A 144,179-nucleotide genomic window follows, 5' to 3' on the forward strand; every position below is an offset into this window, starting at 1 on the left:
AATGAGTTTAGGCCATTTAGATTCAGGGTTAATATGTATGGGTGGTAATTTGGTCCTGTCATTTTAGCAATGGGTTGTTCATTGATTTACTCCTGAACAATACACTAGTAAAAGGATATATTTTCTGCTCTGATTTATATCTTAATTTTTTTGAGACTCATTTTATTTTTATTTGAAAGTCATATTTCAGGGAGAGAAGAAGAGACAGAGATCCTTCCATCTGCTGGTTCACTCCCCAAATGGCCACAATGGCCAGAGTTGAGCTGATCTAAAGCCAGGAGCTTCTTTCTGAGTCTCCTGCATGAGTACAGGGATCCAAAGACTTGGGTCATCCTCCACTACTTTCCCAGGTCATAAGCAGAGAGCTGGATTGGAAGTGCAGTAGTTAGAACTTGAACCAGTGCCCATATGAGACGCTGGCACCACAGGTGGAAAATTAGCCTTTTATGCCACACCATGGACCCCAATTTCTTAATTTTTTTAAATTAACAAAACACATGATGACACTTTATCTCTCTCCTAGATATCAATTTTCTTCCTCAGTTTTACCCATCTGAAAATACTAGTGACTAAGGCATATATGCACCAGTTAGAAAACAAATCCAAATTCCACAGTGAAAATTCTCATCCTTTGTGACTGATGACAAGAAATGTAAACAAAAAGGGTTTTTATTTTGTTTTATTTTTATAAAAAATAGCACATAAGAAAAACAAAAACAAATACTGGCTTACACCATCGCCAAAGAAGAAACGAGGCCAGCCTTCAGACACAGCAGGTAAAGCCACTGCTTTGCAATACCAGCATCCTAGGACCAGATGCTGGTTCAAGTCCCTGCTGCTCCCCTTCTAATCCAGCTCCCTGCTACTGCACCTGAGAAAGCAGCTAACCCAAGTACCTGAGTCTCTACCACCCCTGTAGGAGTCTGGGTGTAGATCCAGGTTCTTGGTTTCAGCCTGGCCCAGATCTGGTCTTTGTGAGCATCGGGCAAGTAAAATATCCAACAGAAAAATCAATCAATCAATCAATCAATCTCTCTCTTTCTCTCTTTCTCTCTCTCTCTCTCTCTCTCTCTCTCACCACCTCCTGTTGCCCTCCCTTTCAAATAAATAAATCTGGAAAGGGGAAAAAAAGGCACAAAGAGAAAAATGGATGAAATTACAGCTACACCAATACAGGACTAAATTTCACATCACAAGAAAGATGGATGGGATAATAAATCGGCTATGGTAGTAAATTCAGTTCCTCAATCATTCCCTATGAACTAGCAGCAGGTGCAATTGATGAAGGAGGTTTGACAGGGAGCAAGACTAGAAGAGGCCAAGAGACTTTAGCGTCCACAAGAAACAATAACGTGAAGGGGCTTGCAGAACATGAGCTATGAGATCCGGTGTCCAGGGTGTGACAGGTGGGGAGGCAGGGAGGGTCCTGCTCTAGTTTAAATGGATCTGAATGCTACGTGGACTACTGCACGTCATTCCAAGTGCCATAGCCTGAGACAGTCACAGGTGTCCTAGCTACTGCCACAACACTGAAGATCGGATGCCATGACACAGTTAGGACTGCTGAAGGACACCCTTCCTGCCTTTATGACAGAAGTTCTAATTAATTAATAATACAGGAATTTCTCTTGATACTTAAGCTACCCAATCCCATGTAGAAGTGCCTGAATTCAATTTCTGTCTCCAACCCAGATTCTAGTTTCCTACTAATAAACACCCTGGGAGCCAACAGGTGAGAAGTCCAAGTATCTGAGTCACCCAGCCACCCTGTCACCGTCACCCAGTCAGCCTCACTGTCACTCACTCTGTCACCCTGTCACCATATGGGAGGCTGGGGTGAAGTCCTGGCTCCTAACCCAACCTTAGGTTTTATAGGTATTTGGGGAGTGAGCTAGTAAGTGGGTGCTATTTTCTCTCTCTCTCTCTCTCTCTCTCTCTCTCTCTCTCTCTCTCTCTCTCACACACACACACACACACACACACACACACACACACTTTCTCTCCCTCAAAAATGAATTTTTTAAGTTTTTTTAATTGCAAAGTCAGACTATATAGAGAGTATGAGAGACAGAAAGATCTTCCATCTATTAATTCACTCCCCAAGTGACCGGAATGACCAGAGCTGAGCCAATCCAAAGCCAGGAGCCAGGAGCTCTTCCAGGTCTCCCACACAGGAACATTTTTATCTCTGATCAGTTCACCTCTGGCGGAGAAGCCTGCAGGCCGAACCCTCCTACTGCAGCACACCCTCCCCTGCTTCACCGTCAGGCCTGCTGAGGTTCCAGTGAACTGCAACTGGTCCTTGGGCAGCAGCCTGTTGAGGTTCCCCCAGAAACCTGTGGGGCCCAAGCACCTGTGGACGCCTACCCACTGTCAGCCAGCACAGCACGGAGGGAAAGAGAAGGAAAAAACCCAGAAGAAGCGCCTTCCTTCCTGCCTGCATCCCAGCACGCTCTAACAGCCATGTCTAACATTGCGCTAGATGGCTGAAGACAAACAATAACCCACTCGAGCTCCAACAGCAAAACAAAGCAGAAAAGAAACGGGGCATTAGAGCTGAGAGGCAGTATGCCACTGTCACAGAGACTCACTTTGCAGAGACCCCAGTTCCCTGGCTCGACACCATCCCGAGGCCTCTTGACCTCCTTTAACCGAGCTGTCAGCTCCCCTGGGGTTCCAGGAGCCAGCCAGCAGCCTGCCAAGGCTGCAGCCTCCTCCAGCGCCTGCCTGCTGCTGAATCGGGATGCACAGAATGCATTCACATTAACATGCTTTCACCTTCTCTCGGCCCACCCTCCCAGCCCACCACTCTCAAGCTCCATCCTTGTATTCACCACTTCCTGGTGTCTGACCCAAATCCTTAGTCTGGCATTTAGGAAGAGGGCTGAGTTAGGAAGAGCACAGTGTGTACAGAGAGAGGATAATTCAGTCCACTTCACGGCCCCAGGGGACTCAGGTGACCTGGGAACTCCATGCTCTCTAGGCTACCCAACTGCCCCCATCTACAGGCGCAGGGTACCCCATCCTCTCCCATCAGATTCTGAGTCTCAAGCATGCTCCGCTTTGGCAGCGGCAGCGGAGGCCCTCGGGCTTTCACAGTGCGCCCTCTGGTGGAGGCAGCAGAGGCCTTCAGACTTTCACAGTGCGCCCTCTGGTGGGGGCAGCGGAGGCCTTCAGGCTTTCACAGTGTGCTTCATTTTGCTAACCAGCTGCTGCTTCTCCCTCTTCAGTACCTCACCAAGCCCTTAAAACCAACCCACTCATCCCACCCTTCTTTTAGCTGCCAGTTCCCTCGAATTTCTTAACTACTACAGAGAACACAAGAAGTAGAAATCCCCCTTCCCCTGTCTCTCTAAAGCAATTTGTGACAAATGAAAGTCACAGTACTTGGAAGGCTGTAATAAACTGGTCTCAATCCACTAACTGCGGTAACGGTCCTGTTGCCATCTGGCGAGTGAGTCACCCATCCTTACTCTGTCTCAGGAACACCTGCCTTAGCGAAGGTTCACGTGTAAGATTTATTAAGCAAGGAGCCCCCTACCCATCCAGAAAAACTATTATAAGCATAGGATAGCAAGACAGGTCACAGGACTGGCTTAGGTAACAACTTGGCCCTCACATTTGACATTCAACAATAATACACACTCATTATCTTGCAATTTCTTTTTTTACGATTTTTTTAAAGATTTATTTGTATTAGAAAGGCGGGTATACAGAGAAGAGGAGAGACAGAGAGGAAGATCTTCCATCTGATGGTTCACTCCCCAAGTGAGTGCAACAGCTGGAGCTGAGCCAATCTGAAGCCAGGAGCCAGGAGCTCTTCCGGGTCTCCCACATGGCTTCTGGGTCCCAAGGCTTTGGGCCATCCTTGACTGGTTTTCCAGGCCACAAGCAGGGAGCTGGATGGGAAATGGGGCTGCCAGGATTAGAAGAGGCACCCATATGGGATCCTGGCGCATTCATGGTGAGGACCTTAACCACTATGCTATTGCGTCAGGCCCCTTCAGATTTATTTTTATTGGAAAGGCCAATTCGCAAAGAGAAAGACAGATCTTCCATCCACTGGTTCACTCCCCAAGTGGCTAGAGCAGCCAGAGCTGAGCCAATCCAAAGCCAGGAGCCAGGAACTTCTTCCAGGTCTCCCACATGGGTGCAGGGTCCCAAAGTTTTGGCCCATCCTTGACTGCTTTCCCTGGCCACAAGCAGGGAGCTGGATGGGCAGTGAGCAGCTAGGACTTAAACCAGCACCTATATAGGACATTGGCACTTGGAGGATTAGCTGGTTGAGCCAAAGTGCCATCCCAGATCTTGCAATTTCTGTGGCTCAGGAATCCAGGTACTGCTTGTCGATTTCATGATCTGTCACAAGGCCACACTCTGGGTGTTGGTGCGAGGACTCAAGTGTCAGCTGAGAACACCCCCTGGGAAGCACAGCATCCAGACTCACTGAATGGCTCTTTGCAGCCTGTAGCTCCTCCGTGTTTAGACTGAGAGCCTCTGTCACTTGCTGACTGTCTCAATTTCCAGGGCCGGCAGCTGCCCCAGCAAAATGTACAAGCTGAGAGAGGGACAATCACTCACAACACCTTATCATCTTTGTCACCTTCTGCCGTCCAACGCAAGCTGCTGTGCCTCTCCCACATTCAAGCAGAGGGGATCCTACGAGGTTGTGAACAACATGGGGCAGGTGTCACCGGGGCCATGGCAGAAGCCACCAATGGCAAGGTCAGCATCAAGCAATGTCCCTCAGAGACAGCAGCTTCAGCAAGACCCCACAGGGCAACTCTGTACAGTGAGACCTCAGAGTTGCTCCAAGCCTGGAGAACAGGGCTGGGGTTCGATGCTCCCACAGCAACGTGAACATATAAGGTGGGTTCCAGCCAGCAGATGATGACCTCCAACTAAGCTGACTGCAGGTGCCCGCTGTTGGACACGGAAGCAGAGCCTCAGGCTCTTGGCATTGCAAGAGTCCCTGGACCAAGCATCTGCCCTCCTACAGCCAGTGAGACAACGACAAGGGATGTGTCCGCATGTGTGTCACAGCACATCATGACAACACCCTTTACTTTGTCGGTTGCTCGAGTCACACATCTTTGGTTCTATGTTCCGGGAGTCACCTCCCTGGCCCAAGAGGCCAGGCCTGCGACAGGAGCAGCCCAGGAAGCCCGGAGAGCTGCTCCTGCTGTCTCTGTAGCTCTTGGGCCAGGAGTCTTTCACTTCTTTTTCTTTCCAGGTTCCTGCTCGGCTCCACTCTCCTGTCTGAGAACAGCCTTTTGTTACCCCCGGATCCGCGTGCACCTGAGTTATTTCTGCGCTTGAATTCACCTGGTAGCCCCTCACTCACTGAGTTGGCTGAGTTTCTCTGAATGTCCATAACCACATAGAAAGAAGCAATTCAAAACATTAACCATAGCTGCCTGTAAGTGGGAGAAGTGTAAAGATTGTTTTTTATGCCACTGTTTTTCTCAAACTTTTTTTTTAGTTCTAAATCTTCTACAATAAGCATGAATCACATTTATAGTCAGCACAGGAAATAACCTGCTGAAATGAATTTTCTCCACCTTATCCCAATTGTCCATCGCTAACATCTTCCTTATCTCTTCATCTCTCACCTTCCTAGCAAGGTCTTTGGCAAGTTGTATGTTGTTTCCATCCTGCAGCCAACTTCAGCCATGAGCGGCTGTCACTCCAAGCCATGGAATGTTTTGTGGCCACAGGTTGTTGGCTCCGAGGAAAAAAGACTTTGAAAAGTCGTGTTCCAGGATGAAGCTAGACAGGACACAGATCCAAAGCCGACTTTGGGATAAATTGTGTTTGGCGCCCTCGTGTGGACTTTGTGTGTAACCAGGACTGTGGAATAGTCTTTGCTTACCTGCCACGTCCAGCACGTTACAGATATAAACAGGAGGCACAAACAGAATCAAGTCACTATCTGGGAGACTTATGGGACGCCAAACATGACAGGCCCAAAAAAAAATAAGTAATTGTCAGCGAAGATGCCTAAGGCCATCTTCGCCTACGGTCATTTTCCTCCTTCGAGTTTGGCCCTTGGATACATGTCAAGAAATCAAGGGGAAAAAAATGCTAGTGATTCCTTTATGTCTGTAATATCATGAAAAATTACCCCATAGGGGCATTTTGAAAACACTCCCAATCTGGTCGTCACATCCAGTCCTGCCAGAGATGTAAGCAGAGAAACGTTTCTGTTTTCCAGTAGGATGGCAAGCAATTCCGCCAGGACATGTTGAGAACTTACCTAATCTGTCTTTAATATGAATAGAAACTTGATGGTTTCCTTCACTACAGTACCTGCGCGTGATTCCAGCAATTCTGTCTTGTAACTAACTTCTGTGTCTCCGGTCCATCTCTTCTTGCATTATTCCTTTATGTAGCAGCAGAGAGGAACCTCCGCTTATCATCATTTGCACAGTTAGAGCACTCCGAGACAGTGTCTGCCCATTCTTTCATTTTTATTCTATTAGTTTTTAAAGACTTATTTGAAAGGCAGAGTTATGGAGAGACATGAAGAGACAGAGAAATCTTCCATCCACTGGTTCACTCCTTCCATTGGCTGCAATGGCCAGGCCCAGAGCCGGGAGCTGCTTCCTGGTATTTGATCCGGGAGCAGGAGCCCTAAATACGTAGGTCACCTGCTGCTGCTTCCCGAGGCCATTCACAGGCAACTGAATCTGAAAGCAGCAGCTAGGATACGAACTGCCGTCACAGGCAGAAGCTTTCTAGACTATGCCACGACACCAGCTCCCCACCCCCTTTTACTATGTGAGACACAGACAAGAGAGAGCACCAGGTTTTGGTCCACTTTCCCCAAAGCCCAGGAGCCAAGAATGCAGTCTAAGTTTCCCACACGGTCAGACGGCAGGGACCGAACCACTCAAGCCATTCACCTGCTCTGTCTCCAGGTCTGCATCCACAGGAAGCTGGGAATACAGGGTAGCGATATCCCAAAAGAATTAAAACTGCTGGTCCCGGCGCGATAGCATAGTGGTTAAAGTCCTCGCCTTGCACACGCCGGGATCCCATATGGGCGCCGGTTCTAATCCTGGCAGCTCTGCTTCCCATCCAGCTCCCTGCTTGTGCCCTGGAAAACCAGTCAAGGATGGCCCAAAGCCTTGGCACCCTGCACCCATGTGGGAGACCTGGAAGAGCTCCTGGCTCCTGGCTTCGGATTGGCTCAGCTCCAGCTGTTGCACTCACTTGGGGAGTGAACCATCAGGTGGAAGATCTTCCTCTCTGTCTCTCCTCTCTGTATATCCGCCTTTCCAATAAAAATAAATAAATCTTTTTTTAAAAAAAAGAATCAAAACTGTTGCATTAATGTCCAACCCATCCAGTCTTCAAATTTTAATCTACTCCCTGTTGCTCTTTCCCTCGGCCCCGACACTAAGCTAAATTTGTGAACTTCTGGTTGATTTATGAGAGGCACAGTGTCCCTATTTTAAATAAAAGAAACACAAAAATGTAAAGGTGTTTACACAAAGGTGTTACACATAGGGCTATGCTGACACCCGTGATATTTTAAGCGCAGGACCAAGGCTTCAGCAATGAATCACTTATACTTAATAAAATGGCGCCATCTAGTGCTCTAGATGAATAACAACAGCTGCAAGAGAAACCCCTAAATCAGTAACAAGAGCAAAGTGACAAGTCCAGGGCCTGAGCAATAACAATAGCAATAGATGGGCTGACTGGGGAGATTATTACTCTTCGGCTCTCAGCCGGACCAGAGGGCGAACTTAACAAATAGTAAAACCTTTCTTCCAGCAAGAAACTGGCGCTGTTTTGAGAGCCCGAGTCCCTGCAGAAGGTTTGGGAGGATGAGAGGACAAGCAAAGCGAGCACCGGCTTCAGGCCAGGCCCCGCCCCCAAGCACTTTGCACACCTGTTTTCACTTTCCCATCACATCTAAGAGTTAGGAAGGGTCTCCATTTTACAGACGAAAAACTAAAACCCAGAGAGACTAAAATCTTCCCCTTAGATGATGCAGCACAGCCAACTGTGGCTCTAAAATTCACATTTTTACCCTTACACAGCCCCTAGACTTGGAGCTGTGCTGCCGGCTCTGCTGGAGACCCCAAAAGGGAAACAGGCAAGTCCTGGAAAACGGGGAGATGGGGTAGTAAGAGACATTCCTGTGTTGCAGTGTGAACAATTATTTTTTTTTGTCTTCGCATTTTTATGTTCCCAGATAAAGTGCCTAGATACAAGGCACTCTGATCTGTCACAGCAGAGCTAAATAAATATCATCCAATTGATCAAATCAAAAACACGAGGCAAGTTTCAGGTGCACACCTGTCACCCCTTTGCCGGGACAAAGCTCCCCGCCAATAACCCAGACAAATCCAAGGAGGGAAGCTGCAGGGAGGACCCAGGAGCTCAATTTAAGGAACAAGGAAAAGCTGCCAGGGAAATTTCCAGTCACATTCAGACTCACTCCTGCCTCCTGGCTAAGGGGGATGGCTCCCCGGTTAATAAGCCACAGGTGTCTTCAGAGAGGCAGCGAACTCAGAGGAGGAGTACACAGCAGCTACTCCTCTCAAAATAAGCAGAACTTTGGCTACTAGGTCCTGGTAGCCACCTTGTAGGAAGTAGAGGATTTGTAAGACATAACATTTCTATTTCTGCAATTATTCTTAATTCAGCCCTTAGTCTATTGAATAAATGAATACATGAACCCAAAAATAACAATGATATTATTATAAAACAGAGTCGTGACAAACTCCTACATAAAAAGTATAGAAAGATATGAAAAATGAAATTTCTAAGAATGGAAAAGCAGACAGTTTGGGTACATCCGACAGATAATTTGCTTAAAGGAACCATCTCTTGAAGTATGATTCTATCTGGGGAAAGTGTGTGAGGATTTTATTCTGATTGAGAGAAACTAGCTCCCCCCAAAAAAGACACGAAAGAAAAGTTTATATTTTTTCTAACACACACAATATCCCCCCCCTCGACTTTAATGATTTGTGGACAGCTATAAGACACGTTACAGATTCCGGTTTCAGTTTAAAAAGCAACTAGTGTTCTTGAAGGGAGTTAGCTAAATGGAGTCTCAGGAGGCTTCCCAAGGTGACAATAACAGCCTGATTACATCTTCAAGGAGAATGCAAGTCACCTAGCTCCGGGGGCGCCCCTGGAATCGTTCCAGCCAGAACTCATTAGAACCCCGTGGGCGCCGGGCTCCGGGTTGCACTGGGTGTGCGGGATGGGCAGACTCTAGAATCTGGGGTCATGCCTTTCAAAAGCGAAGGTGAGTTCAGTGGCTCCCATCTGTATACCAGGTCTGAGAGCTACCAGAGGGGGCTCCCCATGTGTGCTTGCCCTTTCCGTGTCTGTCCAGGGGTCTACATAGAAATCAGGAACCCACACAACTCCTGCCTGGGCTGAGGGGTACACTCGGCCCTGGGCCACAGCTCTGCTAAGCAGTCGAAAGCACACGGGCCACACACACCTAACGCTGTTAGTTCAAGCTTTAACGTGTCTACTAGCCTCCAGCCAGCAAACTGTAAGGCCTATTCAATAAGAGAACCTATGAATGTCTCAGGCAGCTTTTGACTACTGTGCTGGGAGTGAAAAAACAGAACAGTAGTGGGGTACTCACCACTTAAGATACCCCAGGGTATTTTTGGAGACTTGGCGGACTCGAACTCCCAACACGCAGTATTTAAAACGTGCTGGCTACACAGTACACACACCGCAGATGGGCAGTGGCGTCCCCTCGTGAGCCCAGGCCACCAGGCCACACTGCATAGCACTCGTGCCTCGGGGGAAAAACGGAATTCAAAATTCAAAACACAGTTACCTTAGAATGTGCGCCAGGTTCAGACACCAAGTTGCCACGTAGTCGGGATCTCTGCGAGTCAGGAGCTGTTTGCGCACCACGTCTGGTCTTGTTTTCATCGCAAAGTCGCTAGCCCTTCACTTTCCCCCGCTTCCCTTCCACAGCCAGAGAGCCCACGACGGGGCGAGAACGCCGCTCCAGCCAGGTAAACGTAGCCGCCCTGCTCGCTCGCTGTTGTGAACCTGGTGTGGGAACCCCCAGAAGCGGCTTCTCCTGAATGCGGCCTCACCTTAACAACTGCCAGTACCGGCCGGCGCTTGCACAGCTCCCCAGGTGATTCCCATTCACACTAAGGTCTAGGAAGGGTGTAGGGCAGCTGGGCTGCAAGGAACGTGGCTGCTGAGCCACATACCAGCTCAGATTTCAGTAAAGGAGAGTTAGGCTTTCCGAGCTTGTTTAAGTTGCCTTTTTTGTTTTTTCGTTTGTTTGTTTGTTTGTTTTTTAAAGATTTGTTTGTTTGTTTCTTTGAAAGAATTACAGAAGGAGCACCCGGCGGCGTGGCCTAGCGGCTAAAAGTCCTCGCCTTCAACGCCCTGGGATCCCATATGGGCGCCAGTTCTAATCCCGGCAGCTCCACTTCCCATCCAGCTCCCTGCTTGTGGCCTGGGAAAGCAGTCGAGGACGGCCCAAAGCTTTGGGACCCTGCACCAGCGTGGGAGACCCGGAAGAGGTTCCAGGTTCCCGGCTTCGGATCGGCGCAGCACCGGCCGTTGCGGCTCACTTGGGGAGTGAATCATTGGACGTTCCTCTCTGTCTCTCCTCCTCTGTGTATATCCGGCTTTCCAATAATAATAAAATCTTTAAAAAAAAAAAAAAAAGAATTACAGAAGGAGAGAGAAGAGGGAGAAAGGGAAGGAAAAAGAGAGAGGCGCAAGTAAGAGAGAGAAAGAGAGAGAGCTATCTTCCATCCAAATGGACACAACAGCAAAGGCTATGCCACGTGTAAGCAGGAAACTGGGAGCCTGGAACTCCATCCCGGTCTCCCACCTGGGTTAAGGGTCCCAAACACTCATGCCATCATCCTCTGCTTTCCCTATCACATTTTACAGGAAGCAAGATCAGAAACCGAGCAGCCAGACTCAACTAGTGCCCATATGGGAGATACTGACATTAAACACCAGGGCTTAACCCATTGCTCTGCCATGCCAGCCCCAAGTCGCCTTTAATGGTTTGCCTCTGTCTGATCCAATATGCTAGCTATAATTAACACGGGTAAAACAACACAGGGTATCAATCCTCCTCCTTGCAGCTTTTTCTTTCACTAGGATGTGGTCGTGGCCCTAGGCTTTATCCAGTATCCCACCACTAGGAGATCACACATACCAAGTGGTCTTATTAAGGAGTTACACTGACTATGTGCTGGCCCACACCATAAAATTAAAACATGCATGGATGAAGTTACAATCATAAAACTTCTGCCATATTAACTCCTGACATTAACATAGTGAAAACTGCAGATAAAATTGGTTTGGGGGAAACCCAAGTGTACAAGAAATATTCATATTTTATTGTTCGAAAAATCAGACCAGGGTACAAAGTTTATTTATGTTTTTGTCGTTTGCCGTGGTGGGTGAAGTGTTCACACACACTGGAAACACAGCAGGCTTTGCTCCCAGGCAGGACACCTGCGCTATGCCAAGAGCACCCGCACTGCAGCCCCTGCACTATGGGATCTCAGGGGATTTCTTCTCCCTGCCATGACCTCACTATGACCCCACTGGCTGGAGGCTGTATCTGCCGTTTCCCAGACAATGTCACCCCACTTGGCCTATGATGATGAACACTGCAGTCAGCACTCTAGAGGACTGGGTGACCACTCCAGACAACTCCATGGATGAATTGGGAGGCTCAGGACACAGTGAAGCGGCTCACACTGCTCAGGTTACGTGCTAGATGGCATGCTGAGTGCTCTGCCTAGGTCATCTCCCTTCGTCACAAGGTAAGGCGGGCATTGCCCTCCTTCTCGGGTGAGAAGGCTTGAGGTCAGGCAGCACTGGCTCCAAGTCCATTCTTACCCAGAACATCATGCCTCTTCTCAGAAAAAGTGAGCACAAGGCCCCGCTTGAGACAAGCCATGCCTAGTGGTATTACCTCTCTAAATGGGACATCCAAACCATCACATCTGACAAACAGGAAAAACCTGATTTCAGCCAGAGATTGATATGACTTTCTCATCATTATCATCATCTTCATTAGTATTATCATTATTATCATTATCGTTATTATTATTATGGAGAATGTCTGCTTTGAGACCCTCCGAGATCTTGAAGCAAGGCCACCAGGTCAGGAACAAACGCATATGGGGATGCTATCACGAGTGGAAAGCAGACGAAGAGGCTACACTGTGTGGATGTTTCCATAGCACCTCCACGAATCATTGTGTTTTCCTCCATATGTGAATCTAACCACTGAGAGTCTCCAGACCCCAGGTGATGCTGCTCCCAAGTAGCAGTCTTGTCCTGTGTGTTAGGTGGTCCTAAGCAACAATGTGAGAATTTTTTTCCCAGGGGGCAGCAGAGAGCAGCAGAACATTCCAGACTTCAAAGCTGTTACCTGGAACCAGCTCAGCCCTTAGTGTTCAAAAGTGCCCTAGCCTGGGCTCAGCGTCTCAGAGCACAGAGTTCCTACGCTGCCCCTTCTCAACCTCACTTGCCCCAGCTGACACCACAGCTACAAAGCATACTTCCCAGGCACAAGGCACGAGGAACAGGAAGCAGAGACGGGAAATTTCACACACACCCTCTCTGGGGAGGGGGGGCGGGACTCACCTGTTTTTATACAACTTGTTTTTCCAATTTGGAGAAGCCGCATCATTTGCAGCTTTGCCTCATGTCAGTGACCAAATGGTAATGGAATTAAAAAAAAAAAAAAAAAAAAAGAAACTACCATGGGAGTGCTGAGTTAAAGCAGCAAGAGACCCCTGGCCTGGAGCTGCCAAGGCACTTCAAGTTCCCGGGCGATGAAATGCAACCTCACTTAGTAATAAATCAGCTAAACATGGAACTCAGGAATGTAAGAAGTAGCCATCCACAAGCAGCCAAAATCAGTCAGGACCAGGCTGCCACCAGCCCGGAGCGTGTCCACTCAGAGCAAACGCTGAGCTGTCAGCGGAGAGCCTACGCTAGTGTTTGGGCTCCAGTCTCTGTCCACGAGAGCTCACTGCCCGCTTGGGGCCGGAGAACTGTTTGAACCTTTACTGAGTGTTGCCTGACTCATGAATAGTTCCTTGCTCAGATAAACTCTGCTTAATTTAAAATGTCTAGGGGTCGAGCCCGGCAGTGTGGCCTAGTGGCTAAAGTCTTCACCTTGAACTCACCAGGATCCCATATGGGTGCTGGTTCTAATCCCGGCAGCTCCATTTCCCATCCAGCTCCCTGCTTGTGGCCTGGGAAAGCAGCCGAGGACGGCCCAAAGCCTTGGGACCCTGCACCTGTGTGGGAGACCTGGAAGAAGTTCCTGGCTCCTGGCTTTGGATCAGCATAGCATCGGCCATTGTGCTCACTTGGGGAGTGAATCATCAGATGGAAGATCTTTCTCACTGTCTCTCCTCCTCTCTGTATATCTGACTTTGTAATAAAAATAAATCTTTTTAAAAAATGTCTAGGGGTCAGCACCATGGTGAATCAAGCTAAGCCTCTGCCTACAGCACTGGCATCTTGTGTGGGTGTTGGTTTGTGTGTTAGCTGCTCCATTTCTAATCCAACTCTGCTTATGGCCTCATAAAGTACTGGAGCGTGGCCTGAGTCCTTGCAACTCTACACCCACGTGGGGGCACATCAATATAATTTTATCTTTTAATTCCATTTTTCTCTCTTTTTTTTTTCAGTGAAAGGCAGAGTCATAGAGAAAGAGGGAGAGACAGAGAGATTTTCCATCTGCTAGTTCACTCCCCAAGTAGCCACAACCGCAATGGCTGAGCCAAGGTGAAACCAAGAGCTTCATCCTGGTTTACCATGTGGTTAGCAGGGCCCAAGTGTTTGGCCCATCCTCTGCTGCTTTCACAGGTGCACTGACAGGGAGCTGGATTGGAGCTGAAGCAGCCAGGACTGAAACCAGCACGCATACAGTATGTCGGCACTGTAGGCAATAATTTAGCATACTGTGCTACAATGCCATCCCCTCTGCACACCCCCCAAAATTATGTAAGGACCCTTATGTAACTCTCACTTCAAGGGCTCTGACTTTTTGGGAGCACAGATTTGAATTAATAAATGACCTCATTTTTGCAAGAAAACATCCTACGATCAAGGAATAATAAGGTATCCCTTCAGACCCTACCATGAAGGTCAGACATGAGTTTCCTGAGACCACAGTTTGACCTCGGAAACAACTCACCTTACTGGTTCTGGAGTTCGAACACAGCTGGGAGACACTTTAATGCAACTTTCAACTTACCTCTTTTGTGTAAACAGCAAATAATTCCTCTCCCTTGGGTGCTTATGCGCATGACTCCAGAGGACCCTGGCAGAAATCTAAGTAAAAGTTCTTCTCACGGAATACACAATCACTCCTCCAACAGCCCCAGCCCATACAGACCCCTCCAGCCAAAAGGCAGTCCCCTAGAGAAAGCTGGTGGCACCTGCTACTGCCTCTGGCAGTTCAAAGGTTTTAGTAACAAAAATTAACTTTCCCAAGAGCAATGAACCTAGTTCAGGAGACCCACAGGATTTGGCCGTGTTAATTTATCTGGGATAACTCAGTCCCTGTGTAGAAAAAGAAAACTTCATGAACCAAAATTCATAATCTCCAACGATCTCATTTTCTGATATTAATTTTAGATCTTCCATCAACCCAAATTCTACTAAAGACAAAAAATAAGTAGAAAGGCCAAACTCAGAAACTTTCTGCTTTAAACTATCTGATTTCATTTTGGACAGTGGTGCAGAAATTCTTGGGGTTTTTCCAGTTCCATTTCCTGGAGAAGATGAGCTTTTAGGAAGCTGTCCAGGGTGCAGAAGTGTTCTTCCAACAGTTTCTGCAAGCAACCTGCCCTCATGGCAAACACTGAGGAGATGTTGGTCTAGCTTACTCTAAACCAGGTGTGTAAAACCATGGCAGCCATCATCCTCTGGGCTCCCAACAGCCATGAACGCCTGAAGGCCTCCAGGACTTCACAAGCCCTGGACACATGACCCCTCCCAGATCTCAACTCCACAAGGCACATCTGGAAATCGCTTATGGTCAATCTCTAACGACTTCTCTAGGCACCATCTGGGTTTCTGTGTAGGATTGAGATTCTTGTGAAGTTCATCAAGTTCCTCTCTGAGACTCTTCCTAGCTTTGCTGGGCCATATTCCAATCCTTCAGGGAGAATCCTAGGTGCAAGTTTCCAGAAAGAGGCACCTAAAAGATGGAAATCAGCCTTGGCATCCCTGATGGAATATTCCCTCACCTTCTTCACATGGCCTAGCACAATAAGCCCATAAATCGTTCCTGATAACAATCTAATTCACTGTACTTCATCTCTGCTCACATTAATTAGGTCTAATTGATACTATTAATAAATCTGAACAGATAAAATCACAAAATATTTTTAGTCCCAAAACAATTTGGTTGCATGTTCTCCAGACCTTGGGAGTATTCAATAATCTCCAGCCCATGCTGTAGAAATTCTGGAATGTGGCAGAATGAGGAAGGAAATGTTGCCTGAATGTCAGACCAGGCTCCCATGTCACCTATTGACTGCAAATCCAGCTTTTAGGAAAATAATTTCTCCAAGTCCAAGGCCTTTTCCTTATCTGGCAAAGTGATTATGATCAAGAACATATGTTATGTCATGGTGCCAATCATACAACAAAAGTGGAATCGATCCCAACCTACTTTCAGGTATGTTATTCATTCATTCAACAACAAATATTCATGTGTCAGGCTTTATTCCGGGTTCTGAAGAGACCAGGATGGCAAGAGACCCATGGCTTCAACTTCAGATCTAGTGGAGGAACAGGCAGATAAATGGGCAAAATAAATAGCAAGAAGGTCTCCTTTCTCAGGAGGTCTAGAAATCCTATAGATCCCTTATCAGGCAAGTCACATGCCCAGAGGGAGAAGGATGAGGAAGACTTTAGTGAGGAAAGAAACCTCCCAGAGAAAGGAGCTTGCTTGGTTCCATGAGGGGCCAGGAGCTAGAAGAAACACTGCATGAAAGACCAAAGAAATCTAAAGATCAGACTGTGTTGCAACAAGGGGATAGCACCTGCTGTTAAAGGCAACTGCCTGTTAAAGGGCTTTAACACATGCTCGGGACAGGCATTTCGTCTAGCACTTAAAACACCCTTTGGGACATCCATGTCCCATTTCAGAGTGCCTGGGTTCAAGTCTCAATTCCACTGCCAACTCTAACTTCCCACTAACAGCAGGTGCTGGCTCACATACATGGATCCCTGTCGCACATGTGGAAAATAGAGATTAAGTTCCCAGATCCTTGATCAATCTTGTCCTGTCCCAGCATTTCTGGGCATTTTGCAAGTGACCCAGCCAACAGCACAATCAAAAAGGCAAAGAGAATTGGATGCGAGGGTGAACGACTGACATAGGATATTCACACCATCCCTAGGATCTCTGCTTTACACACCTGGCCACAGTGTGAAAAAGCAGCTGGCACAAAACCAGTTATGATTTTGTTACTTAATTCAGAGAAAAAATTCTAGATTCTAAGAATCATGTCCTGATGTGTCATTTCTCCACGTGTATGCAGCATGAACACCAGTAGGAAAAACAGGATCCTGACTCACTCTTCATCAAAATCTACCCCTCTTTAATGGCAGCATTTCTGGAAAGTGTACTGTGAGTGGATGTCATGTACATCTTCACCAAAAGGGCTGGTGTTTTGGGAGGAGAGCTGCTATCCATTATTCAAACATCAACGTTGCTGATATACATCATTTAAATGGATATTTGGGGCTGAATTGAGAATGATCTTCTATCTCTTAAGTGATATTTGTAAGCCTGACAGTAAACTTAGGGTTTAATAAAGATCTCTCCCCTATAAGAAATCTCCTGAGAATTAATAGAATCCCAGTGTCTTTTCTGCAAAATTACTCTGCTTAGCTACCCATCAACACATCAGAGAGACAGTGAGCTAGCACTGACTTCTCTACATTCAGGTCATCTCCCATTGATGACCGTCTTGCTTCCTGCTTTGTTTGATGACCGCTGCCAAGAAAAAGAAACTCCGGGAAATTGGTGAGTCCATAGTCACAGGAGGGAACAATTTTAAGCCTTCTTGTCACTGATGGTCTCCAAGATTTGAGAGCAATTAAAATTGTTTCTCTGGTTGACAGCGAGGAAGACCAAAGTGGCACAATTGTTTTCAGCACACGTGCCAGCTCTGATGGTTGCCTGAGGCATGTTGACGGTTTAATGAGAGTGCTATGGCACTGTGGCAATGACACTGTGAACACGGTGGGTATGCTGCTGGCTGGCACAGAAACCCTCTGTGAATGAACCCAACTTTCAGTCTGCTGTGAGGCAGTATACCAAGGGAATTCATCAGAGTTCTTTAGTAAGGCTGGTCCACCAAGAGTCAAGGCTCAGCAGGAGTGATTCTGGGGGCAAGGAATCTTGGACAGGGTTGCCGGATCCCAGCTAAAGAGAATCCTGTTGAAATTTCATCTACATGAAAATATCTTGCAGAGATTATAATTCAATGGCTCAATGCTTTGTGCTTTAAATTTGCACCTTGTTTGAATATTCCCAGGGTCTGGGGGGGCGGGGAATGCAACAAATTTCTTTTGTAACGGAAGTTGTCTATGATTCTACAATTTCTGATTTACTAAGAGCATGGCAAGTGATGCTCACAGTTATCCTACCTCACAATATGATTACTTCTCAATCTCCAATGTTTTCCCTAGTACCAGGTACATACTAGCACCCAATGAATAGTACTTGGATAAACAAATAAATGCTCTACATGAAATTCTTTTGATGATGAAAATAACCAGTACGTGAATTTTCCCCCAGATCTAGATAATATGAGAACACAGACAGGAGTAGCCACATTTGAGAAACAATACCTTGCCCAAAGCCACCTATACCACACCTTGGACAGGTTTGCTTATGTTTGCCTGCTAACATCTATCTCTCCAACTTTGGAAACAGTTCCCTGACTTTCCTCCCAGGAATCACTCACCGTCAGTTGGTGGGCTGCCCTGTGGAGCTAGCTCTATCCCCAGCTCCTTGCTGAGTGTAGGCCCCACCTCTGCAGCGGTTCCAGAATGGCCTCTTAAACAAAACGATTATCTTGGTGGAGGAGAAGTTTGTGAGGCTCGTGGGAAACAGGAGCTCTCCCTCAGCCTGCAGAAGACTGTATAAGAGGCCGAAAGTTCAAGATCAGGCAGCCTTACCTGTTCAGCTTTAGATGAAGACCTTCTTGACTGGGTCACAACATGGTAGACAAGCAGAGGACAGGACCATGCGCAGGAGAGATCACATGACAAGACAGGAAATCAGGACAATTCAGGGATCAGGAGCCCCTCTTTATTTTATTTTATTTTAAGGATTTTTTGTTTTGTTTTGTTTTTATTTTACTGGCAGAGTTACAGAGAGAAGGAGAGATCTTCCATCCACCGGTTCATTCCCCAAATGGCTGTAATGGCCCAAGCTGAGCTTAACTGAAACCAGGAGCCAGGAGCTTCCTCCAGGTCCCACACATGAATGCAGAGGCCCAAGGACTTGAACTCCACTGCTTTCCCAGGCTATAAGCAGGGAGCTGGATGGGAGGTGGAGCAGGAGGGGCATGAACCAGAGTCCATATGGGATGCCAGCTGGAGCTACAAGCAGAAGATTAGCCTATTATGGCCATGGCACCAGTCCCAAGAATACTCTTTTTATAATAATCCATTTTCTCAAGAACTAAGACCCAAGAGATGCCTATCGAAACCTTCCATGGGCAGTGCCCACTAAGATCTACCTGCCTTCCTTGAGGACCTAGCTCTTAAAGGATCTGCCACTTCTCATTGCCATCACACTTGGAGCCAAGTTCCAAAACATACCCAAACCATAGCAGAGGCCAACACAGAAGTGCAGCCCTCTAACCTTGCTTGAGCTCACCATTTTAGATCTTGAAATTCCAAGATTAGATGGTCCTGTCTGTCCAGGCTTTGGAGAAGAACCTGTTGCTGGCTCACAACATAGATCGTCTCGCCTGAAACTGACTCCATTTTTTTTCCACCTTAGGATAGTTTTGAGTTTTTCACCACTCAAAATCACAACAAAAAAGAGCTTTAATTATTGTATCTACCACCAAACAAATGTGAATGAGAAAACAATCTGACTTCTACATTTTCAATAATATATTGATGGCTGCAAAATCCCTTGCAAAGCTTCCACGTGGGCATTATCTAAAGGTTCCCCTGGCATCGGCTATGTGAAGAGCAGCAATTGTCAATAGTCCATCTGAAGTGCAGCTCACACTTCATACAAATGTCACACACCCTGAGTGAACAAGGCTACAAATCACGAATCTAAAAGACATATTAATGATGCCTCTCCAGGTTCTCCTGAATTTATTTCAACATTTAATCAGACCATAAGGAAGCAATGAAGATGACCCAAATTATTCCTGCTCCAGAAAGAATTTGCTTTATTATGTACCCTGATTTGATCCTTTAAGATCTCATGCAATGGACTTGAGTTTTGTAGGGGAAAGAGGAAAAGGAGGATTTACAAAGGAAATTGCTAGTGACAGGTAAAAAATGATCCAACAGAATAGAGAAAATTATCCTAAATGGCAAGGGATTGGACAGGGAAGCTAGGTTCAAGGTATGCAAATACAAGGATTCAGATGCCACCATACATACATTATGGACCATAACAAAAGGGAAGCTGGAGCTAGTGTGTGGCATGGCAAGTTAATCCTTCACTTTCAGTGCCAACATCCCATTTGGGCATCACTTCTCCTGGTTTCTCCACTTTCAGTCCAACTCCCTGCTAATGTGCCTAGGAAACTAGTTGAAAATGGTCTATGTGCTTGAGGTCCTGCCACCCATATGAGAGACCCAGATGAAATTCTGGGCTTCTGGTTTCAACCTGGCCCAGCTCTGGCCATTGCAAACATCTGGGAAGTGAACCAGAAGATACAAGATCTCTCTACCTACCTCTCCTTCTCTGTCTTTGTAACTACCTTTCAAATAGATTTTTTTTTAATCTTTAAAAAAAAGAAAGGAAAACTAAAATAAGATATTAACAGTGCTTCAGGATCAGCATCATTTTTAGTGTCCTTGCTTGCATTCAGCTGGGGAAAGGAAGATCAGTCGTACAGAATCGAAGGTGATAGACCTTCAGTTCTCTTACTTCACCTACCAGGTCATAACCAACTGTCATAACATCAACTGTTCTAAGCAAGAACCAATCACACAATGTGCCTGTTCACTCCAAGGCCTTTCCAGCCTGGGCTTTGACTATTTGGTCAGGCGATTCTTCCATCTCACACAGACAGGAAGCACCAATGAAAGACAAAAGGCCTGTGTGTTTTGGGGGCAGGACTGGCTACAAGAAGAGACCAAGCAAGACAGGAAAAGTCAATACAAGTAGAGGAACTTGAGACTCTCAAGGGGAAAGTATAAAGGGAAAGGCCATTGGCGAAATTATAAATGTTGCTTCTCATATTGTTTCTGTTTTTAAAATTTTTATTTAATCACTTTTATCTGAAAGAGAGACAAACACAGAAATCTTCCATCCTCTGGTTCATTCATTCCCCATTCCCGCAAAAATATCCAAACTAAAGCCAGGAGACCAGAATTCAATTCTGGGCTCCCAACAGGATGGCAAGAACCCAATAGAGTAGCCTCACCTGCTACCTCCCAGGTGTGCATTAGCAAGAAACTGGAATGGAGAACAGAGCCAGGGTTTGAACCAAGGCACTCAACATGGGATGCAAGAACCCCAACTGCATCTAAACCACTGTACCACACACCCTTTATTGCTTCTCTTGACTAAAGTAAACAATTAAAAAGACAATAAATAGTGAAAATCACTCCCCATGTTTCACAACCCTAAATGAATAAGGAGAGCTCATGTACAATTGTTGTTCCATTTTCTAACTTCTATTTGGGTAAAAGCACTTCAAATCTTTACTTCTCCCAAATTTGAACAAGATGAAACTCCCAGATCTGAAAACATGGCAACTAAAACACTTGAAATATTTTATAAAACATAAGAAAATTTAAAAGTGGGTTTTTTTTTAGATACTGAGCTCACAAGAACAGAAATGTGAGTAGTACCTTTATGTGACTTGGAAGGGTGGGATGGAAAGAAAAATCAGGAGCAGGACTAAGCCTCAGACTAGGAGAATCTTGGGCCCATATTATGGGGAAACTGAAGCTACTCCATATGCAAATTAAAATCTAAGCATTCAAATGGTCATACACATGAATATGTAATCACACAAGCCAAGAAATAAGCATTAATAATGCTCTAAAACTTGTGACTCCCTCAAAGAACCTAAAAATAAACACAAAACCACCTTTAACAAAATCTCTCTCAATCAAGTCTGCTGAGAATTCACAACCACAGACAGTCCTCACTTATAATGAATTCATAATAAATATTAATAATACTAACATACAGAGAGCTAATTCACTATGAGACAACAGAAATAGAATCTGAAACATTATAAGCATATTCTAAATATTTTAAATATATTTCTTAAAAATATATTTAACTGACAGAATTATATGTATGTACAATTTCTTATTGTATGTACGTTATGTACATGATACATGCATTATGTACATGCTGCTTTGAAATATGCATACACTGTAGAATGGCAAAATGGGTGAAATAACAAATGCATTTTCCCATTTAGTTATACTGGGGGGCAAAAACACTTAAAATTTACTTTCAGCCATTTTCAGTACAAATACTTTTGTTAAGTATAGTCACCATGTTGTAAACATATCATGTACATTCTTAAATATTAAAGAACTGAAAGAATAAAACTAAGGGGAGGGCCTGGCAGCGTGGCCTAGCAGCTAAAGTCCTCACCTTGAACACCCCGGGATCCCATATGGGCACCAGTTCTAGTCCCAGCAGCTCCACTTCCCATCCAGCTTCCTGCTTGTGGCCTGGGAAAGCAGTCGAGGACGGCCCAAGGCCTTGGGATCCTGCACCCGCGTGGGAGACCTGGAGGAGGTTCCTGGTTCCCTGCTTCAGATCGACATGGCACCGGCCATTGCGGCTCACTTGGGGAGTGAATCATCAGACGGAAGATCTTCCTCTCTGTCTCTCCTCCTCTCTGTATATCTGGCTTTGTAATAAAAATAAATAAATCTTTAAAAAAACTAAGGGGAAAAGTCTAGAAAATAGTCAAGTAGAATGACAGGAATGACAAAAATAATACTTAATAGAGCTCAAAACTGTCACATGATGTAACATGGATAAATGTTGGTACTATGCTGAGTATAATAAGCCCGTCACATGAAGAAAAATGCTATATATATATAATTTCACTTATAAGAGCAAACTAGAGTCAAATTCATAAAGAAATGGAGTGGGGGATATCAGGGAGTATGGAGATTAAGGCATAGGGATTTGTTCAGTGGGTGCAGAGTTGTAGTTTAGAAAGATGAGAAGAGCTGGATACCAACCATGTAAATGTATTTGGCACTAATGAACTATATGCTTCTAAAATTAAGATGGTAGTTTTGATGTTAGATGTGTTTTACCACAATTTAGCCCACTGAATCCAGAAGTGAAGTGCTTCAGATCTTCACCAGCCATGTGGCCCTTGTGTGACTTTAGTCACTTCAACTCACAACTTCCGGGTGTATGAGAAGAGGCCAGCAGCAGCACACTGCACCCAGAATAATGAGACGATAAGCAGAAGCAACAGGTGCCCGGCTTGTGATGTTCAGTTGCCAATCATGAATACGGTCTACTCTACCAAATGCCTTACCTCCCTATCCTGTTCCCTCATCTCACTCTGTCTGGCTTTTCCCAACAGGAAGAATTTACATTCATACCACAGAAACAAAGTTCTGGGAGGAAAATATACAAAGAACTAAATGTATATATACTGGGAACTTTTCTAAGAGGAACATATTAGGGTATAGTAATTTGCCAGAAAAAGTAGACATTATTCCTAAACATTATTGTCTGTCTTTGGGTGAAAATACTTTTTTCTGCATATTAGCAGTAAGATTTGGGGCAAGAAGAGGAACTTTAATACCATAAATAATATACATAAGAGTATGTACTGTAGTTCTGAGAGATTATGTAACTTTATTTAATCTTCTCTATGATATATCTAACAGGTTATAAGTTAGGCTATTTTATTGCTGGTGTGTCACAATTTACTTTAAGATTTTTCAGTGGACAGGGCCCGGCAGCGTGGCCTAGCGGCTAAAGTCCTCGCCTTGAACGCCCCAGGATCGCATATGGGCGCCGGTTCTAATCCCGGCAGCTCCACTTCCCATCCAGCTCCCTGCTTGTGGCCTGGGAAAGCAGTCGAGGACGGCCCAAAGCTTTGGAACCCTGCACCCGCGTGGGAGACCTGGAAGAGGTTCCAGGTTCCCAGCTTCGGATCGGCGCAGCACCGGCCGGTTGCGGCTCACTTGGGGAGTGAATGATTGGATGGAAGATCTTCCTCTCTGTCTCTCCTCCTCTCTTATATCCGGCTTTCCAATAAAAATGAATAAATCTTTTAAAAAAAAGATTTTTCAGTGGACATAAAATAATATTCTTCTCATACACACAACCAATGTGAATGAGAAGACTGCTGTTCAGCCATAAAATAAAATTCTGATCTTTGCAGCAAAACAGATGACTAGGGGTCATGATGTTACATAAAATAAGCCAAATACAAATACCCTGCTGTCATATGTGGGAGTTTGGGAAGAAAAAATTCATGTTAACTTAGAATGGTGATTGCTAGAGGCCGGGCAGAGAGTAGGGTGGGAGATCCAGAGCAGTTGGAAAATGGTTGCAAAAACACAGGGAGTTAGAGGTTGTAGGCTGCTAAAGCACACTGCAGAGACTACAGTTCAGAGCAATGTGTTGAAGAGAGGAGTGAGTACGCTCCTAACAGAAAAAGATAAGAAAATGGAAATACTAATTACCTGATTTGATCCAGTTATGCTGAATACATATGTTGAAATGTTGCACTGCATTCCTTAAAAATGTATAAGAACTACATGTTCAGCAAACTTGTGTGTGTTATAATTAATGACTTTTTTTCAGTTTGTTGAAAAAGGATTATCTTACAAACCAAAGGACTGTTCTACCATCAGCTGGGACTGTTGTGATACAAGGAAAGAGGGTAAACAGGAAAGCAGGTGCCTTCATTCCCGTAAGGGCTCCCACAAAACCAACTCTGAGTTGGCCACATTAGTGTTCTGTGAAAAACGTTCTATAGATGTGACAGGTGTTCTAACATCCAGAAGCAGGGTGAATGCTCAGCTGACAGGTGCTGGAACAGATGACAGTTTTTTCTAACTCAAACCTGTTTAGATATCAGAGCTCATGCCACACCAGTTCTTCCTATTTGTAACATTGTGACATTTGTAACAAGTTGTCTAAACACTGTTGAGAAGGCAAAGAGGTCAAGAAATCATTAGTATCCAGTCTGCCTGAACACAAATGGTTTCAATGAGATGATACCTGACCTCACTGGATATTAATGTTAATATTGGAATGTTCATGTTTACATCATGCCACACATTTGAGAGTGACAAGGAGGCATCTTCCAGAAATGTGGAAATCCTCTGTCTCCTGAGAATTAAAAGGGTAATCAACATTGAATGCATTCACCAGAACAAAGAATGCAGTTCAGACCCTAACACAAGACTGTAACCTGCTTGGGTGTTAACCTGCATGAAGAAAGAACAGATTACAAACAACAGACAATCAGGGTTGAAGTTGGCAGTGCTCACCCTACGAGAGGCCTAGGGCAAAAATATCATGGCCCAATTTCCAGACCTGTCTGAGCAAGTGGCAGTTTTGTCATTAGGGAGAAGATGAATACATCTTCACCTAATGTCATTAAACATTGAACCTGTGTAACCAGCTCCTCTTGTTCTAGCCTTTTTCTCCATACAACCTCTTGATTGTAATTTGTCTTTGCATATGGCATACTTACAGGGAAGGAAGGTGCTGGCTGGAGAATCCAAGTATCCAATCCCTTTGGCATTTAGTTCTTGTTTCCTCATAAGAGATCATCAGAGTGGCTGCCTTGTTTCCTGGGAGAGGACTTTAAAACGTTCATGGCAAGGGGAATTTTAAAATAAGCTTATTTTGGTACAAAAAAATTTTTTGAAATCCATGCATGTGCAGAGTCTTCCAAATGTTCATGGGAAATGAATATAATAAAAAAAGGCACACATTTTCAAAAATGTTTGCATCATTGAAAACTTATCTCTTCATTCCATTGTCTGTGAACTTTTTGAAGTGCCCCTATACATCACTGCCATGGCCCTGGACGATATGACATCAGCACAACCACCATCACCAGCTGTTAGAGACAGAGCCAAGCCCCGGTGGGAGGTGATGGCATCAAACTCATCCCGGACTTCAGAGAAGCCGTGAAGCATGGCTCCATGTATGGTTGAGGCGGCATAGTAAAAGCCTCTCTCTGATGGAAAAGCAAGTTCTCAGCCCTGCAGGAACTCACCACCCAGTGTTTGGGATAGAGGCATCCCTGCCAGCAGCAACTGAGCCCATGAATGCATAGCTGCAAATGCCTGCAGGATTCAGCCTCTTGCTTCAGCCCAGGAGGAAAATCCGTTACAGGATTTCCAGTGCCACACCTCTCCTCCTGGCCTCCTGGTTCCTAGCTTACCCATGTGGTGTTGCTCCCTCTCCTCTAGCTGAACCACTTTTCTCAACTTTTCTATCAGATTGAGGGTGATAGCAGCCAGCCACCCCAATTTTCCTAACATCATGAGTTGGGAGAAAGGGAGAGTTCCTGTCTTCTTGTCATAGTCATGGAACATTTCTCTGCCCTACAAAGTCTCCATTTTTTGCACTTCTCAGACAAACCCTGAGTTTTTTTTTCTTGGTGATGCTCTGAGACTCTCATTATCTCTTTGATTCATGAACCCTCATTTCCTCACCATCCAGCCCTATTCTCACTTCCTCGTTCTGTAATACCTTATCTAACCAATCATTGTGATTACCACACCTTTATTGCTGCCACCTAATAACATGAACCACCTCATTCCATTAATTCTGTAAGGACAAAATTAGATGCAATTACACGGTTTTCTCTCTGGCATGGCCTCCACAGTACGACTGCTTTACTGGGCTTGTGACAGTGAAGATGAAAAGAGTTACATGTGGGCTGGGGCATTTGACGCAGCCATTGAGATGCCTGCATCCCATATCACAGTGCCCGAGTTCAAGTCTGGGCCCGGGTCCCCATTCCAACTTCCTTTTAACACAGACTCTGGCGGGTAGCAGGTGATGGCTCAAGTAGTTAGGTCCCTGCCACCCATGGAGGATATCTAAATGGAGTTCCCAGCTCCTAGATTCAGCCTGGCCCCATCCCAGGCATTTGGGGAGATTTATAGACATACATACATATATACATAGAGAGAGAGAGATAAATTATATTTATACATATTTATTTTTATATGTATGTATTATGCATATATTATAAATAATATTATATACGGAAAGAGACATTTATTTGAATAACTAAAAAGTAAAAAAAATTATACACTCTAACAAGGGCCCCACCCTAAATAAGCTCATTTAGTTTATCTGATTTTGTTTTGAATGTGTAATGGTCTGAGATGCAGCATGGGGATTTTCCAAGTGGTTCTCCTGTGCAGCCAGGGTTGAGAACCACCGCTCTGATGCCAACACAGAGAAGCAGGCAGAGAATGCAGCACAACCACTGGAAACCACTTAGTGGTGCGTGTTATCTCATTTGACCCTCAAGAGCATCTGTGAGCTGCAGAGATTATGAAGTCCATTTTTATAGATGAAGAAATTCAGGCCCAGAGAAATTACGTCACTGATCCCAATTCTGTACAGAGATCAAGTGCACAGCCACAGTTTGGAACCTGACCTTCTTCAACTTCATGAATAGATATCATGCTCCTTCTTTATAGGCCACTCAGCCAAACCCAATTTCAACTTCCTGAAGGACTGCAGTAGTTTTCCTCTGGACTGCTGATCGGTGTCATTCTTGGACATGCCTGTAGGAGGGCATGTGGGTTCAGCCAATTACTGAAGGGACTCCAACTAATCGATGTTTACAGCCAAGCGTGGTGTCTAGAGGATGATGCAACCTTTTCCATCCAGTCACCTGAGTACCTGGGGTCTCCCTCCCTCTCTTATCTTTCTCTTCTCCATTTTCCTCCTGGACTTTTCCTGCTCCTCTGTTCATGTCCCAAAGACCTAACTGGTAGGGCAGTGGCAAAACGCTACTGGAAATTATGAAAGGACATTTTTAATCCCAGGATTAACTGTCTTTGGAAATCAATTGTTGTGTTACTTATACTGACTTCTCACAGGATAGATTCATCACGTTATTAGAATCGAGAGGGCCTGGTGCAATAGCACAGCAATTAAATTCCTCGTCTTGAATATGCCAGGATACCATATGAGCACTGGTTCTATCCCGGCAGCCCCACTTCCATTCCAGTTCCCTGATAGTAGCCTGGAAAAGCAGTCAAGGATGGCCCAAAGCCTTGGGACCCTGCACCAATGTGGGAGACCTGGAAGAAGCTCCTGGCTCCTAGCTTCGGATCGGCTCAGCTGCAGCCATTGCGGCCGCTTGGGGAGTGAACCATCAGACAGAAGATCTTTCTCTCTGTCTCTTCTCCTCTCTGTATATCTGCCTTTCCAATAAAAATAAAATAGCTCTTTCTAAAAATATCATCAGTGTTCTGTCTTTCCCTCTACTCTGCCAAAGCCTTCTCCTGGGAAAGAGTAGGCAAAAGAGGGATGAAGAGAAAAGTGGAGGTTATCCTGTTATCTCTTACAACAAGCTGCTTGACTTCCACTCATTAAGCAATAAAAACAGTTTGCTCTGGTCTGCCTACTCCCAATGCTGAAGGGGCACCTTCCCAAACACAAGCCATGCCAGGCGCAGGTGCACAACCCACCCACCTAAGAGCCACTGGCAGCAGCCATAAGTGACAGGCCCCAGGGGCACGTGAGAGTCTCCGGGAGCCTTTTCTTCTCCTCAAAGCAGAGCACATCAGGCCACTCCCGGTCCAAATTTTGTTCCAGATCAAACAAGGGTCACACCTGCCATGTGCTGGTAACCATATTAGCCAAGTTCTAAGTGGAAAGACAAGTTCTTGCACATCATTTCCTATACCCACTCCCTCGGCAGGTTCCTTTCTCATCTCGTTCTGCTCCTCTCCCCGCTGAATGATTGCAATATGCTGCTCCTCCTGATGCCACTGCTGGCCACACAGCAGATTCCCAACCACCTGGCCTGAGTAGGAGATAACCCAAGCATTAGTCAAGTTTCCTCATAGATATAGAACCAATGGGCATGTGTATGTGGACACAGGAAGATAAAGAGAGATTTGTGTATTTTAAGGAATCGACTAACATAATCAAATAGGATTGTTGGGTCCAAAAGCTGGCATGCAGACTGGCAAATCCAGCAATAAACTTGTGTTTTCAGTCCGTAAGGAACATCAATCTTTCAAGTCTTTCAACTAACTCAGTAATGGAGGGTAATCTTTGCCCGGAGTCTATTAATTTAAATGTTAATCATAAGTTTTAACACAAATGATTACACAGGCACATCTAGATTGATCTTTGACCGAACCACAAAGTAAAAGAGCCTATTCAGGTTCACACTTAACATTAACCAGGGAGGGCCCAGCGTAGTAGTCTAGCAGTTAAAGTCCTCGCCTCGCACCCACTGGGACCCCGTATGGGCACTAGTTCTCTTCCCAGTGGCCCCGTGTCCCATCCAGTTCCCTGCTTGTGGCCTGCTAAAGCAATCGAGGACAGTCCAAAGCCTTGGGATCCCACACCCACATGAGAGACCTGGAAGAGGCTCTGGGCTCCTGGCTTTAGATTGGTGCAGCTCCAGTCATTGCAGCCACTTGGTGAGTGAATCAACAGATGGAAGATCTTCCTCTCTGTTTCCCCTCCTCTTTCTATATCTGACTTTCCAACAAAAATAAATAAGTCTTTCATTAAAAAAAAAAAAAAGATTAACCGAGGAAACAGGAAGATGTGGATTGTAGAACCTCAAGCTCCAGCTGTGTATCCCTTCTCAATGGACAGCCTAAAAACCCTCAAAGAGAAAACAAAAAGGGATAAACTGTGGAAGCTTATGTTGGCAAATATCTGGAAGGCATCATCCCTAAAGACTGTATTCTGAGAGCCAACATTGTGACACAGTGGGTTAATCCTCCACATGTGATGCCAGCACCCCATATGAGCACTGATTGAAGGCTCTGCTCCTCCATCTGAGAAGGCAACAGAGCCTGGCCGGCAGAAGGTGCCTGGGCCCATGCCACCCAAAAGTGTTCCATCCATGTCTCTGTAACTCTGCCTTCTAAATAAATAATCTGGAGAGAGGGACCGGGGGAGGGAGAAAGAGAGAGACAGACAGACTAACCAGGGATAACATTGGAGAACAGCAGGTAAAGCCACCACCTGAGATGGCAGCATCCCATACAGGCGCCAGTTCAAGTCCTGGCTGCTCCATTTCCAATCCAGCTCCCTACTGACTGACTTAGAAAAGCTACAGAAGATATTCCAAATATCCACTGCCACCCTTGTGGGAGACCTGGAAGAATCCCCTGGCTTTATCTGACCCAGCCCCATTCATTGCAGCCATTTGATGAGTGGATCAGCAGTTAGAAAACCTGTGTGTGTGTGTGTGTGTGTGTGTGTGTGTGTGTGTGTGTGTGTCTCCCTACATATATATAACTCTAGTATTCAAATAAACAAGTAAGTGTTCTTAAAAGCCTATATTCTGAAGATAACATTCTCCTTCCTGAACCACCAGGAAATTCTTGCTTACTTGTAAGGTATTCAACCAACTTAATACCCAAGTTGTTCAGGAGGGACAAAAAGAATTGCAAAGAAATCTGAACATTCTATAATACTATTTACAGTATTCTATGTTCTCCTGCAGAAAACACAGAAGATGAGCCAAGGACATCTTTCACCATAAAGTAAAAAAAAAAAAAAAAAAAAAAAAAAAAGTCCATAATGACAGTGGAGCCATAGCAAAAGAAAACAGGAGGAAAACTGTCAGAATCGTAGTCACATCCTCCGGACAAGCAATTCTGCTCCCCAGCATACACATGCTCACCTCCAAAAGAAAAACATCTTCATCTAAGGACAAGTGCCAGACAGTTTAAAGTAGCACCTAATAGTCAAGACCAGGAATCGTCCTGAATGTCACCTACACTGAATGGTAAGGAGCAGGAGTGTCGAAAAAACCCCTACAGCTTGGGATGAGTCTCATGAATATAAGGACGAACAAAGAGGTGAGGCTGACAGGAAGACATGCTGTGAGATTCCTTTCCCAGCAAGTTCTGAAACAGGCACACTCATCAACAGCATGAGAAGACAGGCTGGTGGTTCCTTGCATTGGGGGCAGAAGCAATAGGAAGAAGGTATCCTCAGGGCTCTTTGGCTCCTGGCCAGGTTCTGTTTCTTGATCTGAGAATTGCCTCTACAACCATTTGTTTTGTGTACAACTATTTGAACTACAGATTTGATTTTTGTGAACATGTACGTATACATTACATTTCATTGTAAAACTTTCCCTTTTAAAAAACCCTTTTAAAAATTTGGACAGTGAGTTTAAAAAAAACCCTCTGTCCAAATTTTATAAAATTTGTATTTCAGAAAGATAACTGGTAAAAGTTGAAACGCACAATTTTATAGCCTCAGTATCATAATCTACTCATCTGACAATTATCAGCAGAAGCCAAAATCATCATGAGAACTTGTGAACATTCAAGGATACCTGTAGACTGCCAAAGCACCATCCTAGACACCACTTTTACCCTGAAGAGCCACTGTATCTTTACAATCTAGTGATTGCATTTAGCACCACAAATACTAGAACAATGTGGCATTCCATGGCTACTCATGTGGTACAAGTTAAAGAAACAATATGTGGACTGGCATTGTGTCACAGCAGGTTAAGCTACCACTTCAGGACACTTACATCCTCCATTTGTGATCATTAGTTCAAGTCCTGGCTACTCAGCTTCTGATCCAGCTTCCTGCTAATGCATACTGGGAGATAGCAAATCATGGCTCAAGTGTTTAGTTCCTTGGCATCTCCCCACATGGGAGATTCAGATGGAGTCCTGCACTCCTCACTCTAATCAAGGCCGGTTACATATGCAGTGAGCACTGGGGAGTAATCCAGTGAATGAAATCTCTCAGTCTCTCTTTCCCTCTCTCCATCACTATATCTCTCTTTCCCTCTCCCTCCCTAGCTCGCTCTCTCTCTCTCTCTCTCTCTCTCAGAGCTTGTGTGTGTGTCTTACTCTGCCTTTGAAGTAGATGAAAACAATTTTTTTTTTTTTTTACAAATAAACACTATGACCGAAGGCCTTCAGTATTCTGGTCCACATGAGGATCACCAGAGGAGATTTTCAGATTCCCAAGGCCAACAATACTAGTCCTTCCTTATTTGCAGTTTTACTTGCCAAGGTTTCACTATCAACCATTGTCTAAAAATTATTAAGTGGATATAGCCTGTAATAAACAACTCATAAGTTTTAAGTGACACACCATCTGCTTACCCTGATGAAATTTCATCCCATCCTATACTACCCCACCCAGCCCATGAATCATTTCTGTTCAGCATGTCCACACTGTGCTCATACAAGCTATACGCCCGTTAGTCACTTGAGTAGCTGTCTTGGCTATCACATCAACTGTCGAGATATTGCAGGGCTTGTGTACTAGGAGCCCTTACCTCATTTCATAACTGCTCCAAAGTTCAAGAACAATGATGTTGGCAATTTGGATATGCCAAAGAAACTATAAACTTCTTTCTTATAGTAAAAAATGTGAACATTCTTTACCTAAAAAGATTAAGCAGTTGAATGTTGAGATTTCTAAGATCAATATGAGAATGAATCTTCTATCCATGAAATGATGAAGAAGGAAAAGGAAATATCATACCTCAAAAATGCAAAAGCTGTGATCCCAGTGCATGGTAAGTGCTCACTTAGGATAAAAGGGCATTAAGTTTGTGGGTGAAGACTTCAGCAGAAACATTTCTGATTAATGTCAACATACTGCATCAGCAAGCATTGTGAGGTTGGCACCATCTGTGGTTTCAGGCACTCACCAGGGGTGGATCATACTCCTTGAGGAGGAGATAGGAGTGTTTTAGAATCCATGGGGAATTTAAGCAGAAGGAACTTTTTTTCAAGCTTGCTAGGTGACTGTACAGTACTGTTAAATATATTCCAGAGTTTAAAAAATCTATACCTAAAGCTAACTTTCAACCAAAAGTGTATACAGAGGACAGAGTAGTGCTTTTTAACTTCAACTTTATATGAAAGCTCCTTGGAGAATTTTGGAACTAGGACTGCCAGACCCTCACCCCCAATTGAATTAGAGTAGAACTCTACTATTTGTATTTTCTTTACTGAGTGTTAAGATGTGTTTAAATAACCTCCAGCAGAACAGAGTAAGCCAATTACTACATATGCCTTATCAGGCCTGTAATGGGTTCTATTTAGAGAGCTACTTTTCTGTGTAACTTAGATACACTGTTTTATGTCTCTATGGAAAGCTTTCTTCAAGCACATTGAAGATGCCTGTTTCCTGAGTGAGTTCTTGACAAGCCCACTCCCTCTAGGATAGCACCATGCTTCCTGTAGACAGGGTGTGTGCACTAATCCCCAACCAGAGAGAAGAAAAGAACTAAGGACTTCTAAAATGCCTCATGCTAGGGGGCTCCCTTCCAACTCGAACCCCTAAAACACAGTAATTTACTTTTGCTCAATGTTAGCTTTAACCCTCATCTAAAGCTTTTGTCTTGCTGCACACAAAACAGGACTTCCAGAAAATGCAGACCCATCTTAACTCTGCTGGCAGAGACCTGCACTTCATGTGTGGCTCAAGGAATCTAACAAGAGGTAAGTGTGGAATCAGAACCTACATTATCAACAGACAAGCTTTGACTAAGCCAAATCACCTAGCCATGTAGCACTTCTCACCTGCAAAGACAGCATATACAGGATTCAACCTAATTTCAAACACATTTGGTCCCTATAACCTATCCTTCGAACATCTAAAGATGGCTTAAGCTTTACTAAACACATTAGAAAATCCTGATGATTCCCCATCTGCTCCCCTGCCTGCAAAACACAAAAGCACTATGGATAAGTGTAGAAGGACATTCAGAATCTTTGCTATTGAGGGAGACATAGCCAGCTGAATTTCCTCTGAAATGGTAGAGAAGGAGATGAATAAACAGGAAACCTCTCCTGGTTCACAGGCATAGATACAGGACCTACTAGAGGAATAAACTGTATATTGGGAGATTGTTGAAATGTAAATGGCTCAAGCCCCGTCCCTGGATGCCTCTATGACAATTTTCTTTTAAAAAGATGATGCTGGGCCCTGCGCTGTAGCCTAGTAACTGAAGTCCTTGCCTTGAGTGCTGGGATCCCATATGGACGCCGGTTCTAACCCCGGCAGCTCCACTTCCCATCCAGCTCCCTGCTTGAGGCCTGGGAATGCAGTCGAGGACAGCGTAAGGCCTGGAGGAGATTCCTGGTTCCTGGCTTCAGATTGGTGCAGCTCCAGTTGTTGCAGTCACTTGGGGAGTGAATCATCACATGGAAGATCTTCCTCTCTGTCTCTCCTCCTCTCTGTATATCTGACTTTGCAATAAAAAACGAATAAATCTTTTAAAAGTCTGATACTGTTAATAAACTTTGGCTATTGACCATCAGTTCATGCATGTTATTATCGGCTCGGTGCACCAAGTCCATCATTGCAGGACAGCGAAAAGATAAAGGCCTATGGGAAATCATTGTACCACAGCCAAATTAAGTCTAAATAAATGTTCAGCTTACAAGACTATACTATCAGGGATCAGTCCTAGAACTTATTACTACCAGCCAACATAAAGGATGAGAACTCACTCACAGCAAATCCCAAATCCAAGATGAAATTGTCAAGAATCAAGGGAAGAGGGGTCTCATGATATTTCCTCAACTGAGCAGGAGTAAGAGAGAGCTCACCCCATCCAGTGACTTACAAACCTAAACCAGGGCTCCAAGCTGCCAAACTGAAACCCGTAAGGGTCAGCCAGCGGTTGGAACTCCACAGTTGCCACCTATCCTGTGTGTAGAGTCTGTGGAGGAATTGAATTCTTGTCCAGGATCTGAGTCAGCCCATGATTCTGATACACAAGTTGTGGTGGAATCTGAAGGCAGTTCAACTTCAGGCCATGCAAAACTAGTTTCTCAATCCACATCCATTGCTTTGTTCGCCTACAATCAACATGATAGATGGTACAACCTTTCATCAACAGCATTCTTCACTTGCATTTGCATTACTCAGTAAGCATGTCCTAACCACCTGCTCTATATAATGAGATTGTATCACATCCTGGTGCTTTAGGGACAAGCTGTCCAAAGATCACGCAGTCTTCCTTCTTTCATAAGCTCCCCCAAAAATATTAACCACATTCTTTTTATAAGCTTAAGGAGTTCCAAACTTTGAGACATGGGTCTAGGCTTCCCAGCAAAGTCTTTTGTTTTTGACTGGATATTAAGCAATAATTAAATATCACTCACAATAGTAATCAGACTCCAATGAGAGATCTCTGTCCTTAATATTCCACGTTTTTCATTTTTTTATTTATTGTCATCTGCTTGAAAGGCAAAGTGAGAGAGAAACAGAGAGAAAGAAATCTCTTCACTGATTCACTCTCCAAAAGCCTCTAACAAGGAAGACTGAACCAAGGTTGGGAGTAGCCTAGACCGAGCCAGGTTATAGTACCTACCAGTATACATGTAGGTCAGGCCTGGCAGCAGGCCAGGCTGGGCCAGTTCATAACACCCACTATTATAGCTGATGTGAGAACCAGGACTTGGTACAGGCTGGGTTGGGCCACAACATCAGCCAGTTCACATTAGGGCCACGACTTGGGGCTGGCTGAGCTAGGCTAGGCTGCAGCACCTGCCAGCATGAGATAGGATGGGAACAGACTGGGCCAAAGCAAGCTGCAACACCCACTGAGGAGAGGTGAACCATGCCAGTCTGGGCCACAGTACCTACCAGTACACATAAGACCCAGGATGAGTGGTGAGCCTATTAAGGGGGCTTCAGCAACTCCCCTGCTCGGTTACTGCTCCTGCTGGTGAGTGTGAGAGCTGGGATTGGGGGCATACCAGGCTGGGTAGGATTACAAAGTCCATTGCCCTGCATGTGAGCTGTGTTGGGGAAAAGCCAGGCTGGGCTAAGCAATCATATCCACCAGGGCATGCATAAGCCAGAATAAGTGCCAGCTAGTTTGGCTTTGTTACAGCATCAGCTAGCAGGTGCTAGGACTGAGGGCAAGTCCTGTTAAGCTGGACAACTTGAAAAGTGCAAGATCCAGGACTAGGAGTGGGCCTAGTAGGGTAATTGTGGGCACCCCTCTGATATACTACAACTCCTACCAGTAAGCATGAGAACCAGGGCTGGGGGCAGGCCTGGCCGGACAGACAGTAGTACCCACTGGCATGAGTGTGGGCTGGATAGTGGGGTGGGTTGATTGAGCTGTGCTAGACTGCACATTCACTGATGTGTACAAGAGCCAAATGAAATGCAGGGTATTAGCCATTGCAGTAACTTGGGTAGTGAATCATCGGACAGAAGATCTTCCTCTCTGTCTCTCTTCCTCTCTGTATATCTGGCTTTGTGATAAAAATAAAAATAAATCTTAAAAAAAATGGGATGCAGGATGGACTAGACCAGTGTACTATACATTCTGACATGCACAGGAACCAGGGATGTGGGCAAGCCTGGTGGGAGTTACTGGAGATTGCTACAACTAGGTTGCAGTTCTGGCTAGTGTGCATGAGGGCTGGGTGTGTGCTGGACAGGACTGGGCTGAGCTGCAGTATCCATTGGTTTGCATATGAGATGTGGCTGGGAACAGAACTAACCAGATGACTGTAACCACCAGTGTCTGTGTGGGGGCTCATGTGGGTGACGAACTGAGCTGGATTCCACACTGGTTGGCACACATAGGAGCCTGACCTTACATACCTCTGGCGAGATTTTTGGGAACACCCCCCCTTCAACTGGATCACTGGATTCAGAACTCCAACCATGGGAAAATCACAGGATCTGTGGTCTAAGTGTGGAGTACATGTGTCAGAACTGGGTCTCCATCATTGCTGAGGTCTGTGCAGTGGACAGTACGACCAGATGCTCATGGAGCATGTCAACCAGTTCACTGAGGCTTGCAGAGGGCATCCAGTACCATGGAATTCAGAACAAATTGGACAGCTCTCCAGGCCAAAATTTGACAGCAAATATCTGGGCGAGTGGAGACTCTAAGGTGGACTATGTTGACAAATAGACCTTGGAAGGATTCCCTCAACCTTGGAGCAATTAAATCAACCGCATCTCAGAACTATCGAAATCCATTGAGTAGTACCCTCGGAACACGCTCCACATTGGGAACCCTGGGATTACATCGGGTAGCAGTTCCCCATCCCCAGGTACTGATGTGGTTAGGATGCTGAGTGTAATTTCTCCCCTTTCCCACCCCCTTCCTCCAGATACAGGAAGAAAAAAGGATATTGCAAACAATTACTTCATCCGCTTTCCCTCATTCCTCAATCCTTCCCACCCAAACTGGTGGTCCACCTGGGCATGCTTCCCTCCCAACTGTGTAAACATCATAAAAAATAAAGTGATTTTATTATTTTTAAAAAATCCCTCAGCTTAATAGAAATAAACTATACAGGATTTATCCACTATCAAGCATGGAGAATATCACAAAGAAGGCATTGTTCTTTAAACAAAAAAGGCATTGTTCTTGGAGGTGATCTGCCTATCCTGTTACATCTAATTTATATCTAATTTCGTTGATAGCCAGACTATTCCATGACAACCTTACCTGCATTATTCCAGCTTGAGACTCAGTCTTACTCTAGTCTCTGCCATAGGTACTTCAAAATAAGAACCCAACAAATATTCCCATGATACACAGTGGCTACACAAGCCACATAAAGCCAGTCTACATCCATGTGCTCTCTGATAGTGATCTGCCATGGGAAGGAAACACGTAAGCCACATGGTCTGGCTCTCCTGTTAATTACTGACCACAGGAAAAGAAGCTTGGGAAAACGAGAAATAACAGAAGACTGTCCATCTCTCCGCCACCTCAATTCATCAGGGCTCTGCCCACCTGCTAAAGGTGCACTGTGAGTCTGCAAGGAACTCATCTTCTCCAGAAAGGATGGACCTCGTGCTCAGAATCACGCAGACTGCAGAGTTTGCCACTGAGGAGGTGTTTCTGCAAGTCTCTGAAATAAAGGAAGGTGTTAGGGAATGCCAGATAAAGCAATCCCCAAGCTTTGCATAGAGTGTTAAGGAAGGGAAGAGAAGCATGTCTAGGGAAGAGAAGCATGTCTTGGGCAGAGAGACCACATCAGCAAATTCACCTGCCTGTGAAAGTGTCCAGTGCATTTGCAAAATGGCACCTGGGTTAGAAAGAAAAAGAGCAAAGTAAGACTGAGATGGCTTGATTCATTTGCAGAACAAATTTTACTTGAGTGATAAGCCTTTCTGCTGTCCTTTTTCTTCTCTCTGTATGTTAAGTACTCCAGTGAGATCCTAACTCGGAAGAATTCAGGAAGGCTTGTGTGTTCCATGGTGGAAATCTAGGCAAGCTTTCCTAGGTCATCATAGTACTGGGGCAGAGGACAGCTCTCTCTGAAACCAGGTCTCTAAGTTCTGAAAAGAGGATGCAGCCACTAGACTTCAGAAACAGTTCATTTTAACCTAGATCAACGTTACTAGCATGATTCATAAAATAGAAATGGCTGAAGCTAATTGTGCCAAGCACTTTTAGATACTATCACTTTCAACACTTCTCAATGACAGAAGAAAAAAAGATCTTATTACTGTCATTTTACTGATTGCAAAACTGAAGCTCAGGGTTCAGTAATTTACTCAAATTTTTACAACTAGCAAGTGGAGCGACCAGGATGTGAATTTTCTCACTTCAATTCCAAAGCCTAGGCTTAATCATTCATGTTAATTACATAATGTTTAAACTCATAAGACAGGTTGAAATAATGATTCTATTGTGTTCTACTGTTAGGAACTTTTAAAAGCTTTGATTTAGGTTTCTCTGAACTTTAGTCTTGCTAATCTTCTATACTTCCCACAATCCATAGCATAATTTGGATAGCTTTGATCAACATTCAAGTTGATTCATAAAAAACGTGTTCATAATCCTGGACCTTTAACTAAGGGGCTGGCATTGTGACATGGCAGATAAAGCCACTATCTGCAATATTGACATCCCATGTGGGTACCAATTAGTGTTCTGATTGTTCCATTTCTGACCCAGCTCCTGGCTAATGGCCTACAAAACACCAGTGGAAGATGGTCCAAGTGCTTAGGTCCCTCCCACCCGTGGGGGAGAGCTGGAAGAAGCTCCTGGCTCTGCCCTGTCTGCTGCAACTACATGGGAGGGAACCAGCAGAAGGAAAGGTCCTGTGCGCATGCTCTGTCTGTCTCTCTCACTCTGATTTTCAACTAAATAGATAAATCATTAGCATTAGAAAGAGAAGGAAGAAATTGAGAAAAACACACTGACAGAACTGATTTTTATACCAACTCATCTACTGATGAAGTATCTTCTTCCCCTCAATTTTTTTAGATTTACCTCTCTCCCTCTCTGTTTCATGTCTATGTGTGTTTGTGTATTATTTCTCTGCTCACCTCTAACACTCTTTATCTCACTCTCTCTCACACACACACATAGAGGAGCATTCACATATACATGCACATACAACTGAATTTCAGAACTACACATTGCCTCGTAGATCAGGAAGACACTAATAGCATAAAATTGATTTAGGATTATAAAACATCCCTACAGAAGGCCTAAAGCCCCAGGAACTTAAGGTACTAAACAAAGGTCATTAGAAGGTGTAAAGAGTACAGACTCATGAGTCAGACAGGCCTCTGTCCCTGCAAGCAACTTAGCAATTTAGGGTAAGTTTCTCTCTCTTTTTCTTCCCAACCCTCCCACCCCATCTTTCAAAAAAAAAAAAAAAGTAATAAACCTATGAAAACTTTGGTTTCCTCAGTGAAATTGATAATAATATAACCATAAGAGTTGTTGTGATGATCAAATATAATTATCTACTTAAAACAGAATCTAAAAAAACAACAATAATACCAGCTCCTATGGTTATCACTGCTATAGTTCTCAGTGTTTTATTTTCCTTTAGACTCTGAGCACCTAATATAGTATATGGCACAGAATTTAAGTTCAAACAAATAAACTAGAAGAAACAAACATACCAAAACACACATAGACTTCACATACATGACAGAGAGCAAAGTAGAAACATGAAGACAAATTAAGATTCAGAGGAAACAGAAAGAAATCACAGACTGACGGACAAGCCTACTTTGAATGGGTCCACTGTGACTTTTTTTCCTTGCATATTTCTTGTGACTCAACATGAATAGTGACTAGGGAGGTAAGTTTTTCCAGTCCACCACCAGCTGTCCTAGGCTGTAGAGGGAAGCGTGGAAATGGTAGGGCTGAGGGGAGCCCACATTCAACAGGAAACCACAGAAGGAGTAAACAGCCAGCTAGCAAGAGAGTTGCCAGGGAGCAGGCTGTCCTGACACTGCAAGGTAGACATCCAGCAGACAGGTAGGTGCTGTGATCAGTTAAGTGCAGGATGTGGAGCCCACATGACCAGCAGCCTCCTCATGTATGAGAAGAGAGCCCACCTGCTTCTCTGGCAGAGTCACTAGATGATACGGGAACTCTCCTCCACAAATACAGAAGGCCAGCTTTTATCTCCACATCAAAGGAAAACACAGCAAAGTGCAGAGGAGACATTTCCTGGAGTCAGGAAGACCCCTGTTCCTCTCTGGCATTGCACTGGCCTTCTGGATCACGTTCTAAGTTGTTGCAGGGCTTACACTGTGAGCTTTGTAACAACCATTGCCAACACACTTCAGTAAATTCAAGTTGAGTGTGGGTGAGGTCACCTTTGGAACAGGTGTGGAGCAAGTCACTAGGGAGACAATATGTTCCTTTTATGTCATGCCAGAGAAAAACTGAATGGGGTGGAGGGGCAGAAAGTTGAAGAGCAGTGGAGCTCCAATGTTTTTGCTTTCTAAATGACCAATACCCCATGCTCAGCTACCTGCATAGCTCAGGTGGTATGGGAAGAAACGGGTTAATGCCACCAGGATTTTAAGTTGATTTTAATCAAGAGAACGTGAGCTCTTTCCTCTAGTCAGCAGGCTGGAACAGCGCCCTTCTCCATCCCTGACGACAAGGACTGTGGCACTTCAGTCCCATAGCCACCTTCCTGCTTCCTCCCACTGCTTCCAGGTAGCTGACACTGCTTAGCTTGAGCCATTGTGTGTTGTCGTCACCCCCTTTACCTAGCGCCCCTAAGCTCTGTAGCTCCAGAAGACCCCAGATTACTCAACCGTCTGTACAAATTAAACCTTCTTTCCTGTGAGCAAACAACAGTTGTAAGCACATTCCCATTGAGCATAATTGGAATCCCAAATACAACGGACATGGTAAGGCCAGTCTTCAGAAGGGGGCCTCTTGCCTTGACATCTTTTCATTGTATTCCAGAAAATTCTTTGGGAATAAGAGGCTTCCACAGAGCAAAAACTTACTCAGCCTGCCCACCCCTTTTGAGATCCCTGGTAGATGGATTCATGGAAGCCTGCAGTCCTGCATTTCCAAGGAAGTATAACTCATTTTGAAGACATAAGGTAGTGATGGTTGCACAGTGCGAAGGCACTTAATGCCAGTGAGCTGTGCACATAAGAGTGTAAAATGCTGCTTCTGTGATATATAGTTTATCACAGTTTTTTTTTAAAAAAAAAAAAAGACTACACGGAACACAGTATTTAAAACAGGAGGCACAGCCAAGTGCCAAGCAACTGAACAAGAACTGGGAGATCACTGCACAATTATTTAAACCAGACTGAGGAGTAGAGAAAGGCCACCACTTATTTATGGATTTATGAAACATCAATTCAGAAAAAGATATAACCGCATCTCAAAAATGCCTTCATTCCCTCTCTCCAGTATCTGAGTACTGCCCATGAATAAGATTTGGTACAGAACTGTCACTAAGCTTTTCTTTCAAGAAACCGGTTCTTCCACAATTGCAACTTGAAGAACATTCAGCTCACAGGAGTGGCTTGTACAGGTTCCAAGTCTTCCCTTAACAATCAAGCTTTCAACAGTTGGTTCTCATGATATCTCAGAAATGTCAACAGACACCAGCCCTCATTAACATCAATGACAAGCATTATTTGCTTTTGCAGATGGTAAAACTAAGGCAAGCAAAGCCCAGAGATTAAGCTGAGATCATTCCTTGAGAAGTCTCCGATTCCCAAGATAGTGGACCCCAACCCCGTCCCACCCCACCCCAGGGGCCACTGGTTCCCTGCCATCTGCCTAAGATCATTTACAAAACAAAGGTCACTCATTGTAAATTAATTCACTCCGATAAATGTCTGCCCACATTAGCACTTTCTTTCTTGAATCATGCCATGGACTCTTCCCCAGGAGACTCCAACACAGGAAGCCTCAACCCTCAAGAAAGCTCTGAATTTAGTTCACCTGTAGGGAACATGGAAAGTTATAATTGGTTGTTCACACTGCCAGTTTCACCTACAAGAAGTGTACAAGGACTGAGAGTCTTCAAACTGTGGAAGGGCTTGGGAGTCAGGACAGGGGATGAGCTCAACATAGCTTAGATCCCAACTATCAGTCTTTTTATGTAACTAAGCTCTCTTTGGGAGAAATGTGCTGCAATAAAATAAGCTGAAACACCAGACCCAGCGCCTTTTATTCCAACAGGATAGGGGCCACAGGACAAGAGCAGATGGAGAGAGAGGGAAAGGACGAGAGCACACATGGGGGCCCATTTTATGCCCTCCCTGTGGATCCTGAAGAGTGGGAGGTGTGCGGGAAGGAGTGTGAAGGATTGGTCGATAGGGCCTTTGGGAGGGCCAGAGATTGGTGGCTAAGATTGCCTAAAGTCTTCACCTTGCAATCGCCAGGATCGCATATGGTTGCCAGTGTGTATCCCAGCTGCTCTACTTTCCTTCCAGCTCCCTGCTTGTGGCCTGGGAAAGCAATGGAGGACAGTGCAAACCCTTGGGAGCCTGACCCCTCACAATACAATTTGTCTGATGTGGTGCAATGAGAGGTTCAATGACCACTAGTGAACTCCTGGGAACAGTTACCCTGAATCCAAGGTAACCTAGAATGTAGGCTGAACTGTAGTACAACTGGTCCAGACTCTCAAAGGAATCAAGGTTATGAAGAACTGAAAAAGCTTTACAAACTTTCTACCCTGAGAATATAGACATTTTGTACAATGCTCAGATGCAATGCATGAACTTTGGAGCCTGCATTTCTGTTTTTAAGATTTGTTGATTTGAAAGGCATAGTTACAAAGAATGAAGGAGAGACAGAGAAAGAGAAATCTTCTATCTCTTGGTTTGTTCACCAGATAGCTGCAACTGCCAAGGCCAGGCCAAAGCCAAGATCCTGGAACTTCACCCAGGTCTCCCATGTGGGCTGTACTGAGTTTTTATTGTTATTGTTGTTATTTTAAGCCACCTATGAAGGGAAAGCTGTGTGAATTTGAATGTGGATATTTTGAATAATGGTATTGAAGCGATGTGGATTTTCCTTGGTGTGGAAAGGATGTTCCGGTTGTTTCGGAGAAGGTCTTTGCACACAGAGCTGCAGCCTGGCTGGAGTATTTAGGGTTGAGCTGCCAATCCCTGCAGACTGAGCTTGTCTATCATCCCTCCTCTCTCTCATTCTTCTCACCTCACTCACCCTTGCTCATTCACTCTACTCATACTCACCTACTCTACCCAAGCATACTTGACACCTTCTCCGAAAGGATGATTTCCAAACCAATATCTCTAGCCCAGAACTCTTTTCCAAGCTCCAGACCCAAGCAGGCACTTTTCTAGCCAACATTCCCACCCTGAATGTTCCAGCAGCACCTCAAACTGAACAAATTCAAAGCCAGATGCATCTTTCCTCTCCCTCTGCTCCCCTCCAAAAAAGTCTGTTCTTTCTGTCTTCTCTATCTACTTCAATGTCAAGTTGACCAAGCTACTATTTCTTTCTTGTTCCTGTCTAATCAATCACTAACTCCTGTGTACCTCACAAATCTCTCTTCTCCATCTGTTTCCTCATTGCCCTATTCCTGCCCTCATTGTCTCTCTCCCAAATTGAATATGATTTTTTTTAAATCCTCCCTGATCTTTCTTTGCAGAGAAAGTATACCAGAGTGGATTTTTCAAACATTAATATTCAATCAAATCATAACCCTGCTCCAAAATCTTCATGGGCTACCATTAAAATAAAAATCTAATAATCCCTGTCCATGGTGCATGAGGCCTTTATGACATCTTTCCTGCCTTCCTGGTCTCCCTCACAGCCAGGCCATTGCATTTACTAGATTGCTGGGTTAACTCAGAGCTGGCCTGGTCCTCCAGAGCTGCCGAGCCTCCAAGTGTACCATACTCATCCTACATGCCATCACCTGTCTTCTCTGTCCAGCCCTCCCTGATGTTACATGACAACATGATCCTGCTAGGGAAGATATCTTCTCTACAACCCCAGATCTGCTTGAAAGCTCCAATTCTCCCATTGCCCCATCAATCCTGATACACAGCCTCCTTAAAGAAGTTTCTCTTACTGTATTACGTATTTATGCAACTGACTTCCCCACGTGTCTTAATGACATGGGACCTTGTTTTTGATTTGCTTTTCTTAAAGGATTTGTCTATGCTCAGGCAGTCAGCAATTTTTTTATTTTAAAATTGACAGTCACCCTGGTGAGATACTTTTTTCTTTTGTTTTTAAGGCTTGCATTTCCAGATTGTAAAGAGATATAACCAGCTGAAAGTAGGAATAAGAGAAAGGACAAAGAAGAGAAGAAGTACAGGAAATGAATTACTTGCAAACAGAACTTTCAGCCATTTCCTTCTGGGCTAGGAGATACACTCCAGCCTGGAAAGAAAAATGAGCAAAATCAGATTACAAAGTCAAAATCCAAAAGATAAAATATAAGCTCATTGTGGATCTCAAGTACATTCTGTCGGACATAGGGAAAGTATACTCAAACCCCGTATTGTAACTGTGGTAACCAAGAGAAAGAGGGGGAGATGGGTAATTTCTCATTCTCAGACAAATGATCTAGAGCTCTCCCACAAAGCCTCCCTGAGCAGCACTACTAATTTTGTACACCACCATCACTCTCAAAGAACCTCAGTCCCAACCAGCAGACAGCCAAAGTCCATATTCCTGGATCATTTGAACACGTTTAACTTCTTCCCACTGTTGCTTTTAGAGTAGACTAACCTTTAGGAACAAGAATTAGTCCCCCTCCTTCTCCCCCTCCTCCCCCCCACCCCGGCCCCAAAGCACCAAAAATATAGCAGGAGGCTAGTTAGATGCAAATTCTATTGTGACTCCTTGGTAGCCATAAAACACCATGGCAGGAAGAGCCTGCTCTGTAGAATACTGGCCCTCGATCCTAGGCAACACTCAGAGATGCTTCCAAAGAAACTTCCCAGCTCCTGAATAGGTGCTTCCCATTCAGCCTGGGTGCCCTCCCTTGGATGGCAAGGTTAGGGGTGGTTTTCCAATCACCAGGCCAGCTTCTCATTGGAGCTTACAAAGCAGAGCACAAAACAGAGTTTGTTTCAAGGAAGTTCTTTCTCATCACTTCATCTTTCCCTTCCCAAAATTGTGAAAGAGCACTTTCTTTGTTTTTTTTTTTTTTTTTTTTTTATAATCCATTTTATTGTATTGTTGTTGACAATCTTTACATAGTTAACTATAGTTGAAGGAAAAACAAGAGAAAAAAAAAAAGGTTCAGGGGGATAGGGAGGTGGGCAATGCTATTATGTCCATATTGTTTCCATCATGTATCTGAGGTAAAAGGGGATATTGAGGGAGAAGCCCCACCCGGTTTCCCGCCCGCCCCAAGTCCCGGATGTGGGGCATGCTCTGAGATATGTGCTCAAGTGGAGTTAATAGTTCTCCAGTTATGAGTCACTGCCAGTTTCGCTCGATGAGGTGGTCCACTGATTGATATGGTCCATCATGAAGTCTCCATTTGTCCCATATTTCGCTGCCAACATGTAGCTGAGATGAATGATTGTCCTATTCTGTCTTCTGTCTTTTCTTGGTTAGAATTCTGAGTCCAGCAGTTCAAGTGGGGAGATCTCCAAAGATACTTTGAGGTATTCCCAGATTAGTTGCTTGTATGTTCTAGCAAGCACAGGGCCCGGCACAGTCCATCACCCTAATCAGCTGGTGGTTGCAATTGCTGTGTTGGTTCTGTTTTCAGTCCCGAGTTGCACTGGAACCAATGGGTGTTGCAGTCCAGTCTGGTTCGGCCCTTACATCAACCAGTGGGAGCTGCAGCCTAGTTGGGGCGACCCACAATAACCCCCACCAGACCGCCCCCTACCCTGGTTTGCCAGTATGTGTAGCAGAAGACCAATCTGTCCCCCATCCCATTTGGCTCTGGTACTTGTCGATGGGTATTGAAGCTTAGTTTTATCTATCCAACTCAACCATCCAGCCCTCACAGATATTGTTGAGTACCTCTCTATCTAGCCATCCCAGCCCCCGTCCTAGTTTTCATGCCCTCCCACGGGAATAGTGACCCAAGAAGGGGGAACCCACTTTTTCCCTCCCAGGTCTCTCTGTCCTGGTTTATGCACTCTTTAGGTGGTCCTGTGACTTGACTCGACAGAATTAGTCCCCAGTGCCAGCTTCTGCCAGCTGATGCTGTGGCCCTGATCTAGTCCACATGCAGCGCACAGGTGTTGTAGCCTTGCTTAGTCGTGTCTGTCTCTATCCCAGCCAACACTCTCCAGTGGGAGTGGTTGTCCAGCGAGGGGACCAGCCCCTTAACCCCCCCGCCAGCTCTGCCCCTCCCTTCCTGGATCTCACGTGTGCTGGATGGGTGCTGCATTCATATCCAGTACAGGCAACCACGCCCTGGCGTTCCATAATGTGTACTGGTTTTGTCGCAACCAAACCCGGCCCATTCCACACTCTGTTCTGGTGATCGGATTTGCCAGAGGATGACATGAACTGATTCAGCCTGGTCTGCTCCTGACCCATGCCGAATGCATGCCAGTGGGAAACTTTCCATGGCCTATTCTGGGCTGTTTCCAATCATGCTTCTCGCGCTTACCTGCAGGGACTGTGTCCTGCCAGAGGAGTTGCCCAGGCTCCTCCATCAGAACCCCTCCCAATGCCAGATTTTGCGCTTGCCAGGGGGTTCTTGAGCCATCCCTACTCAGTTCACCTCCTGTCCTAGCAGGAACAGTGGCTTTTCCTGGCTGGCTTTCACCCCATTCTGACTCTTGTTGTTGGATGTTTCAGCCCAGCCATGGCTCGTCCATACCCACATACAGCTCACACATGGCTCAGTTGGGGTTGAGACCCAGCCTAGTCAGTCCCACATCTATCCTGTTTCTCCATAACACCAGATGGTGCTGGGATCTGAACCGGCCTGGTGCATCCAATCCCAGCCCACACTAGTGCCTCGGGTGACTGCAACTGTTTCCTAGATAGAACGCAGCCCCCATTCCAGCACATACACCCCTTGGTGGGAACCTCATCCCAGCTGTGGCATCCCAGATTGGGACCGTTCCTAGCCGTAAATCACGCACCTGCACGTGGTTGCTCCGAGGACCATTAGGTGCCAGCCTGCTACACAAGCCGGAGCTTATCTTTTACTTGATAGGTGTTCAAAGCTCAGCATTATTAAGGGATTGGAGGTTCTTCAAAGGAAGAGTTACTGGCATTGGGAATCTTTAGGATTGGCTCAGATCCCAGAAACACTGGGGTCACTCTAGAGCTATCCCAGCAGCGATTCAGATGTCCAATACCCCAGAGCTCCCCGGCCGGGCGGCCAGCAGGCTCAGCCTGGCACCAAATGGCGCACTGGCCGCCCGGGCCCAGCCCGCCATGAGCCATGGGCACGTGGCGGACTGGGTTCGGGATCCGAGCTAGACGTCCTCTCCCGCAGCCCTCGGCTCGCCTCTGGCAGCCGGAGGTTAAATCCCGCAGGCCCAAGGTTGCGCCCCTCCCCAATCCCGTTCACCCACCACCCAATGAGGGTGATGGGTGGGTCCCGGACATGCCCAGTCACGGAGGCCTCCCCCCTCGGCGTACTCACCCCAGAAGGAAGCAGGCCTCGCACCCAGGCATGTCCGGGCCCAGCCCGCCATGAGCCATGGGCACATGGCGGACTGGGTTCGGGATCCGAGCTAGACGTCCTCTCCCGCAGCCCTCGGCTCGCCTCTCGAAAGAGCACTTTCTTAACAATCTTCAAAGGACATGGAGTGGCAGAGTCTAGGAGTCTACATGAGCAGAGCGGTAAAGACATAGAGAATACAGAGACTCGGGTGCAGGGTGAACTAACTAAAGGGAATGTAAAACACTGGATCAACTTTGAGGAATAAAGCAAAGAAAGAGAAAGGGAGAGATGAGAAGACTTAGTAATATGAGAATGGGCTAGCACATAGCAGCTCTGCGGCAACAAAATGAAGAAACTTATGGTCAGCCAGAACGACCTTCAAGAAGAGTTTGTTGAAAAACTATATTTGGGGCCCGGCACGATAGCTTAATGGTTAGGGTCCTCACCTTGAACGCGCCAGGATCCCATATGGGCGCCGGTTCTAATCCCGGCAGCTCCACTTCCCATCTATTTTCCTGCTTGTGGCCTGGGAGAGCAGTTAAGGACAGCACAAAGCCTTGGGACCCTGCACCTGCATGGGAGACCTAGAAAGAGGTTCCTGGCTCCTGGCTTCGGATCAGCGCAGCGCCAGCCATTGTGGCCACTTGGGGAATGGATCATTGGATGAAGGATCTTCCTCTCTGTCTCTCCTCCTCCTCTCTGTACATTTGCCTTTCCAATAATAAATAAGTGAATGAATAAATCTTTTTTAAAAACACTGTATTGGGTCCGGCGGCGTGGCCTAGCGGCTAAAGTCCTCACCTTGAAAGCCCCGGGATCCCATATGGGCGCCGGTTCTAATCCTGGCAGCTCCACTTCCCTACCAGCTCCCTGCTTGTGGCCTGGGAAAGCAGTCAAGGATGGCCCAATGCATTGGGACACTGCACCCGCGTGGGAGACCTGGAAGAGATTCCTGGTTCCCGGCTTCGGATCGGCGCGCACCGGCCCATTGCGGCTCACTTGGGGAGTGAATCATCGAATGGAAGATCTTCCTCTCTGTCTCTCCTCCTCTCCGTATATCTGACTTTGTAATAAAAATAAATAAATCTTTAAAAAAAACCACTGTATTTGCCAAATTACCATAAAAGTACAATTAGTAGAGAGGAGACTTTTAAGGAGGAAATGAGAAACTCAGCCTCCTATGTTCAATTAAAAGGAATAAGAAGCTAGTCAAGCACAGGAGATGGGTGATAAGTCAGGAATGAAATAAAAAATTTGAAAATCACTTGCATTAAGCTAGCAGGATAATTATTTAAAGCATGAAGGCAGTAATTTAGGTCTAAAATGTCACCACCATTAATTCTAAGTTTTATTGTAGTCTGTTAGGGAAGGGTTCTCTGGGGATTATGAATAACGGCTCCTTGAAATGGAAACTCTACAAAAACAATTGACATTTCCAAGATCTTTAAGGAATAGGACTCAGAGAAAAATGAATTTTCAGGTGGCTATCTGAATATTGGTGTCTGAAAAGCTAATATTCATCCTTGCTTTATGTCACCCTCACTAATCAGCTCCCATTAAAGATAATGCCACACATGTAATTATATGGCTTAGCGTTATATTAAATATTTAAGACTATGATACTGCACTGTATCCTAGTTGTGATGATGTATTGCCCCAATTTGAGGACATATGTCAATTTTTCATAGATTTTCATCTATATTCATGACTTCAGGACCTTTAGCAAATTAGTAACAAAAAGAGTATAGATTCCTCTGTTTGCAAATCCAGTCATGCTTTGTGTAATCCCACTTATTTCACCTCTCTGTTGAACCTGTTTTCCAATTGCCCTGTTCTTCTCTTAGACTTTTAAGACATTATCACTAGTGATTTTAAACTCATCATGCACACTGAGTTATTTAAACAATAAAGAAAATAATACAATACTCTGTAACATGATGTCAGGTTAAACTAAATCCAAGTTCTTGCAATAAAATTTAGCTTCCCCACACATTCTATTTTTAGGACACAACAAAACTCATCTTATATAAATCTTTCAAGTGATAAACAGAGGTCTGCATATATTATTCCTCACAACAACCTTATAAAAACAAATTAGCACTGTTCAAATTACATAATCATAGAAGAAAAAAACAGATGAGACCCTTCTCTAACATAGAACAGGAATTAAGAATCTCTACTAATGCAGTTATAGCTCATTTTCTCCTGCACGTTTTTTTAAAGATTTAGTTATTTCTGTTTTTTGGGGTTTTTTTAAAGACTTCTTTTATGTTTATTGGAAAGTCAGATATACAGAGAGGAGGAGAGACAGAGAGGAAGATCTTCCATCTGATGATTCGCTCCCCAAGTGAGCCGCAACGGGCCGGTGCTGGAGCTGATCCGAAGCCAGGATCCAAGAACTTCTTTCAGGTCTCCCATGTGGGTGCACAGGGTCCCAAATCTTTGGGCCGTGCTCAATTGCTTTCCCAGGCCACAAGCAGGGAGATAGATGGGAAGTGGAGCTGTCAGGATTAGAACTGGCACCCATATGGGATCCTGGCGCATTCAAGGCGAGGACTTTAGCTGCTAGGCCACACCGGGCCCAAGATTTAATTATTTTTGTTGAAAAGGCAGATTGACAGAGAAAAGAAGATACAGAAAGACTTTCCATTCACTGGTTTATTTCCCAAGCAGCCACAATGGCCAGAGCTGAGCTGATCCAAAGCCAGAAGCCAGGAGCTTCTTCTGGGTCTCCCACGTGGAGGCAGGGTCCCAAAGCTTGGGCCTGTCCTGGACTGCTTTCCCAGGCCACAGACAAGAAACTGCATGGGGAGTGGAGCAACCAGGACACAAACTGGCACCCATATGAGATCCTATCACTTGCAAGGGGAGGATTTAGCCACTAGGCCACTGTGCCAGGTCCTATATTTTTGTGAAGATTCTCTTACCAGAGATCTGGCCTCCCCTGGACTCTTTAAACATTTACCATCATTCAATCATAAACTTCCACTGCTTACATCCTGAGCCAGGCTTGTGCCTGGGAGAAGTGGTGATGTCAATGGGCCAGTATTGTAGGCCACAGCATTCCATATGAGCACCAATGTGAGTTCTGGCTATTCCATTTCCAATCCAGCTTCCTGCTAATGTGCCAGGGAAAACAGTAGATAATGGCCCAAGTACTTGGGCATCTGCAACCAACTTGGAAGATCCAGATGGAGTTTTGGGTTCCTGGCTTCAGCCTGACACAGCTTTGGCCTGGCCCAGTTCTGGCCTGGTCCAGAGTACAGACCATTGCGAGCTTTTGGTGAGGACAGATTTCTCTCTGTTTTTCTCATGCTCTCTGTCATTCAGTCTTTCAAATAAATAAAACCAATCTTTCACATAAAAAAAGAAAGGAAAGGAGCAAACAATCAAACAACCAACACCTGACATGATTCTAAAACACAACTGCCTCTCTTCAAAGGATACCCATTCTCAGGGATCCCTAAAATAAACTTCCATTATGCCTTACTCAATCAGATAAGCCTAAACATGCCCTTGCAATGGCTTGAAAAATCTGTCTTCCTTTGATGGAAGAAAGGATGAGCAGAATATAAGTATTTGCTATGTATAAATTCAATCTTTTTTGAAGGATGGACAAAAATAGGTCACGTGGTCCTGGATTCTGGGGCAAATTCTTTGACCTCAAGTATGAATGGTACATGGTGCTGTCTACAGAACTAAATTATTATCACTCCAAAAGCTTGTAGAGTAATGTGCTCATTAAAACACAAACTCCTAGATCTCAACCCAGAGCCACTGAATCATAACTAGAGGTAAAGATGCATTTAAACCTGTGTCGGGGCTGCCATGCTGCCCGGAGGGCTCAGGTCCCCTGCCACGATTCCAGCCTAGCACAACCAAGTTTACCACCACATACGTACGTACATGGGGTGAGCGGCTCTCGGGCGCCAGTGCGCTATTTGGCGCCAGGCTGTGCCTGCTGGCCGCCTGGCCAAGAAGTTCTGGAATTTGGTTTCTTTGATATGCTACATAAGTTGCTCCATGCTGAACCCACAGTTCCCCTGGAACGTGTATTAGTCCTTAAGATTCTCAATGGCAGTTAATCTTCCTCTGAAGAACCTGTAGTCACTTTATAGTGCAGATTGCCAACACCAGTTCATTCAAAAGGCAAAATTTCAGGCTTGTCCAGCAGGATACCCCATTACCTGATAGGATGAGGGATCAGCAGAGGGATCACAGAAGGCAGGACTATGACATTGACTGGCATTCGAGAACCATACTCTGGGCTGGAATGTGTCAGGTATGCGTGGACCAATCCCCTGGAAATTCTGACCCCACTGGACGGTTTAGAAGGGCCGGTGGAGTCTATGCAGGAGGCATGACAGTCTATGGGGCGCGCTGGGCTGACCCAGAGCAACCTCTGGCATACTTAACACTGGCTGGGAACAGGCCTGGTTGGGGAGCTTGGGGGAGGCCTTGGCTGGGTGGAGCTTACCACTAAGGGGCGCAGGAACTGGAAGGGGGCTGAGTTCTGGTCGGGTCACAGTTGTAATCCCTTGGCACAAATATCGATTCAGACTTGACGCACCATGCCAGATTAGACTGCAATACAGTTTGGTGCTCCGGAGGACCAGGATAGATGTGGGACGGGCTCAGCTAGGTTTCAACCCCAACTGAGCCATATATGAGATATATGTGGGTATGGATGAGCCGTGGCGGGGCTGAAACTCTCAACAGCAGGAACCGGAATGGGTTGAAGAGCGGTGCTGGCCGAAGGACCTGCTGGTATGCATGAAGCCTGACACCAGGAAGGGGTCGGATGGAGGAATCTGAACAGTTCCTCTGACAGGGCACTGACCCTACAAATAAACGCAGGAAGCATGGAGGTAAACAACCCAGAAGAGGCTTTGGAAAGTGACCCACTGGCATTCATTTGGCTCGGGTTGGGGCAGACCAGGCTGAGTCAGTTCACGTCATCCACTGGCAAGCCCAAGCGCTGGAACTGTGTGGGGGCCTGGCCAGGTTTGGTTGCAATAAAAAAAAAAAAACAGTACAAAACACCAAATGCCAAGGTGAAATGGCCTGTGCCAGTAGGGAACACAGCACCCAACCAGCACACCTCCCACTGGTTTAGGTGAGGGGCGAGTGTGTGATGGGCAGAGTCGGGGAGAGTTGCAATACTCATTGGTTCCAATGGAGATCGGGGCTCAGAATGGATCCAACACAGGGGTTACAACCACCAGCTGATCGGAGTGATGGACTGTGGCGGGCACTGTGCTTACTAGTAGTACATATAGGAGCCTGGACTGGGAACGCCTCAAAGTTTCTTTGGGGATTCCCCTGAACAAAATGGAGGAATCAAAACATTAACCAAGAAAAGATGGAAGATGGAGTAGATCAATCAACCACCTCAGCTATATGCTTGCAGCGGAAAACTGGACAAGCGGAAACTCTAAGATGGACTATGTCAATCAGTGGACTCTGCACCAGCCTCATTGTACCTGGACTGTTGCTGATGATATGTTGGAGCTTCTAATTGATAGAGGTGATGCTCTGCTGGCTCTGCCTTCAAACCTGAGAGGGCCTCCCTAAGAGGCCATTGAACTTGACTGGACAGTGGGATGCTGGACTCAGTACGGTGTGAGCTTGTAATGAGGGAATCCCAACAGAACCTGAGCTGTGGTTATGCAGCATGGTGAAGGAATTCACCATGGGGGAAGGGTTTGGGGTGAAGGGGGGAGAATCCCAGTACCTATGAAATTGTGTCATGTAATACAATGTTATTAATGAATAAAAAAAAATAAACCTGTGTCACACCCAACCCCACCATGATGCCTGTCAACCTACAACTAGAAGTCCTCAGGCAATGTGGGGACTGTGTTTCTTTAGGACAAGAACTGTCCTTGCAGCACCCGTCCCCAGCTAAGGGGCTTGATCAATATTCCCTGAGTGCATATTAGCTAGTTATATTAATCACATGTGTATGACAAGTGCCCACAATCTTGTGTTAAAATTATTCTGTGTATAATCATTGGAAAGCACTATAAACACAGACTTTGCTTTTAAAAAAAAGTACAAATATTTATCAATTCTCTGATAGTTCTTTCACTACACAATATGGAACTCTAATTTTAGTGTGATTTCTACACATTTGGAGTATGAGAGTAATCCTGTTACAAATGGAATTTATTTTACTGGTAGCAACAATGAGAAAACTGAACTAGAATTTGGTGTGAATCCAAAAAGCCTGAGCATCAAGTGCAGCCAAAAAGTGTGTTGCAATATCTTTCAGCTTTGCAGCTGATCCTTCTGGTATCTTTTCATCTGCCCTGATATTGCCTAGCAGGGCCTTTTGTTGAATGGCAACATGAGAAAGTGTTCTCAAACTCTGTTGTCTTTCTGGTAATAAATTCCTCACGATACTCCCTTACATGACATTAAGAGTAATCACTTGTTATTCTACAGACATGAACAAGGGAAATTCTGTTTATACTTCAGCAGCTCAGTCAGATGTGCAGTAGTAACTCAAGAACTGTTGAGTGGCAGCATTAAGGTCCGAACCATACTGCATTAATTCCAGCTTCAGGATACCTTCCCTCTGCTTTATATCCCTGGTTGGGGACAACAGACTGACCAGAGATGCATCAATGTTAATGGCAAAAAAAAAATGCTATTGTTAAAGACAATGACATATATTTACAGAACAATCCTGCTCCCAAGAAGCTCTCTCCATCAGTGGTGGAAGTTATGCTCTCAGGAATGTAAGCAGACGCATTACCAGTGAGTGTTTCCATGGCTGGTAAAGCAGTCAAGGAGCCACACCAAACCAACTACTGAGCTGCCCTCCCCAGCAGCCAGGAGCATTGGTGGGACACATCACCAGGTACAGCCTCATGGTCAAGGGAGACAGAGAGCAACAGAGACACCTGGAATAAGCAACAATCTGTTTAGGTCAGTCACCTCTACCACTCACACACCATCCCACAAGACAGAATAAAGATCAAGGTCAGACACGGGGCACAGAAGAAGCCAACTCTACTAGGACACATGGCATGACAACTGCATCTGTCAGTCTCATCACCAGCTAGCGACAATGGCTCTGCTTTGGCCAACAGCAATTTGGAGAGAGTATAACTTCCCTTTTTCATCCAATGAAACATTTCTGGCTAATGATGGTATCAATAGCAATCCATGTCTTCCCAGTCTATTACAGGTAATCCACATATGCCAACTATACCAAACTGGCACCAACTATGCACAGCCTTCAGGTCTGCTTGCCTTGATTTCCACATGGAGATTCGAGGAATGATTACAGAGGGTTTCAGGAAAAACTCATCTAGGATCTTGGAACCAATTGAACTCTCCAGCAATGGCATTTGCAAGGGCAAATATTACATGACCCAACATCTCCTCCCAAACTAGAATGCCCACAATGGCCCCCACCCTCTTCAGAATATCTCCTCCGCTAATTAGATCATCATTTCCAAACACAACAACATTGTCAGGATTCAAGTTCAGAGACAGACCCCTGAAGCCTGAAGAAAACTACTGTTTCTTTTGCTTGAATGTTCTTCAGTTCATGTACTTGGGCAACACCAATATCAATACTGCAGATGGTCCAGATCTTCAAACTCAACTGAATTATTATCTCTAAGGAGATATTTTTCAAAAAAAGAGAACATCTGATAGACAAATGACACTATACCAAGCTAAGAAGCTTGTGCACAATGAAAGAAACAATTAACAAAGCAAAAACACAAAAGAACAGAATGGGAGAAAATATTCGCAAACTATGCATTGGATAAAGAAATAATACCCAAAATACATAAGGAATTGAAGAAACTCAACAACAAAACAAGCAACCCAGGTAAGAAATAGGCATAGGATATAAATAGATATTTTTCAAAGGAAGAAATACAAATGTCCAATAGACACATGGGAAAAAATGCTCAGCATCACTAGCCATTAGGGAAACACAAATGAAACCTAAATGAGATATCAGGTCCCTCCAGTTACAATGGCTGCCGTTCAAAAATTAGACAATGACAAATGCTGGTGAGGTTGTAAAGAAAATTGTACCCTAATCATTGTTGGTGAGGATGCAAATTGGCACAATTACTGTTGAAAACAGTGTGGAGAGGCCTCATAAAACTAAAAATAGATGTCCATATGACCCAGCTATCCCACTCTTGGGAATCAATCCAAAAGAAGTGAAATCACAATAACAAAGATATGAAATGAACCTACAATGCCCATCGACTGACAATTGAATAAAGAAAATCTAGGATAGACACATTATGGAATATTAGTCAATCATAAAAAGAATTAAATCCTGGCATTTGCAACAAAATGGATAGAACTGGAAATCATTATAAGTTAAATAGGCTGGACCCAGACATACAAGTAACACATTTCTCTTATTTGTGGGAATTAACAAAAACTGTATGACTATGATATTATTTGGTAATAGCTATAATTATTGCTTCACCGAATTATACCATGTACATTAACAATATAGTCTTCTTTCCCCATGTTAAAAAAAAAAGAGAGAAAGAGAGAGAGAGCATCTCTGCAGGACTAGTCTTCTGAAGATAAGTGTTACAGGCATCAAGACTCCTGGCAGTATTGAAGCACTATCCCAAAGCATTTGGGGAGGCATTCCAGCCTGCCAAGGCTGGGTAGGGCCTTCACACACACACACACACACACACACACACACACACACACACACACAATCTAACATTCCCTCCTCTCCAGATTTCCAACCAAGTCTAAAGTGATGTTTAGCTTTGTCCTCCTCCCTCTGTATTTCAGGGAGCTAAAAGCATGAGCATCAACATCTACAAAACTCATTATGTAGACCTGCTCCTTCCTGCCCTCTCCCACCATTGCCCCCTATCCCCCAGCCCTGCCCCAGGCTCACCCTCAGACAGTAAAAGTCCTGTAATCACTTTCAAGCAACTCAAACAGCCCACATTCAAATGCTTACCAATTCAAATGTCTCACTGCTCCCAACTGGGACCCACCTGATTTAGAGAAACGTTTTGTTCAACCAGAAGAGTGGGGCCTGTGGGACATAGTCAATGCCTTCTACACCTGCTCCCTCATGTCCCACTGATGCCTCTGACACCTCCTTCCCCAATATTTCAGAAGTGATGGAGGAAGACATCCAAGCCTTCTTACACTTCTTGGACTTGTCAGGTGAGAATAGACCTCAGTGCAACAGATACACAATTACTGGATCTTCCTCCTCACAGAGGACACTCCTGCCTGCCGAGGAACCTACTGTGGTCAGCATGGTTCTCCAGCTAGTCCCCATCCCCTCCCTCAGCTCCCATTTCCTCCTGTCTCCAGTCACTTGATGCAGAGTTTGTCCTGTATCTGCTCCAAAAGATTCTCCTTCAGACTTGGATGGAGAACCAAATTAAACAGTCTTTCATCATCTCTATTAAAGGGTGATGATTTGGCACGGAGATTAAGACACCCTTGAGATGCCCACATCCTTTACCAAAATGCCTAGGCTTAAGACCCAACTACTTTCCAGTCCAGTCTAGTTCCCTAAGACACAACAGGTGATGCTCAAGTACTCAGGTTCCTACCAATCACATGGAAGACTAGGATAGAATCCTGGGCTCCTGACTTCAGTCTACTCCATCCTTGACTGTGGTAGACATTTAAGGAATGAACCAGTGGATATCTCTCCCTCTTTCTGTCTATGTGCATTGGTGTGTACCTTCTAAATAAGGTAAAAATCAATTTAGGGCCTGGCGGCGTGGCCTAGCAGCTAAAGTCTTCGCCTTGAACACCCCGGGATTCCATATGGGTGCCGGTTCTAATCCTGGCAGCTCCTCTTCCCATCCAGCTCCCTGCTTGTGGCCTGGGAAAGCAGTTGAGCACGGCCCAAAGATTTGGGACCCTGCACCTGTGTGGAGACCCAGAAGAGGTTCCTGGTTCCTGGCTTCGGATTGGCGCAGAACCGGCCGTTGCGGTCACTTGGGGAGTGAATCATCGGACGGAAGATCTTCCTTTCTGTCTCTCCTCCTCTCTGTATATCTGACTTTGTAATAAAAATAAATAAATCTTAAAAAAAAAAAAAAGAGCCCACATTCTGCCTTGCAAAACCTCGGTTCAGTTCCTGGTACCTACCAAAATTGTGATTTGGTTACTGTTTATGAACTTTGTTTCTCTCCTTCCTTGTCATCCAGCTCTTTGTTTGGAGAAGCATGGAGCCTGTGATTATTAAGTAAATTGAAAGCATCTTATCACACACACCAAAAAAAAAGAAATTAAAAAAAGGAAAAAGGAGGGAGGGAGGGAGGAAAGTATGGCGGAATTCTTGAAATATCTAATGAAGTTTATAACATCTGATCTCTATATAAAAGTAAAAAATATATGTAATTTAGAAAATCTCTGACTCCTGCCCTGGCTCTGACTCCAGCCACCTGCCAAGGCAGACCCTGGGAGGCACTGATGATGGACCAAGTGATCGGGTTCCTAACTCCCATATGGGATGCTAGATTGCATTTCCAGCTCATGGCACCAGCCCAACACCAGCTGTTACAACCTTAAAGCAGTGAACCAGTGGGTGGTGGCACCTTCTAGCCATGTCTATCTCTAAGATACCCAGCTATTCTTTTCCTGCCTGTCCCAGTTCCTTAGTTAACTAACTTTATATGCACTTAATAACTCTATGAAATTCTCTTTGTTCAAACAACTGTAATGACTTCTGTATCCTAATTGGACACTGTATGCAACTGGCTATCATTGTGAATTTTGTAGACCCAGTGATCCATTTTCACCTGGGGAGCCCCAGCAACTAAATGCCTGGCAATATTTAATGTGCTATGTAGGTCAACCCTTCAAGTGCCTGTCCATTCTTGGTGTAGTTATGCTGCTTAGCCCATCCACATTGAGTCCAGATTCCGCCCACTGAAACAGCCTATAGGCAACAGGTCATGCACTTGGCTATTGTGCTAGCTTGGATCAGATGACTGGCCCTTTCATTCCTCTACAGGAAAACAAATAACAGGGTTTAGTTTAAGTACCTGCATCCCCTGGGAAATCACCGCCTTCCCTTCTCTACTCTCAGGAGCAGTGGAGCCTTGTCCATTCTGTCCTTGTCTTTTACCTAGGGGACTTTGCCTTCCCTCGCTCACTAGGTTCTAAGAAGGCAAGAGGCAATTTAAAATTACTCATGTTTTACTTGTGCATTTGTGTCTTATCATTAAGTTCCTTTATTTGGAGGAAAAAAGTTTCCAGCACTAACACACCACTTCTGAATTAGATTAACACAGATAGGCACTAAGACATAGTAAACATCTTCGAGGAATTTTAGTCCAATGTGGAAGACAAACAACAGGCTATTCATTAGTTACATAAAGTAGAAAAATAGAAGTGTGTTATACAAGTTTATTTCTCTCATGAAACAGTCCAGGTTGAGGGTTGGCAAGGCCACACTACTCTGTGAGGTTGTCCAAAGATGCAGAAATGTTCTAGACTCAGGACCTAGACATAGGCTCTGGGAGCCAGCAGGACACAGCAGGAACCAAAGAACAGTCCACAGAGGTGGTGAGGCAGTAGCAATGCCAGGCTGGAGAGTGTTCATTTAAGAGCACATGCCTCCTAGAAACTCCCAGAAATATTTATAAGGTGAAGGCCTACTGGAGTGGGTGGGATAAAAGCCAATGGAATTTACAATTCCATTTACACTTGATATAATTCCATTTGTACTAATAAACAGGTATCTTGAGTCACATGTGAGATATTACCTAAGAATTATCATCATGTTGCAATCAACAGTATCTTTGATAATAAGAAGCACCATACTAAATTTGACAATAAAAACAGGTCACCTTGCTTAAATATAAGCAGTTTTCATTTTCAGAGTTCAAATAATACTAAACATAATTTTATTCAGGCAATATCTCTACACAAACACAAAAACAATTAGGAGATCAGATTGCAGCATTTCAAGAACTCACAAGCAAAACCTGTGAGAAACACAACATATGTACAAATGTGTACATCTCTAACATAATATGTATAATATATATGCATGCATAATTGTGTCAAGGTTGAACATCAATAAACAAGGATCTCATTATGTTACTGTTATGTTACTTATTATATTACTTAATATGTTTCTGTTAAATCCAGTGTTGTCCAAGATTCAACAGTTCAGAGTATATCCTAAAACTCTCATTTGGGACCAACCAAAAGCACAAAGAGCTAAACACTGAGGGATCCATAAAGCCATAAGCAAAAATTCATTGAATCCAAACTATCCCATCCACAACTTACCAATCCTGGGAAACACAAAAATACAGCTTGCAAAGAAGATTCATCAACTATGCTTAAAACATAAAACAGTTTAAAATATTTTAGGATGTTACCCAAAACAGACACTTACTTTTCTCTGAAATTCATTAAGCAGGAAATCAAATATCTTGGCAAAGAAAAGAGCTGACTCCCAACTAAACTTGTATTGAAAAGTTTCTCTTGGCCAATCCAGAGTTCTTGAATCAAAGGGGACATACAAGGCCACTGCTTTTGTGGATAACAAATTGGTTCAATCAGGAAAAGCCTACAGACCTGACAAGGAAAAAAGGGCATGCTCAAGAGAAGATAAATTTTTTCCATATTTCATTGCAGAAGAACACAATGAAAGAAAAATGACTTCATCAATCCCATTCTAAGAGCCCTGGTGAGGCTTAGAATGAAAGCAGAAAGCCACTGGACCAGGCCCCCTCTCACACGAGTTGCATCCATCAATTCAAGCCAGCCTCAGAGAGGCACATGCAATTACACCTGATCATGGATAAATCACAATTATCAAGACCTTATTAGCCATTGCCCTAGAGTTAAAGAGGGCCATTTGCCTCTATAGGATAGCAATCAATTGCTTTGCATGAGCAACAACTTAGAAGGCCAAGGTGAAGGCATGGTGATGAAAAATCAGGTTAGATATCATAAATCCTCCAGTGCCAATCCTTCTTTTGGGGACAAGAATGCTTTAACTAGTAACCTCAAAGACAGGTGTGTGCAAAATAGAACAGAATCCAAAGATCACAGCCAACTTTCTGACGGATAATACAGTGTGCCGAACAAGTTAGAAAAGATTGAACTTCATAAAAAATTGAATTCTACCTTCACATGGTTAATTCTTTAGACCAGCAAGTGCCATCAAAGTGGAGGGAGGAGATACTTTAGAGAGGCAAGGGTGCCTCATTGGAGAACCCATGCCCTAAATGAATGGAGATGGGGTCACAAGCAGAGATACCATGAGATTGGCACCAACTCCATCACATTGGCCTGTTTTTCTGGCTCTGTAATGAATCATCAAAACAAAATAGAAGCAAAATATAACTCCTAACTCCCCAAACAAAAGATAGGTCATAACCTTTTAGAAGTGTCAGAAAATATTGACAATTAGTAAATCTAGATAAAAGCTTGCACCATTTTTTGGCTTTCCTAAATGATTAAAGATATTCCAATTTAAAACTTGGGGAGGAGAAATATTCTCTTAGTTGGTTCTATTGTGAAAGTCATTTTGCTTTAATTTATGAATAATTTTGTCTTTCTCTACGTTTTTATATTTCTTATAGAAGAGTTACTTGAAATTTTTCTTTTTCTCTTTTACGTTTGTATTTATTTATGTGACAGAAAGCTTCCCTCCACAAGCCCACTCCCCAGATGTTCACAATGCATGGTGGTGTATCTGGCTAAGCCTCTGCCCTAATGCCAGCATCCCATTTGGGTGTCAGTTCAAGTCCCAGATGCTCCACTTCCTATCTTGCTCCCTGCTTATGGCCTGGGAAAGTGGCAGAGGCTTGCCTGGTGGTCAGGATGGGCAAAGCCAAAACAGTGAGCTAGAAATTCAGTCCAGATCTTCTACATGAGTGGCAGGAGCCAACCACCCCAGCCATCACTACTACTTACAGTATCTACATTAGCAAGAAGCTGGAAGCAGAAGCCAGAACTTGACATCAAACCCTGATGTGCGATGTGAGCATGCGAACCATTTCTTAGCCATTAGACTGAATATCTGCTCCAGCTCCGTGCATTTTTATTGGTATAATAAATAGTTTCTATATCTTTGGATGTTCACGTTTTTCTTTAAAGATATGTTTATTTAATTTGAAAGAGTTTTAGAGAGAAGGAGAAACAGAGAGAGATAATCTTCCATCTGCTGGTTTACTCCCCCAAATGGTTGCAACGGCCAGAATTGGGCTGATCTAAAGCTGGAAACTTGGAATTGGAAGTTTCTCCCAGATCTGCCTGGGAAGGGGCAGGAGCCCAAGGACTTGAGCCACCCTCTGCTGATTTGGAGGCCATAAGCAGGGAGCTGGATCAGAAAGTAGAGCCGCCAGGATTTGAACCAGCACCTATATGGGATACCAGCACTAAATGTAGAGGATTAACCTGTCCACTGGCCCCAAATGATCAAATTTTTATAACTAAAACTGCACAACCAGAAATATCTAGGAATCATTATTTTAAGCTGATCTAAAAAAATATTCAATGGCCCACCTGTCCCTGCTTAGCAATTTCAAAAACTCTGAAGCAAACAAAAAGGCAAAACTTCATGTTATCTCTGATGACTTTAACAAAGTTGAATCAAATAAGAGAATTGATTTTCTACATCTTAAATGGCTGAAAAAGCATAAGGTTTTTATTAAGTCCATAAAAATACCATATATTTCTAAAATAAGTCTTTTTAAAATAGTCATGTATTAATTCATTGACATCTACTTAAAAGGCAGAAATAAGAGTTTTTCTACCCGCTGGTTCACCCCCTCAAATGCCTATAATAATCACAGCTGAGCCAGGTAGAAGCCCAGGAGCCTGGGACTCTGTCCAGGTCTCCATCATGGGTGGGACCAACCCAAGCACTTCAACCATCATCCATGGCTTCCGTGATGCATTAGCAAGAAGCTGGATTGAAAGCAAAGCAATAGGAACTGGAGCACACATATATCAGACATGGGTGTTGCTAAGCAATAGCTTAGCCACTGTACTACCACACCTGCCCCCTAAACTATTGTTTAGAAATGTCAGAAGTTGGGGTTAGTGTTGTGATACAGCAGGTAAAGTCACTGCCTGTGACACTGGCATCCCATGATGGGCACTGGTTCATGTCCCAGCTGCTCTACTTCTGATCTAACTGCCTGCTATAGTAGAAGATGGTTCAGGACTCTGGAGCCCCTAGGGAATTTAGCTTTAGCATTAGCTTAGTTCAGGCTTCACTAAGGCCTGATTTTAGAGCAGGCCACAGTCTGTCTGGCAGGGAACCTCACGTTATTGAGATAGACCAGGTCATTTAACCCTCTAATGGTTATTTATGGGAACAAGATCAGGGTGGAGGCCTGCCTCCCTCTGGTAAGGCAAGATACTTGCCACAGGCAGGGATAAATGTTTAGAATGCCAGCATCTAGGCCTGGTAGTCATAAAGACCATGGAGTAGGAATCACAAGCCTGTGTTGATGAGCGATCACTCACTTAGCACCAGACTGCCCAGCATCCAGGATGAGAGCAACTAGAACAATTAATCAATCAATATGCTCACTAAGGGTTATTGTTGTACCCTGCAAGTAATCTCAGACCATCAGATTTATGTCATGTTTGATTTGTAAACACAGAATCAAAATAGACTCAGTGAGTTGCTTTGGGCTCTTGGCCTGGCTCATGTGCCAAGAGTCAACCCTGGTCCCGTTGCTTCTTTATCTTGTATTATTCATTCTTAATTCTTTTTATTTCTATTTAATTCTTTCAGTGCCCGTCTCTCAGCCTTGTACCTTGCAGAACTGGTACATGCCAGCATGCAACAGACTCTTGACACACATATGGGAGACCCAAAAGGAGCCCCAGGCAATTGGCTTTCAGCCGTCTGGAGAGTGAACAAGAGCATGAAAGGGGTCTCTGTAAAACTCTATCTTTCAAATAAATATAATCTTTTTTTAAAAAGGGAAAGAAAAGAATGAAATGACAAAGGTTAGATTGTTCTTAAAAATCAATGCATTAAAAAAGCGGGGACAAGGAGCTAGCGCAATGGCTCAACTGACTAATTCTCCATCTCTAAGTGCTGGGATCCCATATGGGTGCCAGTTCATGTCCCAGCTTCTCTACTTCCCATCCAATTCCCTGCTTGTGGCCTGGGTAAGCAATCGAGCATGGTCCAAAGCCTTGGGACCTGCACCGGAGAGGGAGACCTGGAGAAGCTCCTGACTCCTGGCTTTGAATCAGTTCAACTGTGGCTGTTGTGGACACTTGGGAAGTGAACCAGCAGATGGAAGATCTTTCTCTCTGTCTCTCCTTCTCTCTGTAAATCTGCCTTTCCAATAAAGATGAATAAATCTTCATTAAAAAATTAATGGATAAATTATCTTGGTTACTTATGTATAAGACAACAAAGAGGAAAGGACCAACAGTTACGTCAAAAAAGGCCATTCAAGTAACCTGTTCATTTTAAACACTCTCTCCAATGTGTATCCAAGGACAAAGTCATAGAGAATTCTGTCATCCCAAGCATAGCAGCTGTAGCCCTGTGGAACATTTCTGGCACCCGCAGGTGCTACCTCACAACCTCTTCCTTCTGAACTGAAGGAAAAACAGCAACACAATGAAAGTAGAAGGCTTCAATATCCCACTTTCCACAATGGCCAGTTCACCAGGGAAACAGCCCAAACATTATGGACCAAATGGACCTAGAAGACATGTGCAGAGGAATCCTCCCAATAGCAGCATAATACACATTCTTCTTCAGTGCAAACAGAACATTCTCCAGCACAGATCATATATTGGCCCACAAAACAAGTTTAAATCAATTTCTTAAGAGTGAAATCACATCAAGTATTTTTCCAGCCACAATGATACCAGATATCAATAAAAGGAGTTTTGCTTTGTAAATTTGAAGCTATTCTGAAATAGAAAGTTTTTTTAAAGGAAAGTAATTGGAAAAAATACACAAAAATGTAGAAATTCAACAACATTTCTGAATGAGCAATAAGTTCAAGAATAAAAAAAAAGATCCCAAAAATATCATTAGTGGTAGTTTAGCATAGAAGTTAATTTGCTGCTTAGGATTCATTCTATAACAGAATGCGTAGTTCAAGTTCCAGATTCTCTGGTCTAGTTTCCTACTAATGTGCACCCTGGAAAGCAGCAACTGATGGCTCAGGTATGTGGATCACTGCCACACAGGTGGGAGACCTGCCCTGAGTTCCACATCCCTGGCTTCAGCCTGCCCCAGCACCGACTGTTGTAAGTATTTGTGGTGTGAACCAGTCAATAAAAGATCTTTCTCAGGCCCTGTGCGGTGGCCTAGCGGTTACAGTCCTTGCCTTGGATGTGCCAGGATCCCATATAGGCACCAGTTCTAATCCCAGCAGCTCCACTTCCCATCCAGCTCCCTGCTTGTGGCCTTGAGAAAGCAGTTGAGTTTGGCCCAAAGACTTGGGACCCTGTACCCACATGGGAGACCTGGAGGAAGGTCCTGGCTCCTGGCTTCAGATTGATACAGCACCAGCTGTTGCACTCACTTGGGGAGTGAATCATCAGACAGAAGATCTTCCTCTCTGTCTCTCCTCCTTTCTGTGTATCTGACTTTGCAATAAAAATAAATAAATCTTTTTAAAAAAAAGATATTTCTCTATCTCTCTGTGTGTGCATATGTGTGTGTCTTTCTCTCCCTTTCAAATAAGATGAAAATAAATTTTAAAATTTTTAAATATATATTGAGACAAACAAAAATGGAAATGCACCATACCAAAACTTATATAGTAACTTGGTAATAAAATTGATTCTAAGGGATAATGTTTAAAAAGCGAAAGACCTTAAATAAACAACATGACTGCACAGCTAACAGAACTAGAAAAGAACAAATTTAGCCCAAAGTTAGAAAATCCTAAAGATCAGAGACAAGTAAAGGAAACAGACACTTGAAAAGCAATATAAAATATCAGTAAAATGAGAAGATAGCCTTTTGAAAACAAACTAAATTATCAAATCTTCAGCTAGACAAAGGAGAGACCATTCAAATAAAATCAAATGAAGAGGAACACTACAATAGATACCATAGTAATACAAAGGATGATAGGAAATTACTGTGATCTCCTCCATCCCCCCAGATACAGGAAAAAGAAATAGAAAACCTAAAAATAATAATCACACCCACTTTCCCCTAATCCTCGATCCTTCCCACTCTGATCAACTATGTAAGCATCATTTAAAAAACAAATTTAAAAAAGAGAAAAGAAACTACTACAAATAATGATATTCTATTAATTTTTTAGAATTTTTAAATGTATTATGGAAATTCTTCCAAATATGATGCATTTAGCTCATTCTTTTCAATAATTATATGAGATTTCATTGCATAGAGAAACTATATCTATCAATCCCTATGGATGGGCATTTGGGATGTTTCCAATTTTTCATTACTAAAAGGAAAGCTGTAATTCATGTGCCACTGACAAGAGTATAAACTAACACAGTCAACTAGATAAACAAATAGCTATGTATATTCATAAAGTGGAATGATACAGAAGCAATGGAAGTGAATGAATGGCACCTATAAGAACCGGATTAATAAACACAAACACAATCACTTCTCTGCCTTTGGGCTAAGATGAAGTTCAGTAACACCAATACAAACAAAAGAGGCAAAAAAAAATACTGAAAGCAATTTTACACCTAGACAAATTTCAGAAACACGCAAAACTGAGCTGTATTATTTACTATCTACACACACACACACAAACAGTAAAAAAAAAAATTCTGAAGAAAGTAATTATCCAAAAGTAAAAATAGTAGAGAGACCAGTGTTGTGGGATGCCAATTAAGTAAACCACTGCCTGCAGAGCCAGCCTCTCGTATGGCTGCCAGGTCCTGTTCCAGATGATCCACTTCTTATCCAGCTCCCTGATAACGCACCTGAGAAAGCAGCAGAAAATTGCTACAGTTCTTGGTTCCCTGCCACCCACATGGGAGCCCCAAAGGAAGTTCCTGTGAGCTACAAAAACAAGTGATAAAAGTAATTTCAAATGTTGTTCTAGCTACATTAAAAGAAGCAAGGAGAAACAAGTAAACAAAAGAAAACATTTTCAGTTTTTAAGATTTATTTACTTCATGGGAAAGGCAGATTTATGGAAAGGAGGAGTAACAGAAAGATCCTCTAGCCACTGATTCACTCTCCCAATGGCTGCAATGGCCAGAGCTGAGCCAATTCGAAGCCAGGAGCCAAAAGCTTGTTCTGGGTCTCCCACATGGCTGCAGGGTGCCAAGGCTTTGTACGATTGCCTCTTGCTCTCCCAGGCCACAAGCGGGGAGTTACATGGGAAGTGGATCCCATGTGGGATCCTGGCGCTTGCAAGGAAAAGATTAGCTAATTAAGCCATTGCGCTGGGCCCAACACATTTTCTTTAATCCAATACATTGATGCCATCATTTCAATATATGGTCTATCATTTTTAAGTATTAATGAGATCCCCCAGTCACGTGGCTATAGCTGGGGGTACCCATGCCGGCCCAGGCTTTCTGCTGGGGATCCTAGCTCCCTATCCACCGCTGTTAGGTCGGGGAAGGGTCCTGGGCTTGTCTAAGCCCTAGGTCTGAGAATTTCCTCCGACCACAACAACCACACCAGGAATGGATCTCAGACGGCTCTGGGCATGTCCAGGATCATGGCTCTGCCTGCTGCCACATCTTGGTGGGCGGAGTCCAGGTAAGTCTAAGCAGCGGCACAGGTGACTGACTCCCCCAGCAACGTGGCTGTGGCTGGGGGTACCTGTGCTGGCCCAGGCTTCCTGCTGGGAATCCTAGCTTCCCATCCACTGCTGCTAGGCAGGGGGAGGATCCTGGGCTTGTGGGCAGTCAGAGAGCCAACTAGCAACCCAGCAGTAAGCTCTGAGGTCTTGGGGGTAGGGAATTACTGCCTATGGACATCCATGGATAAGGCCCCTGTACATGTAGTTGAGGAATGAATCCTGAGGAACACTCATTGACAAGGCCACTGTACTTGCAAGTAATTTGCAGGTTTCATGGTCTGACCATGGAATGCATGTGTCAGAGCTGGGCCTGCTCAGTGACTTAGAGCAGTGAACAGCATATCCAGATGCACATAGAGGTTATGGCAGTACACTGGAGCCTGCAGAGGATATCTGGTACCATAAACGAGGATGGAGGACAGAATAAATCAATCAACTACCCCAGCCAAGAGTTGGCAGTGCATACCTGGGCAAACAGAGATTCTTGGGTGGACTATGTCAGCCAGTGGAGTCTGGAGAGATTTCATTGTGATTGGAGTGGCAAGATAGGCAGCAATACAAAACTGTTGATCTATCAAAACCACTTGAGCAAAACCCTTGCAGCATGCCCCACACAGGGAACCTTGGGATGGCTGGGAGGCTGTGTGTGGCTTCTCTCCTTATCTCTCTCCTCCTCCCCACCCCCCCGGCCCCAGATATGGGAAGGAAAAAAGAAAATGTCAAAATAGTGGTTCCATTCACTTTCCTCTAGCCCTTGACCCTTTGCACCCTAATACAATTTTTTTAAAGTATTAATGAGATGCTTTACATTCTTTGCGTGTGTGTTTGTGTACATTCTTTCTTTAAAATACTAAATATTGCACCTGGCACAGTAGCCTAGCAGCTAAAGTCCTTGCCTTGAACATGGGCACTTGATCTAATCCCAGCAGCCCCATTTCCCATCCAGCTCCCTACTTGTGGCCTGAGCCTTGGGACACTGAACCTGCATGGGAGACCCAAAAGAGCTCCTGACTCCTGGCTTCAAATCAGCACAGCTCCAGTCACTTGGGGAGTGAATTATAGGACCGAAGATCTTCCTCTCTGTCTCTCCTCCTATATATGTATATATATATCTGAACTTGCAATATCAATAAATAAATAAATCCTTTTATAAATATATATTTTTATATTTTTATATTTTATATATATTTATATATATCTGAACTTGCAATATCAATAAATAAATAAATCCTTTTTATAAATTAATTAATTAAATACTAAATCATCAAACCCTAGTGTGAGTTTTTTCCCATGGCATAGCTCAGTTCAGAGCAACCATATTCCACCTGCTTAGCCACACGTCACATGTAGCTAGCAACTTCCATAAAGGAGATCCCAGCTTTAGCAAAAATGAGATTCAGGAAGGAAGCTGTCTCTAGAAAGCAATAAAACTATAACTGGGAGGGAAATGTACAGACTTTTGGGAAACTGGAATTGTTTTCATTCTTGGCATGAGTTTTGGTAACATGAATATTCATTAATGTAGTTAAATGTTAAGAACTTCGAATGTGCTTTGTTTCACACACAAAAAAAGTTAAAACTATAAAATGTGCATGGATTCTTGTACATTTGTCATTGTAACTTAAGCAAGGTATAACTAATAGATCAAATGATACAAAAGTAAATGAGTTTCCAAATGTTTGTACCAATTCTCACCCCTACCAGTAACAACCAATGAGAACTCTCTACATTTGTATCAACATTAGATTGACATTTTTTTAACTTATTTATTTTCATTTTATTTGACAGACAGAAATATCTGCTGTTTCACCCACCAAAGGCCCACAACAGCCTGGGCTGCCATATCAAAACCAGGAACCAGAACTCAATCTGGATGTCCCATGTTGGTGGCAGGCACCCAAGTACTTCCGTCATCTGCTGCCTCCCAGGATTAGCATGACACTGCAATCAGAAACAGAGGCTGAATTAAACCCAGGCACTCTGACAGGGGCTGCAGGTATCCCAAGCAGCATCTTCTTATCTGCTGTACACAATGCTGCCACCCTCCCCCGCTACCAACAGTTCTAGGACATTTTTGGCAACTATATGTAAGAAGACGATTGAAGAGATAGGCTGATGCCATGGCTGTCTCAAGATATTACAAAATATCCTGATCATTACAAGTTCTCCTTTGCCTGTGTGGGCATTAATTGTCACCTGGTTGGTGCTTCTCAAGCCTCTGAAATAGATGGGCACTGCATTCTTGGGCTGCCTTTGTTTTGCACCAGCAACCTCACCCAGCAGTTGGATGATATGTCAACAGCCCTCTCCTTCAAAGCGCATTACCAACCCTCCCCATAAGTGAACACTTCAGTCTGTGACCCTTAACCTCAGGGCCATTGACCCTGTCAACCTTTGGCTTGAGTAGTAGTCACGTGCCAAAGCCTCAAAGACAAAGGTTACTCTCGCTCCAACAAATGCAAATCCTTTCTTGTTCACAGTAGTCCAACTTCTTTTTATATGGTGTATTAAAATGTTTAAAATACATGTTGGGAACTGCCCTTAATAAAACCGTCTTCAGAGACGAATGATAGCCCACACAAGAAAAATGGATTTCATTACTATATTATCACAAAACATTCCTTTCCTTTTTCAGATTCTCTGCCCCAATTTTCTCCCCTTATCCCCTTTGTCTGCTTCCCCCCCTCCCCAGGCTTTGCTTAGCTTAGTACAACCTCTGTTTCCTTCCTCTTCAACCTGAGCCCACAACTTGAGCATCCAGAAGCTCCAGACCTTTGGCAGGTGGGCAACAGAGGAGTAAGGAACTCTGGAGACAAAGAAGGACCAATCCAGAGTATCAGCAAGTTGATCTGTAGAGATAAGCTTACATGTTCAGCACCTACTCACTGGCAGAAGGTTTTTTTTTTTTTTAAAAAAGGAGTTGAAAGTGTTGCTAGTGTTTGTCCCCTTCAAAAGTCAAATCAAAATGTGACTGTGAATGGTAACAAGCAGCAGACCTTTGAGAGGTGAGTAGATCATCAAGAGACTTTGGTTGGTTCCTCATAGGACTGAATCCATTGCTGTGGGAATGGATGGTCACAAAGCCAGCCAGCCTCTTGTGTTTTCAATTTTCCTTGCAGAGCCGCTTGTCTTCATGATTTCCACCATGAGTTAAAGCAACATGAGGCCCCCATCAAAAGCTGAGGAACTGTTAGTGCCATTCTTGAACTTTCCAGTTTTCAGAACTATAAACCAATATGAACATCTGTTTTTTTGTGAAGTATGCAGTGTCATGTTCCCATGTATATAATCAGCCTAGAGGGATTCCCAGACTCCATGGAAGATCTTGTGAATAAGAATCATCAAGGATGAGAGTGGATGTTTCAAGCCACGGTTAAGGGCACACAATATTTCATGTTGCAGGTCTGGGCTCAGAGGGATCATCAGATGGCAAGCCAGAAAGCAGAGAACAGATAGGCCCAAACTGACATACATAACCAACCTCTCAAAGAACTACCTTCTGTGACAAGCTCCTAACCCTAACCTAAATACCTCCAATTGTACCTACCTCCTAGATGTCATCATTAGATCAAGTCTCTGCCCCCTAATAGTGGCTAAAGTCCTCGCCTTGCATGCACCAGAATCCCATATGGGCACAGCTTCTAATCTCGGCAGCCCCACTTCCCATCCAGCTCCCTGATTGTGGCCTGGGAAAGCAATTAAGGACGGCCCAAAGCCTTGGAACCCTGCATCCACATGGGAGACCCAGAAGAGCTCCAGGCTCCTGGCTTCGGATTGGCTTAGCTCCAGCTGTTGTGGCCACTTGGGGAGTGAACCATTGGACGGAAGATTTTCCTCTCTGTCTCTCCTCCTCTCTGTATATCTGCCTTTCCAATAAAAATAAATAAATCTTTTTTTAAAAAAGCATATATAAGACTCAAGAGATAAAAATGTGTAATTTGCTTTTTAACATGTTTAAGTTCACATTAAATTGATAGAAAAATAATGAAAAGTCCTGCATGCTAATTTTTTAAATAAAACTTTGTTCTCTATTCTTCACACATTATCAGATAAGATAATGTTCATTTATTTTGCTTTTGTTCTGATATTATTTTACCCAGAAGAATACAAATATTAGGAGTCAAAGTCCATCTGCTCATTTTTCTACCAGTTTGTGATGTCTGTGAAACTATAGGTAGTTTCTTTTACATTATTAACTAAAACAGAAAAAAAGGGTGCCTTTTAAACATGTTTTTAAGAGTTAGAAACAAAAAAAGTTGTAGAAAGTCAAACCAGAAGTTTGTAAGTGGATTTCTGAATGACTTTTCACCAAAATTCTTGCAAAATTTCCCTTGATATTGAGAAGAATGAGCAGCATTGTCATGCTGGAATTCTCTCCTGGGCATTTTTTTGGTTGAAGCTTTGCCTATCTTTGCCAAAAAACCCTCACAACAGGCAGTCATTCCCTTTGTTTGATCCGCTGGAAAATCACCAAGCAAAATGCCATGAACATCCCAAAACTCAAGACTGGCCCACCTTTGCCTGGTAGCATTGCTTGGGCTCTAATTGGCCATCAAGATTGTACTGATAAAACCATGTTTCACCTCTCTTTAGAATTCTTCAAAGAGATTCCTCAAGATATCGATGCAGTTGGTTTAAAACCTTGTCTGTATCGGAGCCAAGAACAGCAGTTTTGGCACCCATTAAGCAGAATGGCTGCTTCTCCTTAATTTTGGGGTGAAAATAATGTAGACAGAACCAACTGAGATTTCTATTGAGTTGATTCTTGTTCTGCTATTTATCACTGGCCTTCTTCAACGAGGGCATGAGCAAGATTTTTTTTCCTCACAAACTGAAATGGAGGGTCTGTCACTGGGGGATTCACCTTCAACATCACCTTGCCCACCCTTAAAATCACTTATCCATTTGTAAATTGCTGATTCCTTTGGAGCATTTTTTTCACAAACCTTTCCTAAAACATAAAAATTGTCAAATGTTTCCACCCAAACTTCAGTATAAATTGATCTTTTTTATGACATTTACATAGTTGACCAGTATGGGAAGGATCAAAGATTAGGGGAAAATGGGTGAGACCATTGTTTCCACTTTTTTTTAGATTTATTTATTTTTATTGGAAATTCAAATATACAGAAAGGAGAAGAAATAGAGAGGAATATCCTCCAACCACTGACTCACTCCCCAAGCAGCCTCAATGGCCAGAGCTGAGTCGGTCCAAAGCCAGGAGCCAGGGGCCTCCTCTGGGTCCCCTGCATGGATGCAGGATCCCAAGGCCATCCTCAACTGCCCTCCCAGGCCACAAGCAGGAAGCTGGATGGGAAACAGGGCCACCGGGACATGAACAAGCGTCCACATGGGATCCCTGCGAGTGCAAAGAAAGGACCACAGCCAGCAGCCTGGGTCCCCAGATTTTCTTTTTTTTTCTTGCTGCATCTGGGGGAATGGAGGAGAAAAGGAGAGAAGCTGCACCCAGCCTCCCATCCACCCCAGTACCTGGGGATGGGGAACAGTCACTCGATATCAACCCAGGATCCCCAATGTGCAGCATGTTCTAATGGTTCTGCTTTAGTGGTTTCAGTAGTTCTGAAATGTTGTTGATTTCACCAATCCAAGGATGAGGAAATGCTTCCAACATCCATTTGCAGACAGAGTCAACCAGAGAGTCTCCATTTGCTCAGATTCTTACTATCAACACTTGGCTAGGGTAGTTGTCCAATTTGTTCTGCCCTCCTTCCTCTGCTATGGTACCAGATGCCCCTGCAAGCCCCAATGGGCTGCCATATCCTTCATGTGCATCTGGGCCTGCAATCCACTGCTTCACCTTTTCCACTGAGGAGGCCCAGTTCTGACATGGACACTCTACAGACTACCAATCCTGGACATGGGACCTCATGTACCTGCATTCCCCAACCTATGCCATTCCCCAGACTCCCTGCAACCCCATACACCAAGCTCCCACAAGTATGCTGCTGAGTGGCCTGTGGACTTCACCCGGTGCCATTGACATCCTAGGTCACCTGACCCTACTGGACTCCCCCACACCCATGGTTTACAGACATGGCTCCCCCAAAACATGCATATGTTTAGAAGAAAACAGAATAGGCTAGGCAATATGCTGGCACACTTGTATGGTTACACAGATTTAGTATTAACCAGGCCCAGTATGCCCGACAGCCATTTAGCTGCTTTTTTACCAGCACTGTAACATTTACCTAAGTATGATACAACCTAGGCCATTGTCCAAAGCTGCAATGATGCTTTTTCTATCTTCAGTTTTAGCAGAATTCAATGTTGCTATGATAGGGATTATTTTCAAACTGATGTCTTTTTCAGACATGCTATAATAAGTTACTATCAGTTCATTTTACAGCAAAAATGCTTGAAATCTACGCAGTTTCTTCATAATGTGCATTTCCCATGAACATTTTGGATATCTTCTCATTGCGTGAAGCCATGTAAGACTTTCTTCTGGATGTTATTTGGAAAACATCCTCAGACCCAGGAATCCACCCTGAGTTCCCTGACATGTGGCCCTCTCCCTAAGCAGTTCATAGTACGGTGCTCCTTCAGGTCAATAAGAAAATTTCTCTCTAATCTTCAAAGATGGACTCAAATAACATAAATATTGGGATGTTGGCTCAATTGGCTAATTCTTTACCTCTAAGAGCTGACATGCCATATAGTTGCCAATTTGTGTCCCGGCTGCTCTGTTTCCCAACCAGCTCCCTGCTTGTGGCCTGGGAAGGTAGTTAAGGATGGCCCAAAGCCTTGGGACCCTGTACCTGTGTGGGAGACACCAAAGAAGCTCCTGGCTCCTAGCTCTGGATGAGTTCAGCTCTAGCCATTGCAGCCATTGGGGGGGTGAGTCAGTGCATGAAAGATCTTTGTCTCTCCATAAATCTGATCTGTTTTTCCAATAAAAGTAAATAAACCTTTTTTTTAAAAAAAAAAAAAAAAGCAACATAATCACAGAAGTGACATCCCAACATCTTTATCATATTCTGTTGCCACTGTCATATTGTCACTTTGTCATATTCTGCCCACACTCAAGAGAACAAGATTGTAAAGCTCCTGATACCAGACAGGAGAACTCCCAGGAACTTGTGAGCAGTCTGCTTGCCACAATGAGGGTGCCAGCTTCCCAATTTAATCCTAAGTGCTACTCATCTCCACCTCTATCTGGCAGATGACCAAAGATACCTGATTTTACCAACAATCTTTGATTACCAGGGAAGCTATGTATGTTTTCATGTTAGAGGAATATTTTGTTTCCTGTCATGTGACTTATCTGTTTCTGGTCCTTGCTCAGTGTCTGAATGAGATGCTACTACTCATCAGCAATCTTATCTACAATTCAAAAAATAAAGCTTTTAAATGCTGAAAACTCATAATTACTCACAACCCATTTGGTAACATGATTTGTCATTATCTGAACTCATTCACCACTAAAACTCTTCCTGAATTGATATGAAGCTATGTATAGTGTTATTATCTCATTTGATGTGAATATTCATACATATGAATGCAAAACTAAAAGTACATATATATGTATTTAATTAACTACATATTGCCCTGGGCCCTCCTGGGAAGGTTAGGAAAGATACATCATTAAATTTCCAATGCCTCTTGACAATTTGAATTCCGAAATAATTTTAATTTCCAAAGCTTTTGACAAGAAGCTGTGAAATTCTATTTCTTGTTGATGTCCAGAATATTTTTCAAGATTAAGAAGGTGAATCTTAGGCCCCATGCGGTACCCTAATGACTAAAGTCCTCACCTTGCATGAGCCAAGATCCCACATGCAAGCCAATTCACGTCCCAGATGCTCCATTACCCACCCATGTCCCTGCTGGTGGCCTGCGAAAGCAGTCAAGATGGCCCAAAGCCTTGGGACTCTGTACCTGCATGGGAGACCTGGAAGAAGCTCCTGGCTCCTGGCTTCAGATCTGCTGAGTTCTGGAAATGCCAAACACTTGAGGAGTGAATCAACGAATGGCAAATATTTGTCTCTCATTCTCTCTGTAAATAAGACTTTCCAATTTAAAAATGAATCTTTTTCTAGCTGCAGCCAATTTTCCCTTTCATCATGTCCAATCTACCTTGCAGTAAGAAAGGTTTTTGATTACTGATAAATTCGTGGTCACTGCAAAATAGCTCACAGATTATAATACTGGGTCTTAATCCCTTCAAGTCAATGATGCCTTTGAAAATTTGACTCAAATTATTTTAAAGATTTATTTATTTTTATTGGAGGCGGATCCACAGAGAGGAAGATCTTCTGTCCGATGGTTCACTCCCCACGCGGCCACAATGGCTGGAGCTGAGCTGATCCCAAGCAAGGAGCCAAGAACATCTTCCAGGTCTCCCACACGGGTGCAGGGTCCCAGGGCTTTGAGCTGTCCTCAACTGCTTTCCCAGGCCACAAGCAGGGAGCTGGATGGGAAGCAGGGCCACCGGGATTAGAACTGGCACCCATATGGGATCCCAGCACGCGTAAGGTGAGGACTTCAATCACTGCACTATCGCGCCGGGCCCAACTCAAATTATTTTAAAAATTATAAATTTATAAATAATTTCAGAAGCCTTATAAGTTTGCATACAAGATTTTAAACTATTGCTGTATTTGTTCTTCCTATAAATTTCCCCCTTTACTTTGACTTCAAATATCATCTACCTTTGACTCCCAAAGATAAAATTTTATATTTACTTTACAGTTATGAATATAAGATATAGATATATCTAGATCTCAGGCTAGATCTATTTCCTGATTATCATCTCTATATTCATCAGCCTACTAGACAACTTTATTTGAAAATTTCTCTTTTTTTAAGGTTTAGTTATTTTTATTTGAAAGGCAAATTTACAGAGAGAAGGAGAGATAAAGAAGGTCTTCCATCCTTTGGTTCACTCCTCAAAACAGTCACAATGGCCGGAGATGAGCTGATCCAAAGCTGGGAGCCAGGAGCTTCTCATGGATCTCCCACATGAGTGCAGGGGCCCAAATACTTAGGTCATTCCAGACCATAAGCAGAGAGCTGGATTAGAAGTGGAATAGCTGGTGCAATAGCCTAGAAGCTAAAGTCCTCACCTTGCAAGCGCCAAGGATCCCATATGGGCACTGGTTAGTGTCACAGGTGCTCCATTTCCCTTCCAGTTTCCTGCTTGTGGCCTGGGCAACCAGTCAAGGATTATCCAAAGCCCAGGGATCCCTACACTCACCTGGGAGACCCAGAAGAAGCTCCTGGCTCCTGGCTCCTGGCTTCAAATCCACTCAGCTCTTGCTGTTGCGGCCACTTGGAGAGTGAACTAATGGATGGAGGGTCTGTCTTTCTGTCTCCCTCTCTCTGTAAAATCTGCCTTTCCAACAAAAGTAAATGAGTCAAAAAGAAGAAGAAGAGGAAGAGGAAGAAGAAGAAGGAGAAGCAGAAGGAAAAAGAAGAAGGAGGAGGGAAACAGCAGCCAGGACACGAACCAATGCCTACACGGATGCCAGTGCCACAGGGCAAAGGATCAGCCTGCTGCGCCACCATGTCTGCCACTTAATTTGAATATTTCAATAACACAAACACAATCTATCCAAAACTAAAACAGGGGCCATTGTTTTTGGCATAGTGGATTAAGCTAATGCCTGCAATGCCAGCATCATGTATGGGTACCAGTTCAAATTCAAGCTGTTCCACTTCTGATCCAGCTGCCTGCTAATGGACTAAGGAAAACAACAGAAGATGGCTCAAGTATATGAGCCTCTGCCATCCATGTGTGAAGCCCAGATGGAATTCCTGGCTGTTAGCTTTGGCGTGGTCCAACTCCAGTCATTACAGCCATTTGGAAAGTGAACCAGCAAAGGGAAGACACTGCACTTTCTCTTTGTTTCTTTCTCTTTCTCTCTAACCTTGCCTTTCAAATAAATAAGTAAATATTTGAAAATGGTCATTTTCTCTTATGCTAAATTTATTGACCTCTTTATATATATATATATATATAATATTATATATTTAGCTTTTTATTTATTTGTGGGACAGAGAGAGCACCTGTTAGTTCACTACCCAAGTACTGCAGTGACTGGGGACTAAGCCAGACCAAAACCAGGAGCCAAGAACTCTATGCAAGTTTCCCACTGGGTGGAGGAACACAATGAGCTGAGCCATACCCTCTCACTCCAGGACTGCATGATCAGGGAGCTGGAGTCAGGAGCCAGAGCTTGGTTCTGAGCCCATATACTCAGCCAGCGACACAGAAATCTGGCTTGGTTTGCTAACTACTAATCTAAATGTCCACTATTGTGTTAACTCTCTAAAAATGAGATCACTAAACCACACAGGACTAATTCAAAAATCTGGTCAACAAGCAAAATTTTTATCTCTTGGACTTGGCGTGGCAGCTTAGTGGTTGAAGTCCTTGCCTTGCACATGTCGGGGTCCCATATGGGTGCCGGTTCATATCCCAGCTGCTCCATTTCCCATCCAGTTCCCTGCTTATGACCTGGGAAGGCAGTTGAGAATGTCTCAAAGCCATGGGATCCTGCACCAATGTGGGACATCCAGAAGAAGCTCCTGGCTCCTAGCTCCAGATTGACTCAGCTCTGGCCATTGTAGCCACTTGGGGAGAGAACCAGTGGATGGATGATCTTTCTCTCTGTCTCTTCTTTACTCTGTAAGTCCACCTCTCCAATAAAAACAAATAAATCTTTTTTTAAAAATCTCTTCTCGGGCCCGGTGGCGTGGCCTAGCAGCTAAAGTCCTCGCCTTGAAAGCCCCGGGATCCCATATGGGCGCCGATTCTAATCCCGGCAGCTCCACTTCCCATCCAGCTCCCTGCTTGTGGCCTGGGAAGGCAGTTGAGGACGGCCCAATGCATTGGGACACTGCACCCGCGTGGGAGACCTGGAGGAGGTTCCAGGTTCCCTGCTTCAAATAGGTGCGCATCGGCCAGTTGCGGCTCACTTGGGGAGTGAATCATAGGACGGAAGATCTTCCTCTCCATCTCTCCTCCTCTCTCTGAATATCTGACTTTGTACTAAAAATAAATAAATCTTTTAAAAAAAATCTCTTCTCTCTCCAGTAATCTTGCTACTTCTCACGGCTGGCGTGATGGCTCAACTGGCTAATCCTCCACCTGTAAATGCCAGCATCCAAATGGGTGACAGCTCATGTCCCAGCTGTTCCACTTCCTATTCAGCTCCCTAGGAAAGCACTGGAGGATGGCTCAAGGAAGATCCAGAAGAAGCTCCCGATTCCTGACTCCTGGCTTCAGATCAGCTCAGTTCCAACCATTGTGGTAGTTTGAGGAATGAACCAGAGGATGAAAAAATTGTCTCTCCTTTCTGCAAATGTGTCTATCAAATACAAATAAATCTTTTTTAAAAAATCTTTCTCCATATTACCTATATCTCCTAACCTCCATTACAACAGTTCAGTTTTGGTTAATTTCATGTATCAACTTGATTCAGATTATTTTGGTCAAACATTGTTCTGAGTGTGAGGGTGTTTGGGGATCGTATTTGTATTTAGATTGAAAGACTCGGTAAAGCAGATTACCCTCTCCAATGCAGCGGGGCTTCATCCAGTCAACTCAAACCCTAATAGAACAAAAGTGGTTTGTTGCAAGGCAGGGGGATCAAATTGACCCTTCCCCAAGTAAGAATTCTCCCACCTGCATCTTGACAGACCAGAACATGAACGTTGGCTCTTACTGTCCTGTGGTCTTCAAACTGGGACACTGTCTCTTACTGATTCTAGCCATGTCTGACTTTTGCACTTGAACGGGGATGTTGGCTCTTCAGATTTTGTACTTGCTAGCTCCCAGGATCATGCCAGCTAGCTCCTTATAATAAATGTGTACGTGTGTGTGGACAGATATCTCCCATTACTTCTGTTTCTCTAAAGAACCTTGACTAATACAGTTATTCTGCATTTCCTAAACTGTCCTATCAGCCTCTTCAACGGGTTTCCAATCAGAGCCTCTACCTCCAAACGACATTTCACACTGTAACAAAAGTAATCCAGAAGCAAATCTGGTATCACTCCATCCGTTGAAACTCTGCAATGACTGCCTATTGCTCAGCTCTGGCCAGTCAGCCATTTGGGGAGTGAGCCAGCAGATGGAAGACCATTCTTTCTGTCTCTCTCTGTGTAAATCTGCCTTTCCAATAAAAATAAATAAATCTTTAAAACATAAAAAGAAAGCATAAGATCAAGGCTTTGTATACATTCAAATGTATATTGAAAGCTGACAAAGCAATTAGATAAATACTAACGTATTTATCTTTAGTATGTAGTATTATCTTTAGTATCATGTATCATGTAAAGGATCTTTAGTATCATAAAAACATATTATACATGTTTTAACTAAATCATGTTACTACTTTATTATCCAAAGTAAATGCTGTGAACAACTAAAAAAAGTCTGTAATTTTATTCTACTTGTAAGCTAATAAGTTAGCCTATTCATTGTTTCATGGATACTGGCAGATGTTAAAACTTCAGGGTCAGAGACCAAAGTCTTTTTCTTAAGGTTTATTTTTATTGGAAAGGCAGATATACAGAGAGGAGGGACAGAGAAGAAGATCTTCCATCTGCTGATTCACTCCTCAAGTGGCCGCAGTGGCCCAAGTTGAGCTGATCCGAAACCAGGAGCTTCTTCTGTGTCTCCCATGTGAGTGCAGGATCCCAAGGCTTTGAATTATCCTTGACTAGCTTCCCAGGCCACAGGCAGGGAGCTGTATGGGAAGCAGGACCACCAGGCCATGAACCGGAGCCCTTATGGGATCCCAGTGCTTGCAAGGCAAGGACTTTCAGCCACTAGGCTACCTCACTGGGCCCAGAGGCCAATGTCTTTAATGCCTATAGTAGCAGCAGTAGGTAGAATAGGAGTGTTTTCTTGCTCTGATCCCTCCAGTTCAAACTCCCAGCAGGGCAGCATAAAGAGAGCCCAAGTGACATTAACACATGTAATAGGTTTCATTCCAAGAGCTTACAGAATCCAATTTTCTTCTACCAGACAATAAGCATGCTTGCCTTTTACTCCAGAGGTAAACACTGTACCATGCTTACCTTCTAAGGCTCTAGTCAAACCTGTCCCTTGCTCAGAAGGAAGCATTAGCTCTGTGTCTCAGGAATCCCTGAAGAAATAGTCTGAAACAAAGGCAATGCTAGTGCCACTGCTCACAAGACATGCAGAAACATGACACCTACAGAGAATGGTTTATCACCAATATCCATAAAACATGATAGCTGGGTCCAGCACAGTAGCTAGCAGCTTAAGTCCTCACCTTACACGTGCTGGGATCCCATACAATCACTGGTTCTAATCCCAGTAGCTCCACTTCATCCAGCTCCCTGCTTGTGGCCTGGGAAAACAGTCAAAGATGGCCCAAAGCCTTGGGACCCTGCACCTGCGTGGCATACCTAGCCGTTCCTGGCCTTGGATCAGCTCAGCTCCGGCCATTGCAGCCACTTGGGGAGTGAATCATTGGATGGAAGATTTTCCTCTCTGTCTACCCTCCTCTCTGTATATCTGACTTTCCAATAAATAAATAAATAAATAAATAAATAAATCTTTAAAAAATAAAAAAAGAACATGCTTTCTACACAGTCCTGGTTTCTGGTAAATTGTCCATGATTAGGTCACTCTAACCTGACCAACAGTAGCTGGGATCAAATCACTTTGTCTCACACAGTATTTATCAAGGCCATTATCAATAGGCTTCTCTTCAGCAAGATGAGGCCATGCTGAGATGTTGAGTTCAGCCATGGCCAACCAAATTCCTGGACAAGCCCCATTATGTCATCCAGGTATACTTAGAAGATCAAGCGGCTTTCTCCTTGAGTTTCCACGTGTACCTTTCCCATCAGCACAAGGCTTTAATGCAGGCCCAGCCAAATGTATGAGAGACCACACAGATGTCACCAGAGGAGAAAGCCTGGGGCAGCCCTCTCATTTGCAACAATGTTGGCTGATGAGCTGAAGTTGACCTAAATTCTCCCCATGGTCACAGTGATGTCATTGATAACTTCAGCTAAAAGTTATCACTTTGTCTAATTGGATGACTACTCTTGTAAGGATAATGCCCAACAAGGTATACTTCAATAACGAATCCATTACGTTTCAAGGACAATGCCTCAGTAACCAAGAATTGCTTTATTTTGGAGAGGCCTCTGTGATAACCTAAGGACCACATGACCCATGGTGTCTCCTTAAACATTGTTCCTAAGGGTGTTTTCAAAACAGACAACTTAACTACTGGCTTCCCCTCAAGAAACAGAGCCCTGAGAACACCCAGGACTCTCTTGAAAAGGAAGCATTGGTTACTATTTTTGGCCTCCCCAAGTGGCAGGCACCTCATTCAGAGATGGGCTGACAGGTCCCCAATGTGACTTCATGGGCAAGCTGATAAACCTTAGATCTCCCAGTTCACCTTGAATAACTGAGTCTAGTTCGCCAGCTTGGAGGAATTCCCTGAAAGCTCTTGATCCCAATTGACCTATTTGTGCCCTTAGGCAGGTAGCATTCATCCATCCACAAAATGTCATAGCAATAGCTATTGTGGTGGAGAAAACGTTCAACATGGGAATAATTCCCTTGAAAGAGCCTCTGCTTTACCTGATTGAGTAAAGGTGAAGAGGAATTGCATGCTATTAGGTCAGACTGGAAAGGGAATGGTCAATTCAGCAGTTTCACTACCTAGGTGTTAGCACATTGGTAAGATCCTTCCTTAGGAAGGAGCTGAAGGTGCTTCTGGAATGGAGCCCTTTCCTCCACCTCCTACCATTCCGGATGTTCTCAGCCACAAGCATTAGACTTGCTCTGTCCCAATTAACACCAATCAGTTTGAACAACTCCAGTAACTGCAATTCATCCCATGTTTTTCTCCCAATCATCTCCATTCACACCAACAACTTTCATCCAACAGTCAGGTGCATAGACAACAAAGTTTTATGGAACTCAGAGACTCATGATACCACCCACTTTGATCTGGGTGACTCACAAAGCAGGAGGCTCAATCAAGCTGCAGCTACCCTTATGATACTGGGTCACATCAATCCAGTAAGAATCCTAGTGGCTGAACTAGGCTACTTTTGGAGAGGCTGCCAGGCCAATAACCTGGGGCTGCCATTAACAAACACAAAAGCATTATGTTCATGAATAATCAGGAAGGAATTTCTAATTTTAGAATACTAGTAAGTCATTTTGATCATTAACCAAGAAGTAGCCTTTCTGAGCAAAGCCAAGTTCAATGACCAAGCTGCCCTATGAAGGTATGCAGACCACAGGGACATGAGGAAGCAGGAGTCAGAAATCCACTTTGAGATTTTTTAATTACTGAATACCATTTCCATATTCGATAGCATCAGATACCTGTGAATACCAGGAAGTATGAAATATTAATTGAACATCTTGATGAGGCCTGGCACAATGGTTCAATTGGCTAATCCTCCACCTAGCAAGCACCAGGATTCCAAATGAGTACCATTTTGCGTCCTAGTTGTTCAACTTCCCACCCAGCTCCGTGCTTGTGGTTAGGAAAGCAGCAGATGATGGCCCAAAGCCTTGGGATCCTGCACGCGTGTGGGAGACCCAGAAGAAGCACTTGGCTCCTGGCTTTGGATCAGTTCGGCTCCAACCATTGCAGCCATTTGTGTAAGGAGTTATTTGAACACCCCACCCTGGACTCAGCGTCATTTCTTGCTCCTCACAGATCATGAAATTTGCGCCAGTCCACCCACCCACCAATCAGATGTAACCCAGCATTTCACCTGAGAATCCCACTCCCAATCTCCCATCCCCTCCCCAATCCCACCCACTTGCCAATCATCCTTAGGCAATCACCTGTGACAGTCTCAGGCACCAATCCCCTGGGGCCTGTCCTTAATCCCTCCCAATCCTCCCTCCCACCTGTGGGCTCACCTGAGTGGCATCAAAGAGCCCGCAGGTGAGATTCTCTCTTCTCCTTCCGACCTTCCTCCCTTCCTCGTCCCCTTTTCTCAGAGCCCTCCCACCTACTTAGTCCTGCTCCTGCCCCTATGGAATAAACTTCCTAAAGCACCTTGTCATGTCTGGTATTTTCGGCTCACAGTAAAAGAATCAGGCTGTGGGAATTGGCTGCGCATAATAATGTCATAACTCTAAGAAGTTTTTTGTTTTTTGTTTTTTTTTAAAAAATATTTATTCATTTTATTACAGCCAGATATACACAGAGGAGGAGAGACAGAGAGGAAGATCTTCCGTCTGATGATTCACTCCCCAAGTGAGCCGCAACGGGCCAGTGCACGCCGATCCGAAGCTGGGAACCTGGAACCTCCTCCGGGTCTCCCACGCAGGTGCAGGGTCCCAATGCATTGGGCCGTCCTCAACTGCCTACCCAGGCCACAAGCAGGGAGCTGGATGGGAAGTGGAGCTGCCGGGATTAGAACCGGCGCCCATATGGGATCCCGGGGCTTTCAAGGTGAGGACTTTAGCCGCTAGGCCACGCCGCCAGGCCCAACTCTAAGAAGTTTAAGTGTGCTTTAAATAACTAACAATTTGGGGAGTGAAACAACAGATAGAAGATCTTTCTGTAAGTCTGCCTTTTTAATAAAAATAAATATTTTTTCTAAAAGAATACATTGAGGACCCAGTGCCATGGCCTACCAGCTAAAGTCCTCGCCTTGAATGCTGGGATCCCATATGGGCACCAGTTCTAATCCCAGCAGCTCCATTTCCCATCCAGCTCCCTGTTTGTGGCCTGGGAAAGCAGTCAAGGATGGACAAAGCCTTGGGACCCTGCTCCCGTGTGGGAGACCTGGAAGAAGCTCCTGGCTCCTTGCTCTGGATAAGCACAGCACTGGCTGTTGCAGTCACTTGGGGAATGAATCATCAGATGAAAGATCTTCTTATCTGTCTCTCCTCCTCTCTGTATATCTGACTTTGCAATAAAAATAAATAAATCTTAAAAAAAGAATATATTGATAATCAGCTCTTTATTGAGTAGCTTTATGACCAAACACACACATGCACACACATACACTCACAATTTTCAACTCACAAATGAGCCAGAAAGTTAAAAGCACAACAGACTAATATTAAGAGCTTGAAACATATCAGGCTGGGACAGCAACATTGTGACCTGAAACGAGTCAACATCAGTGAGGCATGATGGATAGCCCTGAGGGCAGGCTGCACATCTGATGTGACAAGTTCACCAACGGCAAGGTGGGGGATGAGGGGAGAAAAGGGAGGTTAGCTTCTGCAGCGTGACCTCCCCGTACACTGAAACACTTGCCACAATTCTACGCGTTAGTAACCAAGTCCTTTACTTTGTGCCAAGCCTGTGATGGTGGCTGTGTCACCACATCCTGTACAATGACAGATATGGGCAGTAATGGTGGCAATCTGGATGATATGGCCTCCATCAGCAGCCATGATTTGTTATATTATACAGCCTCAAAGAAGAGGGTCTTTAACCTACCAGACTCATTTTGCACATAACAGACCAAATTCCTAGGCTGCTGGCTCCCATCTAGAAATCAGTAAAATATATATATAAATACATATAAAATAATCATAATACAATATATATTATACACACACACACACACACACACACAATAAGCATTATCAGAAAGAATATCGGCCAGGACCATGACAATGTCCTTGAGTTTGGCACAGTGAATAGAGCAACTCAATCCACGTTCGCGGCTGCAGCATTGGCACTGAGACTGAACAGTGGCTACAGCTCAGTGAACACCAGCAGGTTTAAGTTTAACCAGATCCTCAGGGAAGGCGGCTCAGGCATTTAGAGTAATCTCTGTGAACCGAAGTCCCCATTGCACAAAGAGGCTTTGCTTCAAACAGCAGAATAGGCAATCAAGTTGCTATTGCATACAAAGCTTAGGACCTGTTGCTGCAGGCAGGTCAACCACACTTTTTTTTATACTTTTTATACTCTGTGGGTGCCAGGTTCATGAGCCCTGGGAGGCTGGGGAAGATCCAGCAGGGCTTGGGTTGCCTGGCTCAAGTCCTTGGGAAAACTTGCACAGTGGGTGCTGGGTCTGTGAGCTCCAGTGGTGGGAGGACCAGTGGGGTCCGTTGGGATCTGGTGGGCCTGGGTCGAGCAACCTGGAGCACCACTGGCACCGAGGGAAGCTCACTAGGCACCCAGTGGCACTTGTATGGGGTTTGTATGTGGGCTTGCAAGGAGTCTGGGGAATGGTACAGGTAGGGGTGTGTGGGGACTTGGGATCTCACCTCCAGGATTGGTGGTATGAACAAAGAATGCCTGTGTGGGCCCGGCGTGGCCTAGCAGCTAAAGTCCTCGCCTTGAACACACTAGGATCCCATATGGGCGCCAGTTCTAATCCCGACAGCTCCACTTCCCACCCAGTTCCCTGCTTGTGGCCTGGGAAAGCAGTCAAGGACGGCCCAATGCTTTGGGATCCTGCACCCACGTGGGAGACCTGGAGGAAGTTCCTGGCTCCTGGCTTCGGATCAGCACAGCACCAGCCGTTGGGTTCTCTTGGGGAGTAAATCATCAGACGGAAGATCTTCCTCTCTGTTTCTCCTCCTCTCTGTATATCTGACTTTGTAATAAAAATAAATCTTTAAAAAAAAAATGCCTGTGTAAGAACTGGGCCTCCTCGGTCAGGGCTGAGAATAGATCCAACCCAGGGGTTACAACCACCAGCTGATCGGAGTGATGGACTGTGGCGGGCACTGTGCTTACTAGTACATGTAGGAGCCTGGACTGGGAACACCTCAAAGTTTCTTTGGGGATTCCCCTGAACAAAATGGAGGAATCAAAACATTAACCAAGAAAAGATGGAAGATGGAGTAGATCAATCAACCACCTCAGCTATATGTTGGCAGCGAAATACTGGACAAGGGGAAACTCTAAGATGGACTATGTCAATCAGTGGACTCTGCACCAGCCTCATCGTACCTGGACTGTTGCTGATGATATGTTGGAGCTTCTAATTGATAGAGGTGATGCTCTGCTGGCTCTGCCTTCAAACCTGAGAGGGCGTCCCTCAGAGGCTGTTGAACTTGACTGGACAGTGGGATGCTGGACTCTATGTATGGTGTGTGCTTGTAATGAGGGAATCCCAACGGAACTTGAGCTGTAGTTATGCATCAAGGTGAAGGAATTCACCATGGGGGAAGGGTTTGGGGTGAAGGGGGGAGAATCCCAGTACCTATGGAATTGTGTCATGTAATACAATGTAATTAATGAATAAATGAGTAGAAAAAAAAAAAAGAACTGGGCCTCCTCAGTGGAAAGGACGGAGCAGTGGATGGCACACATAGATGCACATGGAGGAGATGGCAGCCTATTGGGACCTGCAGAGGTCATCTGGTACTGCAGCAAAGGAAGAAGGGCAGAAAAAATTGGACAACTACCCTAGCCAAGTGTTGACAGCAAAAACCAGGGCAAATGGAGACTCTAAGGTTGACTATGTCAGCAAATGGACATTGAAAGGGTCTCCTCATGCTTGGATTGGCAAGATGACAGTATTTCAGAACTCTCAGAACCACTAGGGCCCAGCAGGATAGCATAGTGGTTAAAGTAAGTTCTTGCCCTGAACGCGCCAGGATCTCATATGGGTGCCAGTTCTAATCCCGGCAGCTCCACTTCCCATCCAGCTCCCTGCTTGTGGCCTGGGAAAGCAGTCGAGGACGGCCCAAAGCATTGGGACCCTGCACCCACAGGGGAGACCTGGAAAGAAGTTCCTGGCACCTGGCTTCGGATCGGCTCAGCACTGGCCATTGCAGCCACTTGGGGAGTGAATCATCGGACGGAAGATTTTCCTCTCTGTCTCTCCTCCTCTCTGTATGTCTGCCTTTCCAATAAAAATAAATAAATCTTTTTTAACAAAGAAAAAGAAAAACCACTAAAGCAGAACCCTTGGAGCATGTGCCACATCAGAACCCTGGGTTGCTATCAGGTGGCTGTTCCGCATCCCTGGGGTACTGGGGCAATTGGGAGGCTGGATATGGCTTCTCTCCTTATCTCTCCCCTTCCTCCAGAAACAGGAAGAAGAAATAGAAAATTTGGAAACAATGACCACACCCAGCTTTCCCTAACCCTTGATCCTTCCCACACTGCTCAGCAATATAAATATCATCAAAAATAAAATAAAAAATTAATTTTAAAAAATGTTTATTTATTTTTATTGGCAAATCAGATTTACAGAGAGAAAGAGAAACAGAGAAAGATCTTCCATCTGCTGGTTCACTCTCCAAGTGGTCACAGTGGACAGAGCTGAGCCAATATGAAGCCAGAAACCAGAAGCTTCTTCTGGGTCTCCTACACAGGTACATGGTCCCAAGGCTTTGAGCCCTCCTTGACTGCTTTCCCAGGCCACAAGCAGGAAGCTGGAAGGGAAGTGGAGCAGCCAGGACACAAACCAATGCCCATATGGGATCCTGGGCACACGCAAGGTGAGGACTTTAGCCACTAGGCTACCGCACCAGGCCCTGCTGCATTCTTAGTTATGTCATTTCCACTTGGCCCTTCCCATCTTCTCTCTGAATCCAGCTGATGTTCTCAAAAACAGGACTATCATTCCAGAGAGTCACAAGGCCTCTCTGGATCAGTTTGGAGAAGAGCTAATAGCTGTTTTTGCAACAGGGGTTATCTGACAGCTGTACTGGCAGGCTGGGGAGACAGGGAGTTCAAATCTCCAACAAGCACAGGATGCTCTTTTTTTTTTTTTTTTTTTTTTTTTTTTGGTTTTTTGTTGGTGGTGGTGGGTTTTTTTTTTTTTTTTTTTGGTCAGACTATAATGAGCTAACTCAGTACTCACAGAGATTTGTAATTCAAAGGAGTCATGAAGGTTTGGGAAAAGCACTAATATTTCTTTGTATGCTTCTCTTCTTCCCAATCAGAATCACCTCCGCCACTGGCAAGCATTCAAAGGACAGCAATTATGAATTACACCTTCATCAATGGAAGCTACAAGCTAAGGGCCCCCTGTAACTGTCACATTCGCTTCTCTTCACTGAAAACAACCGCCCAAATCCCATCCATGAATTCCACTGCAACATCATACCAAGGGGAAGACTTATGCCGTGGGTGGCTGTATTCCACAGAGCCATGGATTCTTTTTTTATACTTTAGAACATACATATATATAACATAAAGAAATATGTTTTACATATCCTATATATTTTTATCAGAAAGACATAAATAGAAAGAAGAGAGACAGAAATATCTTTCATCCATTGCTTCACTCCCCAAATGGGTGCAATGGCTGGAACTGAGCTGATCAAAAGCCAGGGGCTACGAGTTTCTTCTGGATATCCTAGGCAGGTGCAGGGTCCCAAGGCTTTGGGTCATCCTCTACTGTTTTTCCAGGCCATAAGCAGGGAGCTGGATGGGAAATGGAGAAGCAAGGACACTAACCAGTGTCCATAAGGGATGCCAGGGCTTACAGGTGAAAGGTTAGCCAATAGAGCCATTGTACCAGGCCCCCAGAGCCAATGGATTTTGATCCTTCCTACTCCAAATTTCCCCAACAAACTCATGCAGGTATATATTATGTCATCATTAATCATCTTTCTCCTGAATGAAATTGAGGTCAGGTTAGAAGGGGAGAGAAAGCTCATGGACACAGCGCGGGAAACCAGTCCTCTCTGAGGAAATTGCAGGCTTTTTATTCAATATCGGATCATTCACTCATGGCTCACCTGAATGTGCCCGCAAGGCTTTGAGACCATTTACAGGTCTGCCGTTGAGTAGAACGTTTTTACTACTAGCATTACTTATTTTGGCTTTGGACATTCTTTGGTGTCACAGCCTCAATCATGTTCCCCTTTATCTGGGACTGCAGAGCCTATTGTCCCATTGTTCTAAAAGATCCCTGCTTATGCCCAGGAGCCAGTGAATAATCACCAAGGCACCAGGAGGATGGATAACTTATTTCCATGCTATTTCTGAGGGCAGTTAAGATATTGGAGGATCCTTGTCCATCTACTCTACCCAATACTTGAGCAAAAGTATTTACTAGTAAACCCTAGGGAGTTGTCTCATCTCTAAACCTGGCTTAAGGAGAAATGATCCTCCCTCCTTCAGAAAACCAGGTGTTCCCATCCAATCCTGAGAACTGTGAAGGGGCTAAGATTTGACTTTATTTACAAACAAACAATTTAGCCTGACAGTTTTACAGATGCTAGCAGAACATATGAAATTCCAGAGTCAGAGACAAAGGACTTTATCAGCTAAAGCCAAGTATCAACATCTTCTTATTCTGGTTTCCAAGCCCAGCTTCCCACAGTGCCAAGCAAAGAGGACCAGGTGAAATCTGTACATTCAAAAGGATCAATTACAGAGCAAGAACTCTAAACCTAGAAATCTACATCTTTTCTAATGCCCTTTACTCCAGGAAACATCCTCCATCTTCCTAGTCTCTAAGCAAATCTGCCCTTGGTTCCGCAGAAAGATACTAGTTCTAGCTTCTCCATTATGCAAAACTCCTTTTAAAATGTTTTAGAAAGAGTTTTGTTAATTCTAGAAAGTCTTGCAAGATACACAGAAAACTGGGCCCAGCATGATGATCTAGTGGCTGAATCGTCACATTGCATGTGCTGGGATCCCAGGTGGGCACCAGATCTTGTCTCAGCTGCTCCACTTCCCATCCAGCTGCTTGCTTGTGGCTTGGGAAAGCAGTAAAGGACAGTCTGGGGTCTTGGGACCCTGCACTCTCTTGGGGGATCCAAAGAGGCTCCTGGCTTCAAATCAGCTCAGCTCCGACCATTGTGGCTGCTTGGGGAGTGAACCAGCGGATGAAAGAACTTACCCTCTGTATCTCCTTCTCCCTGTAAATATGACTTTCCAACAAAACAAATATTTTAAAAAAGATACACAGAAAGCTAGAGTGATTCTTGGAGAATTGCCCCATAAGTAACTCATGGATATATAAAATAAGGTGGGAATGATATCCTTATTTATTTACTAATATATACACCAGACAACTGGATAAGCTGATGAGAATATAGTTCCCTGACCACCTCTCAGATATATGTTCCTCCTCTTCTTTCTGACTCTCAAGATTTCCTGAAAAGCTACCCTCATCTTTTATATAAGAAGGTATTCCATAAGTTTCATACAAATATCATGGAAGAAAATATGCAGGGATTTCAAAAGAAATATATCAAAGCAAAATGTTTGGATTTCATTTTTCCACAAGCTTTTTGTCTCACCAGCTAATCCAAGGGACTGGCACAAATAAATTAATAAATCTTAAAAAAAAAAAATAAATGTCATGGACTGAACAGTACTTGGCCCCGCAAGTCTGTTTAAACTCTGACGTCTTATGTTAGCAGACGATGGATTAAGGGTGAAGAGTTGATTGAAATGTGGCACCTGAGAGTCAGGTCTGGTAGATCTAAAGATCTTACTGGAGCATTGCCTCAGAAGGCAGTTCTTGGGAGAGGGTCGGTTATTTAAGCCAAGTTCAGCCTAGCTGTTCTGCTTCTTAGCTGACCATGAGATCATTCCTCCTTGGCCACTGCCACCCTCTACCACATGGTCATGGAGCTGCCCGACCCTCAATTGTGGACCCTCAAACCACAATAAGCTTTTTCCTTCCCAAGAAGTTCTTCTCATATATTTTTAAGTAATGAAAAATTGAATAATACAAATACTAAGCACCTGCCCGTGACTAAGACTGCTTGAAGAGGGGCTACCATTGTGGCTTCGCAAGTAAAGCTGCTGTCTGCAAAGCCAGCATGTTATGTGGGTCCTGGTTCCAATCCTAGCTGCTCCACTTCCAATCCAGCTCCCTGCTAATGGCCTGAGGAAAGCAAGAGAGGATGCCCAATGCTTCGGCCTCTGCTAACCATTTGGAAGAGCTGAAGGAAGGTCCTACTTCTGGCTACGCCTGGCTCAGCCCTCAGCATTGTGGCCATCTAAGGAGTGAACCAGTGAATGGGACATCGTTTTCTCTCACCCTTTCTTTGTAATTATTTTTTAAATAAAAATAAATTTTGAAAACAAAAAAGACTGAGTCTGGCATGGTAGCCTAGCAGCTGAAGCCCTCGCCTTGCAAGCACCAGGATCCCATAGGGTGCTGGTTCTAATTCCGGCAGCCCCGTTTCCCATCCAGCTCCCTGCTTGTGGCCTGGGAAAGCAGTCAAGGATGGACCAAAGCATTGGGACCCTGCATCCACAAGGGAGACCCAGAAGAGGCTCCAGGCTCCTGGCTTCAGATTGACTCAGATACAGCCATTGCAGCCACTTGGGGAGTAAATCAGTGGACAAAGATCTTCCTCTCTGTCTCTCCTCCTCTCTGTATCTGACTTTTCAATAAAAATAATAAATTTTAAAAAGAAAAAAGAATAAGAATTATGGACTAGGAAATACTTCAAAAATCTAGTCCTAACACATTATGGCTAATAGAAAAAAAAAAATTCTGTCCTTTGAAGCATCATGGAGGGCACTGGAGTACGTTATGTTAAATGAAATCAGTCAGTCACAGAAAGGCAGCCACTGCATGTTCTCTTTATACTTGGAAAATAAAAAGTTGATCTCACAGAAGTAGAGGGGACAACAATGGTTACAGCAGCCTGGGAAGGATGGCAGGGAGAGGGTGGTCACAGGGACACAGGTGGACAGATGGAATAATTTCCATTCTCCCTATAGGATACTGATGGCTGAAAATAATTAACTGACTATTTCAAAAGGTTAAAGAGGACTTTGAATGTTCCCAACATAAAGAACTAGCAAATGTCTGAGTGTATATATGCCAGTTACCCTGATCTCATCATTACGCATTAGATCTGTGTGTCAAAATGTCTCACTGTATCTCATAAACATGCACAATTACTGTGTATCAATTAAAAATAAAAATACCTTTGAGCCTGGTGATAGTCTAGTGACTAAATCCTTGTCTTGCATCTGCCAGTTTCCCATATGAGTGTCAGTTCATATCCTGACTGCTCCCTGCTTGTGGCCTGGGAAAGCCACAAGTCAAGAACTACCCAAAGCCAAGGGACCCTACACTCGCGTGGCAGACCTGGATGAAGCTCCAGGCTCCTGTCTTCGGACCAGCTCAGCTCTGGCTGTTGCAGCCACTTGGAGAGTGAAACAGCAGACATAAGACCTTCTCTTGCCTGTATATCTGCCTTTCAAAAAAAATCTTTAAAAAATAATAGATAGAATTCTGCGGCGTGGCCTAGCTGCCAAAGTCCTCACCTTGAACACCCCAGCATCCCATATGGGTGCCGGTTCTAGTCCCGGCAGCTCCACTTCCCATCCAGCTCCCTGCTTGTGGCCTGGGAAAGCAGTTGAGGACGGCCCAATGCATTGGGACCCTGCACCCATGTGGGAGACCTGGAAGAGGTTCCTGGTTCCCGGCTTCGGATCGGCAAGCACTGGCCATTGCGGCTCAATTGGGGAGTGAATCGTCGGACGGAAGATCTTCCTCTCTGTCTCTCCTCCTCTCTGTATATCTGACTTTGTAATGAAAAATAAATAAATGTTTAAATATATATATAAAATAATAAATAAAAATACCTTTAAAATTCTTCTACTATTTTCAAAAAAAGTCTGCTAATCATACTAATAAAAAAAACTGACTCATCCTTATATTCTCTCTGTAGAAAATTCCATCACAAAATCAATGTTACACAGAAAGACAATTTAAGAGTATATGAAGAATATTTTTTAGGCATTACAGAGATGTCAAACAATTAATTAGTATATATTTGGGGGGAGGGGAAAGAAGGGTCAAAACAGCTACATTTTTTTAAATTGACAAAATTTATGCTGGAAGGCATGTTAAAATATATGCCTGATTTTTTAACTAGCAAATATTTTTAATGTTTAGAGACTTTTAAGATATACTTACTGCTTATCTGATCCTCCACTGCAATCCATTCAGAAATCTGATTACTAGACCAAAATTCAATCACCACCAGGAAAAAGATATACTATTATAATCAGCTGATTTTTGTTCTCTCTGAATTTAATGAGTTTACATCCAAAAAAATTAGTCATTTTACATTTACGGAATAAAAATCTTTAAAAAAAAATACAAAGAGTGAAAGGATTTTTAATCAAGTTTACACTTGCTTTTTTTATAATTTTTAACAATAAATCATTTCATCATATCTTACTTCAATGTACAAATGCATTTGCAGCACCCATTACAATCATGACATCAAACTTAAGGACGTACACTGTTCATACTGGCCCCCAGAGGAACCCGATTTACCTTCTGTTAAAAACTCTATGTTACACAAGCATTACCTACTAATGCTAACTTAACCAACTTGTGCCACAAGATTCATCACGTTTTCTGGAAACAAGTCCACATAAGAATTAAATAGTTTAAAAGGTGAAATGTTCTTTATTTTAACTTTAGCAAGATCTTTTCTTTTTCGTTGTTAAGAAACACTGGAATAGTTTTAAAGCAAAAGCTGTTTTGAGTCTAGATAGCTAAAACTGTACTCCTGAGTTCAAGCTTACAGCTATGTCTTTTGTAAGGAATTCTCAGTAAAATATCCTCCCCACCCCATTCCCCTGCCCCAAATCTGTTGTGGTTTCTTACAAAACTTTGGTCAAGAGTAGAAATAGATCCAGGCAGGTGTATATGCCATACAATAGCAAGAACAGTAGAGCCCAACTAATGACTTTGGGTTTTAAAAAGAGAAGGCAATTAAAATGTACTCAAAGTTACATTAAGAAAAGCTTTCACAGGGTAATATTGAAACAGTCACAAAGGTTAAGAAAATACTGATATCAAAGTACAAATGAGTACAATGTTAAAATAGACAAAAATTACTATACAAGAGCCTCTTTTAAAATTAAAAATAAAGAACACAACACATGAGCCAGGATGATTTTTTTCCTGTTCTACTCATGAATTTTAGTCTTTGTAAGGTTGGTTATGTTGACATCCGTAGAGTTTCTTCATGACATTGGATGAAGTCTCATTCCAACTTCTTCTCCAGGAAACCTCTGGATTCTGGTCACATCCTGGTCACTGTACAATCTCAAAGTAGTGTAAGATTGCCATGATGTGCTGTGGCATGAACACGTAGCCCGTGTACAGCGCCATTCCCACGACAGACACCAGCATGGAATCTGAGTTCATCTGGTTAAGGAAGCGTGTGACTTTTCTTGATTCACAGTTTCTCCAACAACATCTTTTTAAATGTTATATTTATTAGAGCAACAGAGACGCAATCAAAGAGCTATTCCACCTACTGGTTCATCCCGATGTCCACAGCAGCCAGGACACCAAAAAGGTGCCCAAGGCAGAGATAACTACCAAGCCAAACGCTCCCCCTCAACAACTCTTTCATGTTGAAGGTCCCATTTCCCCAGCTGTTACTCACATACAACAAGTATTGATAAAGGGTTAATAACAAGAATGGGCCCAGCACGGTAGCCTAGCAGCTAAAGGCCTCGTCTTGCACACACCAGGATCCCATATGGGTGCCCCTGGATCCCATATGGGTGCCAGTTCTAATCCCGGCTGCTCCACTTCCCATCCAGCTCCCTGTTTGTGGCCTGGGAAAGCAGCTGAGGTTGGCCCAAAGCCTTGGGACCCTGCACCTGTGTGGGAAACCCAGAACAAACTCCGAGCTCCTGGCTTCGGATCTTCTCAGTTCTGGCCGTTGTGGTTGCTTGGGGAGTGAATCATCGGACGGACAATCTTCCTGCCTGTCTCTCCTCTTGTTTCTATATATATATATCTGACTTTAAAAAATTAAAAAAAAAAATGACAATGCTAACCATTAGCAATCACAGCTAGAACCAGGCTAAGTTGCCGTTGTTTGTTTGTTTTTATTTACTCGAAACGCATAGAAACAGAGACAGAGAGCAAATGATCTCCTATCTGCTGGTTCATTCCCCCAAAACCTGTTAACAGCTAAGTCTGGGACAGGCCACCGCGAGGTCTCCCCTGGTTTGTAGGGATCCAAGGACTAGATCCCTTGGAGCACAAGCTGCCTCCCAGAGTGCAGAGTAGCACAAGTTGGATCAGAAACAGAGGCAGAATTCTATCCCGGCCAATATGCAAGGTGTCCCAGATGGTGGCTTGCATCCCAAAGCCAACCCACATTCAAAGGTTGTTTTTTTTTTCCTACACTCATTTTATTTTTACCAAAGGAGAAAACTTTATTTTCCCAAATATAGTGGAAGAAATCTAGTCTAAAATTAACATAGAAAGTAAGAGTGGGCCCGGCACGATAGCATAGCAGTTAAAGCATATCTGGCTTTCCAATAAAAATAAATATATAAATAAATAAATCTTTTTTTTAAAAAAAAGGGTAACAGTGTTTGGTTTAATAAACAAATGTATAGGAATAAAATCGCATTTAATGACTATAAAAGGCACACCAACTTAAGTAACAATAATATGTAACTCAATAATTTTTTACTCAAATGTAATTAAAAGAACAGACTCTGGAGCCAGACAAAATTAAAATCAACCATACACTAGTTTAATGACATACAAAATGACAGCACTTGGGCCCGGCACGGTAGCGTAGCTGCTAAAGTCCTCGCCTTGTATGTGCCCAGGATCCCATATGGGCGCCAGTTCTAATCCAGGCAGCTCCACTTCCCATCCAGCTCCCTGCTTGTGGCCTGGGAAAGCAGTTGAGGATGGCCCAAAGCCTTGGGACCCTGCACCCACATGGGAAACCCGAGGACTCTCCTGGCTCCTGGCTTTGGATCAGCTCAGTTCCAGCCGTTGTGGTCACTGGGGGAGTGAATCAATGGACAGAGATCTTCCCTCTCCATCTCCCCTCCTCTCTCTATATCTGACTTAAAAATAAATAAATCTTAAAATGACAGCACTTGCTACTGCCACCTATTGTTATCACTATTAAGTCTTATTCTCAATACTGTCTTCAATAGCTTCAAGTCAAGTCTTTTTAAAAACCTAAACAACAATCATTCTCTACAGCGTTCCTCATTCTTTCTCAAAGGAATTCAAACTGCTTTTGAGGGTCTGCCAAAAGTCTACAGAAAATGTATAATATAAAAAAAGCAACATGCATTTCAAAAATGTTTTTAACCAAAATAAACTTCTTCTAATTCCATTTTCCCCAATCTTTTTTTTTTTAAAGATTTATTCATTTTATTACAGCCAGATATACACAGAGGAGGAGAGACAGAGAGGAAGATCTTCCGTCCGATGATTCACTCCCCAAGTGAGCCACAACAGGCCGATGCGCGCCGATCCGAAGCCGGAAACCTGGAACCTCTTCCGGGTCTCCCACGTGGGTGCAGGGTCCCAAGGCTTTGGGCCATCCTCGACTGCTTTCCCAGGCCACAAGCAGGGAGCTGGATGGGAAGTGGAGCTGCCGGGATTAGAACTGGCACCCATATGGGATCCAGGGGCTTTCAAGGCGAGGACTTTAGCCGCTAGGCCACGCCGCTGGGCCCTCCCCAATCTTTTTTGAAGTCCCCTTGTATGCAAGAGGAACTCCCTCTAAGACCACACAAAATATTGCTAATATACAATGTAATGGCTTTCGGTTTTGTTGAGTCACAAAGGGAAATAATTGCTTCTGAACTAAACTAAGATATGATTCACAAATTCATCATATTCACATTCTTTCTCTCCCCACCATTTCCTTTTCCTCTCTCCTCTCGCTCATGCCTTTCAGTTCTACATACCATTTCTATAATCTTGCATTCTTTTATGAGAAGAAATGGCTAGTAAACAATGCACTTACTACTGACTAATATTTATACAGCAGGTTAGATCGCAAATCTCCTTCACACAACATTATCTTGCTTCACCCTTACAGTTTCCCATGAAATGTTTATGATGGTTATTACTCCTCAGAGGTTGGAAAAAAAATCAACAACTTCCCCAGGGCCATATAGGAAGCTTTCTTTAAAGGCTGTAAGTAAAACCAAGTCTGGTCTCACTCTAATCCTAAATTCATTCACTTCATTCAGCAAACATGGGCACAACATCTCCCATACTCATTTTTTTAATTTACATTTTTTAAATTATCTGTACTGGGCCAACCAGTATCTCAGTAAGTTAAGTCTCTACCTGCATTGTCAGCTACCTATGGATGCCAGTTTGAACCCCGGCTGTTCCAGTTCAGATCCAGCTCCCTGACAATGCACCTGAGAAAGTAGCAAAAGATGGCCAAAGTGCTTGGGCCCAACAACCACCTGCAAGAGCTGGATGGAGTTCTGAACATTTGAATTTCTTCCGGCCAGCCCCAGTCATTGTGTGTGTATTGTCTGTCACTCTGCCTTTCACATAAGCAAAACCACTCCTTTTTTAAAAAATAAAATATACATGCAGACAATTTCCTACTACTTACTGAACATTTCTATCTGTGACATTCCAGAAGAAACTCCCAATCCAACAGTCAAAAATTGAACTCATTAACTTCACCCTAAACTATCTCTTCTTCTTCTTCTCCTTCTTCTTTTCTTTTTTCTGAAGTTTTCGTTTGTGTGAAAGGCAGAGTCAGGAATACAAGCAGACAGAGATCTTCCATCTACTAGACTCACTCCCCAAATACCCACTGGACCATACCAAAGCCAGGAGCCCAGAGTTTGTTTCAGGTCTTGTATGTGGGTGCAGTGGCCAAAGCACGGGGGCTACCCTTCACTGCTTTCCCAGGAGCATCAGTAGTGAGCTGCATCAGAAGTGGAGCAGCCAAGTTTTGAAACAGCACTCGTAAGAGATGCCAGCTGCATGTGAAGGCTTACCCTGTGATGCCAAAACACCAGCCACAAATCCACCTCTTCCTCTTATTTTAGTTAACACTGTTTGCTTAGTTATCCAGTCTAAACACTTCTTTGTTTCCTTCTCAAAATAGATTATCTAATTTTCATGCCCGCCCACGGGAATGGTGATCCAGGAAGGGGGAACCCACTTTTCCCTCCCAGGTCTCTCTGTCCCGGTTTATGCACTCTTTAGGTGGTCCTGTGATTTGACTCGGCAGAATTAGTCCCCAGTGCCAGCTTCTGCCAGCTGATGCTGCGGCCCTGATCTAGTCCACATGCAGCGCACAGGTGTTATAGCCTTGCTTAGTCGGGTCTGTCTCTATCCCAGCCAACACTCTCCAGTGGGAGTAGCTGACCGGCGAGGGGACCAGCCCCTTAATCCCCCCGCCAGCTCTGCCCCTTCCTTCCTGGATCTCACGTGTGCTGGATGGGTGCTGCATTCATATCCAGTACAGGCAACCACGCCCTGGCATTCCATAATGTGTACTGGTTTTGTCGCAACCAAACCCGGCCCATCCCACACTCTGGTCTGGCGATCGGATTTGCCAGTGGTTGACATGAACTGATTCAGCCTGGTCTGCTCCTGACCCATGCTGAATGTATGCCAGTGGGAAACTTTCCATGGCCTATTCTGGGCTGTTTCCTATCAAGCTTCTTGCGCTTACCTGCAGGGACTGTGTCCTGCCAGAGGAGTTGCCCAGGCTCCTCCATCAGAACCCCTCCCAATGCCAGATTTTGCGCTTGCCAGGGGGTTCTTGAGCCAGCTGGGATGGCTAGATAGAGAGGCACTCAACAACATCTGTGAGGGCTGGATAGTTGAGTTGATTAGATAGAACTAAGCTTTAATACCCATTGACAAGTACCAGAGCCAAATGGGATGGGGGACAGACTGGTCTTCTGCTACACATACTGGCAAACCAGGGTAGGGGGCGGGCTTGGTGGGGGTTATTGTGGGTCGCCCCTACTAGGCTGCAGCTCCCACTGATTGATGTAAGGGCCGAACCAGACTGGACTGCAACACCCATTGGTTCCAGTGCAACTCGGGACCGAAAACAGAACCAACCCAGCAGTTGCAACCACCAGCCGATCGGGGTGATGGACTGTGCCGAGCCCTGTGCTTGCTAGAACATACAAAAAACTAATCTGGGAATACCTCAAAGTATCTTTGGAGACCTCCCCAATCGAACTGCTGGACTCAGAACTCTAACCAAGAAAAGACAGAAGACAGAACGGGACAGTCATTCATCTCAGCTATATGTTGGCAGCAAATTATGGGGCAAACGGAGACTTTATGATGGACCATGTCAATCAGTGGACGACCTCATCGAGCGAAACTGGCAGCGATTCATAACTGGAGAACTATTAACACCACTTGGGCACATATCTCGGAGCATGCCCCACATCCGGGACTTGGGGTGGGCGGGAAACCGGGTGGGGCTTCTCCCTCAACATCCCCCTTTATCTCAGATGCATGATGGAAACAATATGGACATAATGGCATTACCCACTTTCCTATCCCCCTGAACCTTTTTTTCTTTTTTTCTTTTTTTTTCTTCTTTTTCCTTTAACTGTAATTAACTATGTAAAGATTGTCAACAACAATACAATAAAAAGAAAAAAATAAAAAAAAACTTTAAAAAAAAAAATAGATTATCTAAGACTTTTCAGTCTTCTAAACCTATACAAACCACTCTTCTATCTCAACCTCTACTCTAATCAATGATGAATGACAGAAACATTAATCATTCCTTATTTAGATCCTGTAAAAGCCACTTCCTGCTCTTTACTAGGGTGACCCTTTCTTTACGCTTTAGGCTGCCCAACGCCCATAGGATAGCACTTAGATACATAAGGCAAGCATTCAAGGGCCTTTCCAATCCAGCCCAAGGGCCTGTTTTAAGTCAGGGTTCCTAGAAGTAGATATGAGTTGTATGACCGAGACAAGGTTTCTTGTGCAAAGTTAGTTCTTGAGGGAGTTTTAGGAACTGGAGAGCAGATGAGTAGACAAGGGCAGGGGAAATCAGCTGCTTGCTTCCCCACAGGGCACTGTGGAGCATGAACTGTCCCACTTAGTTGGAAGGGGTCTGACCTTTTGCACCCCCTCATCTAGCAATAACTGGCTGCAAGGAGGGATAAGGAAAAATCCGCCAGCTCAAGACGGACACGCTGACCAGGCAGCTGCAAACACCACCAGACAACAGTCACCACACTGAGTGACAGGTTCATCAGCTAGCCAAGGGATCCGAGCGAGACAACTTCACCTACTATACCCACTTGGCTGTTGACTTCCCAGGCCTCCCAACTAGCCCCCCCATATGCATACATCCCACCTGCAGCCACCCTGCGTGGGTCTCAGAAAGCATCCTACATTTTCTTCCTGCTCTGGCTTTATCATTTAGTAACAGTATGGATTATAATACATAGTATCAGCTTTCATTTTGTAAATGTCTAAAGTGTCTGGCATTGTGTTAATTAAACACTTTATCAAGTTCAAGGAACCTCCCCAATGTCTGAGTAAGTATGCAATGGAACCAGTTCCAAATCAAAGCTGTTGAACTCTAAATATGCATTTCTTAACCACTATACTATAATACTTCCCTATACATGAAAAGTCCTATTCCCCTAGTAAAACCCAGTTCTTACAGTTCTATTAACTCTTCTTGCATGCTCTCCCTAGCATTCATACCCTCCCATCTTATTCCAACTTCCTAGCAAAAAAAAAAAAAATTACTCCATAATAACCACAAAGTTCCTTATTCATATAATATAGTGCTTTATCAGCTGAGTTTACCTTCATGTAGATATATTTATCTCACACAGATGCTCAACTCCTTAAACACAGGAAAAATGTCTGATTATTTTTATATCTCAGGCATCTGACAAAACATACATTGAATAAATATTTACTGAAAAATTCCTCATGAAACTCATTTAGGACCAGTGTTACGGCACAGTGGTTTATGCTGTCACCAGTAAGCTAGCCTCTCTTAACAGCACTCACTGGAGTCCCGGCTCCTCCACTTGCAATCCAGCTTCCTGCTAATGCCCCCTGGGAAAGCAGTAGAAGATGCTATCACTCATGTGGGAGATCTGGATGAAATTCTTGGTTTCCACTTTTGGCCTAGCTCAGTCAGCATTCCTGGAATAAAATAACTGACGAACAATATCTCCTCTCTCTCTCTCTCTCTCTCTCTCACTCACATTGTTTCAAAACAACAAATATTTAAAAACTCATTCACTTCCAGATTCACTGTGGAGATTTGTGTAGTACTTTCCACACATTATTGTGTCTGACAAACTTGATAATGGCTATAGCAGACAAAAAAACATGTCAGGGTCATTTTTTAAACCAGGCAATACTGAATTGAAGAATGCTTCTTAGATTTTCATGGCTTTTACATAAAATCTTATAAATGCATATGCCAAGCAAATAAAAACTATATAGTACTAACCTTTATGCCCCTAGCTCAAGTACAACTCAGAAGAGGATTACTATAAAATAATTATTTGAATAATTATGTTATATAGTCTTTATAGCACTATAATTCTTCAATTTACTATGATGAATGTATCAGTGAAGGAACGTGCATAGATTAGCTTAGTGGAAATTACTGTAAGACAAGAATCTGAAACTTAAACTCAGTTGTATGAACAAGTAAATTGCCAAGCTTTGCAATCTTGTGTATGCAGATTAAATCTTGATTTCTCTTTTTCTAGGTGAAGCAAGAACTAGTCAAAACTTGTGAAAGTTTCTGTCTGATTAAAATCCAAGGTACTAAGTCCCAAGACTATACACAACAGTGTATTTGGACACATATACACGAAATAAAATTAGTTTAAAAAAAGATGCATGCTGGGCCTGGTGGCGTGGCCTAGCGGCTAAAGTCCTCACCTTGAACGCCCCAGGATCCTATGTGGGCACCGGTTCTAATCCCGGCAGCTCCACTTCCCATCCAGCTCCCTGCTTGTGGCCTGGGAAAGCAGTCGAGGATGGCCCAATGCCTTGGGACCCTGCACCTGCGTGGGAGACTCAGAAGAGGTTCCTGGCTCCTGACTTTGGATCGGCGCGCACCAGTCATTGCGGCTCACTTGGGGAGTGAATCATCAGACGGAAGATATTCCTCTCTATCTCTCCTCCTCTCTGTATATCTGACTTTGTAATAAAAATAAAAATAAATCTTTAAAAAAATGCATGCTAATTTCAGCACAATAAGTATTTCATGGGGATGAGGTAGAGAATAAACCGAGAAGAGCTATAAAGCAGGCTTCAGACCCATGTGCAGTGTATTTCTTCAGATGCTTCGTAGCACAACTTCTACTTTTTTTTTTTTTAAGATTTATTTCTTTGTATTGGAAAGGTAGATCTACAGAGAGGAGTGACAGAAAGCTCCATCCAGTGGTTCACTCCCCAGGTGGCTTCAACGGCCAGAGCTGAGCCAACCTGAAACCAGGAGCTTCTTCTGGGTCTCCCACATAGGTGCAGGGTCCCAAGGCTTTGTGTTATCCTCAACTGATTTCCCAGGCTACAGTCAGGGAGCTGGATGGTAAGTGGGGCAGCAGGGACATGAACTGGTGCCCAATATGGGAACCCAGAGCATGTAAGGCAAAGATTTTAGCCACTAGGCTACAGTGCCAGGCCCCTGCTCCACTTTCAATCCAGCTCCCCGCTGATGTGCCTGGGAAGCAGCAGATGAGGCTCAGGGATTCAAGCAATTGAGTCAAGTAATTGAACACCTAGATGGCGTTCCTGGATCCTAACTTCAGTTGGCCCTGCCCCAGCTGTTGTAGGGAGTGAATCAGTCGGCAGAGGATCTTACTCTTTCTTCCTCGCTCGGTCACTTTGCTTTTTAAATAAAGTATGTTAAAAAGAACATTTTTAAAAAAAAACATGAAGTATTTTCTGTCAGTGATAAACAACTATCCATTCAAGTAAGGGTATGCAGAAAATTACCAAAAAATCACTAAGACCTAGGTGCAAATCCCAACTTGCACTATTAACTGCTTAAACAAAGCAAAATACGGGCCCAGCACAGTAGCCTAGTAGCTAAAGTTCTCACCTTGCATGCTCTGGGATCCCATGTGGGCATTGGTTCGTATCCCTGCTGCCCCACTTCCCATCCAGCTCCCTGCTTGTAGCCTAGGAAAGCAGTCAAGCAGGGCCCAAAGCCTTGGGACCATGCACTTACATGGGAGACCCAGAAGAAGCTCCTAGATCCTGGCTTCGAATTGGCGCAGCTCCGGCTGTTGCAGCCACTGAGGAGTGAACCAGTAGACAGAAGATCTTCCTCTCTGTCTCCCCTTCTCTCTGTGTATCTGCCTTTCCAATTTAAAATAATAATAAATCAATCTTTAAAAAGGTAAAGTAAAAACCTTAACCTAACCCTTCACTCCCAGAATTAACTTTCACTGTGTGCCCCACCCTAAAAAAAACTCTATATACTCTGATCCCATTTCCTTTATTTCCAGAATCATAATAAAAGGCAAAACCAAATTTTTTATCAATTAGATTTCAAAATCACTCTGAAAATGCACCTTAAACCGCTCAGCCACAAAAATAATAAAATTGAGCTAACGACACCATGGCACACACTAAGTGAACAAGTAGAGAAGAGGAACTTAATTAGCTTGAATAATCACCTTAAAGAAAACGCAAAAAGATGGCAATTTCTTTTCAAGTAGCTTCCTGAAAATTCCATGGAAGCAGTTCCAGCCATGAAGTCGAAATAGCTCCAGTGCACTGAGTTTCAAATTCCCTGGTGTAAATGTTCGGCATCACCAAAAGAAGTCACTATGGACACTTGAAGGCACCAGGTTTATCATGACAGCTGCAAGGGTGGGGGAATCATCTCCTTAGGATCATTCTCACCCACAGAGCTACAGCTCTACAGTTCAGCATTTATAGCTGCCATTGCCCAACCTCGTCCTTAAGTGGAATTCTCAATCCATCTCATCTCATCACAAACTTCTCCAGGCTTAAAGGACCCTTGATAACTTCCGAAGTACAAGGAAGGCGTACCAGAAACAGCACGGCACAGGAGGAGACTCAGGTTTCAGCTTTTTACTTTACCATCTCTTTGCATCAGTATACCTCTGATCACCATTCTCTTCCTCATCTATAAAATGCAGAAGCATATTACCTATCCTTCAGGATTAACATGAAATTTGAGAATCAAATTTGTTTTGCAATAGAATATAATCCTTACTAGAACTGTTCTTGGAGGTTTGAGCATTTAACATCATGAGTCAGCTCTAGGACTGTTGGGAATCACCTGAGATCACCTAGCCACTAATTTGTTATTAACATATCATGTAATTCTAGGATGTCACAACTTCCTTGGGCTTGAGTTCCTTCACAAGCTGAGATCTCTTTCTTCATCTCACATTTTTGGATCCCATTTGTTCGGAGAAGACATTTAAGCAGCACCTCTCAATCAACCTTAAAGCAAATCCTCTGTGTAGACACTGCAAAAAGCTCAAGGGAAAATGGAAGTAAAACGTAACTTTATTTGGGGGAACAAAACCTGAAATCATATGAAGGATCTTCAAACTGTGGGAAATGAGCATTACTCAAAAAACAACACAGATTCCAAACATTTCTGTACCAAAATAAACTGATAATTTAATTCCACTTTCCATGAACTTTGTAAAGTAGTCTGGTGTTTGAGACAGACACATAAATTCATACACACACAAAGAAAAAAAAGTAAAAAAAAAAAAACTGGTCTTATATGAGTCACATATATTGGCAGGTAATATACAAAATAGCAGAGTAATCTATTTTCTTATATAACTGTCATGCCATTTAGGTATCCACAGCTGGATACAAATTAATCAGATCTATACTCTAGAGGGGGCTCTGTCTAGACTACAACAAGACAACCTCAAAACTAAAAAATGGACTATTTGGGGGCCGGTATTGTGACACAGCAAGTTAAGCCACAACTTGCAATGCCAACATCCCATATTGAAGTGGCAACTCAGTGATCAGTTGCTCCACTCCGATATACAGCTCCCTGCTAATCCACCTGGGAAGGTAGAGGATGCTGGCTCAAGTACTTGGGTCTGTGCCATACATTCACGAGACCCAGATGGAGTTCCTGGCTCAGCCCAGCTGTTGGAGGACATTTGTAGTGAACCAGCACGTGTAAAATATCTACCTACCTACCTCTATCGCTCTGCTCTGCTATTCAATTAGCCATTTTTTTTCAAACGGACTATTCTATTTTATGTGTTTATGACTTCTCTCTACCATAGAATTTTTTTAAAGATTTATTCTCTATATATTTTTTTAGTCCTGCGTCTTATTCTTTAATAGGAAAAACTAAAAACAGCCTTAATGTCCACAGCAGCCAGGGACAAGTAAAACGCGGTCATATGGTGATCTATACAGCAATTACAGAAAAGGGATTGATCTACAACCTAGCAACATGAGTGGGTCTCTAAAACATTATTAGGCAAAGCAAGCAAATGGAATAAACAATTCAATAAGCCATCTGCATCAAAAGCTATTTCCAACAAACTTATCTACATAAGAGTATGAGACTTCAGATGGAAGTACAATGGTAGGTTGAGGGGGTAGAGAAGTTGGTAGCTGAGTAAGGCTATTTGATCTATACAATCTAATTTCTCAGAGAATTGATGAGTTCATTACTTAGATAACAGGAATTGATTAGACTTTAAAAAGCGAAGAAATACACAGATGAGCCAAAGTCTGTAGGTGGGCAAGTAAAGGTGCCAGGCGCTCCTAGTAACTAATGAGAGGAGTTCCCAGAAGGAACCTCACACGGGTCAGGTTGGGAAATGGCCCAGGTAATCTCTCCCCTGCTTCTTCCCAACCCAGGCTGACGGCTGACAGCTGACTACCCAGTTATCATACCTGACCGAAGCTCCAGGACCCTCACTTACCAGGCAGAGCTCATCAGTGCCCTGGCCTTTCCCAAATCACCAGAGCATCTAGAATCTCCAAAATCTGTATGCTCCTCCTGTCTCTAACAGCCAGGATTAAGATCAGAAGCCCTCGGGGCTCCAGGAACAAGAAGGCTTGTATTCTGATGGGACAGCACCTACTGGGCTCCACACAAGGGTAAGGCCTGCAGTGAGGAACTTGACATCATCATATCCTATGAGGTAGATGATTTATTCTATTCTATTTTTTTATTGGAAAGTCATATATACAGAGAGGAGAGACAAAGAGGAAGATCTTCTGTCTGATGATTCACTCCCCAAGTGGCCGCAATGGCCAGAGCTGTGCCAATCTGAACCCAGGAGCCTCTTCCGGTTCTGCCACACAGCTGCACGGTCCCAAGGCTTTGGGCCATCCTCTCGATTGCTTTCCCAGGGTACAAGCAGGGAGCTGGATGGGACGTGGGGCTGCCGGGAATAGAACCGGCACCCATATGGGATCCCAGTGCATGCAAGGTGAGGACTTCAGCTACTAGGCTACCATGCCAGGCCCTCTACCATAGAATTTTAAGTGCTTGTGAGCAAGTGTCTTTGTGTCCTGCTGTAATGCACTGTTTGATAAAACAGGCTTTTCATAAATCATCCCAGACCTGAGCAGATAATGTGCCAGGATGAATGCAGGCACTAAAGACAAATGTTTGTTCAAGGGCTGAATGAACAATGAGGTTGTTTATAACTTGGACATAGCATAAATATTTTATGGGCTCAGTGGCTATAAAAGCAAACAGATGGTGAAACTATATCCTCGCCTATCTTTGTTTTGTTTGCTGTTTCCCCCCAACAAATCATAGGGAAAAAGAAAGTGTTTTGTCTTTCGCCCACAGAAGCACCATCTCCAGCCCCTATCCCAGCCGCTGAAAACAAAAGTTCTGTAACAAAGAGAGGAAATGTTTTGAAGACAGTACTTCAGAAGATCACAGCAGCTAACACTGCCTGCCCAGCAGTTACTCTGCATTTGACCAGCTGAGTAACCAATCCACAAGCCTTAGCTTAACTCCAAAGTACAGCTGACCTTTGAACACCAGAGTTTAAGGGCACTAACCCCTGCACAGTCAAAAATCCTTGTGTAGCTTTTCATTTTCCAAAATGCAGCTACTGACAGTCTGCTGTTGACCAGAAGCCTCATTCATAATACACACAATCAATGAGTACATTTTTTTGGAGTATATATTTTCAACAGTGAAAACCCACCAGAGCCTCAGGAGATCACCTATTACAGGGACATACAGTTTCCTGGAAAGACCTCGTCAGTGGAGGTAATTAACATCATGGATACTCATAAGCTCTGAGCTCACCATAATAACAAAAGCAGGTGGCTACAGAATTATGGTAGCCAAGTGCGTTCTCAAGGTAATTCTAGACAGTTGAGATTTTATATTGCATCTTCACATTTCCCTCAACTGTTGTCTCCATGCACAACCTGAGTTTGTGTTCACCCAAGCAAATGTCAACTTCATAAAATAATCAGTGTATATTACATGCTAGTAAATAGACTATCGTGATGTGTTTTTCTCAACTTTCTTGATAGGCTACATGGTTCATCTATGAGTTTTTCAAATTGTCATGAATCTCCAAATAGCTCCCATAGAAATGGATCTGCACAGTTCAAACCAACATTGATCAAAGACCTACTGCCACCACTCGCTGGGAAGAGAGCAGGAGACTTTTGTTCTAATGGGTATAATTTAACACTCCCTCACTACTCCACGTATCACTTCTCTTTCCTGGTCACTAGCAAAGCTAAAATGACATTGGAACCAGTCCAATCTAGTGCTGTTCAAATGCCTTTCATTAAACCAATTCTAAAATGCTACTCATTCTTAGAAAAACTCAAACATTTTGGTAAGTCTGGTTTATTTAAAGGAATATCTTAACAAAAGAGAAAACAGCATTTGACAGTTGTCGGAGGCTCTTCACTCAAGAGCGACCAAAGTTCAGTGAAAGCAGATGCTGGCTCATGCGTGAAGCTCCAAACAAGAACTCTTTATTGCTGTATTACTGTAGTTTTAGTTTCCCCTTGACTTAAAAAACAGAGGAGGGGGGGGGGGACTGCCGCCAGTAAAAATGCCAATAGTCAGCTATCTCTTGATACTTTTCCAGTTGCGTTAAGGTAAAGCAAGTGGAAACTGACAATGCCACAGTTCTATGCATGTGAAGTGATCTAACATTGTTGGGTCAATTTCAGAGGTTATCATATCAGCATCAGAAGTCAGGGTCTAGCAAGCAGAATCCATTCTCTGAGCTCTCTGTAACATGTTGGTTATAGAAATCCAAGTGAGGACATTGCTTTTTAGAAACTATAATTTGATGGGCACTATGACACGGGGGTTAAGCCACCAAGCTGAGACCATCCACATCCCTTTATTAAGGTGCTGATTGGAGTCCTAGCTACTCTGTTTCTATCCCAGGTTCTTGAAAATGCACCTGAAAAACAAACAGATTATGGCCCGGGTACCTACATCTTTGCCACCTGCATGGAGACCTGGATGGGATTCGGGGCTCCCGGTTTCAGCCTCACTCAATATTGACTGTTGTGGAAATTTGATAGGTAAATCAGCAGAAATATGATCTCTTCCTGTCTCTCCATTTCTATTAAATAAAATAAATCCTTTTTTTTAATAAAGGGAGTGAGCATTTGGCCTTGTAGTTAACACTGGCTAAGATGCCCATATCCCATATCAGAGTTCCTAGTTCCATGGCCAGCCCTGCTCCTGACTCCAGGTTCCTGCTAATGTACAGGCTGGCAGTAATGAGTTAACCACACACGGGAGACCTAGATTGAGTTCCTGGTTTCTGGCTTTGGCCTAGCTGGTGCCACTGTATTGAGAGAGAAGAGTGGGGAGGTGAATCAGCAGATAGGAGTCACCTCATACTCACTCTCCCTCAAATATGTTGATTAGAAATCTTAAAAGAACACAGCAAAAACAAAGCAACATGTTGCTCCAATGAGCAATAACCATGAACTGAAAATTTTTCACTCTGAATTGAAATCCTGGAAACGGTCTGTCATCCTGACGCACAACACCAAGGTTATGTACAGACAGACGTACACCTGTATCCATCAGGGTGTCTATCCCCTTCATGAAAATTTCAAGTCCCATTGTCCCATCAGGGAGGAAATTTCCAATGTGTTCCAAAATAGAATCCGTCCTGCTACACATTTCTAGAACCTCAGTTAGTTCACACATGACTGGTATAGTGCGGGAGTTATAGTTTTGTAAGGAATTTTGCATTCATTAAGGGAGACAGACTTGAGAAAGAGATTTTAACCTTCAGCACGCAGTATCTCTCGGCCCAGCCGCTGCCTAGGCAGAAGTCCTTTTGGCTCTATTTTAAGAAAATGAGAAATGAGCATGTGCATCCCAGCCCCCTCTCCAGAGGGGCACACTGAAGCCTCACACAGCTCTCAGCTAGCGGGTGCGGACCATGCAGCCACAACAGCAGCCACACTACCTGCATTACATCAGCACCTACCACCAGCATTCCCATCCACTTTGTCCATGCATTTAGAATGTCCCCCTGGTGCAGCTTCCAGCCGCACTGAGCTCCCTGCCCGAGCCATATAAATGATGTCCCAAGATGCCTATGGCTTTTACTAGTGCTTACATACTAAGTTGCATAGGTTTTGAGCAGTCTGCATCCTTACGATTTTTCCATAAATCCCATTATTTTGAAAATCTTCAAGAACATTTATATATATAAAACAGGTTGGTCAAAATTATTGTCATAGTGAAACTTCTACATTTCCTACTGATCACAAACATTCACTTTCTACTGTCTTATAACTGATATTTTTGAGGCATTTCAATTTAGGAAAAGCATATATACTCTATCAAGTATATCTTCTGGAATGCATAACCTTCATTATTAAATGTGAGCATGTGGAGTTTGTTCTTTATGAAAAATACAAAGAATTTGTCTGAGCTCAGCTCCTGAGTGAGTGTTTGAGTTACAACACTCAGAATCTGGAAACATTATAAAGTGTTTAACCCAATGCAGCAACAGAGAAGCCCCACCGTTGTCCCCACTGACTCATCTCTGGATGAGAACCCTGCAAGGTATTAGTGTGTGGTTCCTAGCTGGACTCCTGTAACATGTTAGTGTGTGGTCATTCCCCGAATGTCACGAGCCACCTAAAACTTCCTCTCTCTGTCCTGGCACACACCTAGTTCTTGTGAAGCCTGGTTTTCATTATCCTCGACCTTTCCCAGAAGCTACTGTGGCGAAACAAAAATTATATACCAAGGAGAAAATTATATCCCAAGGAGAACAGATAAGGAATATTCTAGCATATTCTAGCATTCTATCACAGCCACCCATAAAGGCAGTGTAAAACAGATAAAAGCAGCTCTTTTCCAACTAGGACACAGGAGACCTGGGGGTAACAAGAGGGCTTTGCAGATCAGGATAGACAGATGAGGAACCCATTTATCCCACTGAACCCATTTATATATCCTCTGTATCTACTGGGCATTCCTACAAGCTGAGCTGGAGGAGAACTGTGATCAGCTCACGGCCATCGGCTAGTTCTCCTTCCCATCCCCCTTGGTCCGTGGCGTCTCCCACATTACTTCCTGAATCTTACAAGTGTGCATTTCTCTAGGGTATAAAATAACCTTTGGGACACCACACAAAAGGATAATAACTAACTTGGGTTATACTTTAATTCATTCAGGTAACCAACTTCTGGCCTAGTACCAGACTCATCTTTCTATCCATCCAATAAACTGTGACAGGAATAGAAGAGTTTATATGTTTGGAAGAGTAAAATTGGCACAGAGCTTCCTCTGACAGGCAGCCATCAGATTTTTGCCTGGCTCCACAATGGGAACTGGCCTTCTTTGCCAGTCGAGTTATATGATGAACATTTTCTGTTGACTGTGTAGCTGAAAAAAATAGATGATTTTTTTTAAGCTTCAACAAAAAATACAGTATTAAAAATATGTCTGAAAAGCAAGAAGCTGAAACCTTTGTAACTACGTAAATCAACTGAGATTTCACATGTCATGGGAAATGAGCACAAGGATGTATAGACCATGCTGTTCTTTCTCTTAGGAGGCACACAAATGAAATCTGAAGGCCACTGGGCTGGAGGATTGCCAAGTTATTAATTCGCCACTTGCAATTATCCCTGCTTCCCTTCCTCCCACCTCACCTTCCCTGATAAGGGAAAGCGGCATTCATTTCTGCAAAGGGAAGGTTAATGGGAACGGCAGAAGATGCAAAAGAATGACAAAAGATTGCGGAGCTTTTTTTTCCCCACGTAAGTTTTAAGATAATGCAATATGTTTAGGGTATCTCAAGGTTATTCCAAAATCACATTTTGCTTCAAAGTAGCTTGATAGGAATCTTCTAAAAGGCATTAAGCTTACTTACTGAGACTACTTTGAGAAGCAACTTTCTCCTGACATTGAGAATTTTGCCTAATTATCAAATCACACGCTGATTCTTATTGGAAGTCTATTTAAAGCCTCAGATGATATTATATATATTCTTCAAAAGGGAAGCTCATTAAGGAGAAGGCCTAGTAAAAGGCTCTGGAGAATTAGGGTTTTAATAATTCCCTTTATAGAATAACTCAAGGGAGCCTGTGCCAAAGGAAAAGAGCCTGTGACGACGGGAAAGTGCCCACCAGCCAAATACAGGGCTTTTCTTCAGCAGCTGTGTTGTGTTTGCTGAATTTCTTTAAAAAATACACGACAAACTGGCAAACACTAATTCAATCATAATGTACTAATCAATAATAAGTACCTGCTAAGGTAGCACAGAAAAATACATCCCTCAAACACCTCTCTTTCACATACAAAACACGTTGATTTCAAAAAACCACAAAACATCAAAATATTTATTAATACATTTAGGGGGCTGGAGCCATGGAGTAGCAGGTTAAAGCCACTGTCTGCCACATTGACATTCCATTGAGCACCCAGTTCATGTCCCAGCTGCTCCACTTCTGATCCAGCTTCCTGCTAACACACCTGGGAAAGCAACAGAGGGTGGCCCAACTGCTTGGGTCCCTGCATTCATGTGGTAGACCTGGAAAAACCTCCCAGTTCCTGGCTTCAGCCTGGTCCAGCCCTGGGATGTTGCAGTCATTTGGGGAGTAAACCAGAAAATGGTAGATTTCTCCATAACTCTGCCTTTCAAATGAAGTTGTTTTTTTTTTCATTTTTTTAAACAACATATTAACCACATATTCCAAGTGTCTCAAGAAAGCCACAGGAACTGCTGACCCTGATGATCACGGGATGGTTCAGGCAGGAGGGCAAGACCATCAGCATGCCCCTTTGTGATCCACAACTGGGGAGCCCAGGATGCAGAACGCAGACACTTGGAAGGCCAATGCATTCCGTTGAAGAGTAGAAGGCCTTACTATACTTGGCAATTTTTGCTTTCTTCCTATTCTGTCTTAGAAAATGGCTCCAGCCAGTCAGACCTGCCTACCTGGCATCCCAATACACTTGCATGCTGATCTGCACCTTCTGTACCTGGGGGAAAAAATTAAAAACCATTAACATAGGGCCTGGCGGCGTGGCCTAATGCCCCGGGATCCCATATGGGCGCCGGTTCTAATCCCAGCAGCTCCACTTCCCATCCAGCTCCTTGCTTGGGCCTGGGAAAGCAGTCGAGGACGACCCAAAGCTTTGAGACCCTGCACCCACGTGGGAGACCCAGAAGAGGTTCCTGGTTCCCGGCTTTGGATCGGCACAGCACCAACCATTGCGCCCACTTGGGGAATGAATCATCGGATGGGGGATCTTCCTCTCTGTCTCTCCTCCTCTCTCTGTATATCTCACTTTGTAATAAAACAAAAATAAACCTTTTAAAAAAAAATCCACATACACCTCCCCGCAAGTCTTCTGAGCATGCCCAGTCCATGCTCCTCCTGTACCCCAAAGTGTTTGCTGCTCTCTCAGCTGAACCCACCAGGAGCAAACCTGCTAAGAACACACATATGCACATTCTAATCCCCTGAAATTGTTCTCTAGTTTCCTTGAAGGAAGAAATGAACTCCAGCTGCTTAGGAACTTAAGATACATAAAATATGAGACAACACTGTTTGGGAGGTTGTTATTATTATTATTATTATTATTATTATTATTATTTCATTCAAAAGAAAACACTGTCAAATCTGATGGAGAAAAATACTAGTTACTGTCCAGCTGCTGTGGGGGACTGATTCCAGACAGCTCTCTGTTACCAACATCTGCTCAAGGCCCTTATATAAAACAGGGCAGGATTTGTCTATAATGACACATCCTCCCATATAGGTAACATCACCTCTAGATGGGTTATATAAATCATTGGTGTATTATATTACTTACAGAATATTGACAAAGAAAAAAATCTGCATGTTTAGTATACATGCAATTTTTTTTTTTTTTTTTTAAAGATTTATTCATTTTATTACAGCCAGATATATACAGAGGAGAGACAGAGAGGAAGATCTTCCGTCCGATGATTCACTCCCCAAGTGAGCCGCAACGGGCCGATGCGCGCCGATCCGAAGCCGGGAACCTGGAACCTCTTCCAGGTTTCCCACGCGGGTGCAGGGTCCCAAAGCATTGGGCCGTCCTCAACTGCTTTCCCAGGCCACAAGCAGGGAGCTGGATGGGAAGTGGAGCTTCCGGGATTAGAACCGGCGCCCATATGGGATCCCGGGGCTTTCAAGGCGAGGACTTTAGCCGCTAGGCCACGCCGCCGGGCCCTATACATGCAATTTTTAAAAACCACCTTTTGATCCTCAGTTGAATTCACAAATGCAGAACTCACACACACACAGTCAAGTGTATAATCTTATGGCTTACTGTCTGACTTCATCAAACACTAACACGTTATGGAGATGCCGTTCGTGGATTTTAACCTTTGCATCTACTCAAAAAGATACCGACACTTCCCTTCATCTTCTCAAATCCCACGCCCACGAGCTCAGGAGGCCCTGACCTCCTGTGCACTAGTCACACCCTGTCTTCACTTGGCTCAGGCCACACCGGCTCTTTGCCCAGGCCTGGAACACTGCTTCTGCCCAGGGGCATCTGCAGACTGTGCCTTCTGTCTGGAATACCTGATCCACTGGAATTTTCTTCCAGTCTGTCTCTCCAAACGTACCCTCCCAGACACTCCAGCCAAAACTGAAAATGACCTCCCAGAACAGTTCTGACAGTTTAAAGAGTTTGTCTGCTCTATTTATCTGGCGGCATGAGAAAAAACACTTTTGTCTCTGTTATTCACAGTTGTAACCCCAGTATCTAGAATAGTGTCTGACATGTTGAAGAAATGCAATACTGCGGAATACAGAATTCAGCAAACACACATATTTACAAATGAGTAGACAGAGCAATATATGTATTGCTAATCACGACAAATTAAAGCAATTCATCCAATCTATAGCAATTCCTACCAATTTCAATTTCTCTTGGAGAACTAAACTCTGTTCAGCAGCAACAAAGCTTCAAAGCTATTCTAAAAGTGGTTTAAAAGCAGGTCTTCTATCCTTCCTCCAAATACTCCTCTAATTACTTAAAATAACCAAATATAGACAACTAGTTCTTGAGCACCCAGTGAGTGTTCTGGAAGAGGGAAAAACACCTTTTCCTTTTTTTTTTTTTTTTTTTTTAAGATTTATTTTTCGGGCCCGGCGGCGTGGCCTAGTGGCTAAAGTCCTCGCCTTGAAAGCCCCGGGATCCCATATGGGCGCAGGTTCTAATCCAGGCAGCTCCACTTCCCATCCAGCTCCCTGCTTGTGGCCTGGGAAAGCAGTTGAGGACGGCCCAAAGCTTTGGGACCCTGCACCCGCGTGGGAGACCCGGAAGAGGTTCCTGGCTCCCGGCATCAGATTGGCGTGTACCGGCCCGTTGCGGCTCACTTGGGGAGTGAATCATCGGATGGAAGATCTTCCTCTCTGTCTCTCCTCCTCTCTGTATATCTGGCTTTCCAATAATAATAAATCTTTAAAAAAAAAAAAAAAAGATTTATTTTTCATCGGGAAGTCAGATATATAGAGAGGAAGATCTTCCAACTGTTAATTCACTCACTAAGCGGCCACCATGCCCAGAACTATCCCAATCCAAAGCCAGGAGCTAGGAGTCTCTTCCGGGTCTCCCATGCAGGTGCAGGGTCCCAAGGCTTTGGGCCATTCTCAACTGCTTTCCCAGGCCACAAGCAGGGATCTGGATGGGAAGTGGTGCCACCAGAATTAGAACTGGCATCCATATGTGATACCGGTACAAGCAAGGCAAGAACTTTAGCCCCTAGGCTATTGGGCCGGGGCCTGGGGAGAATACCTTTTCAAGGAGACTCTAACTCCTAATACAAACCAAAGGGGGGAGAGGTGGGGAAACCTGCCCACATTTTGCTTAAAACAAAACAAACTGTAAAATGTCATGGAACCATAAACCACAACAGAGAAGTGGCTAATTCGGTGATTACTCATATGACTTTTTGAATTAAAACAAAGTTAAAATAACATTCTAAGGATCCAAATTGTTTTAAGTGGCCATCTTTAACTTGTTGACCTCTTCCCAATAAGCATGGTTACAATGTTATCCAATGAGGATTTAAAGGGAGTGTCTCACTTGTTACAAATCTTGGTTACAAAACTCAATCTTTTCCTTTCCCATCTTTGACTGCCAGGAGCCAGAAAGGAGCTTTTAAAACATTGCAAAAAAAAGTACAAAATTAAAAACTTTCCTTCCTCAGAGAAAATCAAAGATTCTGTTCATGGTAGACTTCCCTCTCTCTGCATTCATTTTAATATTAGCTAGCAAGATTTTTATTGCTACCTTTTCTTTTAATGCAAACGTCTTATCTCACTGCTTTTCTTTGTAATATGGAAACCATATCTGCACATAGAAAATTTAAATACTGATGGACAAAAGCTAATACATCATTTCACATGACAGCAGACAACAAGAGAAAATTTAGGATTCAATCCTTAAAACCCATTTGTAAATCTCAATATTTCAAGAACTATTTACAAACTTCCTGACTTGAAACAACAAATACAATTTCCTTAGAAACATTTTAAATTTCCATTTTGAAATCACTTTTTATCAAGTTCAAAAATGCTTACATTTATCAACTTACAGCTTTTTACACTAATTTATAGCTATTGGACTTGGTAAGAAATAAGAAAGCAAGTAATTTCTAAACATACATGTACATGTTCAAGAATGTCCCTAGAAAATGCAGAGAAATAGTTATAGCAGGCTATCAGCTTTCCCTAAAACAGAAATTTCACATTTTTTAAAGAGCTGTGAGATGTCATCTAAAGCATTTACCTTCTTAAGATTGGGGCTGGCATTATGACTTAGGAGCCACTGTCATGATATGGTAGATTAAGTTACCATCTGCGGTGCTGGCATCCCATACAGGATCCAGTTTCAACCCTGAGTCTAGGCTGCTCCACTTCCCTTCCAGCTCCCTGCTTGTGGCCTGGGAAAATCAGTAAAGGATGGCTCAGGGCCTTGGGCCCTTGCACATACATGAGACCCAGAAGAAGCTTCTGGGTTTTGGTTTCAGCCTGGCCTTGTCCAGCCCCAGCCATTGTAGCCACCTAGGGAGTGAACTAGCAGATAGAATACCCCTCTCTGCGTGTAGCTCTTTCAAATGAACAATAATATTTTTTAAAAGTGATATTAAAGACTAATATAAAGGTTTCCTTTCTTTTAATGCAGAGACCAATGTTGAAACAAGACAGACAAGTTTCCCTTATATCAAATTTTTGGCTTCCAGCAGTCATGATTATGTTCAAGATAATTTTAAGCTAGAGAAAAGTATGTGTCTTTCTAAAATCATATAACTGGCCACAAAACAGTTCTGGGCAAAGTTTACATATATTAACAAATTTATGAAATTCAAATCATTTCACTGTTAGGCTTCCAATTAAGTTTAAAAAAAAGCAGGACTTCCTCATTTAGTTCTTCCTCCAAACCAGAAGGAAGATTCAATCTCAAATTATATTCCAAACTACAGGATAGTTAAATGACCCACTTCAGGTCCTGGTGTTGAGGATTAACCACTGCCTACAATGCCAGTCAGTATTTCATATAGGTGTCATTTGAGTCCTGGCTGTTCTGCTTCTGATCCAGCTACCTGCTAAGACACCAGGGAAAGCCACAGAGGATGGGCCAAATGCCTGGGCTCCTGCTACCCATGTGAAATGGAGTTCTAGGCTTCTAGTTTCTGCCTGACTCCACTGCCATTAAGAGGAGTGAACAAGAAATGGGAGACCTCCCTCTATATTTGTAACTCTGCCTTTCAAAGAAAGAAAAGCTCTAAAAAATAAATACAAAGTAACTCTAGAAGTTGAAGTGAAACACTACAAATTCAACACTTGATGGTAAAGAGGAAAATACTAACTAGTAGTTTGTTTCCATTTTGTAGCCAACTGGCAAGCACTCCTGTCTGGAAGGATTTCTCTCAAAGCCACCACGTGAGACCAAAGGGGCACAGAAGCAGAATGAAGACCCAAGTGCTTGGGTCCCTGCCACCCAAGCGGGAGACTTGAAGGAAGCTCCTGGCTTTGGCCTGGTCCAGCCCTGCTCCTGCAGTTTCTTGGGGTATAAACCAGCAGGTGGAGAATCTCTTCTCTCTATAATTCTGTTTTCAAAGAACAAATATTAAAAAAAAAATAAAAAATAAAATCTTCTGTAGCACCAGATACCAGTGGCTGCATTTCTCACTAACATGAATTTCTCTTAAGTCATTTGCTCAAATAAGACAATGAGAAATCAAAAAAGGCAAAAATCAGCAGAGGTATTATATTTTATTCAACAATTTATTTCTCTGTCCTCAAAAAAAAGCCTAGGTATTTATAAGACATAGTATATTGCAGCATAACACAGAATATCCTTAACACCATTGACACTGTGGCATTTATCCACATCAACAAAAGCTTCTAAGTATAAAATCTACACGAGTCCAGTAGTGGACTCAACATGCAAACTCTGGTTTACAGCATTTCGATATACTCCGCCATTGTTTAAACTGAGATGATTTTAAGTGAGTCAAGATTACATGCTTCCATTAAGAAATTTCAAACATACTCTCATTCAGTACACATTTACAAGACATGACCTCACACGGCCCAATGTTTAAAAACTAGAGGGCGACTAAAACTGCAGCTACCCCCCCCCCAAAAAAAAACTTGCAGGAAATCAGGGCAGCCGTTATATTCAAAGCCTGAAACCAAAACAAGCATTCCAGTTCTTAAGCCCCAGCTCCAGGAAGAGAGGCCAACTGTAATTAAATAAGCAACAATGCTTTGTAAGCAGTCAGAATTCCTCAAAAGTGCTGAAACAAAAGAGAGCTTTGAGTACAACCTTCTGCTATTTCAACACAAACGCATTTGATAAGGCTTGGAATGAAACTACCTCACTCACCAGAATCCAAGAATGCCTTAACCAAGCAGTTCTGAAGCAAGTTACCCCCAACAACCCCGCAAGAAAAAGGAGAGAGCCTGCATGTGGAAAATGCTGTATGTTTCGTTTGTTTTTAGTCACATTTCATCAACAGTTTTCATTCTGCAAGACTATCCTCAAAGAATGTCAACATGGACAACTGGCAACAACAACAACAAAATCGCTGACTTCAGGGAGTCCCTCTCTACAAGCTGAGTTATTAACTGGGGTGTTGTGAAAGTCAGATGAGGTTAAGATACAACCAGCATGTTGAGCACAGTTGATTTGCTTACAGTAATCACTCAGTAGCTCTTAACAAGAATGTATTAACTATCCACCCAGTTTCAAACATTATCCAGAGCTAATCACAACATCTCTTTCAGGCACAGCTCCTACCTGCGGCTCAAAGAATTCACGTAAACACACACAAACACACTTTTTAAACTGCCCAGTACCAAGACCCAAAAGGTACAAAAACTTCAAATGCCTTCCAAAACTGACTTGGGGTGCCCTGGCCACAAATTAACAACCTAGCTAAAAAGCTGGCCAACTGGTTCGAATTCTCCTTAGGACCAAAGCCAGCTAAACCAGGGACAGTTAAAGGTCAAAGGCGTCCAAGACGGGAGCGACTTCCTCCACTTACCCGGTCCCTGCCTCCCACAGAACAGGGGACTGAACCAAAAGCAGGCGCGGCCCAAGTGGAGGCGAGGACGCACCCGGTTAGACATTGCCCTCGGGGATTTCCTCCAGAAATCAAGACGCCTCTACCTTGTGTCTAGTGACTTTCGGAACAAACCCAGATCTCCGGAATGCTTGCCTCCCCCTGATCGCACCAGCGACGCCCTGGGCCCCGACCTTCCATCTCCATGCGCCCCTGTCCCTCCCCAGCCCCTGCTCCGCCAGGATCCCCTGAGCCGCCGCCCCAAGGCAGGTTCCTGTGGGGCCAGGCCCTGGGACCCCGGAGGATGCGGCCCGCGCCCCTCTTCCGGCCCCCTCGCCCGCCTCCCAGGCAGGATACTGAACACGGTGCGCTCCCAGGGCTCCAGCATGTAGAGCGCCGTGACCAGCAGGTACTGGTAGTAGAACCAGGACATCTGTTTCCAGGCCCGCGCCAGCGCCATCCCCGCCATGCGCCTCCGCGATGCAGCCGCACGTCAGTCTGTCCGGCCCGCCGCCCGCTCGCGTCCTCCAGCCCCCGGCCTGCAGGCCCGCCCGTCCGCCACCCCGCGCCCATTGGCCCGCCCGGCCCCGAGCGTCAGCCGCGGCCCGCCCAGCCCCGCGCGCCCGGTCGCCGCCGCGAGCCCCGCCCGCCGGCGCTCATTGGCCTGGCCGCCGCCTCGCGGCTCCGGTTCCCTCCCCGGCTGCTCTCCTCACCCCCGCCCCGGGCCGCGCCCACGCGAGCCGGGAGAACGGTCTTGGTAAGAGCGCCCTGCCTCGCCCGAACCCGGCCGTTGAGGGGCCGGAGCGTTGGTGTGTACTTGGGACCCCGGCTCTGTGGCCACGTGTCGCGGGAGCGCTGGCAGAAGAAATGCTTGTGCAACAGTGCCTCGAGCATTGCTCTGCGCTGGGGGGGATGGCAGGAGGGGACACGAGTGCATTGGGTCTCTTACCGCGTGCAGCACCCGGTACCGCGGGGAAGACTAGCTTCAGTCACACGGATGCGTGTGCAGCTGTGATCCATGCACCGAGCAGATGAACAGGCTGCAAGAGGGTGGGGAGACAAGCGTCGGTGAGTTGAGGTCTGGAACGGCACCTCCCTCCTTTCTTCCCTCCCCAAACACATGTCCAGGCAGACCAACACAATCCATGCATTCCATGCACAACCTCAATACAACACAGGTGTCTATTTGCACACCTCTTAATGGTCATGGGTACCTGCGGACCATGAAAGTCATGGTCAGGAAAATCACAGCTTAATAGGAAACCCGGCTAATGATAACCCCACAGAGATGCACCTTACAGGTCCAGATTTTTCTACCGGCAGATGGACCGGCAATATCATGCTTCCTTGAAGAACTCCATGCAGGGTTAGCAAGTGAAATAACAGAATTAAATGGCCTCCTGCTTGAGTGTCAAAAGCTGTCTCGGTTAGGACCAGCTAGTGGCACAGCGAGTTAACCAGCCTATAACCAGTATCCCCTGTGGACATCCCTTGAGTCCCAGCTGCTCCACTTCCAATCCAGCTCTCTGCTAATGAACTTGGAAAAGCAGAAGATAGCTGAATACTTGGGCCATCACCTGCATAGGAAAGCTGGAAGAAGCTCCTGGCTTCCAGTTCCTGCCATGGTGGCCAGCTGCTGAGTGAACCAGTAGATGAAGAGCCCTGGTAGCTTTGCTCTTCCAGTGAAATATTCTGGTTTTAAAAGATTTACTTTTATTGGACAATCAGATATACAGAGAGGAGGAGAGACAGAGAGGAAGATCCGTTTGCCTATTCACTCCCCAAACGGCAACAAAAGCTAGAGCTGAGCCGATCCGAAGCCAGGAGCCTGGAGCTTCTTCTAGGTCTCCCACACAGGTGCAACGTCCAAAGCTTTGGGCCATCCTCGACTGCTTTCCCAGGCCACAAGCAGGGAGCTGGATGGGAAGTGGGGCTGCTGGGATTAGAACTGGCACCCAAATGGGATCCCGGCACATGTGAGGTGAGAACTTTAGCTGCTATGCTATCGCACCTGGCCCGTGAAATGTTCTTATTTAAAAAAAATTTAAAAATAGGGGCCAGTGCTGTGACACAGCAGCAGCAAAGTGGGTTAAGCCACAGCCTAAAGTATTATGAGTGCTGGTTCAAATCTTGACTGCTCCACTTTCAGTCTGGCACTCTGTTTATAGCCTGGAAAAGTAATAAGTATTGTCAAAGTCCTGTGTCCCTACGCTCACTTGGGAAACCTGAAAGAAGCTCCTGGCATTGTAGCCATTTGGAGAATGAATCAGTGGATGCAAGAGCTCTCTCTCTCTCTCCATCTGTCCTTCCTACATCTTGCCTTCTTTCTCTCTCTAACTCTGACTTTCAAATAAATACATTTTTAAAACTAAGTAAAACTAAAAAGTTTTCTAGGTTACATAGAAGCCCACTTCTTAAACTTTAAAATTTTTTTCATTTACAGATAATCAGATGCTACCTATGAGTTGGATATTAGGACTTGCCAAATAGACTGCTTTCACAAACAAGTCTATTAGGGAAGAGACGCAAGTTAACTGATTACCATCAAGTATGGTAAAGTGTCTTTTTTTTTTACCATATATGTAAATAGCCCAGAAAAAATCAAATTAGGGTTGTAAGAAGCTTCTGGAAAGTGGTGCTAAAGCTGAGTGTTGAAGGATAAAATCCAAATGGAAGGATGAATAGAGTTGAAGAAGCAGTCATCCCTCTTCAAAGAGCTGCTGCAGCTGAAGAGCCTGCCACTCTTTAAGGCCCCACTGCATCCTTGTAGAAGCTAGCAGGGGGGAAATTACCCCATGTTGCTGAACAACTGATTATAAATGGAGAAAAGAGCCTGGAATTCTGAATGAAGATAAGACTTTAAAAGAAACCAAGGGGTGACATTTGACTGCAAAGACACTGACTGTTAGAAGATCTAGGCCGCATCTGAGATACCTGTAGGAGAGGGGATTTAAGCAGAGGTGTAACAGTTAGATGGGCTAAGAGGTGGTTAAGGTCAGGTTCCTGTTGGAATGAGAAAAGGGGGAGTCTTCTTAAAAGTGTCCGATGCTCGCGTCTGCCCAGAGGTGCTTTTGTGTTTTTTTTTTTTTTATGGTTTTTATCTTTATTGGAAAGTCAGATATAATAAAGATTCCATTACAACTATGGACAACTTGCTGATATTATTCCACCAGTGGGAGGGTGGTGGTCATCATGTAACAGTCCACTGCCCTGGGTAGCCAACACAGTTAGATGTATGTAAAAGTCACAAGCCTCCTGCCACAGCAATGAGAGAGAGAGAGAGAGAGAGAGAGAAAGGAAGGAAGGAAGGAAGGAAGGAAGGAAGGAAGGAAGGAAGGAAGGAAGGAAGGAAGGAAGGAAGGAACCAGACCCAAAAATCTGGTCAGAGAGGAGTTTCTTAAGTATAATTTTTTTTCTTTTGGAAAAAAATGAGAACAGTTATCAGAGGATGGGAACAAAACTCAAGGCTGGAATTGTAATCTTGCTTAGCATGCTCAAACAAAAAGTAATTTCTTTCTATTCTCATGATAAGCTGAAAACTCAGAAGGATGGAGTTTGACTACGACCCAGGGCACTGGAGGCGAGGGGCTGGAGTTGTTCCAGACTTCTCCCAGGCTTCAGCCTGGAACAGGAAGAGCCACAGGAGCCAGTTACGTCACCGGCCTGGAGGGATTCCAGCCGACCAATGGCACACCTGAACAGACATTCCTTACATAATTGGGGCATAGACAACCCCTTGCCAGCCCACATGCCTAGAGCGGTATAAAACTCCTTAACAGGTATCTCAACCACCTTTTTCGCTTCCCCCTTTTTCCCTCCGCTCTGTGTAAAGGCGGCCCAGGAGCGGATTTCCAATAAAGCTTCCGTTACAACAATGGACAACTTGCTGATTTTATTCCACCAGTGGGCAAGCAGTCTGCCGTCATCATCTAACATTTTGCTCACTGATTTGTACAAATGGAAAATTTTTTTTTTCATGGAAGACAAGAACTGAGTTTGCTTCCTTCCTTTCTGTTGTTTTCCCATAACAGAGCATTCCAGGTACAACTGAATATGTGGCTTAGAATTCAGAAGACGAGTCAGAACAATAACTCAACAGGCCAATCCTCCACCTACAACTGCCAGCATCCCACATGGGAACTGGTTCACTTCCAGTCCAGCTCTATGCTCATTATCTGGGAAAGCAGCAGAGGACAGCTCAAACCCTTGGGTCCCTGCACCCATGTGGGAAATCCAAAAAAAATCTCCTGGCTCCTGGCTTCAGATCAGCCCAGCTCTGGCTATTGGAAGCCATTAAAGGGACTAAACCAGCAGATGGAAAACCATTCTGTGTCTTTCCTTCCTTCTGTCAATCTGACTTTCAAAAAAATGAAATGAAACTTGGAAAAAAAATAAGAGCTCGGAAAGAAAGAATTCAGTTCAAGTTGGCCTGCTCTGTTTCTGATCCAATTCCCTGCTAATGCCCTTGGAACAACTAAGGAAGATGGTCCAAGTGCTTAGGCCCATACCACCCACACTGGAGACCTGGAAGCAGCTCCTGGCTGCTGAATCCTGGCTCTTGGCTTAAGCCTGGTCCAGCCCTGGCCATTTGGGAAGAGAACCAGTAGATGGAAGTTTGTTCTCCCTCTCTCTCTCACTTCCTCCCCATAATTCTGCCTTCAAAGAAATATGTAAAACAAACAAACAACTTGGAAGAGAGAACTGGGGACTGGCACTGTGGCATATAGGGTAAAGCTGCCACCTGTAGTGCCTGCCTCCAACATAGCCACCGGCTACTCTACTTAAGATCCAGCTCCCTATTAATGTGCCTAGAAAAGCAATGAAGGATGGTCCAAGTGTTTGGAGATCTGTAACCTGGTGGGTGACCTGGAAAAAGATCCTTGGTCCTGGCTTCAGACCAGCCCAACTCCAGCCATTGCAGCTACTGGAAAATGAACCAACAGAAAGAAGACCTCATGCCCTCTGTCTCTCCCTTTCTCTCACTTACTCTACCTTTCAAATGAATGAATGAATGAATGAATAAACCTGAAGAAGAAGAGGAGGGGGAGAAAGAGGAACCCGAACAGATATAGAGACATGTGCATTTTCAACAAATCTGTGGTTACTGGCCCCATGAAAGCAGTTGGGGTCTCCTGGGAACAGCACACCAAATGGGAAGAGCAAAGCATGGAATAAACCAGGAAAGGTTCTGGAATCTGGGGGAGGGAGAGGCCTAAGGAAGCCACTAAGGGGGAATTCAGAAGAGGTATCTGAAATCTAATGGCAAAGAGGAGACATCCAGGGCCCGGCACGGTAGCCTAGTGGCTAAAGTCCTTGCCTTGAACGTGCCAGGATCCCATATGGGCGCTGGTTCTAATCCCAGCAGCTCACCTTCCCATCCAGCTCCCTGCTTGTGGCCTGGGAAAGCAGTTGAGGACGGCCCAATGCCTTGGGTTCCTGCACTCACGTGGGAGACCCAGAGGAAGTTCCAGGCTCCTGGCTTCCATCCTGCACCCACGTGGGAGACCCAAAGGAAGTTCCAGGCTCCTGACTTCCAATTGACAGAGCACCAGCTGTTCCGGTCACTTGTAGAGTGAATCATTGGATGGAAGATCTTCCTCTCTGTCTCTCCTCCTCTCTGGATATCTGACTTTGCAATAAAAATAAATAAATCTTAAAAAAAAAAAAAAGAGGGGAGGGGAGAGCCAACAGGATCAGACAACACATGTAGGACAGCAAGTAAAAGAAGTGCCAGTTTGTTTTGTCTGCATGGGGCTCAATAGACACAATTACTTCTTCATGGACAATCTGACAGCAACCAGATGAACTCTGCCTTTCAAATAAATAGAATAAAATTCAAATAAGGGGGAAGGGATGAATCTTGAACAGTGCACAATAGCCTATTGGCTAAAGTCCTCGCCTTGCATGTGCTGGGATCCCATATGTACATTGATTCACATCCCAGCTGCTCTACTTCACTTTCAGCAGTCGAGGATGGCCGAAAGCCCTGGGACCTTGTATCCATGAGGAAGACCCAGAGGAAACTCCTGGTTCCTGGCTTTGGATCAGCTCAGCTCCAGCCGCTGTGGCCACTTGGGAAGTGAACCAGCGGACAGAAAATCTTTCTGTATCTCCTTCTCTCTGTATATATTATTTCCTTCGCTCTGTATATTTTATTTTCCAATTTAAAAAAAGCCTTTAAAATAATAATAATAAATGCATCTTTTAAAAAAATCTATCAGTGCTAATGGCATTGGTAGGACTGATGGCCAAATGATTGAAGTTGCCTGGATGATGGCAGGACTAAGGATTGACAGGAAAAGCTGACATCATGAAGGAGTGGGCAGTTAGCCTAGCTATTATGACACATACATTCCACATCAAGGTACCTGGATTATATTCCTGGCTTAGGTTCCTCACTTGCCTTCCTGCTAATGCATGCTCTGGAAGTCAGCAAGTGAGGGCTCAACTATTTGCATCCTTACCACCCACTTGGAGGCCTGAATTGCATTCCCATGCTGGGCTGTTACAGACCTTTGGGGAGTGAACAAACAGGGAGCTCTATCTGTCTCTTTGTATCTCTCTCCCTCCCTCTCAAACAAAAATGCTCACAAAAACAAGTCTTCCACGAACAGGCAGAAAGGTTCAAGAGGCAACAGAAATGAGAGGGAATATTCAGCTGGTATGTGTTTAGATCAGGCAGTAGGAATGGGGAGTCAAAAGAAAGTCAACCCTGCCCCATCCCAAACCCATGGTGGAAGGAATTAGGTCATAAACCTCAGAGGAATAAGAAGGTAAAAGCAGATTTGGACAAAATGGAAAGGGCTGCCAGGGAAGGAAGACATGCATGAAGAAGGAAATCAAAGAGAGAAGAGGGTAAAACATCAGTGCCCTAGTGAAGCAGCGCTGCTGGCAAAGTGAGTCAGGCTGACCTCCAGCACTGACTGACAGGAGCATCCAGCCAGTCAGCAGCAGGTCCCGTGACATCCAGGGCTAAGGTGGAATCACAGATTGCAATTCAATCAACAAGACAGGAACTTTATTCATTCTACACTGAACTTTCAAATACATGTTAGAGTTCTTTGTGCCTGAGCAAAGTTCTGCCTTGGGCTAACAGGTGATGTATGTGTTAGAAGCAACTCTACCCAGAGAGTGGGCCACAGGAAAGCATGCCTCAGGTAAAACTAGTGGAGCAAGTTACGGTCAGAGTGTAGGAAAAGACCGAATGCCAACTATAAATTTACACCTTTAAAAGAGTCTTCCATATTCTCTCTCTCGCTCACACACACACACACACACACACACACACACAACTATATTATTCAATAATCAATGCCTGCTGAGGTCCAATAATTCAACATCTCTTAAGTATCTGGTTACTCTATGTATTCAGGTTTGTCAAGAATTTGGGAGCTGGGCCCAGTATGGTGGCCTAGCTGCTAAAGTCCTCGCCTTGAACGCTCCAGGATCCCATATGGGCACCAGTGTTAATCCCGGCAACTCACCTTCCCATCCAGCTCCCTGCTTGTGGCCTGGGGAAGCAGTCAAGGACAGCCCAAGGTCTTGGGACCCTGCACCCATGTAGGAGACCTACAGGAAGTTCCTGGCTTCTGGCTTCGGATCGGCACAGCACCGGCCGTTGCAGTCGCTTGGGGAGTGAATCATTGGACAGAAGATCTTCCTGTCTGTCTCTCCTCCTCCCTGTATATCTGACTTTCCAATAAAAATAAATAAATCTTTAAAAAAAAAAAAAAAAGAGTTTGGGAGCTAACATGTCTTAGCTGGGTCTAACAGATGAAATTATGTATTGGCCATCTTGGGGATGCATATCTATTCAATAGCTAATTTTGTGCTGCATGGGTCCAGAGTTTCTTGTCTTGAACTGCCCAACTTCTCCCCTGTTTTCCTTCACTGGGCACTCAGCAGCTGGCCACCGTCCTGCTCTCTGTTCTGCTTGCCAATGCCATGAGATCCTTGGCGTTTCCTTACCAGCCCTCAACCACCGCAGTCCTCCGCCTCCCACCTCACAGAACCATCACAGGCCCCCACTTCTCATCTCATACTTTCTCCAACCTCCAGAAAACTATTTGTAAATCTACTTGGATCTTGAATGTCACCTTCTGGCCTAGGAACTCCAAAATCTCCTATCTCCTCCTGCACTTCCCTATATCCCCTAAACATTCTCAGCTAGTCTTCCTGCCCCTCCTAAACTACATCCCCCACTATCTCTTTTTTTGGCTCAAATATCTTTTGGAGTAAGAATGAAAAAAATGTCACTAAGCTCTCTTCCTACAGCTATTAAGTATCTACAACTGCAGTGGCACCTCTCCTCTCATCAGGTACTCCAATACCTACTGCCCAGCTCCCTTCAAAAATTTACGAAGTGCAGATTCTAGCTCTAGCCACTGCTAAAACCATACACTCATATCTACCAAAAACTTCTCTTCTCATCCAATCTCTATATAGCATTTGACACCACTGAACATTTCTGGCTTCTGCAGATGCTCTACAGTCTTAACTTCCACCTAGGGCATCACTCAGCCCTCCCATGGAGTTGTCATTGTTGCAGTAATAAAACCCACTTTCTTTCCCATCCCTGACAACCAACTGGCCCCTTGGCTCCTCTGCATTCAGGCCTGCCTCCTCACTGCTTCATGCCTTCCTTTGGATCCCAAATATCACTTTAGATCTTTATTCTAACTGCTTGCAGAATGCAACTATACTTAAATGTAATTAAAATAATGATAAAGATTATTATCTCGTTACAGCTATATAATCTTTCCCAGTTTACCAAGTACTTTAATCATCTCATTTCCTCAGAGAAAGCAAGCACAGCTCCTATTTATGCAGGGACCAACATTGTAGCTTATAGTAGATTAGACCATTTATATGCCACATTAAAGTAGCAGCTCAAGTCCCACCTGCTTCAGCTCAGACCCAGCTTACTGCTACTGCATCCTAGCAAGTATTGGATGATGGCCCAAAATTTTGGATCTCAGTCACCCTTCTGGGTGATCCAGATGGAATTCCTGGCTCCAGATGTTGGCCTGGCCCAGCCCTTGTCATTGCAGTCATTGTGGTAGTAAACCAGCTGGTGAAAGAAGATCTCTGTGTGTGTCACTCAGCCTTTTGAGATGACAAATAACTTTTTTTTTACAAATAACTTTTTATTTTAAAAATTAATTATGGGGTGGAGGCAAAGCCAGCAGGGGGAATGTGGGCTCCCCTGATGGACAACCACTCCCACTGGAGAGCGTGAGTTGGGATGGGGTAGACCAGACCAGGCAGGGCTACAACACTGTGGGCCTCATGTGAGCTAGACCAGGGAAAAGCCAGGCTGGGTTGACTGTTCTTTTTGACTGTTCCGCCTGGTGCAAGCAAAAATTAGAGTGGGTGAGGGTTGGTTAAACTTTGCCGCAGCATCAGCTGGCAGAGGCTGGCACTGGGAGCTTAAGCTGTCAAGTTAAACTCCAGAACCACTTGGAGAGTGTGTAATCTGAGAGTGGGAGTGGCCTAGGAGGGAGATTGTGGGCACCTCCCTCTTGGGTTACCACTCCCACTGGAGAGCATGAAAACCAGAACAGGGGCAGGGGTGGCTAGACAGAAAAGCACCAGCCAGTATGTGTGTGGGCTGGATAGTAGGATTGGTTGGGTTGAACTAGGCTTCAATGCCCATTGACATGCACAAGCTAAATGGGATGTGGGACAGACTGAACAAGCCTGCAGTACATACTGGCATGCATGGGAACCAGGAGAGGGGGCAGACCTGGTGGGGGTTATGGGGAGTCGCCCCAAATAGGCTGCAGCTCCCACTGATTTGCGGGAGGGCCGAGTATGAAGTGGGCAGGAACCCATTGGTTCATGTGGAAAACAGGGCTGGAAACAGAACTGACCCAGCAATTGCAATGACCAGCATGTACATAAACTGATTGCGGCGTCAGACAATGCCGGACCCTGTACTGGCAAGCACACACAAGAATCAGGTCTGGGATCACCTCAGACGAACTTTCTTTGGAGATTCCTTAAACTACTGATCTCAGAACCCCAACCATGAAGATACTATGTCAACCAGTGGATTCTGAATAGGTTTCATCGTGCTTGGAACAGCGAGATTGGCAGTAATTCAGACCTGTTGAACTATCAAAACTGCATGAGCAGGACCCTCAGAGCGTGCCTCACATGGGGACCTGGGATGGGAGGGAGGCTGGGTGGGGCTTTGCCCTTTGTTTCTCCCCTGACCCAATACAGGGGGAAAAAATGATGATATTAGTGTGAAAACAATGGTATTACCCACTTTCTTGTAGCCCTTGACCCTTTGTACCCCAATCAACTAAGTAAGAGTATTTAAAAAAAAGAAAAGAAAAAGAAGAAAATAGTTTTCACAGATGTGTGGAGATCAAATTTAAAAAAACTAATTATGGGGGACCCAGCGCGTTAGCCTAGTGGCTAAAGTCCTTGCCTTGCATGTACCAGGATCCCATATGGGTGCCGGTTCATAACCCAGCTGCTCCACTTCCCTTCCAGCTCCCTGCTTGTGGCCTGGAAAACAGGTAGAGAACGGCCCAAAGCCCTGGGATCCACGTGGGAGACCCAGAAGCTCCTGGCTCCTGCTCTCTGTCTCTCCTCCTCTCTGTAGATCTGCCTTTCCAATAGAAATAAATAAATTTTTTTAAGTAGTTATGGACACTAGAGATTAGAGACAGTCAAAGCCACACTAATGTAACATTACAGATTCAAGTTTCTTTCCTCTAAGGCAGAAAATACCTTGATTTCCAGGTCAGAACTTTGTGCCAATTTTAATTTGCTTCTTTTCTCCCTACTCCTTTTATTCTCTCTGTAAATTATATCATATCATTGCTCCAAGTGTCTCAAGCTTGCTTTGCTTGCCAGCATCTAACATTTTTATGTCTCATCATATAGTCTCACTATTATTGAGTTAATAAGCTGCTACTGTCACCCAGAGTCAGTTTAACTGCTACCATTGACTGTTAACCAATATATATATATATATATATATATATATATATTGTGTGTGTATATATATATATATATATATATATATATATACACATATATTTATTAAGAGGCCGAGTCTGGCTGGCATGGTAGCCTAGCGCCTAAAGTCCTCGCCTTGAATGTGCCAGGATCCCATATGGGCACCAGTTCTAATCCAGGCAGCTCCACTTCCCATCCAGCTTCCTGCTTGTGGCCTGGGAAAGCAGTTGAGGATGTCCCAAAGCCTTGGAACATTGCATCCACATGGGAGACCCGGAAGAGGTTCCAGGCTCTTGGCTTCGGATTGGCACAGCTCCACCCATTGTGACTGCTTAGGGAGTGAATCATCAGACTGAAGATCTTCCTCTCTGTCTCTCCTCCGCTCTGTATATCCGACTTTCCAATAAAAATAAAATCAGTCTTAAAAAAAAAAAAGTGGCAGAGTCACACAGAGAGGGGAAAAAGAGAGATCTTTTATCTGCTTGTTTACTCTCCAAACAGCCATGATGGCTGGGTCACGGCTAGGCCAGAGCCAGGAGCCAAGAGCTTTATTCGGGTCTCCCACATGGGTGTAGAGGCCCCAAGAATTTGGACCATCTCCCACTTCTTTCCCAGGCACATTAGCAGGGACCTTTGTAGGACATGGAGCAGCCACAGGGCTCAAACCCAGTCACATGTGATGGCAGCAATACCAGCTGAGCGTCAGAGCCGTCCCTCCTGCCTTACCCCCGTGAGTCATGTTAGAACTTAACACTGAAAAAACATCTTTTTGCTATGAGAAAAGAACAAAAGGTTTTCAAAAAACCATCCCACATTGTTTGTCTCCTAAAAGTTTTTGCTTAAATTAGCTTTTTCAACAAAATGACCCAGGAATCTCACCAACCTGTTCACCATCATGTGCCTGCCATGTGACAGCTGTGACTGTGCCAAGTTCTGGAAAGATGCTTGGTGTCCCATGACCTCTGCCCTCAAAAAGCCTGTGATCTAAAAAAAAATGTGATTGAAAAAGTCCCAGGGAAAGGCTAAAACCACTTAAAACCAACTCAGTGTTTATGCTTGCCTTGGGCTGTGGGAGTGGCCAGGTGGATCCCACAGAACCAATTCTAATGAGCTCCTGGCTTAGTGCTAAACACTCCAGAGCAGCCAGCCAGCTAGGTTTTCCTTGTTACTGGTAAAATGGTGCAAAGGAGACAGCCTTGGTTCCTGTGTCACAGGAAAGAAGATTTTCCATAAAGACAAAAACGTGAGCAAAACAAGATTTATTTCCGTCACAAGCCTGCTGCTACAGCAGCCGGAAAAGGGCTCCAAGACAGGAAAAGTCTGAGAAACAGTGATGATGGAGACCTTGAAGTTCAATTTTAAGGAAGACAAAAAATAGAAGAGCAGCAAACAATCATTTAGAAGGTGGGGAAAAACTCATTTAAGGGTGAGAGTTGCAATCCTGACTGGCTCGGTGATGTTAAAACAAAAAGCTAAAAAAAAAAGATGGGATTGGTAACTTCTTCATATTCTCACAGTAAGCTTAAAACTCAGAAGGGCGCAATAACTTCTTCCTTGCTCTTCTTCCGATAAAGCTGGAAACCCAGGCAAAGTGGCACTGTGCACTTGCTAAAGGCAGCTTTTGAGGAGAAGCACACATTTCATACCACTTAAAGAGACTTCCCCTTTTCACATAACTACCTGTTAGTCCCTGCCTCCTCCTCCCATCATGGGTTCTAGGCCTGGGCCCCTCCTGCACAAGCTGGGTGAAACCTGCCAGCCAGTGGCTTCAAAAGCAAAGGGGACAGTGAGGAAGAAAGCAAAAGGAGAAACTGACAGAAAAGCCCCGGGGCTTGCAATGGGACAGCAGAAGTGAGCTGGTTCCCAAGGCAGAAAGAGTGTTGACCTAGTGGCTTGGCATGGAGAGGAATGGGATTAGGCATACAACTTTAAATTGAATATAAACTCAGTAAAATTAAGCATAAAGTCCTCAAGAAACACTGCAAAGGTTCTCAAAACACAGAATCTGCTTGTTAAAACTGTGTATTTTTAAAAATTATAACAAAAAGCACACAAAAAATAAACAGTAAGAATTATTATCAACATTCTTCCATGTATCTTTTACTCAAATACACCCTTGCTGTGTAATAAAACGAATTTCAATAATTGCATTTAAATTTGGAGGTTCCCTTTACAGTGTAATACCCAATAACGAGTATACTGGAACTGTGAACAAGTGATGGTTACCACAGTAACCAGAGGAGGGCGGAGTTTGCTTCCAATTCAGCCCGGAAAGGACTGTGAAATTCTGACGGGCCCCTCAGGCTGTGAAACCACCTTACACCAATTGAGGGCACAGACCCACCAAATAAGGGCCAAGGTGATTCCATTTTGGCTTCTGTGTCAACGGGAGTTTCAAAGGCCCCCTACACGTCTCTTCTGGCTCTTCTTCCTCTGTAGCCCTCTCCTTCACATCTGTCATTAGCTGCATGGGGAAGGGAGCCTGTGACCATGCTTCCCCGAAATAAAAGCCATCTAAATTCAGGTGAGTTATTATTTCCCTGGTAGTTGGCAAATCTAACAGCAAGTAATTTAATTCAAGAAAAGGGTCTGAAGGAGTGTGATCTTGGAACCCACAAAGTGCTGCAGAGGACTGGGCCACTGTCTGCTGGGCTGCTGAAGAACTTAGATGTTTTCTGCCTTTTGTGATTCTGCCCTAATGGCTTGGCTGGGGGCTGTGTGAACTCCAGGCCTGACAGTCTAAGTGACACCCGGCAGGACACCTGGCAGGTCACGTAGGCAGACCACTCCTCAGGAAGGAGGTACCTGGTGTTTGATAAGATCCACCGCCCTATAGCCCAGCGATTTGTACTTTTTGAAAGTTGCTTGCTTCAAACCCACCAACAGAAGCCTGCTAAATCATGACTGTATAATTAATAGCCTGAAATGCATAAGAACTGGGGGGCTTGGGCTCGCGCATGCTCCCTCTCTCTCTCTCTCTCTCTCTCTCTCTCTCTGGCTCGCCCTTGCTTCTCTTTTTGTCCTCCCTGAGCAGCCTTGGCTGCGGCTGCCCCTCCCCCACCCAGCCATGCTGGGCTTGGGGAGGTGGCTGGGAGACATAGGTTAATCTAAATAAACCACCTTTATGCCTTAGCTCAGACTTCAGACTTAATGATTATCTGAGGATTTCAAAATCCGGCACAACACTGCCATCTCATATGAGCGCTGAATTCTGGCTGCTCTACCTCCAGTTCATCTCCCTGCTGATAGGCCTGGAACAACAGTGACAGCTGACAAAGTACGTGGACCCCTGCTATCCATGCAAGAGACCACATGGAGTTCCTGACTCAAAGTTTCAGTCCCAACCAATCTCAGCTGTTGTGGTCATTCAGGAAATGAATCAGCAGATGAAAGATCTCTGTTTGGGGCCAGGCGCAATAGCGTAGTGGTTAAAGTCCTCACCTTGAATGCACCAAGATCCAGTATGAGCACCGGTTCTAATCCCAGCAGCTCCACTTCCCATCCAGCTCCCTGCTTGTGGCCTGGGAAAGCAGTCGAGGACGGCCCAAAGCTTTGGGACCCTGCACCCATGTGGGAGACCTAGAGGAAGCTCCTGGCTCCTGGCTTCAGATTGGCTCAGCTCCAGCCGTTGCAATCACTTGGGTAGTGAATCATCAGAAGATATTTCTGTCTCTCCTCCTTTCTGTATGTCTACCTTTCCAATAAAATAAAAATAAATAAATTCTTTTTTAAAAAAGAGCTCTTTCTCTCTGTTAACTATGCCTTTCCAATAAATTAAATTTTAAAAATTCTGATCACGGGACTGGCATGATGGCCTAGCAGCTAAAGTCCTCGCCTTGAATGCGCCAGTTCTAATCCCAGCAACTCACCTTCCCATCCAGCTCCCTGCTTGTGGCCTGGGAAAGCAGTTGAGGACAGCCCAAAGCCTTGGGACCTGCACCTGCATAGGAGACCTGAAAGAAGTTCCTGGCTCCTGGCTTCAGATCGGTGCAGCACTGGCCGTTGCGGTCACTTGGGGAGTGAATCATCAGACAGAAGATCTTTCTGTCTCTCTTCCTCTCTGTATAGCTGACTTTGTAATAAAAATAAATAAACCTTTTAAAAAATTCTAATCACTATACTCATTCATATATACCCTACACTGAGCAACTTGTTTTGAAAGTTTACTATATGCTAGGTTCTGAATCGTAGATGGCAGTTGAGCCTGGGGTTTTCCAATCTTCTGGTGATGTGAAATCATCACGCACGTCGACCTCTGATCTTTCCAGCACCAGCAACTTGCAGTGTGGTCCTCTCTCCCAAAGTTGGGTGGCACTGATGAGCCTCAACCCCAGTGAGGGAGACCCCCAACACTCCACAGTATGCTGCACTGCCAGATTTTTTTCCAGATACAGATATTCAGTAAATTACATGAGAAGTTCAACGTCGTTTAAGGATTTATTTATTTTTATTGCAAAGTCAGATATATAAAGGAGAGACAGAGAGGAAGATTTTCTGTCCACTGATTCACTCCCAAGTGGCTGCAATGGCCGAAGCTGAGCCAATCCGAAGCCAGGAACCAGGAACCTTCTCCGGGTCTCCCACACGGGTTCAGGGTCTCAAGGCTTTGGGCCATCCTTAGCTGCTTTCCCAGGCCACAAGCAGAGAGCTGGATGGAAAGCAGCACCACTGGGACACAAACCAGTGCCCATATGGGATCCTAGTACACACAAAATGAGGACTTTAGCTGCTAGGCTTAGGCCAACAAACCCAGTCCTCAACACTTTTTTTAAACATTTATTTATTTTTATGTGAGAGGTAGACTTAGAGACAAAAAGAAAGATCTTCTGTCTGCTGGCTCACTTCCCAAGCAGCCACAATGGCCAGAGCTGAGCTGATCCAAAGCCAGAAGCCAGGAACTTCTTCTGGGTCTCCCATGCAGGTGCAGGGTCCCCAGGCTTTGGGCCATCCTTAACTGCTTTCCCAGGCCACAAGCATGTAGCTGGATGGCAAGTGGAGCAGCCAAGACTCAAACTCATTGCCCATGTGGGATACTCGCACTTGCAGATGAAGAATTGGCTTATAGAGCCAGTATTCAAACTCCCCACCCAATATCCCCCCACACACCATTGAAAAGGCAGATTTAAAGAGAGAACAAGAGACAAAAAGAAAGCTCTCCCATAAGCTGGTTTATTCCCCCAAGTGGGTGCAAGAGCCAGAACTGAGCCACTCTAAAGTCAAGAGCCAGGAGCTTCTTCTGTGTCTCCCACACAAGTGCACAGGGTCCCAAGGCTTTGGGCTGTCCTCTACTGCTTTCCCAGGCCACAAACAGGGAACTGGATGGGAAGTGAACCAGCACCCATACTGGATCCTGGCGCATGCAAGTTGAGGATTTAGCAAATAAGTCATTGTGCTAGGTTCCCCAAACACATTTTAAACTTACAATATTTTCAATTTATGCTGGCTAATTGCAAGTCAAGGAGCACCTACACTCCTATTTTGTTTGGCACCAGGTTGTTCACCTGTGATTTTTAAGAAATACCAAAGTGCTGTTGAGGGTTTACTGGCAGTTCAGAGTCACTGATGTCATCTGACCCATAGTCTCTCTGCGGCTTCCTAGGGTGAGCAGCTAGAAGTAAGGCACTCTCTCCCATCACCCATGGCCTTTCATGTCGGCACCATCCATTTCCAGTCCAACCTCACATCTTCCAGGCAATCAAACCTCATTCCCAGGGGTCAGCATTGTGGCAGAGCAAGGTAAACTACCCGAGACACTCACATGTCACAATGAGTGCTGGTTTGAATCCCGGCTGCTCCCTTTCTGATCCAGCCCCCTGCTATAAAGCCCCTGTGAAAGCAGCGAAAGATAATGCAAGTGCTTGGACCGGTGCCACCCTCTTGGGAGACCTAGATAGAGCTCCAGGCCTGTAGCTTCACCCTGGCCCAGCCTTGGCCATCGCAGTCATTTGGGGAATAAATTAGCAGATGAAAGAAACATCCCTGTGTCTCTCCCTCTGTCTTTGTAACTCTTTCAAACAATTCTTTAAAAAAAAAAATCATCTTGTTCCCTTGCAAGAGGCATGCTTTTCATCTGTAGGTGCACAGACCTACAGAAAAAGAAGGGAAGCAGTAGCTAGCACTTCTCCCACAAGGAGTAATTGAACAAAAATCATCCACAACCCTCAAGTAAGATTAGAGTAGGGATGAACCAGAGAAGCCTGATTCAGGCTGGGAAAGTGAGGAGGCTGAGACTTGAGAAATCAGAAACTACAAAAAAGCAAAGAGGCTGACACTAAGGGTGCTCAAAAGGCTGAGGAAGTAGCAAGGGCTGCAGACACCAAGGACACCTGGAGACAAGAACACCCGGTGCTGAGGATGCTTCAGCAAGACAAAGGTGGGCAGCCATGGCTGGCGGGAAGGACTCCTGCAGCTCGCAGGGAGGCCGATCCAAGAGCGAGAGCCACAGGTGCCACCAATCTGCCTGTAGAACATGAATGTGAACACACTTCACACCATGCTGGGCCCGAAAGATTCTTTCTTTATCTCTCTCTCTCTCTGTCTCTCTCTCCCTCCTTCCCTCTCCCTCTCATACACACACATATGCACACACACACCCTCTCCCTCCCCTGGTCTTTCAAATAAGATGAAAATAAACATGTAAAAATAAATAATAGGGCCCGGCAGTGTAACCTAGCGGCTAAAGTCCTCGCCTTGAACGTGCCAGGATCCCATATGAGCGCAGGTTCTAATCCCAGCAGCTCCACTTCCCATCCAGCTCCCTGCTTGTGGCCTGGGAAAGCAGTTGAGGATGGCCCAAAGCATTGAGACCCTGCATCCACATGGGAGACCTGAAAGAATTTTCTGGCTCCTGGCTTCGGATCGGTGCAGCACCAGCCGTTGCGGCTCACTTGAGGAGTGAAACATCGGATGGAAGATCTTCCTCTCTGTCTCTATTCCTCTCTGTACATCTGACTTTGTAATAAAAATAAATAAATCTTAAAAAAAAAAAAAATTCTTTGGTAAGGTGACTTCCCTTTGGGTTGGGTTGTGAGTAGCACATGGCTCCCGAACTCACAGTGGGCTCTCAGTTCAAAGTCAGTCCACCTGGCACAGTGACTAGTACATCACTTGGGAGGTCTGCAATTCATACTGAACTCCCAGGTTTGAGTCCTGGCCTTGTTTCCAATTCCAACTTCCTACAAATGTGTACTCTGAGAAGCAACAGCTAATGGCTCAAGTCCCAGGGCACCTGCCTCCCACATGGAACACTCAGACTGAGTCCCAGGCTCCTGGTTTTGATTGGCCCGGTCCCAGATGCTGCTGTTGCTGCCACTTGGAAACTGAACCAGAAGTGAATTAAAGTTTCTCTGTCTCTCTGTGTCTTCCAAACAAAGGATAATTAATACATTTTAAAACCCCCAAATTCATACTTCTAGTACTAGGAGAGCAGGCAATCAAATTATGGTGTTTTGGGGGGGGCTGATGGAAGCAGGTCTCTGGGGGCATGCCTTGGAAGAAAACAGCTCTCTCTTTTTTTTTGTATCACAAATTTAGCTATACGGGGATGAGGAGAGACAATCTGTCTGATGATTCACTCTCCAAGATCCGAAGCCAGGAGCCAGGAGCCAGGAGCCAGGAGCTCCTCTGGGTCTGCCACACAGGTACAGGGTCCCAAGGCTTTGGGCCAAACTCAACTGCTTTCCCAAGCCACAAGCAGGGAGCTGGATGGGAAGTGGAGCTGTCGGGATTAGAACCTGTGCCCATATGGGATCCAGGTGTGTTCAAGGTGAGGACTTTAGCCACTAGGCCACCATGCCAGGCCCAAGAAAACACCTCTTGTAAGAGGGTTGATCATGAGAGGCAAATTGGGCCCAGCCACTCTGTTGGCTTCCTAGCTCACCCTGTGATCACACCGCCAACTTGTTTCACCACTGCCATGCTCCCCACTCTCCATGTGGCCATACTAAAGTTCCTGCCTCATCTCAGACTCAAGCTTCTAAGATTATGAGCCAAAGCAAGCCTGCTTCCTTCACACATGTCTTCCCATGGGTATTTTGTTACAGTGATGGAAATCTGACTAATGTACCTCCTATGACTAAGAAAAGCATATTAAGCATATCAAGTTTTTTTTTAATCTGGACATAATTAAATGAATTTAAGGTCCTGGAAAAGCCTATTCAAAATTAGGTGGAGCAGTATCCAAGTATTTGTTTAAACTGCACATCTGCTCATTAAAGCAAATTAGTATTTTCTATCATTGACGTTGGAATGTTGAGCTTCCTAACACTATATTTCAATCCCATCTGAAGTATATACTACACAGCCCAGGGACTTAGGACCAGCTGTCCCATATCATTATATCACATTATTTATTATCTCATTATAACTTTTCCACTATATGTACAATAAATGCTGTATTATATGACATTGCCCTCATTCCAATTTTCTAAATTATGTGTACAATAAAAGCTAGATTATCAGTCATTGCCCCAACAAGTTCTAGGAATTGGTGTCTCTGACACTCCCAGAATAAATCATTATGCTGGTTGGCAACTAATACTGAAATTCAACCAGTGACAACAGATTCAAGATGTCAGAGTCACCTCCAAGTCTTTAAGAAGTCAGAATAAACCAAGAAGTGTAAATCTTTCTCCCAAAACTCAAGCAGTATGAAGTTTCAGAGATTCTGAAAAAAAAATTTTTACATAAAATTTCATTTAAGCTAGAGGTTCAATGCATATTTTTAATAAAGATATGACAGAAGAGAAAGATCTCCTAATCATGAACATAATTTTTTAAAGCTTTACTTTTTATTTATTTGAAAAAATTATAGGGCCCGGCAGCATGGCCTAGCAGCTAAAGTCCTCGCCTTGAACGTGCCGGGATCCCATATGGGCGCTGGTTCTAATCCTGGCAGCTCTGCTTCCCATCCAGTTCCCTGCTTGTGGCCTGGGAAAGCAGTTGAGGACGGCCCAAAGCCTTGGGACCCTGCACCAGCATGGGAGACCTGGAAGAGGCTCTGGGCTCCAGAGTTCGGATCGGTGCAGCACTTGCCATTGCGATCACTTGGGGAGTGAATTATTGGACAGAAGATCTTCCTCTCTGTCTCTCCTCCTCTCTATATAGCTGACTTTGTAGTAAAAATAAATAAAATCTTTTTTAAAAACGAAAAAGAAAAAATTACAGAGAAAGGAAAAGAAACATCCACTGATTCACTCTCCAAACGGCCAGGGCCAGACCAGGTCAAAGCCAGAAGCCTGGAGCTTTTCTGGTCTCCACACGCCTGCCAGAGCCCCAAGCACTTGGGCTACCTTCCACTGCTTACCCAGGGCATTAGCTGGGAGCTGGATCGGCAATGGAGCAGTTAGGACTCAAACTTGTACACATGTGGGATGCTGGGGTTGTAGGCAGAGATTTATTTTATTTCCTAAAATAAATCTTTTAAAAATATGATTGGTCTATACCTACAAATCCATATACACTTAACAGCAGAATATTAAGCTTGTACATGTTAGTAAAGGATTATATTACTATAATAATATGGGGGGAAATGATTGGAGGAGAAAATGGGGAGAGAGGAAGGGGGAGGGAGGGAGGAATAAAAAATAAACAAGTAAATGTGTAATTTAATGCACGTGATGATTATGGCTAATATACATACTTGGAAGATTGCTGAAACGGAAATGCCCTTACCACAAAAGAAGATGCAAAGTGTGTGAGGCAGGGAATATGCTAATCAGCACAAACTAGAGAATATCCATGAAAAGAATGTGGCTTAGGTAGTAAATAGAGTACTTACATTATAATGTTTACAGTGTATATGTGACAATGAGTCCTTATCCCTAATAACAAAGAATTCTAATAAACCAATTATTTTTTAAAAAGATAAAAACAGTGACGAGAATTTTTCTGCTTCCCTATAGAAACTTTGAAAATATCTACTCCTTTAAAAAAACAGTGGGCTGTCATTGTGGCTCAGCAAGGTAAGCCACCGCCTGTGCCACTGGCATTCCCTATAAGCACTGGTTCAAGTCCCAGCTGCTCCACCTTTAATCCAACTCCCTGTTAATGCATCCTGGAAAAGCAAGGGAAGACAGGAAGATAGCCATCCATGTGGGAGGCCTGGATGCTGTTCCTGCCTCCTGCCTCCTGCCTCCTGCCTCCTGCCTCCTGCCTCCTGACTCTGGCCTGTCCCACCCCTGGCCACCAAGGCCACTCGGAAGTGAATCAACAAATAAAAGATCTCTCTCTCACAGGGTTGGCGTGGTGGTGCAGCAGTTTAATCATCAGTGTATGGTGCTAGAATCCCATATGGGCACAGCCTATACGTCCTGGCAGCTGCACTTCCTCCAAGCTGTCTGTGGCCTGGGAAAGCAATGGAGAATGACCTAGCTCCTTGGGAAACTGCATCTATGTGGGAGATCCGGAAGTAGCTTCTAGTTTTCAGCTTCAGATCAGCTCAGGTCTGGCCATTGAGGCCATTTAGGGAGTAAACCAGCAGATGGAAACTTCTCTGTAAAATCTGCCATTCAAATGAAAATAAGTAAATCTTAAACTCTTTCTCTCCGTTGTCTTTTTCCATTTCTGTCTCTCTGCTTTACAAATAAAATCATTCTCAACCAAATAAGAGAAACTGAGACAGGCAGGGTGGGGGCAGCCCATGGCGTAGCAAGTTAAGTTGCTGCTTACCCCATATTCAAGCACTGGTTCAAGCCCTGTCTATTCCATTTGCCATCTAGTTTCCTGTTCATGCACCTGGGAAAGCAATGAGTGATGATCCAAATTCTCAGACCCCTGCCAATCTTGTGGGAGACTTAGATGGAGTTCCAGGCTCTTGGCATTGGCCTGGCCTAGTCCTGGCCACTGCAAAGCCATCTGGAGAGTGACCCTGCAGATGACCCAGCAGATAGAAAATGCCTCTCTCTCTACTTCTGTCCTTCTGCCTTTCAAATAAATAGAAATAAATCTTTAAAATGAGAGAAATTGCATTTTCTTTTAGGTAGGCAAACAAACAAGTATTTCACAGAAGAAATAACACCTATACAAAAAGGACATCTGGCAACAATGAAATTAAATAAGCCCAAAATAAAGCAATGATGTCATTTCACCCATCAGGCTGATGATAGTTTAGCAAAAAAAAAAAAAGATAACTCATAGTTCCTCACATCAGTGGAGGAATCTTTAATCTTTCTGAATTATCATAAATCTATGAAAGAGAATGACTCTGCAGCTTACACAAGAACCTGAAATTTCACTTCTGGGAATCTTGCCCTAAGGGAGTAAACCACACTGGTGACCACAAGCACACCACCACTGCTTACAAGACCCAGCTCGCAGCTGCCTGCCTCGCATGTCAACCAACCCAAAGCTCACCCTGCGCTAACCCTGCCCCGCCAGTACATTTTACTTAGAATCCAGAATGGTGAGGACGCGGGGATTTGTTCTGGGGTGAGCATGACTAGAGACAGGATGTCACATCTCTCAGGAGCATGACCTCTTCCCTGACCCACCTGAGACTTCCTTGATCCCTCAGTTCGCAGCAAGCCAGGTGATCAGTCTTGAAATGCTAACCCCAGAGACTGACTTTACCCTACAGATAGAACCCAGCACACGATCTCTGCATAGGCAGCGAGAGTTCCCACATTAACCACTAGCAACACAAAAACGTCTCCCTGTCACTCAGTCAGTGCATAAACTATAAGACGGGAAATCATGGTGTTCTATCATGGAAACAGCAATGTGGCACGTATTCTTAATATCCCAATACCTGGAGCAAGGACTGAATGAAGGAAGTTGGGGCTGATGCCATGGTATAGCAGGCTAGGCCTCACTGGTAGCACCAGCATTCCATATGGGTGCTGGTTCGAGATCAGTGGCTCCAGTTCTGATCCAGCTCCATGTTTATCCAGCCCCTGCACCCATGCAGGAGACCCAAAAGAAGTTTCTGGCTCCTGGTTTCAGATAGGCCAAGATCTAGCCACTTGGCCATCTGGGGAATGAATCAGTGGATAGACGATCCCACACTCTGTTATAATTTTGCCTTCCAAATAAAAACTGATAAATCTTTTTTTTTATGGGGATAGAGTACTCAAATATTTTTGTAATGAGAAAGATCTAGGAGGCTAGAATCTAGAATCTAATTCTTCTGCTAGAATCTAGAATGTAATCTCTCAGCAGCTGAAAAATTACCTGATTGCCCACACTGTGTCTTTTAAATAACAAAATGAGGGTTCTGCATTGTAACATAAGCATTTAAAGCCACCTCCTGCAAAGACTCTATCCATCGGAGCTCCAGTTCGCATCCCAGCTGCTGCTCTTCCCAACCAGCTCCCTGCTAACGTAGTTGGGAAAGCAGTGAACAGTGGCCCAGAATGCTTGGGTCCCTGCCACCAACTTGAGAATCCATAGGAGTTCCAGGCTCCTGGCTTCAACCTGGTCCATTTGACCATTTACAGAGTGAACTTGCAGATGGAGGATCTTTTTCTCCATCTCCATTCTCCATCGCATTCTCTGTCACTCTTTCAAGTAAATCGAATAAATCTTTTAAAAAGGGGACCAGGTCATGCTGTAGTAGCCTAGTATCTAAAGTCCTCGCCTTGCACACACAGGATCCTATATACAGAGAGGACAAGAGACAGAGAGAAAGATCTGCCATCCACTGATTCACTCCCCAAACAACCGCAACCGCCAGAACTGAGCCAATCCAAAGCCAGGAACCAGGAGTCTCTTACAGGTCTCTCATAACAGTGCAGAGTACCAAGGCTTTGGGCCGTCCTCAACTGCCTTACCAGACCACAAGCAGGGAGCTGGATGGGAAGCATGGCCACCAGGATTAGAACCAACGACCAGGGATCCTGGGCATGCAAAGCGAGGACTTTAGCCACCAGATACCATACCAGGCCCTGCACATATATTCTCATAAACTGTATAACAAAAACTAGCATGCCGGAAAACCAATATATGTTATAGTACATATAAAAATAGCTCTCCCGATGAAACACTGAAATAGATCTTGAAAATATGATACTAGATTTTCTACTTTTGCCTATACCTACCAAGCCACAACACATTTTAATAGCTGAAAGTTAAATTTATAACTGTTACTAAGGGACTATACTACTGGGATAATTCAGAGGGAAATGGCAAGAGGGGCAAATAGGCAGAGGCAAGGCAAGGAGGAGAAATATCTATACCATCAAAACTGTATCATGGAAAATAATTTTTAAGAAAGAGACAAACAAAAAAGGGGAGAGATGGCATGAAGTGTAGCTAGCTAATCTTCTGCCTGCTGGTTTAAGTCTGGACTGCTCCACTTCTGATACAACTCCCTGCTCATGGCCTGGGAAAGCAGCAGAGGATGACCCAAGGCCTCGGATCCCTGCTCCCAAGTAGAAAACCAGAAACAAGCTCCTGACTTTTGGCTTCCCATCAGCTCAGCTCTGGCCATAGTAACCATCTGGGGAGTGAACCAACAGATGAAAGATCTCTCTCTCTCTCTCTCTCTCTCTCTCTCTCTCTCTCTCTCTAATTATGACTCTGAAATAAAATAGGCAAATATTAAAATAGAAAAACTTAGAATTAACATCTGTCTGGTGGCTCCACTGGGTCTGTTTACATTAATAATGGTTTCCTCTCTAATGCTAGGTCCACAAGCCTAAGTCTTGGTTAACAGGATTTGTTCTTTTTTATGAAGTTTAAAGAGTGAGAAGATCAGAGCCATTTGGGGACGGGGAGGGCCACAAGAGAAAAGGTAGGAAAGAAGAATGTCTCTACCCTCCATCCTGAGTCTGTCCATCCACAGAGAGAGAGAGAGCCAGCCCCTCCTCGTCACCAGACCACACAGTTGCCTAGGAAAGGCAGTGACCAGTGAGACTGTCCCCAGGTTCCCCTTGGGGGTTAGCCAGTCCTGGGGGAGGGGTCACCCACTGACAGATGGGCAGGTGGGAGGGTAACAGGAATTTCTCATTACCTAAAACTCCCCCATTCCTCCCACATATACAATAGCCAAAGCTCCTAATGTGGCATAAATAAATGAATGTGCAGGTCTTGCTCTAAAGTCTAAAACCTCACTGTGAGTCACATCCACAGCCGAGAATGTCCTGTTTTTCCTGTAAGCAGAGTGCTGACCTAATAACAGCAGAAGAAAGCTGATACGAGGCAGAAACGCTTGGCTCTGCTGCCCAAGTCAGCATCAGCCCCTGACCTGCAGCACCATGGCAACTACCCTGTGCCCCCATCGTGCCACAAAAGATGTCTCCAGGGTCTTCTCCCCCATTACTACTGAGTGAAGAGTGAGCCCCCCAACCCCACCCAGGCCTTGGCTGGGAAGGTGTGGCCTGAAGGAACTAGCTGGAACTGGCTAAAAGAACATGCACAACATTAATGGCCACTTCATGCTACCTTGGCATGCTACTGCTTATATATACACATGAGAGAACTGCATGGAGGTCATGACAAGATGAAATTTTTAGAACTTTGGTGCAAAAAGAAAAAAATGTGAAAATTCAGGCCTACA

The 144,179-nt window shown here is 44.3% G+C and overlaps 2 protein-coding genes across 2 annotated transcripts; both read right to left on the reverse strand.

The window, feature by feature from the left end:
* Window positions 1-54,244: 54,244 nt before the first annotated feature.
* LOC118759226 (ATP synthase subunit alpha, mitochondrial) lies at window positions 54,245-81,884 on the reverse strand. Its single transcript, XM_058665404.1, is given in 7 exon segments — window positions 54,245-54,324; window positions 54,327-54,391; window positions 54,393-54,457; window positions 54,459-54,597; window positions 54,599-54,784; window positions 54,786-54,888; window positions 81,767-81,884. Coding segments are annotated over 7 exon segments (756 nt in total).
* Window positions 81,885-92,912: 11,028 nt separating this feature from the next.
* Window positions 92,913-119,246, reverse strand: SPTSSA (serine palmitoyltransferase small subunit A). Its single transcript, XM_058666328.1, has 2 exons — window positions 119,069-119,246; window positions 92,913-94,060 (listed from the first exon to the last, which is right to left on the reverse strand). The coding sequence occupies exons 1-2, from the start codon at window positions 119,178-119,180 to the stop codon at window positions 93,957-93,959; spliced, it is 216 nt and encodes a 71-aa protein (XP_058522311.1). The 5' UTR covers window positions 119,181-119,246; the 3' UTR covers window positions 92,913-93,956.
* Window positions 119,247-144,179: the final 24,933 nt, after the last annotated feature.

This window comes from Ochotona princeps, chromosome 6 (assembly GCF_030435755.1).
Source record: "Ochotona princeps isolate mOchPri1 chromosome 6, mOchPri1.hap1, whole genome shotgun sequence".
Classification (NCBI taxonomy): Eukaryota; Metazoa; Chordata; class Mammalia; order Lagomorpha; family Ochotonidae; genus Ochotona; species Ochotona princeps.

What these genes read in the sequence shown, in the direction of transcription:
- SPTSSA (XM_058666328.1), bottom strand. Translation starts at nt 119,180, where the DNA reads ATGGCGGGGATGGCGCTGGCGCGGGCCTGGAAACAGATGTCCTGGTTC. An exon ending in CTGGGAGCGCACCGTGTTCA is followed by an intron (nt 94,061 to 119,068) that starts GTATCCTGCCTG and finishes AGATGAACTCAG; the next exon opens with ATTCCATGCTGGTGTCTGTC.